This window comes from Calypte anna, chromosome 2 (genome assembly GCF_003957555.1).
Source record: "Calypte anna isolate BGI_N300 chromosome 2, bCalAnn1_v1.p, whole genome shotgun sequence".
NCBI lineage: Eukaryota > Metazoa > Chordata > Aves > Apodiformes > Trochilidae > Calypte > Calypte anna.
This window is the reverse complement of record NC_044245.1, coordinates 35,832,298-35,976,476: the sequence shown is the minus strand read 5'-3', so window position 1 is coordinate 35,976,476 and position 144,179 is coordinate 35,832,298. Positions and strand designations below refer to the sequence as shown.

At 38.9% G+C, this 144,179-nt stretch overlaps 2 protein-coding genes across 3 annotated transcripts; both read left to right on the top strand.

Annotated features, from left to right (window-relative positions):
- The first annotated feature begins 14,772 nt into the window (after positions 1-14,772).
- Positions 14,773-26,360, top strand: DAZL (deleted in azoospermia like). The gene is made up of 11 exons (XM_008501180.1): positions 14,773-14,823; positions 17,603-17,737; positions 18,015-18,106; positions 19,449-19,500; positions 20,911-20,977; positions 21,306-21,439; positions 22,785-22,862; positions 23,590-23,640; positions 24,601-24,705; positions 25,451-25,549; positions 26,307-26,360. Exons 1-11 carry the CDS (start codon positions 14,773-14,775, stop codon positions 26,358-26,360), a joined length of 918 nt encoding a protein of 305 aa, XP_008499402.1.
- Positions 26,361-41,616: 15,256 nt separating this feature from the next.
- On the top strand, positions 41,617-139,651 carry RFTN1 (raftlin, lipid raft linker 1). 2 transcript variants are annotated; one of them, XM_030446393.1, is made up of 11 exons: positions 41,699-41,966; positions 42,442-42,603; positions 53,870-54,025; positions 84,289-84,475; positions 96,294-96,402; positions 110,325-110,748; positions 114,848-115,051; positions 122,091-122,206; positions 132,848-132,951; positions 134,361-134,442; positions 137,242-139,584. In XM_030446393.1, the coding sequence occupies exons 3-11, from the start codon at positions 53,881-53,883 to the stop codon at positions 137,674-137,676; spliced, it is 1,806 nt and encodes a 601-aa protein (XP_030302253.1). In that variant the 5' UTR covers positions 41,699-41,966; positions 42,442-42,603; positions 53,870-53,880; the 3' UTR covers positions 137,677-139,584. The 2 variants fall into 2 exon arrangements, with proteins under 2 accessions (XP_030302252.1, XP_030302253.1); XM_030446392.1 differs by lacking the exon at positions 42,442-42,603 and having other exon boundaries at positions 41,617-41,966; positions 137,242-139,651.
- The last annotated feature ends 4,528 nt before the right edge of the window (positions 139,652-144,179 follow it).

Sequence of the window (144,179 nt, the reverse complement as noted above, 5' to 3'; positions counted from 1 at the left end):
TAAAGCTCAACCGTAAATTAGACATGTAATTAAGACTGTCTTTTCACAAGGGCTGTCATACAAAATGCCTGGCCTTTAGCAAAGTGCTGTGCTTTTTTGCAATAATCCAGATGCTAGTATTACAGAGTTCAAAATCAATAAGGTACTTTTCTTATTTAGTTGAAAACTGAGGCACAGTTTATGGGACAGGGATGCTTTTTGGTCTCCATACTGCAGTAGGGTCTGTGGCCTCCTGTATGCCATGTTTATGAGGTGAAATATAAAATTATACCTGATAAACCTCATCTATAACAATACAAACCTCATATTATAGTATACAATAAATCTCATAATATATAATATATACATAAGCAGATTTTTAAAGAAAAAACAGGCATTATTACAAAAAAATTACTGTAAATATTTTAACTAGAAAGGCTTTAGCAGCTTGTTTTGGACATTTGAAGTATTTTAAGTTGAACTGCAAGGTAAAGAGTGACAAGAGTTAAAATGTGTAAGGCTATCTTATTACCCATTACAATACTAGTTTCATATTCAAAATCGCATCAGTTCTCCATGAATGAACAACATATTCCAACACCTCTTTATTTTCTCATTGTCTTGTTTTTTTTTTTTCCAGTTTTGTCTTAGTGAGTTTCTTATTTACTGTCTTGCATTTTTTAACATTCTCCAATCCTCCCCATAGTGATATTGACACATAAAATCAGATTGCCAAGTATAATGATATTCAAACCTTTTCACAGGGACTAGATATAAGGGTCTGTTTCTCTCCCTCATTGCTTCTTCATTAATGATTTTGTTAGAAGTCAGGACCTGCCTGGAAGTGCAGGGCCTGCCTGGCACCATCATAGGATGGAGGCTGCAGCATTCTCATGTTGGGATCCCACTAATGTCTTCCTTGACATGTTTGTTGCTGTGTTTTTTTTTTTTTAAGAACAAACCACTCCTTCATTTACTCACTTTCCTGCTGGGACCACAGCCCTTTCAAATTTATTTGTCTGATACAGATATTCTCTCTACTATAAAGAATGAAAGACCTAACAGTTGCAAAGGAAGGGACCCTAGTGTAACCTGTGTCCCTCTACCTTCTCACTGGCAGATCATTAGCCAGTAATTTTTTTTTTTTTTTAAATCACTAAAGGTATTTATTTATTTATTTTGGCAAAAGCCCACCACTAATTGCCTGAGTAGCATCACTTCCACTGGTGTTATTTCAACATTAAATTAAGGCTCTTAGCTCATTTTTATGTTGGACTGTAAAATACCTAAAGTTAATGCTTGAGGAATTATAGAAATGTTAGCTCTCAGTGAACAGCTCATACAGACTTGGGTTTGAAAACATTCCAGTGTCACCAGTTTTAAAATCATGTTCCAAGACTTTTATTATACAATTCTTTGTATGTTTTATGCTTTTGTATTTCCTTTTCCTAACTAGGAGATTCCTGGCCTGCAAGTCTGCCTCTAACCTACACAATTAGCTGCTAAAAAGCTACCTTTCCAGTGGTTTAGTGCAGACTATACAAGATCAAAATAAAATGTCAACAATATTTAGTACAGAGCATCTGCCAGCTTTGCCTTTCCTTCTGGACATGAACATTAAATGCAGGTGTAACAGTTTATATTTTTATTTTATGCACCTCTAGAACAGCCATCATTATAGTAAACATAATAACTAGATGTAGATAGACCTTAATTTCTGCAAAAAAATATTGTATTTTAACATACATAAAGGACATAATTCACTTTGCAAGCCTTATTTTTATTCTCTGAAGCTAATTTCATCTCACTAGAGTTTCAAGGAGCATTTTCAGATCACCTTGCTCTACTGCAAAGTGGATAAGCCAGATATTAAAGTAGATGCATCAAGATAAAGCAGTAAAGTAACAGATGCAGTTTATATCACAAGTGGCACATTTATTGCTCTTCAAGCTAACAAAACCATGCGAATGCTACATTTCTCAATTAAAACAAAACCCACACAACTTTCTAGTCTGATTAATAGTCATTTAGGCCCCAAAAATATAAAGTACATGCACAGCAAAAGTTTGACACCCACCCAAAAATCTATGCCAAAGCATTTTTATAAAATGTCATACTTATAAAATCAATTATTTTTGGAGGCCAACTATATTATTTTGAACACTTGGTTTTGGCAGAAAACGTTTCTAATTTTTGGTTGCTAAAAAAAGGCTTGAAAATGCAAATCCAAATCACTGGAAGACAAGAAAGCAGACAAAAGCAGAAATGTGTTTCTATCTCAAGCTTCCAAGTTTAAAGCCATAAAATTACTATCTGTGACTTAAATTTTGATTTTTGAATGTTTTAGATGTCAATACTATAAAAATGTGAGACAGGATAACTAGCTAGATATCACTATTTGGTTCCAAGGCCAAGTCATACACAAGGATCACAGGGACACAACTATCCTTATAACATGATGTGAGCTAACTCAGCTATTTCTACACAGCACTACACTGTCACATTGTCATGCAGAGCTGGATCCAATATTCAAAGAACAATCAACAGAAAGGCCACGTATGTCTTTAGGACTGTTAGAAATCTCTATAAAAATAGCTATGGAAGAGTATTTAAAAACTGACAGGAAAGATTGCACTGTGATTCACTGTGACAAAGTGAATTAAAATGGGAAATAAAAAGCAAACTTCTCGAAATCTTGCTCTTAATATGAACTGTTACGTTGTTAGAGATAACTTCCTCTCATGCTCCTTTAGCCAACACCGGGAAATCACCTCATTCAGAATCTCTTTTCAAAGAGATAAACAGAAGGTTTAGAAGGCTGGACAACAGCACATGTGGGCAATTGAGGGAACACTGCAGTGACATTAATAACAACACAGTATATAATTTACTTTCTGTCAGTTTCCCCTTATTCTGTTGAAGTGTGAATAGGGAATAATCTACATTCATAGATTCAGCAAATACCTGAAGATAAGACTAAGATCTGCGAATAATATTTTTCAGTTAGTTTTGAAAGTCTACAGTTGAGGTATGTAAAAACTGGACTTGGAGGAGTTTTCCAAAAGCTGATGAGGCAACTACAGTGCTCAAATTCACATGATTCTGCCTATCAGCTCTGCAGCATACAATGACAAGTTACATGATAGTTAAACTTTAGTATTTTTGTCACTGTTTTCCTCTTTTCAAAGGTAAGGAAGGAATACAGGTGACAATTCCACCTGCTCTTCATAAAAAGTAAAGTTCTTCTTTGCTTCGCTCTCCCGTGCCCTCTTAAAAAAAGAAGGGAAAAGAAAAGTGATAAATGTTAACAGAACATTTTCTTGCACACATCATTGTTCAAAAAAGCTTCCGAGACATCTCAGGGACATGTTATCTTTTGTAGGTAACCTTGAGTAAAATTCCAACATCCTCACGTGATTTCATTACAAATCCCTGACTTGGTGGCTTTTCAGCAAATTTTGGGTTGGAATGTGCCTTATTCTCACTGCCCTGGACAGAGTTCCCAGAGTATGCCTTATGATGCTCAGGCTTCATTTTATGTGCCCCTCTAATGCTACAAGGAGCTATTAAAAAAAAGGTCCCAGGCATGGTACACCCTGTCTAATTAAACTGAAGAACTGGTATCAGGCCTCTACACTGGAGTTTAACTGGTATCAGGCCTCTAGACTGAAGTTACCTCAGCCTGGTACCATCATCCCAGTATGCAAGTCCGTTTTCCAATGCCTCCTTATTTCTGAACACCACTGTCACCTGGGGTCACCTCCACTTCTTTTACTCTGTATAATCCTTTGCCAGTCTGTGTGGCAACTGTGGAGGGTACCCCTGTTTTGAAAACATGTAGGCACAACAAAGTTAGAAACGCTGAGATTCTTAGAGAAATTTTTTAATTTCAAGTACATGCTCAGATAATTATGGTTAACAAGACAAGGAGTGTCTGTGAAATGGAGGACACAAAAGAAAATGGTGTAAACTTTAATTCAAACAATTCACTTCAGCAAGCGTTTTCTGAGCAGGTAACTGATGCTTCCACTAAATAAGGAAAATAATGGTTACTTTTGGAAACAGGATTTTGAGAGCTTCACTTTTTTCCCCCTGACAAATAACATTTACTAACTTAAGTCCAGTGCCACACCAATGGGGAACACCACTTGTATCACTTAACGTCAGTCCTACTCAGAAAGGAAAAAACATATTAATAGCAGAGAATAAAATAGAGACTTTTTCCCTTGGAGAAACATACTCCGGGTAATTGTGGACACATTTTATATACAAAGGCACTCAGAAGTATTAGAACCTGCTTTGTTCTCCAACACACCATCTCCTCTTATATAGAGGTCATTGTGATAAAATCAGAGCTGAATAGTGGTTTTGTGGACATCATTAAAAAAAATGCTTCTGATAAAAAAATTATTTTTACACACAAAATTGTGATTGTAACTGAATACAATGAAATATCTGTCATGTATTTAGACTAATACTAAAGTCTATAGAAATGGTGAAAAAAATATTAATATTCAAAGAAGAAAGAAAAAGAAAAAATTAATGGAAATTTCAAAAGATCTAGCTGAATTACTGATAGTAATACTCAAAAGGAACAATTACAAGACAAAGTATGTTTTAATCTTAGATATCCTCTATTCTGTAATTGATACAATTTTGCTGATACAAGTAATGCTCACAGATACATGAGTAGGGTTTACTGTACTATTATATCGAAATGGATGGGCTGTACTAGATTTCAAACTCGAGTCTTTAATTACCAGTAAAAACCAAAACACTGGGCTAAGATGTTAACTTTTTTGTCCTAAAACTAAAAACTCAGGAAGGACACCAAACATATCTATAAGAAAGTATTTATTAACATACTAACCTATACTTCAATAAAGAAATATCCAATCATTCTGGCAATGAAAGTTGACAGTGTGAAAGTTTACTCCAGAACATTTAATATTCCTTAAGAGTAACTTTTGTCATTAAAATACCTGGGAGGTTTATATTATTTATTTTTTCAGTAAAATCAAGAAGCTGAATGCAAAAAAGTGGAAGTGATACGTATTATAAAATCAAAAAGCATAACCTACAGACTAAAAACTTTAAAAGATTCTTGTTCTAATTTTGTTTTCCCACCAATATATAATACAGTTTTTGAAGATAAAAAAGTCTCATAATCAAGACCTACGGCAAAAACTCTCAACCAAAGATTTAGTGCCTGAATTGCAAGTAGTTTAGTATCCTATATACATCTAGATCCAAATATACATGCCAGCAAAGACACTGCAAATGAAACTCATTCAAAAGTTAATTAAGGCTTTTCTACACATGGAACTGTTCCTGATTAATTCCATATGGGGCCATTCTTATTACAGAAGTGCCTCATTCCATTTTAGTTAAAACAAACTGGTTTGTTCAGGAATGAGAGTTGTCTGTACATGGACTTAATCAGAATCATTTGTAGACTATTTTAATTACTTGTGATCAAATAGAAATTTAAAAATAAATAAATAAACCAGTATTTAAAAATAAATAAATAAACCAGTAAGCTTTAATTCACAAAGTTTTGTGCTGGCCTAGAAATCTATCAGTAGGTATCTCCTTGTGAGAGCATCTTAAATATCTGATCAAAAAATATTATTTAGTAATGAATAATATTTTGACCTGTTTTAGTAAGTCAAATAGAAAAAAGGAAATGTACTGCAGTGAAAAGATATGCAAGTTTTAAGTTTCATAAGAAGGGTTTCTAGGTTCAGGCCTTGTAGTTGTCTCCTCTCACTTCATAAAGAGTCTGATTTTATTTGAGGGTCAGGAAAATTTCATAGCCTGCAAGTAACTGCATGACAAAGATTACATCAGAAGAGGGCATTAGAGGAGTGGAATCTCTCTCTTTTCCTCTGTCTTGTGTAAGAAATGCACTTGCACACCAGAGCAACAGATCCACCACTGTTCCCTCACACAGGCACCCCACCTCAGCTTTGTCCTCATGGAACGAGGAGCCTCAGCACACCGGGGCTGAACTGGAAAGGGAAAGCAGAACAGAATGGCCACACAGATTTCCAGGAAGGGTTTCAAATAGCTGAGGCCACAAGACTAGTATTGCAGATAACACCATCAAATCACCACCATTTTAGCATAACATATATCTGGACTGATAACACATTTTTAAGACATGTACTTAGCCTATTCTCAGTACTTGCCATTCCTCTTTGCTTCTTTTGATTCATATACTATGATTACTTGAAAAGTAATGATTTTGGCTGCCTGTTCAGACGACTGATCATGAAAAGACTTTGTGTCCTGAGGAGGAAAAAAAAAAGGAATTTTAAGTGCATTTTGGTTTTTATGACCCTGGATGCTTCAGTTCTGTGAGACATATACCACAATGATAACCCTGTATATTTCTTATTTATGATTTTCACTTGGTAGACAGAAGATCTCAAAACACTTGCAAAATCATCTCTCTCTAAAATCAAGTGCACTTTGCTGGGAAGTCAGTGAGTAGCAAAACTCACTAAGTGGTAAAAGTGGTACAATACCAGAACCTAACTGATCATATTTGTTGGCTCCTTTTGGCAAAAGCATCTTTAGGAAGCTACTGTCCCTCCTAAGGAATTCTAGCTGCTTTAGCAAACATGCTGGGGTCTGAAGTTAGTGAAAGATTATGTAGGATTTACCTACACACAAACTTTTGGCACAATATGCTTGCTATACAGACTCAGAGCAACTTTAATTTAATTTTATTTAATTTTATTTTATTTTGACAGTATATACATCTCAGCTACGAGTTCTACTGCAAATAGTTATACTAAACAAGTAAATTGGATACTACATTTCTCCTCCTGTGGAACACAACCTATTTCACCAAATGCGTATTTCTACCCATTTGTCATGTTAACAAGAACTGTGTTGACATCGTTAGGCTCTGTTCACAAGACCAATACAAGGGCAGCTTTTCCAGCAAACCTTTCCACTGCAGTCATATGCAAATAATCCTCAACTATTCAGTACTGCGTCTTTAAAAGCTCTGTAGTTAGTGGCCTAATAGCTGTTAAAGAGCTCACTCAGTCTGCTATTAACTCTCACAAAACCACCCAAATATCCTCCTCTTGACTGCTCAACTTTCTGCCTAAGAAAGGAGAACACAAGCCAGAAATGTAGTTTAGTATAAATATTTCATTCCGATGCTGAGCTAAGCAGGTGATAAATATCACTCATTGTCCTCTTCTTTCTCCGTGCAGTCAGGAAGATGTCAATGTAATGGCACCCATAAACTCAAGCAGCCTCAGACTATACAGATGCTGCTGTTTGGAGCGGTTCCGGGTGACTCATTACATGACACAAGGGACATCTTCCTAAGAGCGACCTTTAAATCCCTCTTCCGACAAGCAGGGAGTGTCCCATGTAGTAAACTGATGGTGCAGCAGAAAGAATTCAAATCAGCGTTACAAGCACTTTTACCCGAAGTCTGGAAAAAGTGTTTTGCTTCCAAACCCAGAGTGTTGATTCTCACCTACTGACTGCAAAGGCAGTGCCAGGTATTTGTATCTAGAAGTGGTTTTCCTGGCATGAGCAAAACTGGCAAAGATTCACTGCTGGTTTTACATCTTCCTCATAGTGTAAACGCATAGAATAGAAACTCTGAGGGGAGGCAGAATGCAGTTTGCTTCGATTTACGAGAATATTAAACCCCGTAGGCAGAACTAAGTGCTATATGAAGTCAAAACCTTTAGTCAGGAATCAGGATCAAAAGAGGTAATAAATTACAAGATACCAAAACAGGTTTTGGACTTTAAGCCATAGATGAAAAGAACCCCAGATCAGATTTGTTCAAGATTCAAATAACAAGCAGACATCTGCAGATTCAATGCACTAGATTTTCATTTCAGTGTTTCCCAGTTCTACACATCAGCATATGGGGCTCTGGATGTGCATAAGATTGTATCCCACTATTTCCATCACCCCAAATGCCTGTGCGGTTTGTAATCTGTAGTCAGAAGGAACGTTAAGAAGCTCAGAGCATTTGTAACATATACCATAGATACAATTTTGAATTACTTTGCAGAAGAGAAGGTTTAAAAGTACCATTAACCCTTTCTCAGTTCTATCTTTTCCAGGACATAATTTTTATTAAAAAATTATAAACCTCAAATTGTTGTGTTTATTTAATCAAATATAAAATGCACAGTCAGTGGAAGCTGTTGATTTGCCGAGATCTTGGTTGAAAATGAGGAAATAAAGATAGATGAGTCCAAATGCTATGAGCAAAAAGTTATCTCTTGGGGCTCAGAGGTAAAGAGGATAAAAATTTCAGCCCTCTGTATTACTGACTAGAGGGGATTTTTTAGTATTTCTCCAGAAATAAGTATCCACAGTATGTAGTGTACCACATGAGCACCCATTAGGCTCTGAAGCACACTGGTATCTTTCAGAAGCAGACAGATGGACAAAAGTTGTGTTAAAATCAGCTGAGGGAGTTCTCTGAGCCATGGCTGTATGATTCCATTAAGGCTGGAATGCTACTCTAGTACGCATTGAAACGCACTAAAGGATTCTGCTTTTCTTCCTCCTCTTTCTCCTATAGCAGATGGAAGGCTTAAGCTCTGCAAGAAGTGACAAGATGACATTAGTAATGCCATCATACAGTGAACCCTAAGTGACAGACAGCATTTGTTTTATTTGTCTGTTCTAGCTTCTACATTCTGTTAACACTAGAGGCACTAAGGTGAAACTCCCTGAAGGAAGGGATACAGATCTTGTCATTGACAGCAACTCATGCTCCTTACTATGCTTAGAGAAGAAAAGTTTGCAGAATCTGCAAGGTTACAGAAAAGGCAGAAGTACCTGCAGCACACCCAAGAAATTAATGAAAAAAGCAGACAGATACTCAATGCAGTGCAAAAACTTCATAGAAACTAGAGATGAGTACATTTTGTTACAATTCACAGCAGTTCTTGCCTACCCGATGGCAGTTTCTGGCAGCTCAGTGGCTCCCCACCTCTTAACAAAGTTGTTTTATGGAAGTAAAGGATGGCAAGGGAAGCCTGTTTACAAACAATTTTTATTTCTATTCTTATTTTGTGTGGGCTTTCTATTTAAAAATAAAATAAAATATAATAAAATAAAATATAATAATAAAAAATTATATCCCTTGTCCCATTTAACTACCAGTTCAAGTAAAGCCAGTCTTTGGGTGTTTAACCCTTTTCCACCTTTGAAGATCTGATTTTAAGTAAAAGACTTAGCAATACCCACTTACAAGCTCCAGCAGACCGAGCAGTCTCATCACACATAGGAAACAGTATTCTGGATTTCTGTGTGGAGTGTAGCACTAGCACCCTGAACCTGAAATGACTGGGGATGCTTTGTGCTGACCCTGGCCTGCTGTAGCTGAGGCCTTGCCCTGGACCATGAGTCAGAGACAGAGGGAGGCAGCAAATCAATCTGAGCAAAGGATCTGCTGCCCTGAGAGAGGCTGAGCAAGCCCAGGCAGCAGCTGGCCACTCACCCATCCTGAACACTGTTGACCTGAGGAAGAAAGGGCATAAGAAACACAATTAAGATTCTTTATCTGCAGATTGAGACAACCGATTATAGCTATGGCAAAATCATGAATGGCATAAAGTTGTGACATAAGGAAAACGTTGGCTGTTAAGTCAGGAATGAGATGGTTCTAATGTAATTACCAGATGAGCTTTAAAAAGTATCTACTTTTTATGTGATGTCTAGCAGCACTCAGCTCCAAACTCTGTGTGCAGAGGCCTAAGTCGAGTTCAAAAAATGACAGTAATAATTTACAAGAAAAATCATCGAGTATTATGAAACACAGTAAGGAAGGGACCTCAATAAATGCTTCTGAGGTTGCAAAGAACAAGGAGAAAATACCAGCAAGAAGAATCACTCTATACCTGTCCTGTCTTCACATCCTTTCCCTAAGCACCCCTGTTTAAAATCACCAACAAAGACAATGAACTGAACTGAACTGAACTGGAGGGACTTTTGATCAGAACCACTTGTGGCCATGTTACGTGTTCCTAGGTACTCACAGTTCATTCATGAAAAGTGGTTGGGTAAAGAATATTACATATTTGCACAATATACTATATTTTTTCAGTCACAACACATGCCATAGTGCCAAAGTATTTGTCAGCTTTTTTAAAAGTAAAGCTATTCAGGTTAAAATTTAATGAACTACTCAGAATTTAACTGCCCAAAGGCTAATCACAATGAACTGGTAGTAAATTCATTATCAGACTAATTAAAGTGTCCTAAAATAATGCACTTTCTAGAAAAATAAACTCCCACACAACTCCACTACTAAAAATTAAGTCATTGGTTTAATTTTCATAATAAATTTCTGGTTTTCATCCAAGTAAAGGAAACAAAAACTATTTTCCCAGAATTTTATGCAAGCAGAAATTTACTGTGTCTTTACAAAGACTCAGTTTTTGTTCCATATTTTTGTTCCATATACTTCTTAGAGAGAGGGGAAATAAATTTAAAAACACCTATTAATAATAATAACAAAAATCAGTCAGCACATGAAAACATTTCAAAAGATTTCACCATGCTGATAAGAATGTTGATTCAGTTTTACTTACTGAAGCCAATGGAAACCTATGAGCAATTTCAATGCAAATGGTAAGTGTATAATTTTTTTTTTAATACAAATGTCCATCATGACATCATGGTATAAGCCCTAAAATAGCTACTCACAAGGAAATAGCAGTGCAGGAAAAGTTAAAAATTTAACTAGATAACAGCATGATCCTTAAAAGCTGTCTGCTGTGCAATGCAGTACTAAATAGGAAACTCAGAAAACAGACATTCAAGTCCTTTTTGGGAACTCAGCATGTTTTTCTTAAGCAAGCTTGGTTAGCTGTCTAAAAATTGGAACCTTCTTCTATTTTTCTTAACCTCATAGCTTGAATATCTCTTCTATGTACCTCTTTTCACGTTCACATTATTTCCTAAGAGCAGTTGGCTGCTTTAGCTCTATAGAAACACTTAACATGATTTTCATGAGTGATCCAAAACAGCAGAAGAGATAATGCTCCAATTCAAGTGCTGTATGTTACTTTTGCTATCCACTTTAGGGATACATCTAGAAAGACTAAATCTAAGCTGATTTTATAGTATTTACTCCTATCTACTACATTGTAAGATGTAACACTACTTTTTAAATCAGAATGGTAATTTTTCATCAGATTTTCTTTGTAGAATCCTCATCCACTACTGCCTACTGGATCCCAAACCAGAGGCACTGCCTGAATTATTCTGATTTACCAGTAACTCTAATTTAAAAACAAACAAACAACATAAAAAAAAAAACATGGGGCAAAAAAGAGTCTAGCCCAGATTAATTTTGACAGTAACATTGAGACAATCATAGTAACTGATCATAGCTCCTAGATTACTTAAATCCTAAGATTCAAGGGAGAACACAATTAGACTAAGATACTTAGGCTTTTGTTTGGCTTGTTTTTTTTTTTTTTAATTGTAAACGTGTGTTAGAATGAAAATTACTGCATGGTATAGCAGAAAATAAAATCAGTCTCTTCTTCTGCTATTTAGTGCATTTAACAAAGCTGCTGATCAATAACCCTTCCAGTAGCAACATTAATAAAATAACCTGTAATAATTTTGTACTCCACTCTGTTAACAGACATCATCAGAAATTAACTCTGCCCTCTCTTTTAAGCAACTGTTCTCCAATTTTAGAAGCTAATGCTGAGTTAAAACAGGACACAATCCTGACCCAAACCCAGTCCTCTGAAGCTCAGATGGATAGCCTCACAAAACTAAAATCTATAACCCCTCGGTGAGGCTTGCTTTCTTACAGCTTTCTTACACCATTCTGCTTTTGCATTGGAACCATAACTCTTTTGCTAGAAGAGGACAATGCTCATCATTTCCATAATAAAAGGTAAGGAATTCTCTTTAGTGGAACGGTATTATCACTTACAGGCCGGTTATCTTCCACTTAATTGCAAACAGGAGATCATTCAGAATACTGCTGCTTAGGGCCATAAAAGAGGAAAAAAGGCAAAAAACCACCCACCTCCAAACTGTCTTTTTCTCTGTTTTGGAGTATTAAGACTAGTTTTAGTTTCAAGTTACTAAAAGGAGAATTACACTTTTTCCACTTAAGAAACAGTGATATTAACCTGTTGTCACCCTTAAGGTCAAATATGAGACCATTTTATTGAACTGAATATTGCACACTATTTTGCCTTCACTGTTGGACCACATTTTCAAGGCCTCAGTCTGATACAGTACTGCTGACTGGCTCTTTTATTTTAGTAAATGGACATTAGCTCCAGGAAAGCTCATGCATATGCTTACCTTTGGATAGTACAGCAACCCCAATAGCTTTACCAATATCCCTCCTATAGTTAATATAAACACATCTTTTGTGATCATAACTTTGTTACTGCTATTCCCTAAAATAGCTCTGGGTCCAGGTATATCTAATGCAGCAATCGACTTTTGATTATTAATATCGGCATCTGAAAAAGGTGAACACTCAAAAATATGACTCAAGCATTAGAAGAAAGCAAATCTCATAGGAAAGTATAGCTTACTTACTATATACACTTCAAAGTTTAGCTTTGTATGTCCATTATATTCCTAAACAGGTTTTATTCTTCTGTCTCCACCATTAAATAAACCCCAACACATAACCAAAAAACCCCTTACTAAACCAGCCCAGAGTTTAGGTTTATTTTGGCGAGTTATCCTCAAGTTTCCCCTCTCCCTGAAACTTTCTGAATATCTGTGTCTGTTCTAAACATTTGGTACCAGTGGTAAACAGCTATTTAAAAGTAATTTCCAAAGCTCTTTATAAGCTCCTTGTTACTCTAGAACCAGAGGGGCTCATGGAGTGGTTTCTTCCTAGGAAGGTCTTGGGGGTCTGGTGAGCAGACAGCAGCTCGTTTTCAATAAAGGCAGCAAGAGATGTGATGGGAACAGCTTGTTCTAGAACAGCTGCATGCCACCAGTCAAAGAAAATTGATGAAAAAGCTTCAGCTTGTGCCTCATTACGTGTGAAAGCCACTTCGAACGACACACCACTGGCAGATCTCGTCAAACCAAGCAAGTTCTTGTTCTTGTCAAAACGAAAAGAGCTTGGCGCTGGTACCGCAGGCACTCAACAGCAACGTCCTGCTCACCAACAAGGCCACCAATAATAATCCCACCTAATCTCTTCAACAAAGAGAAAAGCTACGATATCTTCCACCCTTTACAGACATCCCACTAAAGCACAGGAAGCACAAAAGCTGACCCGGGAAAATCCAGAGGGGGCGAGAGCCCTCAGGACACTTTAGGCCACCCTGGTACCGGCTGTGAGAGGGAGGAGGTGAGGGAGGGTGTGGCCTTTCCCCGCCCTTTCCCACTTGGGGCTACTTAAGCAGAAGAGCGGTGAGGTGAAGGGGAACTGCGATCCCCCACCTTAAAAGAAAGCTGAAGAAAGAGGAGGAAAAAAAAACAAAAAAAGAAAAAAAGGGAAAAAAAACTTTAAAAAAAACAGCACTAAAAGAAAGAGAGGGCTGTCCAGTCTTTTGTTTTATTTCGAAAGTTCCTACAGTTTTTATTTTTTAAAGCCTCGTTTATTTTTAAGTGTGTGGGCGCTGCCTCAGCTTCCGTCAATGATGGTGAGTGGAGGAGGGAGCCATGTTCGGCACACGGGGGAGCGGGGTGAAGGGGGTGCCCCTGAACATTGGGCGGATGGTTGCCGGGGGTTGTTGGTGGCTTGCGTGGGTCCTCCAGCGGAGCTGTCTCCCGTTGCCTCTTCGTGGGGTGAGGAATGAAGTTGCCTGCAGCCGCGGTATTGTCGCCTCATACCGTCTAGATGAGTATACTACTGCCAAGAGTTGAACCCCTGAGAGTTACTGTTCTTTTAAACACCTCGAAGGTTTTACAGTTGTAAGGGGAGGTGAGGTATTTAAATCAGGGAGGGAGTACTGCAAGCAGAAAGTCGGGGGCTTGTGTGGGGGAAAGTATCATGGCGCGGAGCCGCCGGCGTCATGGTCTGGGGAGGCCTGCGTGGCAGGAGGCACTTCACCCCACGAGCGGCCATTTTGTGACAGCCCTCGTACATGGCGCCGAGTCGCCTCGCACCGCCAGCCCTTCCTGCCCTCCGCATGCCGTGAGCGGCCGCTACCTCCGCCTGCCCTGGCAGGCCAAGGCTACCCAGGCGGGGCGACTTCGTCCCCGCCGTGGCGGTAGGAGCGGGCTGGAACTCTTACCCCAGGCGGTGGGGGTGTTCGAACAGCTTCCACTCAGAGGGGTGCCTGCCCTTCAGTCCTCGGCCCCGCGTCTTTAGGGAACGCGAATCCCTCTTCCCTGCCCCTCCTCTGGGAACGAGGCCGTTAGGCAGGCGGGGTGCGAAGCCCGCAGGACGTGAGGCCGTTAAATGGCAGCGGGGCGGCGGTTGGCGGCCCCGCCGGATCCGTAACGCCCTCGCCTGAGGTTACCTGGTTTGGTTTTTTAGTTCTGTTTCGGTGCGGTTTGGTTTGTTTTTTTCTTTCACCCTTGCCAGAAAGAAGGAAAGCGGCTTCGCGAAGTCCGGTGTGGACTCCGTGCTCCCGCTGCTGACTGAACTCACACGTTGCTCCTTCACCATGAAGTGGCTGTTTCTTAAGGAAATTTTTATTTGAAAAATTGAGATTTGCGGCTGCAACCCAGACATTTAAACGACAACGACGGCAACGGCGTAAAAGGGGGGGTAATTTTGAAGTAACAGCCATTAGCGTGTGAGCGTATTACAGTAGTTAAGTGACAGCTCCACCTGCTGCCTAGATGGAAGACGGCGTTGTTTTCCCTGTCGCGGGAGCCATGTTTTTTCTTCAGGTAGTGTTGCCATGGTAACTGAGCCATGAGCTCAGAAGGTCTGCGCAGTAGGACAAATATGAGGAGTTCTAAATGTTTAAATTTTTAAAGTGTTTAATACTTACTTTAGCGGTATGTGAGGCCAGGGAGAGACAGAAGCCTGAGAAATCTGGGATTTGTTCTGTGATCAAAAGGAAAGTGAAGACTTTACTCTTTTACATGTGCATAAGACTTCTCTTTGTAACTCAACTTAAATAGCTAAATATTTCCACAACCAAGCCCTTATGGTGGTTCCTTTCCACTTTTTTTTTTCCTGTCAAAAGTCTTACCTAGCCTTATGACTGCTGTAATCAAGAGGTTAACCATTTCCCTGTCACCAACTTCATGCTTGCAGGAATGATGCAAAGAGCAAGCTGATTATAAATTTACCTTTTGATGAAAGGAGCAAACCCTGTAATTTCCCTAAGCTGGAAAACTTGAAATAACCTCTGAGTTTCCTGACATGTAGAAATCTGTTTTCTAAAATACTTTATGAGAGGAATAGTCTAATTAGCTCCTCTTAGGATGTTTCTAAAGGGATGATTTACTTAGCTAATGCTATAATTTCAGGGTCATCAATTAATAAACTTAGGAATTTTCCAGATTTTGAACACATGAGATTGCTTAGGCTTTTGGACACTGATTCTGTAGCATTGTGAGTTCTTTGCCCATGCTGTATGGAGAAATGCAGTTGTTTACATAGTGTTACATTGCACTGGTAAAATGGTTTTAGAACAGTGCTTTGTTAACATTGGTAAAAAGTTCTGAAGGCTGGAAAAATAACTTATAAATTAGGTGGTTTTCTTTCTGGTCTTTGTACTTTAAAGCTCTTAGCATTGGTTCATTTTTCCGCAACAGCTCCTTTTCAAGTTATAAAACCCATGTATGAACAGATGTTGACCAATTTGTCAGAATGCTTAAGTAGCCTGTTTATTCTCACAGATACTTATTGTATAAAAGCATTAAAGAAGTGTATTTTCGTTGAAAATTATGTTCTGTAGCATTAGTGTCTGGAAACAAATGCTGCAGTTCCAGGGCAGCCAAGGGTATCTGTGACTTGCTGCATACCAGCAAGTCTCTGAATCCCTCTGCTTCCTTGTGCTGCTTCTGGCACTTTGTGGGTGCCTCTGCTGCGAGCTGTTTCCTGTTATAGGTTGCTAGAGAATTTGCACAGGAAAGTGAATGAAGGCTTTTTCAGCCTGGCTCACTGAAATATCCATAAAAAAAAGTAGAAGCCAACAATTAGATCTGCTTAAGGCTGCTGTGGGGTTGCATTCGCAGATTTCAGTTGAAATGTCCTTTTAGCTGGGGCTGCAGCCAAAGTAGTGGTCTCCTCACATCTTGCTTTATTTCTGCCAGTGTGTTCTTGTGCTACCACAAGTGTTCACATAGCTGCAGATCAGGCTTGGATCAGAAGTGGATCTGCTGGGTCTGAAGGTCGGAAGGGTGCTGCAAAATTTTTTCTCCTGTAGAACATAGTTTTCATTTCCTTGAACAATGGCATTCTACTTCAATAGTAGGGAAGGCTACCATTTCTCTATTAACAGCAGAAATGTTCAATTACACAATCCTCCTACCTTGGAAGAGTGGAGATTGCAGGGTGAAGGATGTTCTTAGGAAGATTAAAGGAAAAGGAATGACTTTTAACTTTTACTGAGAATTTGCAATAGTGAGTAAGTTAAATGTAGGCTCCAGTGCCTATTTAAATGGAACCAGATTTTGTCTGAGGTATAGCTCCATGAAACTTAAGTTCATGACTAAATGCTTTTCAGATAAAAATCCTCTCTTTTGCATTTTCTGATCCTGAGGTGGGTGGATCTTATGTTGCTCTCTTACTGTAGTAAGCTGATTCAGTTCTGTACAATAGTGGAATATTAGTTGGATGAAAAACTGCTCACTTATGCTGATCTTTCTGACAAACTGAGCAGAGTCAGCTTAATTTGAACAAACTAGTGTTAAAACCTGTCTGGAGGAGATACAGGAAAAGAGACTGTGACAGACCCTCTGCCTTTTAATAATGGTGTGTAGATAATTTGGTTCAGTCACGCTGAAATTGTATTTGGAAGACTGGATTCTTGTTTTGGCTATGTTTTAATTGGTGAGCATATCATATGCCACAAGTATAGTTTGATTCTTGTGGTGGTCTCATTCCCATACTGGGTGTCATTTTTAATGAATACTTGTTGCTCACAGATGCAGTTTAAATGTGCATTGAGAATGAAAATTGTTACATGAAAATTGGATGCTACCTATTAATAGGTTCCAAAATACCAGGTACCTTTGGCTAAATCAAAGGTTATAATATCTGATGTAGGAATATTGCCACACCAGTTGAAGAGCAAGGAAAAATACTGAATTACTGAGTGTTAAGGAAGTGTTGTATCTTCCTCTGCTGAATGAATCCATGATTCCTAGGTGATAACAAAATGCTTCAGAACCAAAAGAAGGAGGGTGCATCTGAAGTGGTGTGCGAAGCTGGTAGTAGTAGCAACAGTAGTCATAAGGATTCATATAGTCATGCTACTTAAAGTAGCCTGGCTTAGATCCAGATTTAAATTTTAAAAACTTAAAAGAATAATGACTTCAACTTTCTCTTTTTTTGCTATGAATGGTCTCCGTGTACTAAGTACTTTAGACTAATTAGAAAGGTGCTATTGCATTTCATTGTCTCACACTGTATCTGTGGGAAGATGCATGCATTCTGTTATCTTAGTGAATTATAAAAATAAGACAACTATAAATTTCTGTTTCAATTTTTCAGTCGGCAAATGTGGAGACCCAGTGCACAGGTGTCTTGGAAGATAATACCCGCCTGTCAACAACCAGTCAAGGATATGTTTTACCAGAAGGAAAAATCATGCCAAACACAGTCTTTGTTGGTGGAATTGATATAAGGGTATTTATATACTTTCTATTGTCTAAGATTTGTATAGGGTACTTAAGTGGGAAGGAAATGGGAATTAAACTCCTGGGGTTTTTTTGTGTGTGTTGGTTTGTTTTTCATGTCTTAACCTATGTTAAGATACTGTAAAATAATGAAAGACTTTTTGGACAGGTGAGTAACTTTAGGTCTTATGGTTGTAGAGGATGGTTTTAAAAAATGGTACTGGCTGCTTTAGATCGGTTCTAAGCAGCTGAATGTGTTTAAAGAAGTTTGACTTTGTATCTTTTAGATGAATGAAGTAGAAATCCGGAGTTTCTTTGAACAGTATGGTACTGTGAAAGAGGTGAAAATCATCACTGACAGAACTGGTGTTTCCAAAGGGTGAGTAGAACATGAAAAGTTAAGTGGTTTGTTGCTTATGTGGATGTCGTTCTGTCATAGATAATAAGAGCATCTACTTAGCAACACACTTGACATGCTTAATCCTTAATGCCAGCTGCCATTTTGTGTTGTGGTGAACTAATATTATGAAACCTGTAAATCAGGATAGCCCCTAACTTGTTATAGTCCTGAAGAATAATCTGATTTTTCTGATTTCAGTTTCCATTCAGGCAAAACAGGGTTATTGCCTCTTAACCAGTGGAAACAAAGATTGAAAGACGTGTGATGCTTACGCAGACTGTTGGTAGGGCTTGGAAAATGGCTAGAGTACTTAACACTATCTAGATAGAGTTAAGGATATCTAAGAAAAGGGGTAAGTAGCTTATTCAAGGCAATGAGACTGTACTTTTCTAACACTTGGAAGTTCAGAAAACAGCCAAATTATGTGAATGGAGAGTTGAACTTAAGAAAACAAAATTAAAGCAGGGGACATTCACATTGCATAAATAAAAAATTTCTGAATTGTCTGGTTAAACACTTGAATCAAGATGTTGTACTGTGGAGTTCTGGGGAAGTTCAAACGATTTTGAAGCTATCCCTGCTGTGGGAAGGGCGTTTCACCCTCTGAAGGATGGTTCCTGCCAGCCCTTTTTTTTTTTTTTTTTTTTTTTTCCTAAGAACTCAGTTTTTTTCTTAAACATGTATACTAATGTATGACCTGGAAATCTTGATTTCGTCCTATCTGTTACTAGTTTTCATGGTGAATTCTGTTGTGAAATTAGCCAATGTAAGTTTCTGAATTTTGATAATGAATTGGCATACTCCATTGATTAACACAACTGTTCCTGTAATGCTCTGGAATTATCTTCATTTTATAGACTAGATAAACCAGTGGGACAGTGAAATAAATTAATCTTCTCAAGGCTCATGTATCCCACTGCTGTTACTGTTCTGTACTATCTGCTATTATCGAAACCTATGTAGTAAATACAAAATTTAATGATAATTTAGATCCTTAAACTCTACAGGTTTTTTTTGTTTTTTTTTTTTTACTTCCCGAGTTACTAACACCATCAATAGCCCTCATTTCTAGTAGCTTAAATGGAAGAATTGCCCTTTCATCTCATTCAAACAATTCTATGATCTGGTGTTTAATTTCACCTGGTCCAGGTAGTACACTCTAAATACGTGTTCATGCTGATATATAAACTTATGTCCTACTTGATACTTTTGGCATGCAGTGTAATGTACCTGGCATATGTGCTACTAACTTGTCTTGTTCAAAATAATTTAGTTAAAAATCAAAATCTGGTTACTGAGTAGTCTGTTCTGTTCTTTTCAGGTATGGATTTGTATCTTTCCTGGACAATGTGGATGTTCAAAAAATAGTAGAAGTAAGCTCTTTGTCTAAATTATCTGAAGTTGATTTATTGAGGCTGGAGGCATTTTCTGGGGAAACCAAGTCAGGTACTATGTAGATCAGAAAAAAGAGTTAGAGGCTGCCCAAAAAATCAACTGGTGAAAAATTTTCCACTTAAAACTAGTTTTAGCCCTGGTGTGCTTGAACATGTCACTTCATATTCTGGTTGTTTTAATTAATTTATGTTCTTGAAAGCCTCATGGTTTTGTCTACTTGGTTTCTGTGTTGGCTGGTGGTCTTAAAACTCTTGTGCTTATGGCAGATGCCTAAATGTGATGGCTAAACATTTGGATAAACATTATGGTTTAAACATATGGATAAGCATTAATCAGGTAAAATATATGTATTAAAGCAACTTTCTGTACTCCACACTCGGACTGTAATCTTGTTGAAAAGAGAATCTTGGAGGCCCTCTTCAAAATCAGTCCCAATAGGTCTTGAAATATAAGGGTATGGTAAAAAAAAAACCTAGCATTTAGTCAGAACTTTTGCAGAATGAGACATTTAATGTGTTTCAGGCATTTGCTGACTGCTGAAGAGTATTTCCAACCCTGTTTTGCAAGTCTTAGAGGGGTTTGTTCTCCTTGGTTTATGTGTTTGAGGAACATGTAAAACATATTTCAGATTCTCTCTTCTTGATTAGTTTGTGGGCTGTGTTCATTCTGTGAACAAAACCATTGTGAAAACTCAGTATGTTTGCTCAATGTTCTGAAGCAAAGCTCGTGAAAATTTCTCTGGAGAGAAAACAGTAACATGCAAGTAATCGGTAGTGCTAGGATGTGCTTCCACTTCCTTTAGTGTTAGGTGGACAGCTTCTAACATTTTCCATGAAGCTTGTTAGGAAGTCTGTGGGAAGATGGGTAAGTAGCAATAAGGGAACCTAGGCTGGGAACATACTAAACACCAGCCAGGCAGGCTGGCAGTGAAGTCTTATGGCTCTTTTTTAATTGGTTGGAAACAGAGGTGCTGAGGTACTAATAGGCAGACTCCTGTTCTTCTCTCTGCTGTCAGAATGGTTCCAAAGAATGTTTATCAATATGGTGATAGGCACTTATATATAAAAATATATAGCCTCAGACAACAATAGTTTTAATCTGTGTTTAAAGCCAGAAAGATGAGTCATAAATACATATTTGCAAACTACTAGAACTTCCTGATGCTGTTAAGGCAAGTGATGCATAGTGGGTTTGAAGAGTTACTGAGTGTACGCAAATACATGTACTGAGACCAACCACTGCAGTGAACTGAAGGTATAAGGTGTTAAGGTACGAGAGGAGAAGGGAGATTTTGAGGCTGTATGCAAGATGATGCTGTGGTGTAAAAGCAGAATAGTCTCCTTAAAATCAAACAAATGACCCATCTTACAGAATAACCTGTCTTTCAGTCACAAATCAACTTCCATGGCAAAAAGCTGAAACTGGGGCCAGCTATTAGAAAGCAACAAAACTTGTGTAAGTATATGAAACCAAATTTGCTCATATCGAAGTGTACACAACAGTTGTTTTTTTTTAATTATACAGTAACATGTTTGCAAATCCTTTTTATCTGCTGTAATTTGTATGTTACAATTAAACTTCAGTTGTGAATTAAATGACCTCACTACTCGTGTGATGTTGCACAGCTTTGGGAGTAACACTCAGGTTGGTAGCATAATCAAATACAGCTAATGTTGACTTAAATGTAGGAGTGAGAACATCAGGTTTTTTGAGAGTTGTGTTCAGAATGCTAATGGCATATATGTGAAAATGTCTCAATTTTTTTTTTTTACCTTAAAAAAAGGTTCTTATGTGCATCCCAGACCATTAGTCTTCAATCCTCCTGCACCACAGTTTCAGAGTGTATGGGGCAGTCAGAGTACGGAGACGTATGTGCAGCCTCCGCCTGTAATGAGCCCAGTAACACAGTATGTTCAGGTAAGGTTGTTCATGCTGCTGATTTTGAATCATAATTAAATATTTTTTTAAGATGTAATCACATACTGGAATCGCAATACTGGAATCTCAATACATACTTCTGAAGTTGTTTTGTATTACCTACTAGTTCTCACTTCCCAGTAAGAAGTGCCAAACTTTAAACCAGTTTAAGGATGGCACCAACCTTAAAATTTATTCAGTGTTGTGATGACTTTGTAAAATAAAAGATGGGGAGATACTTTTTGAGAATGAGAAAAGTGTTAGAGGTGGAATAAGATGCACTTACATAGCAGTTCCTAAGTGGTCCTGTGTAGATGCACTTTCTAAACCAAATGTGTCTGGATCTTTAATGTACTGCTGCCCTGCCTCAAAATAAATCACAAACTTTAAAAATACTTCTCTTTAAACAAGTATGGAACCAGATGTTGGCTGTTGTACTTCTTTTCATTTATCCTAGCCAAACAATTTTATGATTCAAGTTTCTGAACTGTTCTTGTCCATAAGAACACTGATAAGGCATCTTCTGTTAACAGCTGTGACCAGTACAGTGTGTCTGCAGGACTTAACTTTATTGGTACTTCTGAGGGGTGGGCAGAATACTTTAAGTCCTGTACTGTGAATTGAAGGATTTCCAGGTGATGGTCACTTCCCATATTAACCCTACATGATATGGCAAATACAACAGGGCTGTATTAATTGCAAAGTAATGTTTATGCATATTTTCTTGAGTGAAGATCAGCAGACTGCCGTCGTTTGCAGAAATACTGTTTTCTTAAGGGAGAGAGCTTGGTGACATTAAATTTGTTGATGCTCATAAGTTTATTGGAAGAGAGCAATAGTGTAGGAGGAATGAGTTCTCTGAAATGCTGGAATGTGCTTTAAAATCTCTGAGGAAGCTAAGAAGGTTCCAGATTAACAGTTCAAAATAATTGCAGAGGAAATGCTCAGAGAACTTGTCTGAATTGTAACACTTTGCTTGTATTTGGCTTCAGGAAACTGGCCCTCAGGATAGTTGCTTTTTTTCGGGTCAACTTTAGTAAGTTTAAGGGTGAGGTAAGTTTGTACTTCTGGAAGGACTAATCAACTACAAGCAGGTATGGGGGTTTTAGATGTGATACATTTCAGGATCCCACTTTCTTTAAATTTTTAGTGCCTGAAGTGCTGAAGCCAAATGGGAAATCTGAGAAATCTGGGTTTCTTTAAAGCATTAAAGATTGTCTGAAAGGACTATTAAAGTAACAGTGGATATATGACTACATGTTTCTAAAAATGTGCTCCGGGCTTTATAAATGACAAATATGCTTTGATGATGCTTCAAACTTGTGTTTTTAACTTTATTTTGCAGACATACCCATACAGTTCACCAGCTTTGTTGATACAGCAGCAAGTGCCTGTAGGGTATCAGCCAGCCTACAGCTATCAGGTATGTAATTCTTCAGTAGCAGCAGAAAGGCTGTTTAGTACCTGACAGAACTTCAGAGAACAGTGCTAACTGGAGTTTGATCTTTGTTTCTGTGAATTGTTTCCCTTCAGCTCCTGCTTCACAGAAATGAAAAGGAAAAACAGAATTAGTGGTGTTTATCTTCCCAATTTTGCAAAAAGTAGTACTTTCTTCTTATGGGAGGGGGCTTTGCATTTCTGCATGATAGAGCATGTGTAGCTGATGTTAGTCACTTAAAGCAGAATCTCTGAGTATTATTAGGATGTGTAAATGTGCAGGTTTGTAGAGAAGGGTTCTTGTACTGTTGAGCTCTAAAGATGTCTGGGAAAGGGCTTGACTGGTACTGATTAACTCTGAAGTGAGATGTATGGATAAGTCCTGTTACTGAATCTAAACTAGAAGTAGTTAAGAAACTGTAAGTAAACTGGAGGTTTGGGATGCTGCCAGTGAGGCTGCTATGATTCCCCTTGTTTTCCTAATCTTTATTAATACTTTTTAAACTTTAAACAAGAGGAAGGAATTGAATTTGTGGTATAGATGACTTTGTGCTAAACACATATGAGGTACACATGAAAAAGCTGTCTTGCTGGATGGAAGGCTGTAAACTACTCAACTACATGAAATGTTATAGATTGTGAATCTTAAAAGAGCAATTCCTTGCTTTTGTTGGAAATGAATAAAGTTGTTTCTCATCCAATTCTTGTTTAAGGTTCATCCACCGTGGCCTGCTGGGGAGCAAAGAAATTATGTTATGCCTCCGGTAAGTACAAGGTGAAGCTTCTGGAACTGTTTTCTCAGGACACTGTTTTGACAGCCTGATACTAAAAAAAAAAAAAGTCCAACTGATTATTGACTGGATATGTATGTAATTTGGTCTATAGAAACCTGTAGCTGGTGACAATTGTTTAGGATTTTCTACTGACATGATGCATTTTTAGGAGCTGACTGGTGGAACAGAACTACCTGTTTTGTGGTATTACTCCATATGTTCTGGTCAGAGAATTTGGAATTTTAGCATAAGCAGAACAGGTTTTCTTAAAAAGTTCGTGGTAAAATTTGCTGTTAAAGCTGCCAGTCTTCTCTGGAAACATCTGGAAAGATCTTTCAGTAAAGAATAAATGCTTTATCAGTCTCTTAGCTATTGTAATTAAACTCTGAACTGGGTTGTTGATAACAGCACTTCACTGTAAGCAGAGGCAATCGGGGAGAGTTCTAGAAAAGATGTAAAATGGCTTGTTCATTTTTAAGCCTGTTTACATCTTGAAAAAAATTTGGTGTACTAGTATGAAGCACTCTACAGTTTTTCTTGTTTAAAGAGCAACTTCTGGTAGTAGAAATGTAGATGTTTTTCCCTTTCATTTGGTTTTAATGCTTAATTTCCAAGTTACCTGCTGGTTGTCTCAGATTCTCAGTGAACACTTTTGTTGCTTGGTACACTTAAGCCCATATGGGGAGGAAGTAGGTTGAGGAGCTAGTTCTGGAGTGATGGCAGTGCGGAGAAGACTTTTATTAGCATAAATAATTAGCATTTCCTTCTTGGAAGGAAAAATAATTGACTTAGTAATGCAGATCATGATACAGTATTTTCCTTTACTTGTGAAACTATGAAGTGTGAAGATAAGGTTGACATTGTTTATGGCTAGGTGAGGACCAGTGACAAACAGCTGTGCATGTTTTCCTAGCATTACTGAAACACTTCAATAGTAATAAAATTATACAGGTCTACACTTCAGTAAGCTACCACTGCACTGAGGATCCAGAATTTATACAGACAGAATGTGCTGTTCCAGAGGCAACACAATTGTCTACTAATGGTCCACAAAAGGTAAGCGCTTCCTCAATTTTCATGGGTTTTGGTTTTTTATAAATCCTATTCCCAGAAATTTGTACATGAGGATTGTGGCTTGTTGAAGAGGGCTGCTGATTAGTACCCTAGAAATCAAGCTTATAGTTGCCATTTCATACAGTTCCTCAATTGAGTGTATCAAACTTCTGTGTACAACTTCATAAGGCCTCACATTTCCTTCAAGTGTTAGTGCTTATAGTGCTGAAGGCTGTATAATATGTGTGCAGTGAAGTACTGCAGTGGTTTCAAGTGTCCAGGCTTTACTTAATCTGCTGGGAATTACAGGAGAAATTAAAAGATAATAAAGTAGGTTAGGGAGCACTGGCTGCTATTTTATGCAGATATTTTAAGCTTGATGCATCTGAATTAGTTACATTTTCCTCCCTCCTTCACTGCCTTCTGTGGAAGGTGACCTCAGTCTGGCCAGCGGTTGGCTCTGCATTGAATTTTTTAAAGGAGATTTCATTTTTCAGTTGTCAGCCTATTCTACAACTAAACTGTGGCATGTCACTGGTTAGAATAACTGGTTATGTTGAAACATTTAAGGGCACTAATGAGTTACCAAGATCATTAAAAAAAAGGGGGGGGGGGGGGGAGGAAAGGGGCTCAGGGAAGGTAAGAGGAACCCGTAATGTGATAAAAAACCCTGGGATTACGCCCACATTGCTAGTGGTGGACTAAGAAAATCAGTAGTGTTGTAGATGTGCCTGTAATTGTATTTCAGAAGTCTGTGGACAGGAGCATACAAACAGTAGTATCCTGTCTGTTTAATCCTGAGAACCGTCTGGGGAACACCTTTGTATCACAAGAAGACTACTTCAAGGTATGTAGTGAAAGCAAAATCAAATCCATAACACATTGCTGACCTTCACTTTGTTCACCTGTGGGATACCCCAAAGATGAAGGGATTCATAGCTGTGATGCCATTAGAATGTTTTTCTTTCTTGTTAATGATCCAAGATAAATGAGTTTGGCTTTTAGTTGATGCTGGAAACAAGTGCTGAAGGTGAATTTGCTGGATTTAATCAAGACTTCATAAAAATTGCTGAATTGAACAGTCAATTCACAAACATTTTGAGCATAAGACTGGCTAGTTGTTTATTAGTGACAAATTACTTAAAGGGCATGGGGTTGCTGCCTAGTTTGGATAGGTAAGTGTGGGCCTTTACAGTCTTTACATGAGGTAATTAATAACACACTGTATTTTGGGTCTTCATACTTTGTGTAAAATGTATGCTTTCACAATGAACTAGACCAGTTTGGTGGCTGTTCATTTTTTTTTTTTTTTGCTCTGTGTTCAGTTTTCTGTAGAACTGCAGTTTCTGATTCCATTCTAAGTGATGTTTAATTTCTGTTGTTTGTTAATGTTGTATTTAAAACTTGGCTTCCTTTTCTAGAAGGACAAACATGTAAACTAGGGACATGTACTCCGAAGCAGGAATACAGAAGCTGTATTTTACCGGTTTTGGAGAGGGGTGAATAGAGTATAGAATGTCTTAGGATGCTTTTCATGAAACTTGAGTTGCTGTCTTATGGTTGTTATCTAGAAAAAATGTATTGTTTTTGCTGTCCCGTTTCAGGAGAGGAAGCCCCATCACTTCAGAAGAGGAAGAACAGTACTCAAAAGTGTTTGATCAACAAAGACTTACAAGTATCTAAATTGCTTGACTGGATGTTCCAACAGTTTGCTGTAGCAATATGTGCAGTATAACCTTTTGCGAAGAGTTGCTTCAAGTTGAAATTTGTGTTCCTGTTCTGCCTGTTCTGATACAGCTGGTTTTGCTTTGTTTGCAGTTTCAAGTTTTAAGAGTTGATAACTTTGAAGTTTCATTAATAGTTTGCATGGTTCCCTTGATAACTAACCGGAATGTTACAAGAGTTTATATGGTTGTTTAGTGCATGTTGATTTTCTTCTGAGTTTTAAGGTACAGTTTGCATGTTACTTGGAGTTGTTCTTAAACCACGATTTAAGTGGCTAATACTGACCAGTTAGTTACCTCTTGCAGTTTAAAAGTAGAAGCAGCTATTTGCCCAAGAGGTTGGATTTTAAAACTGAGCTCTTAATCAGTGGAACAGAGATGTCAAGTTCTAATTCAACTGAAGCCCTTTTATGTCCTGGTTGTCTTTCAGACTGCCTAATCAATGTTATGTTCATTTATGACAGTTTATGTACCTCCAGTCTTGAGCATCACTATTAATTTGGGGAAAGTAATTAAGACAATCCTGAAATTCCTGTACGTAATTTAAGATGCAAGAATGTAATTAGCTGTATTGGCTACTCAGTACAGTATGCCTTTTTTTACTTGAAAAATGTTAGTCATAGCTGTATGTTAAAACTGAGAAAATACTGCATGTAAAATATGCCTTTGATGCAAACTGTTAATCAAAGAATATCTGTAAGCCTATTTTAATAATTACGTAGATTTTAGTAATGTATTTTGAAACAATTAAAATAACTTTATTTTAACTTTGGTCCCAAACCTCTAGTGCCAGGCTAATGTAATACTAGAGTTAATTGTAAGCTAACTTGAGAAAGACATAATAAAGATTTGTTGAACCTATTGGAGACTTATTACCCTTTATGAGAATTTGTTACTACAAAATCAGAGTAACAAACTTTATAGTAGTTCTTAGCTGAGGTTTTGAAAGAGTAGGACTGAGAATTGGACCCAGCAAACTATACAAGACTGCGTACTACTCTGCATTTCTCCAATACCTCATTCCCTTCACACAAAAAAGGAGATTAGGCCTCTCTTAAGGATGTATGTGAGTTTCAATAGGATTGTATGTTGTACTTCAAATTCTAAGGTTTAGAAAGAGTAATGGCTAGAAAAAGACTTTCCCAGAAATACGTAGGTGTTAATGAAATGGACACAATGGAACTGAGTTGATAGAGACCTGGGCGTTAAGGTGAGGGAAGGAGGGGGAATAGAAATAACAATGTTTTGGAGCCACTTAGTGTAGAATTGTACCAACGTTCCTGTAGCAAAGGTTTACCAGAAAAAGCAAAGCGGTAAGACTGTTCCTTGTCACTCAAAACACTGTGAAGTGTTTACATATTATCCATTTGCCATGTTTTTCTTGGGCTGCTATTTTACTGGTAATAGTTTGGTTATACTTGGGTGTTACCAGCTTCTGAAGAGTGTTTTATTAATCTTACACAGTCAAAAATCTATTTAAAAGCCCACAGAATTAAATCTGGATATTTCTGAATAATCAGGACCCTTTCCTTTGCAACTTTAAGTACCTAGACAGCATATTCAGGCTGTTAAAAGTGATGTCAGTGAAATGACAAAGGGAATTGTTTCATTGCAAATGGAGATTTCATTTTGGCTTAATGGTCTGGTTGGGTCGATTGCCCTGGGGGGGGAATGTATTTTAGGCTTTATGCTGTAGCTATAAGAAAACAAAGTAGTTCTCATTGAGGAATCTCAACACCAAGAGAAGAGATAAAACACAAGATACCTACATGGATGCGCGTGTTATGTTTATTTGACCAAGTGTTATCTGTAGCACCATCTGGTGAGTTGAGTTGATTGTTCAGTATGTTTGCAGTGGTGGTGCTAGATAGGAACAGTTCTTAAAAGCGTGCTGAGAAGGGTTATCACAGTGAAATGCATAGCCTAGGCCTTAGGAGTGCCATTCATTTTCTTTTCCATTAGATCATGTGCTGGTTTTGTTAGCCATTTCTCACTTGTAGGAAATAACTTCTTTTATTCCCATCTGGGAGTTGTACATTTTGTGGCATATGCCAGTAAAAAGTGGTAACTAAGAATGTGCAATTTTAATGTTTGTTTGAAGTACCCTGTAAGTCTAACACAAAACCAGTAGGTAAATCTCTTTTGCCTTACATTCAGGAAGTTGAAACATCTGTTTAATATGACTGTAGCTGAAGGCATTTCCAAAATACGTAAACAGTTGGTGCTTCTTGCAATCTCGTGCCTCTTGTATGATCAAACCAAGCGGACCATGTTAACTGAATTAGTAGGCTGTAGCAAGTTCTTGTAGCTCTGCCTTTGCTGGCACCAAGCATGTTTGTTCTCTGTGGGACCCATAAGTATTGAAGTCTTTAAATAGCAAGCCAGCTTTTTGCCAAAAGAAACTATTGTTTAGGCAAAGGCCAAGGAAATGCAAGCATTGTGTTTTTCTATTGTGATTCTGGCTTTTTGGGTACTGGAAGTTTCCAGTGCACCTGTTCGGTTTTGTGGCCTTTTCATACTCATCTTACAAGCTGTGTCACCTGACACAGTTATTGTCAGATATGAAAGTCAGATGGTATTCTTGGATTCCCATTTTAATGGTTGTCTTTACAGACAATAATTCCCTATTAAAAAGGAAATTTTTTTTTTCCTTCTAGATATTTGAGTACTACACCAGTATGCTAAACTGTCTTTCAGGAAGGTGATCCTTGATAGTTTAATGCTTCAAAGAGAAAAAATGGTATTTTGTTAATTGTGTTTCATGGGGTTTTATTTTACATACCTTAAAGGAACAGGGTTGTTGTGGTGGGGTGTTTTGGTTTTTTTGTTATGTGTGTTTTCAAGCCCTCTATAGGTATACAGGCTATATTTCTTGTAGGAATACAGTCTGTATTTGTTGGTAGGCCAGCATTTTAGGATGTATGTACTGTCTGCCAGTTTCAGTGTAGCTGAGAAAGTAAATGATCCAGGTCTCTAAAGTGTCAAGGCTTCTTTAGATGAAAAATGCATCTCAAGATAAAGTTTTAAGTAGCTTCACAAGCTAGTTGGATTCTTCATACTTTTTCATTCCTACTCTGCAGTTTGTGGTGAACTTAAGTGTCTTAAGATCGGGGAAGGAGGAGCATACTTCCACTGTAACTTTTATTTTTAAGAAAGAATCAGCTGAGATTTCAAAGGCCTTTTGTGTTGCTGCACTGACTGCTCTGGCTTCAGGTACCGTGAATTAAATAAAAAAAATCTTTTTCCAGTAGTGTGAACTTCTGTGTACTTGGTGCTCAAGATGAACATGAAAATCTGTTGTTAATTTTTTTTAGCTTAAGGTTGGGATGCTCTAATAAGTACAGTAATGAGGAGGACAGGTTTTGCATTCAGAAAAGTCACTAAAATGTGTCACAGTTAAAAATGTTTATTCATACAGTCACTATTTAAGGACTTGGAGCACAATTCAAAATCATAAAAACTCAATCTCTGAATACATAGTCCAGTAAAGATGCATGCAGCAGCTGGTTTTTGTAAGATAGTGCTCTGTAGAGTCTGCAACACTTGGAGGTTTGTGTGTGCAATAGTACCCTCAAGACTGACCCATTAACCTGTTCCTGTTGGAGACTTGTGTAAGTCAGGTGTTAAGTCAAATGTGTTTACATTTTAATGTATTGTTTAAACTACCAACAAGGCTGCTTTCCTTTTCCCTTGCCCCATTTAAGGTAAGTGTGGACTTACACTCTGTGTGCTTCTGTCTTAAATTTAGAGGAGTTACTTTGCTGAGTGGTGCTTTTTGAACAGCCTGAACATTTTTCTTCTATTTTGTGCTATTTCCCTTAGTACACTATCAACAGGTGTTCAAGACATGGAATTGCTTGCAGAGTCTACCTAAAACAATTTATTAAAACCATCACTTTAGTAGAGATGGTTCTCTTTTTTTCCCTGTGAGAAATTTGTGCTAATAACTAAAAATCCTAGAATCACAAAGCTTGAGTTGAAAAGGGACCTTTTTAAGGTTCTGACCTTGAATGCTTCCAGGAATGGGGCATCCTGTTGCACCTCTGGGCAGCTGTGCCATTGTTTCACAACCCTTATCTTAAAGATTTTTCTAATAGTAGTCTGAGTCTATGTAATTTCAATTTGAACTATTGCACCTTGTTGCAACAGCTGCTCAAATATTTGTCCCCATCTTTTTTACAATTCCTCTTTAAATACTGAAAAGCCAACTAAGGTTTTACCTGAGCCTTCTCCAGCCTGAACCAGAAGAGGTGCTCCATCGTCCCTGTTGGTTTGGTGACATAACCTTAAAAGTATCTTCCTCTCTTACATGTCTGCTAGGGTGTCAATCTCAAAGGTGGCAGTAATTACTGGAAAAAAAAATCATAATAATTGTCAGGACTTGTAAAAGCCCATTTTCCTAAGCAGCTCTGCTGTGTTGGGATATTTCAGAACCTGTTACAGATGATGTTTTCACTATGCCCATTAGAGGGCTGTCATGTTTGGTGCCATGTAAAATAGTTCTGTGGCATTCCAAAAAGGAATTAAGCTGAAAAAAAGCCATTGTATGTGTAGTACATAGACACTACCTTACATAGTGAATATGATTTCCCTTAAGACTACAAGTTACCTTTGTTTTGAGAAAACATGCAAAACTGATTTGCTTACAATACCAGAGTAAAAAAAAAAAGGAAATAAAGCAGCAGGTCTCTTCCTTTTTGTTAGATGTTTCACTTGTGCAGGTAGGTTACTGATACAGCACAAAATGTTTGGAATGGTAATTTTGCTTGCTTAGTACTCCTCTTGATCCTGCTTTCACTGAACTAGAGGTTTTTATACATAGGTACAGAACTTCTGAATCACTTGAGAAAAATACTGCAATAACAGGTGTTTATTGATAAGACATTTCTGTAAATGCTGGACTTCATCTGATTTTGACAACAAAACCAGTGTGTGTGGGCTTGCTGTTTAAATGCTACAAACACTTTAGTAAAACCTATCTTGTCAGTTGTGTTTTCCTGTCAGTTGCAGTGGTTATTCCTTGAGCTGGGAGACAGCCATATGTAGAAATTATTCATTAGCTTGGGTAAAAATTATCAATTGTGGTGGCATTTCAGAACTGGTATTCTAGTGCTGTGTTGCCTGATGGTAATTGTGGAGTCTGGGCTGATGAGCTTTGTTTAGCAGTGTCTCTGGGGACTTGGTAAGGTGCACAGCACTTGATGAGGAGCTTATGGGCTATGTGACAGTTCATTTCAGAGCATGCATTCTAACACTGGGACAACACTAAACATTCCAGTTGCAGTGAAAGAAACCTGAATATGGAATTTTATTACTTCTCTAGCTACGTGTAACTTGATTGTATTTGTTCAGCTTTTAGTGTCTTTTAGGCTGCTGATTTTCTGTAATATCTGCTAGAGATCCAGGAGACTCTGGCTGAGGAGTCAGGGGATTGAAGTAGAAGATAATCCTGGAGTTGGCACTTTGCAAATCCTTGTATGTCCAGGGAGAGAACATTTTCTAGATTCCTTTGTCTTCTTCAGGGCCACTGTAGAACCATTTCATGTCTTGGCATAGCTGAGCAAGTGTCTACTGATATAATTTCCCTGAGTTTGGGGAGGATGGACATGGCTTTCAGAAGCCACAACTGCTGAAAGGTCCCTTGTTTGAGCTTTTTCAAATTATTAGGCAGTTTGTAGTCTCAGGCCAGCATTGACTGCAAGCAGGGCTTGCAGAAGACTGTACTTGCTCTTTTAAGTAAGTTAAGCCTTTAAAATGTTCTAAATTGCATTCTTAAATAAGACTGAAATATTTTTTACATTATTAGCCTTGACTTCTGGCTCTCTTTCTAGACTCTTAGATCTGGTTTTGAGAATCTTCCTAAATATAAGATCTGTTCGATGTCTGAGCTGGGGTCAGCTGAAGGTGCAGGAATTCTTACAGATTAAAGATACGTGAGGAGTTCACTGTGGTATTTCTTATTCACATCTTGCTTTGTAGTAGTGTGATCAATCTGAATGGATATTAAGACTCTGAAATGAATGTCTGTTTTATAACAGGCATTCTAATAGGTTCTATTTCTCCGTGTTCATCTGCACGCTGGGGTGGACCCAGCTGTGCAGTCCATCTTCTACATGGAATTGTACCAGTTGCCATGACAGCATATAGCTACCTACTGGTGACAGAATAATAGGCATGTGACTTCTTTGATAACTCACAATGTAATTTAGTCATGAGCCAGCAGGTGGGGCATTAAGCTAACAAAAACCTTCCAAACACCATAATTTTAAAAATTACCCTCTTGAGGAACACAACTATGGTCAGTCCTTTTTTTTAAAAAAAAAAACCAACAAAAAAACCCCAAAAAAACCCCAACCAAACCTTCCGTTGCAGAATGTAGCAGTTCTTATTAAAGGCTCGCTAATTTCTGCAGGGGTGGGGGAAAAATACAGCTGTAAGAAATGTATTGAAAACACTGTAGATTACCAAAGGTTACGTTACAATGCTGGATGGGTTTGGCAGCAAGGTTGAGCTTGTAAGGAGGTTTAGCACTGATTCTGAGTATATTGTCAGGGCAGAACTGGGCACTCCATAAGGAAGCAAAACAGGGAAGTTTAAACCACTGATACATTCCATAGCTGAAAAATTCTTGTCAGCTTATTCATAACTTTTTTCAGTTCCTCTCTTTGTTTGCACAGTGTTTGCAAATCAAATCCTTAAAGGAACTTGACAGCATTTCAAAGGCGGGTGTATGTCAGTAGAGGCTTTGGTCCTCCTTTGCTTTCAGGTAAACCTAGTTAATTCTACAGTCTCAAATTCGAGAACTACAAAGAAAAGCTTGTAGTCATATTTAAATCTCAATATATTGTGAATGCACTCTTTTAGCTGCCTTGTCACCTTTTTTACAGAGGTAGTGTTGGAATCAAGAACATGGACCACATCCTTTAAACTGGACATACATTATGGGTCTCTCTTCTTGCAAATAGAACATAGTAGGTGGCAATGGATGGGGACTCCACTGTGGGTTTTATCTTTGCTACCAGTGCTTACTGTTACCTGCTGTTTTCAGTGTTCCCTAGGACCAGATCCTTTTGGATTGGAAGAGGGGGTTACCTAGCAGGAATTGTGGATAACAATTTTCAGTTGCTTCCCCATCGGAAGTGTGACATTTTCTAGTATAGATAAAACTTTATGGCAGGGTGCAGTGAAAAAAAGTTAGGGTCCACTTAGGTATTTGCAAAACTTGCAACTGCAAAAATACCACTGAAAAAGCAAAAGTTCCTACGTTGGGTGTTGACCCTTAAACAGTCTTAGTTAAGAACTGCTGTACTTGTGCAGATCAAGGTTTTTCTAGTTTTACATTGCCATTATTGAAAACCTGTCACAGCATCATGTAAAGCAGTTATAAATAAAAGGAGTTATATTTGTTGTATGCACCCAGTGTTTTCATATTTGCCTTTGTGGACTCTGCAGTGCTTTAGCCCAAATAACAATCCATTAACTTGTAACAAAGCTGTTAGCTTTGAAAAATAATCAAACCATGAAGCAAACTTGATAATGGACTGTTAGCATTCTTTAACAGATTTTTCTGCCATACCTGGTGTTCTAAAAATAAGTTAGATTCTTAAAAAACAAAAACAAACCACTGTGATGGAACTGCCTAAAATAAGGCAGTATTAGATAATACTATGTATTTAACACCTAGAGTTCTCCAGAATATTTGTTATGAGTAGGGTAGTTTCAGGTGCTACCATGCTGCCTAACTAGCCAAAAACATCCTGCATGCAGGATTAGAAGCAGCTCCTGCAGCCACATGTTGTGTCTAGACAAGCTAAATGAGGGAAGTTCTGGTGTATAGGTTCTAGTAACAGAGGTTGGCATACATAGCTAATGATGACTGCATCCTGAAGCTTTGAGATCTTGGCAACAGATCCTGTTAAAGCTACTACAGTGGTGTCTTAATCTAAGTTTGCAGGGGTCTGTGTTGTGATAGCAGATGACATTGTCAGAGCAGCCTGTTGAGCTTGTAATGTGCAGCTTTTAGAGAACTGTGCTTACTAAATGTACTGATTTTCAGATCATTGCATCAACTATTGAATTTCCTTGGATTGTATTTATGTATTGTTTATTCAGATAGAAATGAAGCAAACTATTCCCACATACCAGTAATGTTAGAATAAAGTTCTTACGACTTTAGGATGTAATCGCCCATTCTTATCTTTTCTCATCTATTTGGACCACTAGAACAGCTGGGTTGCTGCAAATTCATGGAATAGTTTTTTCTGGGGTGCAGCTTACCTATCTACTATAAAAGTAATAGACTGTTTAACACTTCCTAAAAATTTCATGAAACTTTTTGCATTATTTAAAGTGCCTGGTTGTCTTGTCCTTTTTTATATTAGTGAAATTTACTCAAATGAGAATCTGAGTTGACCTCATTAGTACAGTTGGGCACTGAGTCTCTGGTCGGTGGAAATTTTAAAACATCAAGTTTTGAGAATTACTTTCCCTTATAAAGGAACTAGCTTAGTGCAAGTGAGAAATTGAATGATTGCTTATGGTGCTAACCAGAATGTTTCAGAAGCAGAAATGAGTATGAATATATATCTAACTCCTTCCTGATGGTACAGAGTAGTGTTTTGTCTGGATATCCAACGAAATAAAAAAAACCATATTTTGGGTCCTTCATGAAGTTAAGTGTTTCTTTTTAAGTCTTATTCAAAATCTTGAGGTTATTACTAGCTGACCTTTTACACAGGGTTTCATTTAAAGGTTTTTAAAGCACCTTATAGAAATTAATAACTTTTTTTCTTCTTAGAAAAGGGATGGAAGAGTTATAGCTTGGGGAATACTGTCTGAAACAGGTCATAGCTTCTCTGATGCTTGTTTAGATTGGCCCTTCTGACAGGGAAAACTTGGGCCTGCTTTTGATCACCCAAAGCAAAACTACTTCAGTGCCAACTTGATGTAGCAATAGATAATGCTCTCTGCCCAACAGTTTTCTGTGCGTAGCTTTTTTTCAAGTGTACCTTTTGTTTCAGAAGGTTCTTATACAGCTTTTAACAAATTTCATAGATTTCACATTCTTATTTCATTAATTTTAATCAGGTTTCTACTGAAATGTTCAAGAAAGGTAAAATAGAGTTGGATTAATTAGATTGTTAGTAATTATGTAGCCACAGCTTTCCTCCTAGTTCTGCAGAGGCTTATTGTATCAGATACAGATCAAGACAGAATTACTTTCCCATGATGTTTCATAGCTATGTATAGTCTTGAGAAATCTATGGTCATAGTGTATTTTAAATTTCATGATCATGGAAACCAGCTTTTTCTGAAAGAACTTCCAAAATAGAAAATTGATTTTTAGTTTATACCTTGCCTTTGCAGCTCCTTACTCATTGCCTATGGACGGGCAATAGAAGCACTTAATGAAACAACAAAATATAAATAATCCTGTGCCACTAAAAAGCTGTAGTGGTAGGACTCATGTTAAAGTTACCCTTATGTTTGGAAATAGACTGAGCTAGTTTAATAAGTAGTAGAGCTAAAATTGTGGGGCATTCTGAGTATATAAGTGCATTGGTTCCTGGCCCACCCTCCTTATTCTGGAACCCTGGAAAAGGAAAACAGATTGCTGCTTCTGATATGGGATCAGATTGTGCCCTGCTGCTATGACAGAAGGGTTTATACCACCACCAAAAGAGACTGGTGTAATGCTTTCACAGCAGTATAGACCTGGCTTCCCCATAGCTGTCTGCTCTGTCATGGTTCCTTCTGTGATTTGGTGGTAGTTTTCATGTTATTTCTGAGAAGCAGCAGCCTAGTTCTCAGTTCTCAGAGCAAGACACACTAAATGACTTTGTCTATCTCAAATAGAATATTTTTTTTATCTCATTTTGGCTTTTCTTTCAAGTTTTGTCTTAATAGAAATCTCAGTAGGTACTAAACACTTTTGCAGAGTGGTAGGTAAATAATTACTTACATTTCTGTTTCTGATTACCTGAAGTTTAATGAGAAGTAACAAGTTTTACAGAATCCTGATCAATGTGATGTTATGGGTGTCTAAATGAGCTTTAAATATCTTTTTCACACTGCTGTGAAAATTAGAAAAAGGGTTCAGTGCTGGAGTCTAACTTTGTAAGGAAAAATAACAGTAACTGGCATTATACTGAGTTTCTTACAAAGGAATGTTGCTTACACTTATATGGATCTTCCCAATCAGTTGTTCAAATAAGGCCTGGAATAAGCAAGCAAGGGTATATATCTAGTGACATTACTAGAAACACCTTGCATGAGACTGAAGTGCTACACATGTGATTTCTCGCTGCTTTTCGCAGTGTGGTGTCTTCTCTGCCTGTGCCAAAATAAGTACAGATATTTGGCAGAGCAGAATTCTTCAGTGCCCTACCAGTAGCAATTTACACTTTGCCTTACCCAGCTGCATCCAGCACTACAAAGTGCAAATGGAAAATATGATCACTTCTGCTTGTGATACAGGAGGTTGAAGAGGTCAGCACTGCTAAATGTGTGGATTTACAAGAGAGACTGCACTGGCTAGAAACAGAAATAAAATGTATTGAAGCATTTTTAAACTCTTAATGTGGATTAATATTCCCTAATGGAGTGTCTAGGGGCAACATCTTAACTGTTAATTAACACAGTAAGGTCCTTCAGTTGTTTGTGGTTTAATGGTTGTTAGAGCAGTATCTTACCATTTAATTACCGAGTATCTTGTGTTTTGCAGTAATTTACTGTTCTCAGGGTGTATGTGTGTGTATACACATCGAAAAAAGCCAACTCTGTCTAGGATGCTTGCTTATCTTGTTTCAAGTTCATCAGATTTCTCATGGGAAGAATGTTGTCTCAGTACCACATAAAATACCTGTTAGAGTCACACTTAAGTTGTAGATCATTTCTTATCAAATAGGTACAAGAATAGTTCTGGCGCAGGGAAATAATATCAAATCATGGGAACATGTATGTTTTTTAAAAAATGAACTCTACTGAGCTAAGTGGAATTCATGGAACTCTCACAGTGCTAGTCAAATAAAAATAGTTAATATGTACAGCAACAATGTAGATGGTATTGTACTCTGTGCTTCAACTTGCATGCCTTGATACCATGCAAGTACGTGCATGCATGCACTTAAACCATCTCAGTTTTCTTCTATTTCAGTGCACACACACCTGAATAGGTGGTGATAGAGGTATCCTGTCTTGGTAATAAATTTGCTGCTTATGTTTTTGTAGTCAGAGAAAAACACCATGTCAAAAATCCTGTGGAACAAAATTTTAATTCAAATTTCTCTGGAAGAGTGCAGAAATATCTTAATGGGTGGTATATGTAGCACTGCAGCAGAGGAGTTACAGGTTGAAATGGATGCACCAAAACACTTCATATCTGATAACTTAAGTTTGCAGACATGTCTTATAGTTACTGACAGTGAAGTGGGTGGTGAAAGCATCATTTGTAGTACCTGGGTCTGTGCTGTGTTGTGCTCTAAACAATGACTTGAAACACTTCTTCCATAGAGGACTGCTACTTCATAGTGATCTATGGTCATCAGGAATGTTGGGTTTTTTAGTGCTGATGTCCCTTTCTGTATCTGAGATGTTACACCAGTGAAAGTCTAATGCCAGACATCTTTTCAGTTCAGACCCTGAGATCTGCAAACCCTTTGGTGTCAGCAAGGTCCAGGATGCTCTTCCTGGAGCAATCCATGACTCGAGGTGTTTATGATACAGGGAAAGCTGCTCTTCCATCCTTCCTATATGCTTAGCAATCCTTCCCACATGCTTAAACAGTAGTATCAGACAAATAGCTCCATTACATGGCACCCCGATGTGACTGCCTGCTGCTTGCTCTCTCACAGCTGGAAAGCTGAAGAAACTAATGAGGAGGAATGATGGACAAGGAAGAGGGAAAACTGTGTAAATAAAAGAAATTGAGAGGAAAAAAACAAGGAAATAGGAAAAGGGGGTGGGTAATGTCACCACGATGTGCACTGCTGGTGTTTGTTTCATGGTTCATCACTGGTGAAGAAGTATCTTAATTTCATGATTTCTCATATCTTGAGGTAAGGCTTTTAGCTACTAATTTGCTAGCTAATGCTGAATGTTGTTCTTTAAGAGGACTGGAATGCAGACAGAAGCCATGCTGGGGAAGTTTTTCCTGGTGGCACTTGAGGGGAAGAGTGGAAGGAATACTTCGAAATAGATTTGATCTATCAAAATACCAGCCTTAAATACAGAAATATTCTGCAGTTATAAAGGATTGGAAATGTTAGTGTAGTGTTTGCTTATCTATATTTCTACATAATTTAATTTGGTTTATGTACCTACACAAGAGATTCTTAAGAATAGCAAATGCAGTTGTGTCTGCTGAGTACATGGACTCCAGACAGTTTCAGTATTAATCAAAGGTGTCCTAGGAGTTGCTGAACGGGTTTCTGGTGTAGTAAGGAGAAGCATAATGAAGGTGGCAAGCAAAGCTCCAAACCTGGTCCATAAGCATGACATTTGGGATAGATACATGGTTTTCTGGAGAGGGGAAAGATGAGAATGAAGAGTTGCCCCCTCTGTATGAAGACCACGTGGAATACAGGAGGCTCAGTTTGGGGTCATCCTAGAGAACAGAACTCTGAGGAGACCTTCCAGTGGCCTTCCAGTACCTGAAGGGAGCCTAAAGGAGAGCTGGAGATGGATATATATATATATTTAGATATATATATATATACACACACACACACATATATAAATTTTTTTTTTTTACAAGAGCATGTAGCAATAGGATGAGGGATAGTGACATTACTCTGGAAGAGAGTAGGTATAGGTTAGCTCTGAAGAAGAAACTCTTCTGTGTGAGGATGGTGAGATACTGGAACAGGTTGTCCAGAAAAGCCGTGCTGTGGATGCTTCATCCCTAGAAGTGTTCAAGGCCAGGTTGGATGAAGCTTTGAGCAACCTGGTCTAGAGGTGTCTCTGCCCACATGCAGGAGGGTTAGAACTAGGTGATCTTTTAAGGTCCCGTTGAACCCAAACAATTCTATGGTTGTAGACCAAGTAATCCTGATAAAAGACATTAAATTGTTAGCAACTTGGTGAGATCTGGGTCACAGATCCTGATGCTTGGAAAGGAGTTAATCTCCCTGACAGGTTGGAAGGGTAATATGGTGGGATGTAAGCAATCCAGCAGATTTCAGGAAGCTTTTTTGGTAGAGCTGCTGAATGCACCAGCCAGGGGTGTTGCACAAATGGATGTCTGCTAACAAGGAAGAATTGTTCAGGAATGTAATGATAGCAACTCTGGCTGTGGTTACAATGGTGTAGTGGAGCTCAACATTGTGAAGGGAGTGAGGAAGGCAAGTCCTTGAACTTCAGAGAACAAACCCTGGCTTCGTTGGGGAGCTGGTAAAGGGGATGCTATGGGAGGCTCTGAAAGGTGAAAGGAGCATTAAAAAGCCTTGCATGTTTTTAAAGAGAATCTTTTCCCTATGCAAGAGTGGCACATTGAAATAGACAAGCTGATGAATTGGGACACTAGCTAGGCTAAATGGGAAACAGCTGGCTGAACTCTTTGAAAAACATCATGGTGGAATCAAGAACAAGTTATGGCAAAGGTGTTACTAGAAATGTTCCCAAGGCATGTAGGAATGGTGTTAACACAAGGGGGGCTTGTGGAATCTCGTGTTGCTCTCAAAAACTATGATATCAGTAAGAGCCCGAGCAAGGAACATGTATGCTTGTTGAATGTAAGTACATGTAAGGTCAATGTGCTCAGAGGTGTCCCTGCTTCAGTCTTCCAGACCCATGTGCTCAGAGGCAAGGTTCAAGTGAGTGAAGAACTACCTGCATGGGGTGGAAGAGGATGAAGATAGGGATTCCTTCTGAGAACTCGTACAAATCTGAGACCTGGTGGGCTGTGTCTGAAGCTCCTGGGGAGAGCTGGGTGATGGCTTGAGAGCAGCTGCTTTTTCAGCTTTTTAAGAGTGAGTGAGGAGAATCCACAACTACTAATGAAAGGCGAATGTTGCACTCCTTTTCAGAAAAGGACAGAAGGACAGTCTGGGGAAGCATGAGGAAATTGATGTCTGGGGAAATCATTGAGTCCCCTTGGAACAGTCTTGGTTTTGTGTATTTTGTGTCTAGAAAGGGTGTCATCACACCTTACCAGTTGATGCCCTTTGGCGTTAAAATGGCTGCATTTGTAGGCATTGGGATGGCGACTTTAGTAAGGTGCTTGGCACCGACTCCTGTGCTATTTTTAAATTATTTTTAGGAGTCTGTAGTCTGGATGGGTAGAAAGCTAGATGGGTAAAAAGCTTGTTGCATGGTTGGGTTCAGTTGCAGCTTATTGGGTTGCGCGTTGCCTGGAGAGCAGTAGCAAGTGCTGGCATGTTAGTATTTAAGATCATTGTCAAGGACCTAGGGGAAATGGCAGGACTCCATACTGGGGATCTGGTGACAAGCTTCAGGGCTGGACTGCTGATCAGAAGGTCAGGCTCAAGGAACAAGTCCACATGAACTTTTTGAAATTTAACATGCAAAACCATCCTGCCTGGGAAAAGAGGGTGTCTTGCAGAGTTCCAGATTGGGAACTGCCTATCCTGGGTAGCAGCTCTGGTGCAAAGGCTGTGGGGATCTTGGTAGGCCGTGAACTGACCAAAACCTACAAAGACAACAGCAGCATACCAGTATCTTGGAAAAAGTGGTTATCCCCTTCAGCTGGGCACTTGCTAGGGCTCTTTTAGATTGCATACTTTGTCCAGGTGTGTCATTCCCCTCCCCTCAAAGTTCTGTGACAAAGTTACTGGCCAGCTCGATTATGCCTATTGGAGGGCCAGCAGCGCCAGGGCTGACCTTATTCGACCTGGGGAAAGGAGGGCTTGCTGCCATCTGAGGGAGGATGAGAGCACAGTCATAGTGAAAGAAAAGGTTCAGGTTATGGGTATAGAGGGGCCGGTACCGCTGCTGTGAGCCCAGGTGCAGTTTGACCTGAAAGCAGTCCTGCCCCGTCGGGAGCGGAGGGTTAGGGTTAGACGCTGCAGTCGGGGGGAGCCTGGGGCCGGGGTGGGAACTGAGGCGGGAAGTGCGTGAGGAACTTCCAGCCCTGCCCGGCAGGCGGAGCAATTCCCTTTCGGGCCGTATCGGCGGTGCGGGCGGGAGGCGCCGCTGCCCCTATCCCTGCCTCATCGCGGCTCTCAGCTTCGCAGCTCGGAGGAAGAGGAAGTGGCAGCGGTCTCAGGCCAGCCGGGCTCGGCGCGGAGCGGAGCGGAGCTGCTCGGCACGGCCCCGCGGAGGAGCCTCTGCCACCCTGTGCCACCTCCCCCGAGCTGCGCGGTACAAACTTTCTGACGGGTAGCGGAGCCGTGTGGCGGCGTGGCGCTGCCCCGGCACCTCCCTGTCGCGGAGCCGAGGGGGAGCGGCCCCGGAGCTCGGCGAGCGGGCGTGCACAAGCGGTAGCCGGAGGAGGAGGAAGCACTGTCAGTGGGGCTGGCCGTCTCCTCCCGCTGGGCATCCTTCAGCACCGCCGGGCTGCGCTTCGCCCGCCGCCTGTCCCAGGTATCGCCGCTCACCCGCCCGGTCCGGCGGCCAAACTTAGCGAGGGGGTGGGAAGGGGGCCCGGGACCGGTCGGGGGTCGCTGGTAGGTAGGCTCTGCGCGGCAGAGCGAGGATAGAGGCACCGGGCTCTGGCTCGTCTTGAGCCTCTATCTCCTGAAGTTCGGAGCGGGGCCCGGGCTGCTCGGCGTGCCCAGCTTTGGAGGGGTTGTTGGAGGCACTCAGGGGTGCCGGGGTAGGGAGGCGTTCCCTCCCGTCTTCAGCTCGAGCGGATTTCGGTTTGTGGGGCGCTGGTAAACCGCTGCTCCGAAGGGGGCGGCGGTCCCGCCCGCTCCGCTCCTGTCGTTTGCCCCGCGCTGGCCGTTAGGCCGGGGCAGGCGGCGGGGCCGTCCTGTCAGGCAGTGAGGAGACCCCCGGGCTCCGCCGAGGCGCTTGCGGGGGACCGCAGGCGGCATTGCTGAAAATCGCTTCTCCCCAGCGCGGTTATTCGCGTCCAGCCAACGCCGCGGTGAGGCAGAGCCGGGAAAGGAGAGATCCGAGAGGAGCCGGGGCGGGCGGGTGTCTGTCTGCCCAGCCCGGCGCCGCTCTTCACGTACCGGACACCTGGAAGCAGCGGTACCGCACCGTGTGGCTGACCGGGGTTTGTGATTTTACAGTTATTTTCAAAAGTTGGGCTGCGTGTTGCCTTTTTTTGAGTCCGAGACGCTGTTTCAGCGCGTTTTTACAACAAAATAAGGAGAGAGGTAGCGGGATCATGCGTCAGTAGTGTCTGAGTATGGAGTGCGTCCCCTGTTTATCTTAAATTCCTGTCAGAGCAGCTGCTTCTCACAGCTTCTGTGTTTCTGGAAGAAGGGAGTTGGCCTGGATGGACTTGTAGAGCTCTTCTGTGATACTTCCAACTTGGTCGAGTAATTAGTGGGAGACATTTGTTCTCCATTAGGGCTGAGTGTGCTTGGCCCCAGAGAGCTGCCAGCTCGGACCGGGGAAACGACTTGGGCCGGGGGCGGCTTTGGGGCAGGACAGGGAGCAGGGCCGGGGTCGTCTGGTGGTCTTGGTAGGGCTGGCTGTTGTGCTGAACTCGGATTGTTGGATGCAGAACAATGAAAACTTAACTATACCTGACAAAACGTCCTTTAATGTTTTCAGACAAAGTTTGGAAGCTATAGTATGATTGTATACTGCTTCTATTTTTATTTCTGTAAAAGACGTGTGGATTTATTTTTTTTATTTAGGACAGTAATTAACACAGTCACGGCATAGCTAATCTCTAGTTTACAAGGGGAAATACTTTTTGTACATCTGCTTTTTTGCTTTATTTTTAATTAATCCAATCCATTTCAGCTTCTGGTATTGAATAACATGTTACTGGCAATAACCCTCTTTTTCAAACACCAGTGGTCACATTTGTGTATTTAATTAATTTTTTTTCTAAGAAAAAAAAAAGTCTTGGAATGAAGGGTTATTTTAGGAATCTAACTTAACCTCAAGTTAGTTACATTAGACAAGGGGCTTTCCACTGATTGAATGCTGGCATTCCCCTGATCTGAGAGGGAGAATGTACCACAAAATGAGTATATACAGCTGTGATTAAATACCTAGGGGAGTTCTGAGTTGTGATACTAGGAAGTGCAGATACCATATTGGGTATAATGAAGTGGCCTTAGAATCTGTGGTGGAAAAGCTGGAGCCACAGTCTTTTGAAGAATAAAAATCATAATTGGTGAAGTCTGTATTAAAAAAAACAATTTAAAAAATCAGATAAGTATTATTCCAGCTGCCAACTTCATGTGAGATTTCATGGCTTCACGCCTGGCTCCAGGAGTCCTCTTAACCTTCTACCCCAAATCAGTTGGCCATCATTTTATTTCATGGCAAACTAACAATTGATAGTAACTATAGGACTGTCAAGTCTCTCTGGTTTTGTGTTTTATCATGGTTTTACTGGCTGTTTGTGAGGCTACTGTGCATATACTGCAATATGCATCTGATTTTTATGGCTGCTTTTTGTGGGTCCAGGGTGGTGTGATGTTAACTTTCCTTTAAAGTTGGACTCTTATCTAATGTTCCTATGCATGCTTTTGTTGGATCCATTCAGTCCTTAATTTGATGGACAATAAATGTTAGCTGCTGTAGTTTCCCCTGAAGTTTTTGAGAGTAGTTCCCTAGTCCTTAGCATCTCTATAGTCTCCTTGTCCCATGTGGAGACATCTTGCTTCAAAACTTGCAGCTGTGCTATTTCAGAAGAAATTGTACCTGTGCTTTGTCCAGTGACATTAACACTATCTTTTCTAGAAATGGCTTGCCTAAAATTATTTTTTTTACCACGTATAAAATTATATATGGTATAAGGAGTGAGGGTCTCGCCAACCTGCTGTTCCTCACATTTCTCCCCCACACCAGCACCTCACTTGCCTGTTTCCTCCACTAGTCCACTCTGATCCTGTTTGCTTTTCTTTTTCCCACCATCTCCCTCACATTCATACACAGACAAAACAACTCTCCAGGGAAAGTGTTAAGTGCAGCTGGTGGCAACCCCTGGTAGTGGGTTGGGAGTTTTCAGAGGTAGCCCAGTGACCTGCAGGCCCAGGGACAGTGCAGAGGAAAGTAAGTGTGTGTTATGCAGGGGAGCAGAGTTGAGCCCAAGGGTAGTGCTGTGAACAGTGTAATAAAAGCAGTAGCACCTAATAATGTTTTGTTGAAATCACATTATCACTGTGGCATATCCCATGCTGCATGCTAGGGCTGTGCTTTTGTCATGACTTGTGTATAAGAGCTGTCAGAGTAGTCTGCTCTAACTTTACTGAGTCCATATGGTATTTATTCACTCGACTTTTTTTCTTTTTTCCTTTCTTTCTTTTTTTTTTTTCCCCCTATATTTTTTCTTTTTATTCCATAGAATTTTCAGGGTTGGATGGGACCTTTAAGATAATCCAGTTCCAACACCCTGCCATGGGCAGGGACAACTCCCCCTCCTCAAAGCCCCATCCAGTCTGGGCTTAAAAACTTCCAGGGATGGGGTTTTTTCTTAAATTCCCCTAAACCTTAGCAAACTCTTGAGGCTAGACTAGCGAATGTCATAATTGGCCAAATCATGTTTTCCTTGTTTTTCATCTAGGCAGCATGCTTTCTTGTCTCCCAGGGAGATGGTACCAAACCTGATGCAATAGTTTATTTTTTTAATTCTAGCAGTTGGATCTGCAGTTCATCATGGCAGGTCTTCCAGAGTTCTTGGTAGGAGTCCAAATTAGTCCTGATTTGTGTTCTGCTTCTGTTTAGTTGTGGTATCTTTGGCCTCTCTAACTGGGCTTGACTTCTGGCACATTTCACTTTGTGATGGTGTTTCTTGATCCAAGACTGTAGTTTCCTCTGTTGAGCTTTTTTTTTCCCCTGTCCCTTGAAAGCTCTCTGCTTATTCTACCTTTCCTTCTTTATTAGGTAATTCATCTCCCTGGGTCTGGAAACCTTCTTATGAATTCTCTTGTCACTTCCTTGGGTTACAAATTCTGTAGATACTCATATTGTAGTTTAAACATGTTCCAGACCTCCACTGTGCTCATATCCTCTAGCTTTTCATTCCTGTTCATCTCACTAATGAGTTCCCTTAGTCTTTGAGATTTGCCTTTTGAAATTGAAAACCTTAATTGCAGATTTACTTGGTTTGCTCTACCATTTAATTTAAATAAAATCAATCATAAAGAATGAATCTGGGATTATTCTTTCACCAACCTTCCTATAAGCAGAGATTTAGATATCAGCTGCAGGTTTAAAATCCTGGTAGTGATAGTTAAACTGGAAAGTATATGGTGAAAAAATTGGTCAGTTGTAACATCCAGCACTGTATGGGACTGATTTATGGTAGTTGTTCCTTGTATTTTTCAAAATAGGTTTTTAAGAATCTGCTAAATTACTTGGTAAACATTAGTTACTTAGAGAACTGATCCTTCCCCACGAAGAAAAATTATTGATTGCAGTGTTTACTGAATGTATGCTTATATAGTTACCTGCATGGTACTACTTTTCAAAAAGGACCAAATCAATAGCTCTTGGTACAGATTTTTTGTCTTCATGAGTAGTCTCACCAAAACTTGACATAGTGGTGAGCCAGAGAGGGGGAAATGGGGATGTGTCAGGATCATGGCTTTATTCTAGGAACGTATAAAGGATCCTCCTTGCATATTGTTCCCCGTTTTTTATTTTTCTTGTGTACTGGGTTTGTCAGGTCTGGTGTTTTTAATCCTCTGCTTTGGTTATGCTTCTGTACCTGATGTTTTTTTTGTTTTTTGTTTTTCGTTATTCCTCTTCTGCTTCATTGCTTTGACTATGCTAGGAAAGGGACTTGGCCACCATTTGCACACCCTCCCAGTGTTTGTTTAAGGCTGACTGACTGGGGGAGTAAACACTCTGGTGTTTTGTTGATGAGGAAGGATGCAAGAATTACATGACTACATGCCAGCAAGTGAACTGAGCTGCACATGAAGTGCTTATTATTTTGAAAATGGAAAGGTCAGGATTGTAGGAGTGAAGGCTTAAGAAAATAAGTGCTTCTCATTACTGCACAACAAATGTGAAGTCCTGTAATTATTTGTAAAAGCCTTGTAGTATCCCTGTGAGTTAGCTAAATATTCCCTATGGAAGGAAGAACCAGGATGGAAGTACTTAACCGGAATCAAGAGAGAAAATTTATTAATACATTGCAGTTATCTTGCTTGTCTGCTGCACTCACCATTAAAAACACCATATTCCATTATTCACATAATTTTGTGAAAGGAAATTCAGGAGTAACTTAACGTATTTTTTAAAAAATAAGCTAATTAATGATAAAGCTTACAGAGTGAGGTCACTGGTTCTGGACAAATAAACATTTTAAATGTGTTAATGCAAGCAAGCTTGCTCTCACTAATTGTGCTCAAAAACAGTCTGATAGTGTTATCTGTCTGCAGAGCACATTTTGTTTGGATGTCATTAAAAATATTAAAATTACTTTATCTCTGTTTCAGGTGATAGTGTATTGGAATATTCAGTCTAATTGTGTATGCTTAGCACTTGAGTCCAGTGCTGTATGTATTTGAAAGCATTGTTTAGGAGGTCTTTCCAAATCATCCTTGTAAGTAGTCATTGACACAGTAATACTGATAGAGTTGAAATAAACTGTTTAACCAATATTTACTTAGTTGATAAATATCCCTTAAATTACTTAGTCTAGTAATCTCTTCAAGATTCCATTAGCTGTATAGTTCTGTTACATTCCAGTGTAATTTTCATTATTATTCCTTGGAGATGAATTGTTCTGGAGTTGCATGAAAGGAAGGGGCAGTACATCAGAAAATCGGCTCCATTTGTTCCCAAGAAAGCCCCAAACAATCAGACAGGAGGGAGGGTTCGTATCTTCTCTTCTTTGTGCCCTTTTCCTGCTGGAAGGGAATTCTAGGGCCCTAGCCATTACTATGATGAAAGTAAGTCGTTAGCTGCAGCTCTTCTCTGTTTGTTGTTCGTTGCTAATTCTGACCTTGTATTTTATCTGTTTTGAATACAAGCTAGTAAGGTATGAAAGTAAACCCAGGCTGCAGAGGGAATTTTAACAGAGCTTAGGTGCAGACATTAGAAGTTGAAAACTTTGCAGATCTCTAAAGGAGGTATAAAACTTTGTATATTTTATTTGAGACAGCAATTTTCTTCATGGAGGTGCTTACAAATGGAGATACTTCTTTTCTCTATTCCTGAGTACAAGTCATTTTAACTTTTTTTTTTTTTTAATTTTTTTTTTACTTTTTTTTTTTTCCTGGCAAAGGGTACTACCAGTTTTATTGAAACTTGAATTAGGAAGGAGTGTTCAGGGACAGGTCATTTGCAGTGCTTGGGTAGGTTTCTGTCCTATTCTTCCAAATACTCCCCACAGCTCCTCTACTCTTAAAATGCGTGGTGGAAAGTAATTGGGAGGAGGTGGCAGCAAGTAGGTCATTTTGTAGCTTCCAAATTGGGTATTTGCTTGGGATGTACAAATCCTGGGATAAATTTTTTTGGACTCATTTTGCAGAAGAAAGCTACTGGTTTCCTAACCAGTGTGGGCCTTTGCAGTCACTCACAAGAGAAACCTATGTATTTATTGACTGTATGCTTTGCTGCTGTTCTGCAGCTCATCACAGTTTCCATTTTTCATGTTTTGCAAAATTAAAGTGAGATACAGACTAAAAAAACCCCATCTGTTGTTAGATCTGAGTTTCAGTTCTAGTTTTTCCATCACGTGGCTGAGCACAAGAACAATTTTAGAGATTTTTCAATATCATAGAATACATTTAAGATTAATTCACAAGCTAAGTGAACTTGTAGACAAAATTGTTTTTTTCCAGCATAGTTAAATCTTAATTTTAGTGATTAATATTCTTAAGTAGATGTTACTTTTTCTCTCAAGATACTTCTTCTATTTATGGAACTAGTGAGTTGATAATTACCTTTTACATTAGTGGAAAAGAAGAAGGTTGTTTTAGAATTTACTGCAGAGCAATATATATTTGCAAGCTTTGCAGTGATTTTGAAGAAGTGTTTTTTTAATTTTCGAAAAAGTTTAATATTACTTATAATATATATTTTGTTTTACTACCAAATAAAAACAAAGTTGAGTTCACATGCACATATAGAAAGACATGATGAATATAGGTAGTACATCAGCCTTCACCATCCCTTATAGCAAAACAATATACCTGCTGAAAAAGGGGATTGTAGTGGGTTTAGATTGCTTTGAATGCAAGTGATGAACATTCCTTAGAGCACTCTGTATAAGTTCAGTGTAGAAAATTAAGGTGAATACTATGATGTTGACAACTAGATTTGTAACTGAAAAGCAACGAGATGTTTTCAGACAAGGAGGGAAAGACTCTGAACAGCATTAATTTTGCTGGAAGAGGGCTGTAACTAGTCTTAAAAATCTTTGGAAGGTTTTAAAGCAGGTTGTCCCAATAGGAAGTTTGTGGGATAACACTGAGAATTTGGTGATTCAGTGATTACTTGCCCTACACACATCATCAATATATTTGAGAAAACTTTAAGTATTCATACATCTGTTGCTGTTTCTTAAAAAAAGTACTTATGCTCCTGTATTAAAGAAGGAAATTTATTTCTTAAAATTACTTTTCTGCTGCTCTAGCACTTGCATCCTAATTACTGTGGAAAAGATTGTGATTTTGTGAAACTTATTTTTCTGTTGATACCTCATTTTTATTTAAGTGAAGCATCCTTTTCTCTAGGTATGCTTTAGTAACATAATTGTCTATACTTAATGAAATCTGGGGATGTACACTCAAGGATACCAACTGAAGCTTTAGCTAAGCAGCAGGAAGGTGAAAATCAGTCTTCTGCGAAGCTGTCAGTCAGTGAATTAATACAAAAAATATGTTTTCAGTCCAGTCTGAGATGCACAGGTGTTTCTATGCTGAATGACTTGTGGTTTGGCACCATTTCCAGAGCTCACTGCTTGCATGGCAGTGAGGGTGTACTGGTTTTCTGAAAAGGGCCAAGGAAATGTTTGCTAGAGAAGCAGAGGGGAGTGTCAGTGGCAGCCAGTGGACAAGCAGGATTTTATTTACCAGCACTTTCACCTCTGTGTAGGGAAGAATGCAGCACACTGTGATGTGAAATTCTGAGTACCTGAGGCCTCCAGCAGTCATCACTGTCTGAAGAGTGTTGTGGATTTCAGAATTGTGTAACTAAAGGTTACAGGCATTGCTGTCTTAATGACTTATGAGTTGGTTTTTTTTTCCCTACAAAATGCCATACAGTATAATTAAGATAAGTAAGAATTACTGAGCCATCACTGAAACAAGAAATTTGAAATGCTTGCTAAAACTTACTGCTTAGTTTTTTACTCTGCAGTATGTGAAAGCACAAGTATGCTTCTGGATGTGTTCTGTTACACGCCATAAAAGTATTCATCATATCTTGTTAAGGCAAACTAATATACATTTATATGTCAAAATAAATAACATTTTAGACTTAAGCAAAAGAAAGAAGCACATGAAAGAATAATCCCCCTTTTTTATTTAATAGTAGTAGTTGTCATTACAAAAATAAAAAGAAGAGCAGAAGGTATCATTTTGGGAGCAGAAAAAGATCTTGAGGATTTTTAACTTTAGCTGGAAAGAAAAAAACCCAAAACCTTTAGCCTTTCCCTGTAGTTGGAGGCAGGAATATTGGAAGGGAAAAACCTCAGGTGCTTGAATGAAAAAAATAAAAATCACAAAACGTATTGATGACACATCATCTATTTTTCTTGATGCTTTAGGTATGTTTAGCAAATGTTCTTTCTGCTGTCAGTCTTTGTGAATATTTACTATGGTGTTTTTTTAAGGTTTAATGTGTTGGTCAGTCCTATTTTGATGTATTCACAGGTGACTTTATGCACGTACAGACTCTGCAGTTGACATGAAGTTGGACTGCACTGCTGACTCTGAAATGACTTCCAGCTCTTCCAGGGGTGCAGGAGAATGGGATGAAATTATTACTGGCTAATGGAAATGCAGTGGAATAGAGCAAAGTTAGGGGATGAGCAGAGACCTCTGGTACAGTTTAGTAGCTCCTCAATTAGCCGTGTTGGATAAAAATAAAGAGAAATGGGTTCTTTGGCTGCTGAGAAGCTGACAGTAAACTGAATCTGATTCAGCTGTGACTTTTAGGTGCAGGTTACTTGCAGTGGAGACAGAGAAGCATTAGTGTTCTTTTGATAGGCCTTGTTAAGGTCTCATTTTGAACACACCCTCACCTGCGCTCATGTATAGAAATGAAACCAGGAGTGATGCAAAAGGGAGTGGTGGGGTGATAAATTATAGCATTTTCAGGGTTGGAAGGGAATCATTTTGTTCCAACTGCCCTGCCATGGGCAGGGACACCTCCCACCAGATCAGGTTGCTCAGAGCCCTGTCCAGCCTGACCTTAAAATCTTCCATGGATGGGGCTTCCACCACCTCTCTGGGCAGCCTGTTCTGGTGTCTCATCACCCTCACAGTGAAGAACTTCTTCCTAACATCCTATCTAAATCTACCCTCCTCTAGTTTGAATCCATTCCCCCATGTCCTATCACTACCTGACATCCTAGGAAGTCCCTCACCAGCTTTCTTGTTGGCCCCCTTCAGATACTGGAAGGCTACTATAAGGTCTCCTTGGAGCCTTCTCCTCTGCAGACTGACTAACCCCAATTCTCTCAGTCTGTCGTCACAGGAGAGGTGCTCCAGCCCTCTGATCATCCTTGTGGTCCTTCTCTGGACACACTCCAGCACGTCCATGTCTTTCTTGTAGCAGGGGCTCCAGAACTGGAGACTGCAGGTGGGGTCTCACAAGATCAGAGAGGATGGAGAGAATCACCTCCCTTGACCTTCTGGCCACACTTCCCTTGATGCAGCCAAGGATCTGGTGGGCTTTCTGGCTACAAGTGTACACTGTTGGCTCATGTTGAATGAGAATCCACCAGCACCCCCAAGTCCTTTTCCTCAGGGCTGCTCTCAAGCCAGTCACTGCCCAGCCTGCATCACTGCTTGGGATTACCTCAGCCCAGATGCAGGACCTTGCACTTGGTCTTGTTGTCCTTCATGAGGTTGGCATGGTCCCACCTCTCCAGCTTGTCAGGGTCCCTCTGGATGGCATCCCTTCCCTCCAGCATTTCATCTGTACCACACAGTTTGGTGTCATCAGTGAACTTGCTGAGGGTGCACTCATTGCCACCGTCCATGGTGCCATTGAAGATGTTAAACAAGACCAGGCCCAATACTGATCCTTGAGGGGCTCCACTTGTCACTGGCCTTCTCTTGGACACAGACCCATTGACAGCCACTCTTTGGGTGTGGCTGTCAGGCCAGTTCTTTATCCACCAAGTGGTCTATCCATGAAACCCACATTTTACCTGCTTGGGGACCAGGATGTCTCCAAGATGTCTCTTGTGAAGGATGTCTTGTAACTGACAGGTGTAGTGAAATGAGGCATCCAGTTGCCACTAATTCCCAGAGAGTGGCATGAGCTTGTGTCAAGCCCACCTGTGCCTAATTAGGGTGGGCCCCCACTGCGCATGAGCAGGATTAGGGGGCCAATAAAAGGTGAGGCTTGAAGCACAGGCTCAGCTCATTCCTGAGCACACCTGCAGAGAGGTCAGTTGCTTCTCTCAACACCGCACTACCTTCATTGTGCCGCCAGCGCTCATCGCCCTTAGGGTGAGGCTTGAGTGGTGCAGCCAGCTAGCACGCAGTTATACAGACAACCCGAGCAATCCTGAGGACGTGGGTTCGAGACTCCTCAGAGCCTCACCCTAAGGGCGATGAGCGCTAGCGGAGCAATGAAGGTAGTGCGGTGTTGAGAGAAGCAACTGACCTCTCTGCAGGTGTGCTCAGGAATGAGCTGAGCCTGTGCTTCAAGCCTCACCTTTTATTGGCCCCCTAATCCTGCTCATGCGCAGTGGGGGCCCACCCTAATTAGGCACAGGTGGGCTTGACACAAGCTCATGCCACTCTCTGGGAATTAGTGGCAACTGGATGCCTCATTTCACTACAGACAGGAAATGACTTGATCATGCTCATCCTAACAGATGACAGGGAGGGACATGGTAACTTCATAAAAATGGCTTCACAAAGAAGTATGTAACAAAGATCACAAAAGTTAAAGAACGACATAAATTTCTCAAGGTAGATAGAAATACTCTGGGGCTGGGAATTTGTCTTAATTTCTAATGATTAGGGGGATGAAGCAGTGGAATAAACTCCATAAGCACATCTTTGAAGATGAGGAACTTGAACTAGTTTTTCATTCTCTGCTTTAGGTTTATTCATTGGCACAATAAAGGCAACCCTAGGTTGTGACTGAAGTTTTTCAGGTGTTCATTGCTATCTGTTGGAGGTTGCAGGGAGGCTGAACCAAAGATTTTTATGATGTTTCATGCAGCGCATTTATACTGAATGGATCCCATTCCTCCAAGTGTTTGGGGTGGCTTGTGGGAGCTCCTCTTCGTCACTGTGTGTTTATTCTGCATGTCATACCCTATCCCTGAAGGATGAGTTTCTCCATGTAGGTAGAGGCAGAGTTTTGCATGGCTTGTAAGGAAAAACCTCAGAAGCCTTTCTGGTGTGTCTTTTTATCTTCTCATACTCACTGCTGGGTGAAATAGTTTGCCTGAGTCTGGCCAGCGTTGTTGAAGAGGAATGAGAGTATTTGGATCATCACCAACCAATTTTTCCATTCTTTCATACTCAGATGAACATAATGTGCAGGATATTGAGAAACATTCAATGTGTAGCAGAAATGATTGTCAGGGTTAATCCTGGCAGCTTATCAAAGAGAACTAGATTTATCTAGCCCTGTTCTGTAGTCATGTGCCTTTTCTGCTGTTAAGATGCCTTCTATGAAGTGCCATTATTTCCTGTGGGTTACCTTGAAATTATGTGGAAGGAAGCAAGGTAGGTTTCTAAATGCTGGTAGTTCTCTGCAAACCTCCTTTTCCATTGAATTGCAGCTCTAAGTGTTGCAGAGAGCTGTGTAAAAGACAGTACTGTAGTTGCATAATTTGTTATGAAGTTGTCAACCCTTATATTAGCAAGTTATTTTGCATTTTCAGCCAATTTTTATAATGGAATATGTGTCTTCCAGAGTACATTACTGAATATCAGCGAAAGATGCAAAATGCAAGCATTCAACTGTAAATTTTTGAATAAAATAATAGTATGCCTGAGGGTTGATATGAATGGTATGTACTTCAGCGACTATCTGAACATTCATTTAATGATACGATTCCATATAGTTTGTGGGTAGCTTGTATTTAAAACTAAAAATCACTGCAGTATACGATTGTGTTACATGAAGCTGGAAAGAAAAGAAAAAAAAAAAAACAAAACCAAAATGAGTTTTCCATGTTTCTTTTCCCTGCCTGTTTGCATCAGGAGCTGCTGAAATGGGTTGTGGATTGAACAAACTAGAGAAGAATGATGAAAAACGACCTGGTAATATCTATTCAACTTTAAAGAGGCCTCAGGTAGAAACCAAGATAGATGTTTACTATGAGTATCAATTTCTGGACTTCACGACACTAAATGATAGTAAGTACACAATTTTATTCGTAGATTTGTTTTTGTTCCTGTTCAAGTTAGTGTGTTAATTGGTCAATAATGATTATTGAATAGTGTGTGAATAGTTAAGATATTAAAATGTGTCTAATTTTTTCAAATAAATGCCTTTTCTTCAGTCATAATGCTGACAAGCAGAGATCCTATTGAGAATTTTCCATAAAATTGTAACCTTAGTTGTAATTTCCCCCCGCACCCTCCCTTTTTTTTTTCTTTCCTTTTTTATGGCTTTTTTTCCTTAATTTGTATTTTATCCATGTTTCAATGGTAGAAAAACTCAGGTCTTTTTGGTTCTTTCCCTTCTTCTCCCTGTGCTCCCTCAGGAGTATTTTGAGAGATTAAAGTTAGTGTTTTCAATTTTGCTAACTTGAATTACTTAACTCTTAGGTGGTCACAGACACTTTCTTATAGGTGTATGCATGTGGTTGGAAACAGCTTAGTGGAAAGACACTGAAGATCTAAAACATCAAAGAGGTGACTGTTCAGCCTCATGCAGTTTTTACTTTTTTTTCCTGTCTGAAATAGTCTTGCTTTAATTCATATGACAATCCACAGATATTTCATTTCTTTCTTTCCTGATTGACACCAAGCATCTCTGCCAGTATTGCTCACACCATCCCCTGTGCCCTCTTTCACTTCAAAATTAGCCTGTTCTCCAAGCAATTACTCCTCACACCATTTGGAAAAAATGAAGCTTGAGCAGAAGGCTGGGACCTGCTTCTTGCTATATTTAAAACAACACAGTACCAAAATCTGTTACAGCTTGCTGGCAGGATGCCAGGTAGAGCCTCAATGCTTTTGCCCTGCACTGTGCTGCTACTTCTCTTGTTTTGCCAGTCAGGTCAAAGGAAAAGCCAAAGCTATATGTCTCTCACTGTGTGAGACAAAGAGCTGCTGGTATATCACTTGATGTGACACTTCTGGTGTGGTTCAGTATGTTCAGCCCAGAATAACGTGAATTTCTTGTGTTTTAAAACTTCCTGCAAGTGAACTTGATTTTGGAAAAAAGGTGGAGGTTTGGAAAAAGGTGGAAGTTTGGAATAGGTGGTTGGACAGAAGTGCATTTTTGTAGGCCATGTGGGAATGGAGAAATTTTATCTTAGCAGACTTTTCTTTGTGTGTCTCTTCTATATTTGTGGATTTTCCTGTTTGTTGTTATACTAAATAAGTTGCCCTGCTGAGAGGACCAAACAAATAGGAGATGATATTTTTTTTTTGTATTTATGTATTGCAGTTGTTTCTACATTTATATATTTCTATTTCAAAGTGAACTGTTGTTTGCTAGTTTGAGCACTTTTACTGAGATGTACTGTACATTGTGTCATTAGTGAATGTAAATTAATACTGAGGACACACGTATATAGGCTTTTCTGTGATACTGATCACTGTTCTGTCTTAATGCCTCACAAGCTTTAGCTTGTGCATTCTCCTGGTAACTCATGAAGCCTCATCTTTGTTACTGTATGAGGGAAGAAACAGTACATGCAATAGCCTCAGGCACAGAAGATGTCTGGCACAGAGCAAAACATTAAACACAGACTTTCCAAATCTGATTAAATGAATAGGTTTGTTGTAAAGCATACTTGGTCATTGTTCTTACTCTTTAGAGGTTGCTTTATTATGATTTTAGGAGGCATAGCTTTAAAGAGACTAATAGTAAAATTATATTTACCAAGTGTTCTGCCTTGCCAAAGGGTGGAAGCTACTCAGCTCCCATTGAGTTCCACTTTGGTGTACTGTATCCCCATCACTCCAGTCTCTGAAGGTGCCAGTGGATAGGCAGATGAGGAGGGGATGGAGTTTGCTGTTTCTGCTGTTTTTTCCTTAGCATCTATGGCTGTATGCTCTCAGGATTGGTAGGGCAACAGTTTGTGGTTACACAGTTCCCTTTCTGTTCCTGTTTGGCTGTATGAGGGCTCACGTCCCACTGTGTAATGTTACAATGTTCCAGGTTTTTCTCAGTGGTGAGAACATCACTGGTTCATTTTTATTTTTGCTCAGAAATAATCTCTGTAGATAACACAAGTCAATGGGTGTTTCACCTGTGCCTGCATGGATTCAGAGGCTTCTAAAAATGAAAAGCTCATAGCTGTGTAAGAAGAACACTTGGATTGTGAAGTCTGTCTTCTGGGAATCTACTTTAGCCCTTTTCAGTGTGTGTATATATCCTGATAAAATTTTTTCCACAGGTTTTCTGCTTCATTAATTTTTTAGAACATACCATGCAAAATTATGAGGGGATGCAGAGTATTTTATGGTGTCCTTATTCTAGGTCTTATTTACTACACTAGTGAGCCTGGCTCTGAAGGCGGGTGCTAATTTTTCTCTGAGGCTTTTGTATGTTTACTGATCTCATAACTGTATCTCTCACAAACATTTAATCATAAGAGTGAGAAGGATGTGATTATCTGATGTTCCAAGTGATAGCTAAGACACAAACGGCTGCCAGAACTTTTTGAATCCTTAGCTTTTCTTCATATATTCCAAAAGCAACTCTTGTTGTCTTTAGACAAAACTGTGGGTGCTGCTCATATTTGCAGCTTGTGACTGCTTGTATCATCAAATCTTATATCCCAGATAATCAGGGATCCCTTCCAGAATGTGATGTATTCTTTAACTGCAGCTTCACAGGCAAATAGGTGGACATAAGTTTCTGCAGCTATATATGGGGAGATATTATTCCCCTCTCTTGTTTCCTACCAGCTCTGTGAATTGATTTAAAACTTGTGGATCTGTCAGAGGGCTATGCAGGTTTTTTTGTTACCATCCGCCAGATCACTGTTTTGTGGAAGGGTCTGAAGAATGCTGGAGTTCATAGAAGTGGTGGGAGTTTGCAGTGAGGAAAAGAAAAAAGAGCTTGCTTAAGTCAGCTCACACTGTTATGAACTCATTCCCTTAGTATCATTCTTAAAAACAGGGATAAAATAGTGTCCTGTTGGTTATCTCTCCTACATTAGACAGAAACTTAACGTTGCTTGCTTGCTGGGTTTGGTTGCTTTTAACCCTCTGACAGAGACAGCTGAAGGAACATAAAGAATTATGCTCCTTTATTATACATTTTTATTCATTTCTGAATCTGATCCTTGCTCTGCATGGATGCAGATATCAAATGGAAAGTAATGTTTGATCACCTATTTAAGCACTGTATAAGTAATGCCTAGACGCAAAAGACAGAATTAAGGTTGCAAGTGTAAGCTTCATTTGGATGCTTCCCAGTGCTGCAGAACTGAAGGATTTCAAAGTAAAGTGTCTAGAGAAAGATATTCCCAAGCTTTCAGGGAAATCAGATTATGAAGAACCCATCAGCTTCCATGGTGTGCTACAATACTGATAAGAGTCTTTAGAATTAAAATGGTTAGATTTGCCACTGTCCTTTACTTTTTAAACGAGTATGATAATTGATAGTAGTAAAGGGTTATCATCTAGTGTAGATTGGCACATGAGGAATAAGTAGCATTTTCCTAAGGCACTTTAAAACCTGTATATTTGGAATTGTTGGCTTTATAGTGTCTGCTTATGAACCTTGTGGGTCTTGTTTCTGCTTAGGGGGCTGCTTTCATGAAATCTGTCTTCAGTGTTGTCCATTGACAGTATCATCCTGTGCTCTATTGTTCAGTCATCTGTATTGTCTAAAGTTCATGGGCTGCTGCTCTCCTTCAGGTGAATTCACAGCAAACTTTACTTAAATTGAATTGATAAAATCATGACATTTTTTTTTTCACTTGTTAAGCAGTCATTAATAGGTTTGTAAATTGGATGGCTCATTGCTGGGTTAGCCAAATGCCAGTGGTGGTGCAGAGGAAGAGCGGGATCTTCCCTATGTTAGCAGCAGTGAGATATGAGGTTGTCCTGACTGTAACATCCTGACTGTAGGTTTTTCCTGGTGTGCTTATCCAGCTCTTGAACTCTACCCACCTTGATATCATCATGTAAAGCTCATTTACTCACTGAACTAGTGTCGCTTGTCATTGTATAGTCCAGTCCTATGCCATCTCCATCTTCACCCACCTTCTCCTCACAGTTTTTTACCCTCAGGCATTAGGTCTGCAGCACCCTCTGAGTCATTCTGTCTCAGAGTCCTGACACTCCCAGTGGTGGCATGCAACAGGTACAGGTAGTGCCTTGGAGAGGGCGCACACTTTTTTTTAGCAAGTTACTTTCAATAGGCTTTATCTGCAGTTTGAATATATTCTTGCAGCTCTCTGCTGACTAATTCTCACTTCAGAGTTGCTTAACTGCCTGCCTTCTTACTGCCTGTGAAGCAGTACTAATGCTAAGTGGCAACAGTTGGATTTTGTAACAATAAAAAAACTGAGGAAAGTAAAAGGCAGTAGTATTATAATAATGTTGCTGCAGATCTTTTGCTACAAAACTACAAAAGGCAAACCAGGGTCTATGCAACCCTTCAGGCCCTTATTTGGGATAAAAAAAACCAACAAAACACCAAAAATATTACATCATACACACCACCCTTAAAGTAAAAAAACCTTTTCTATTGCATCCCTCTCCATATAAATATAGAAGCAGCTAAATAATGCTTATCTTGTACCTTTCTTATCTCCAATCTTTATTGGAAATAAAGAGGTAAATGGTGAGTGAACCTGAGGAGGATGTGTGCTGACAAAAGGAGTAGCCTTAATTTGAAGCAACCATTTTTTCAGTGGTGATTCCATGAGGCAAGCTGGTTTGTATTTTGCTATTTTGATTGAAAGAGAAATATTTCAATAATGTGCATTCCTTTCCTGGCTCCTATCTGATTGGCTTTATTTCGAAAACTTCACAGGTCATACAGAAACCAAGTTCTCCCTCTTCTTCATCCTTTATTTCTTTTCTTCCAGCTCTTTTCAGTTATGATGAACTTGTGAGAGAAACTGGGAATCAGGTAGTAATTTGTCTCCTCCCTTCTCAGAATAGCGTAGAGGGTTTTTTTGTGTTTTTGTTGGTGCTTGTTTTTCTTTTTTCTGACTTGATGGGATTTTTTTTCCCTTTTACTTTGCATTCCTGTAATAATTCATTGGCCTGATGGGTTATGACAAGTTTTAGCCTTGAATGAAGTTGGCATGAAACATATGCTAGCCATGTGATGAGAATGAAATCGGGGGTATAAATTTTTTTTAAATGGGGAAAGGCTATACTCTGAACAAGCAGTTTGTGCTATAAAACCACTAAAATCCAGATGTTTTGAATGACAGTATGAAAAATAGCAGTGCTTCATGTGGCCCAAAGAAATTCTTAAGTTATAATGCAAATAAAAGGTCATATGTTTTTTATCCATATTGTTATGGATAAAAATCCATAAAAGAGAATTTATCTCTTTTGTAAAAGAAAATCAAAATGAAGAAAAATATTTGGAGTGTTTAATTACATTATAACACTTCCATCCTGTTTTCTTGTTTATCTTTGTCTAAGGACATGTACTTTTCAGGACAGGAGTCCTAATATAACAAATTTACTGTACCTATACTATACATAAAAACTTCTGATTTGAGGCATGTCTTTATATATATATATATATATATGTATATGTGTGTGTGTGTGTATGTGTGTATTTATATGCATACATATAAATAGTTTTGAAGTATATCCATCTTGCAAGTTCTGACAAGTTTCTGGATACTACACAATAAGGTTTTGGAACCAGTTATAAAACTCAAAAAACATTTGTTAAAGTGTTGTAATAATTGTGCTTTTGATTTTTGTTGCTTTTTTCCTAATACAAGACACAAACTATATGTTAATGAATGCTTATTAAAAAACACTATTGTATTGCATTATTACAATCTTGTATTGTAATCAATGGTTAAACATAATATGGATATAGTCTTAATTTGGAATTGAAATTCAGTTGTGCGTATGTTTAAATTAATAGAATTCCTCAAGTTTTCCCCTCAGAGGAGGGAAAGAAGTAGTGTAATTGGAATTTGGAAGTGTCATGCACTGGAAGGTGACAGTTGAAGGTAGAGCAGGCATTTTTCCTATAGAATATGTATGCATTTTTTGTCAGGAAATTCTGTTTTCTACAGAACATATCTGTTGTTGACTTCAGTGCTTAACCATCTCTTCCTGTTGTTAATTTTTATATTACGTTAAGCAGTTATTTGTGCCTGGCTTCTGCTTTCTGTTTCTCTTAACCATTCACTTTAAAAAATCCAACATAAAAACAAACAAAGCCCCCCTGCTTCTCTGAGCAAGTGAATGAAAAAAAGAACAAGCCCAGCATTTGCAGGTGCTGTTATTTGATTTAAACTAGTGAAAACAATTGTTTCCCCACTGGTGAAGTTATTTAATTTCCTGGTTTCATTTCTGTAAGCAAAAGGAATTAGCACTCAACCAGATTTCTTACCACTGTTTTGTCCTCTGGAGTGATGAAATAAAATTATCAATGCAAAATATGGCTAGGTTATTAATGTGGTGTGATACACTGATTTGTACAGCAAACTAAAACATTGCTTCGAAGGAGATGAGTATGTAACAAGTTCAAAGCAGTAAGACACCAGCAGAAGAGGCCAATGGTTTACTTCCATGTAGCCCAGATTCTCCAAATTCTTCCCCTTCACTTAAGCTTTGGCCATGTGCATATGCTATTCAGCTTAGTTTGAATATATGCACATGAAAATATGCACATGATAAAAAGAGTAGGCATAAGGGGTTTGCTGAATCTGGGCTTCAGTCCTCTCCAATAATGCAGACATGAATAAATGAAAATTTTTTTCTTCTCTTAGTATTTTGTTTCAAGTTAACAACAGTCTATAGTAATGTGCAACCTTCTGGGACTCACCATGGTAAGTCACAGCAAATGAGATGTTGATGCTTACTGGTTTATAAACCTTATTTGTGTGTCTTTGGAAGCATTCAATTTGACATTAAAGGAGCATTCTGTATGTTGGTTTAATAAATGCAATAAATACCATCATAAATGTAATTGCTTTAAATAATTGATAGGAATAATTTGAACTTTACTGTGGTTGGCTTTTTCATAAAGATGCACAACCAAGTAAAATCTCTTAGACTTATTGCAGTTTCTAAATATATGCTTTGCTTTTGATAATTATTGTGTATCAATCCTTGATATGGTAGACTGCATGCATTGACTCTTCTATATGGATCTGTATCTGTAGATCAGTAATATATGCATAATACATATGCACGTTATACTTCGTGGCTGCACAGTACAACAGGAAGTACAAGGAGCTTTGTCTAAAGTTGTATCATGATCAGGACAGAACTGGGAACAGTTGGACTGGGCAGTCCAATGCTCTAGCAGCTAGATCGTGGCCTTCAAAACACTCTTCTCACTGGATATAAAGCAAGAAGCTAGTCAATATTAGGAATTAAATTTCCTAACCCATATCTTAACAATTACATACCTGCAAAAAAACTTTTCACATACTTTCAAATGGGAAAAAAATAACTAAAACTTGATGGTGTTGCCTGTCTTTTCAAGATCCAAGTGAACTGTGACACCACTTTTTGTGTTAGAATAATACATTATAGGCTAGGTGAGAGCACAGATACTATATAGTATGTGCATTAGAAGTCTCATACATTGAGGAGCATGCATAGTATGCATTTTGAAACTGTATTTTAAACTTGTGATTTGAAACAGTTTTCTTTTAGATGGTTTTATGGTGTCTCATCCCAAATACATCTAGTCATGTAAAAGCCACTTGTTCTGCATGGATGTTGTATATACAGTTGGGGAATGGGTGTGTACCAATCAAAAATGGACAAGGGAGGAAAGGAACATCTGCAGGCTGTTTTCTATTTACATGTGTTCCTCATTGTGAAAAAAATATGGGTGCTGCAATAGTCATGTTTGTGCTAATTTTCTGTACCCATTCTTAGACTGAAGAATGAGTAGCTTTGGTACTCTGTTCTTACCATGCAGTTGGTGATTGTGTATCTGCTGTGTAAGTTGGAGCTGCTTCTGAATCTGATCCTTGAATACGTGAATTATGTAATTCACTTGCATCACAGAAAAATAAATACAGATCTGTCTAAAATGAGCTCTGAACTTCCAAGAAACTCCTTCTTTTTATCAACACTGCAGGAATTGCATGTGATCTTTTGCCCCTGGCTTTGCACAATTTTCCTATCTTCATGTGGTTTTCATCTTCCTGATGCTGTGCAAGAGCCAAGGAGCCCAATTTGTCAGTCTGCAAGGCTGGTAGACAGGCATTTCTGATGGAATGGTGAAATTCTCCAAGCCAAAGGGACCCAATCCTGTATTCTCAGAAGCCAAATTTCCCCTATGTTTAGCGGGACCTGGAGATCACACAATGGCTTGTAACTTTAAATAATTAATACCTCTTGGCTTTATTATGGGAGAGAAGGGATGAGAAGTCATGTCTCTAGTAATATCCCTAGTATTTTTATGATTTATTACTACAAATTCCTTTGCATCATCCAAATAAAGTATTATATACAAAATATGTGCAGTATTTTAATTTTAATGGTGTTCTTAATAATGTACTTTGTAAATAAGTGGTGGTGTTTGGTTGAAATCTCATGCAAATTAAAGGCTTAGAATTGGTTAATCCTGAGCAGAGGATACCTGCTTTGAGACAAAACAGTAGTTGTTGGTGTTAGCTGCTTTTCTTAATCATATTGAAAAGAATACACTGAGGAGGTATACCTTGATCGTGTAGGATTTTTTTGTTTGCAGTTATTTTTCTGATTTTCCCATATTAAGAATAAAGAATCTGTATTGTGATGTGGGTGGACATGTAGCTATTTCACATAACCTAAGGCAGTGTTTTGATGGGTCAGACAGGGGTTCACATAGCTCAGCACTGGCTGGTATCAGGTTGTGGATGTCATAAGGCAGCAAGAGTTGACAACCAGGTTGGAGCAACCAGGTTCCTTCTAGGGAGTTTACACTGCATTCAATGCATTTTGAAGGGTTTACTTTGGACAAAAGTTAGTGTTCTCCTGTACACCAGATATTCCTTTGCATGTGTTTCAAAGCAGCTTGAAGGAAAGGTTTCTGAAACATGTTTGCTTTGTGGTTTGCAAGCCCTTCTGGGGTTACACTTTAGCAGGTGCCATTTTGTCCCAATGTCTGTCATGCACAGGTGGCTGTAGCTTGGCATTTCCTCTGCTGGTGACACTCGTAAAGAGATTTCACATGCAGAAACAAGTCTAAGTTCTGTTATACTTCTGTTCTGGGTTTGTTTTCTGTTCCTGCTTTTCCATTCATGCTACCATTGCTCCTACTGCCTGATGAGTCCTCCTGACATTTTTTGCCACTGGCAAAAGCATTGAGTGTCCTCCTGCAGCTGTGCCAGCTGCTGTGTGAGCACACTTCAGATAAGGTGACTCTCCTGCATCTTCCCCCTCCTTTGTCTTAGGAGGAAGACATGGACTGTGCTTAACTTTCTTGAGTTTTCACTCTTCTGTGTGCTCTGACCTACATGCACGGAAGGGTACTGTGGGTGTTGAGGCACCAGGTGGACTAGTAGGGCTAGTGGTTACCTCTCTGCACTGAGGATGATGTGGTGAATCAGAACTTTCTGTTGTTACAAGCTGCTGCTGCTGTGAATTTGCATCACTGGATGCAGTTGTGGAAATCCAAACCTCCTGTTACAGGGGTGGCTGTTGCTGTGTGGAGTCCCATGATTGCAGGACCTACTGGTTCAGTAGCTAAGTAGTTTGGGGTGGGGAGGGTAAATTTGCAGTGGACAAGGTCACAATCAAGGTCTGCAGTGACATCTTCCAAGCACTGCCAAGCTGAATGTATAGAAGTGAGGAGATCCACTCTTTTCCTGGTGGCATTTGGCCATTTATCCCTTTAAGGTGGGTATATTTAATTTTTGTCTCTTCCATGATTCTCGGTGCCCATTTTGACTTTTTCTTCCTGTTGCCTTTGGTTGCTGGCTCTGTGGCCCTCAGGAAACATAAGAGACTCAGAACTGAATTGTTTGTTAATTGTTAGCTGACAAGGAGCAGCAGTGCAGCATCCAGGAAAAAGGAGGGGCGAGGGAGAATTCAGATCTCAGAAGAATGCTCTTCTGAGAAGTGACAAAGGAGGGAGAACTGACCATGGGAAAAGTTATGAAGTCTGTTCTGCTGCTGTGCTTGCTTGGAGAGGAGAGACTTTTTAAGGACAAGGAAGCGGGGGGGGGGGGGGGGGAAGTACAAGCTGGTTTAGTTCTGCAGTATGGGGATCAGCTCTCCCCTGTGCTCAAGACAGAAACATGCATCTCTGCCTGGGAGGCATCTGTTCCTTCCCTGCTTTCCTTTCAGCTTTCAAGGGAAATGGCCTGCCAGTCCCGTTCTAGGCTTTTGGCTAAAGGACCCTGTTCTGAGCAGGACTGTGCCCTGTCAGCTGCTTGATAGGTTGTCAACACTCTTCTGACATGTCAACTCATATGAAGCTCTGAAGGGTCTTCATAGCCAGAATCTTTCAATCCTAGAAAGTGCCTCCACACTCTTTCCCACAAAAATCAAGATGTCTGTCAGTCTTGTGATAAGTTATAACATCCCTAGCCCAGGCTCCCTGCCATAGCTTTTCCAGAAAATAGCTGCACCCCAGAGAAATGTGTGCTCTTTAGGCTTTTCTGCTGAAAAAGTGGAGTGGAAGGTACAGCTACAGCTAAACAGCAATGGATAATCAAAAAAGTTCAAGCAGTGCCTTTGCCAGCTTTATTCTCAGAGAAGACCAGCATGACCCAAAGGTTTTTATACGGATGTGAAAAGCAAAGAGGGAAAGTGGGATCTGTAACTTCTGGAGTGGGGACAGAGAAAGGGGGAAAGTTTGATGGGATGTTGATGTGGCCTATGCCAGAAACACTCCCCAGTGGGCCAGCATGTCCAGAGGACTAACAGGAGCAAAAACTGAACAGCAGATTGCACATCTGGCACTGCACCTACAGTCATAAGGAGAACATGATAGGTATGCACCCTGTCTGCAGAGGGTCAGGCACGCAGCTGGGATGAGTTCCAGAAGCAGGGATCATGTTGCTGCTGCTGGCGGTATGACCAAGTGACTTTTCATGAGTGTTGAAGGGAAGGTCTCTGCACTGGTGGCCTCTGCCACTTGCTGGCATGTCTTCCAGAGAGGTACAAACACCCTGGCCTGGACCACTCCTGCTGTAGATCATGGGCGTGGAGACCCCAAACATCGGGTATTGTGGTATTGTTATGATGTTAGCTGCTGTGTTCCCCTCTGTTTGGACAGGGAAGGGGCTTCACAGGAGCAGATACCATTTGACTTGTTAAGTAGGAAGAGAAGACATGGCACTGCATGAGTTTTCACTGTTTGGGAGCCTTCCATTGCCAGAGGTGTGCCTTTTTGGTGTCAGTGAAGCCCAGCAGGGACTGTGGCTGTCATTCTGACAAGATTTACTATCAGTTCTGCTTGAGTAAAACCCATGGTATTGTGCACAGGCAGACATGTCGTCTTGGGTTCAGATGCCCTCTGGGTCTTTCATGGCAACTCAAAAAAAAATTTTATTATTTTATTTTATTTATTTATATCGGAAAGTGGCATAGAAAACCTCCCCCGAGTGTGTTAAATTTATTTCATTACCAAGCACGGAAAGGTTAGTTTAAACCATAAAATGCTATTATTTCTAGGAAAGAGCAACATTCAATTTAAATTTTGTCTGAAGAATTACCTAACAACACTTAAATAGTTTAAATCTATCGTGCCTATTGTACATAGAAACTGCAGGATTTCTCATTTTCTTTGCCCAGTTCTGTAAATAGATAAAATTGTTGCTTTAGCAACAAGCATAATTGTGACTGCAATTTAAATTAAGGTTATGAATTTTGTACTCGGCAAAATAATGTAGTTTCCAAACCTTAATTATTATGTCTCAAGTGTTAACTATTCTTCAGATTAGTCTTCTTGAAACATTTGCCTAGATTTTGTGTGCAAATTCCAGACCTGCATTTTCTTTATCCTGATTTCATATAGAGGCATTAATCCTATGTTCATGTTAGTGCAGTATCTACATGAGAATATTGTTTCTGTTTTGTTTTTCAGTGCCTGTGTGTGTGTGTGTGTGTGTGTGTGTGCAGGGGGTAGGTGGCTTGTTCTGTCTGCACAAGAGGTAAATGTACTGCCAAGCAAGCATCTCCAGTTGGGCCTGGTGTGATGTGCCTTCTCACATCAGGTTGCAGTTTAGTGTTGCGTTCCAGCTGTTCCTGACACCTGTTTGTTGGTTCATGGTCAGTCTGCAGGAATTTCAGAACTCTTCAATGTAATTTCTTGGTGAAATACTCTATGAACATCACTGTCTTACAGCCGTGACATGTTACAAAGCTGATGAGGAAGACTGATCCAGGCCTCCAGATTGTGGCTTTCTCCTCAAATGATGGGGCAGTTTGGAAAACTGTTCATTGCTCATGTGGAGGACAAGAACTTATTAGTATTTGCTGAGCAGTGTGCTGGTCTTGCTTCCAGTTCCCAAGTTAGCTCCTTTGGGCATCTTGACAAAATGCTGGCATGTGTTATATATTTTTGGCCTATCTCTTAAATACTAAGCACAAGTCTCAATGACTTGGTGCCATCAAAATAAATGTGGCCAGCAGGTCAAGAGAGGTGATTCTCTGCCTCAGCTCTTGGGAGACCCCACCTGGAGCATTGTATCCAGTTCTGGAGCCCTCACCAGAAGAAGGATATGGAGCTCTCAGAGTGAGTCCAGAGAAGAACCATGAAGATTTTTGGAGGGCTGGAGCACCTCTCCTATGAAGAGCTGGGGTTGTTCAGCCTGGAGAAGAGAAGGCTCTGGGAGACCTTATAGCAACCTTCCAGTACCTGAAGGGGCCTACAAGAAAGCTGGGGAGAGACTGTTTATGAGGGTGTGTAGTGACAGGGCAAGAGCTAATGGTTTTAAACTGGAAAAAGGTAGATCTAGGTTTGACATTAGGAATAAATTCTTCTTTGTGAGTGTGGTGAGACACTGGAACAGGTTGCCCAGGGAGGTTGTGGATGCTCCATCCCTGGCAGTGTTCAAGGCCAGGTTGGATGGTGCTTTGAGCAATCTGGTCTAATAGGACATGTTCCTGCCCATGGCAGGTGGGACTGGAATTAGATGGTCTTTAAAGTTCCTTCCAAGCCAAGCCATTCTGCAGTTCTGGGATTCTATGGTTTTATTGCAGTCATACTAATATGTGATATCCTACAGAATGGTAGAGGTTGGAAGGTGCCTCTGGAGATCATCTAGTCCAAACCCCCTGCTAGAGCAGGATCTTCTAGAGCAGAATCTCTTAGAGCAGATTACACAGGAACATATCCAGGTGAGTTTTGAATGTCTCCAAGGATGGAGACTCCACAAGCTCCCTGAGCAGGTTGTTCCAGTGCTGTGTTACCCTCGGGATAAAGAAATATTTTCTCATATTCAGGTTCAGTCTCTTGTGTGGCAGTTCATGACCATTACCCCTTGTTCTGTCACTGAAGACCACAAAGAAGTGTCTGGCCCCATCCTCCTGACACCTCCCCTTTAGATATTTATAAACACTGATGAGATCCCCCTCTCAGCCTCCTTTTCTCTAAGCTGAACAACCCAAGCTCTCTTAGCCTTTCCTCACAGGGCAGATGCTCCAGTCCCTAATCATCTTACTGGCACTGTGCTGGACTGTCTCCAGTAGTTCCCTGTCCTTCTTGAACTGGGGAGCCCAGAACAGGACACAGTATTCCAGGTGAGGGGGAGGATAACCTCCCTCAGCGTGGTGGACACACTCTTCCTAAGACACATCACATTAAAGGTGAGTGCAGGTGACATAACTGCTGCATGAAATTGCAGTTTGCTTTCTGTGTTTTAGTTTGCACACCCAACAAAGTCTCAGTTTGTGTGCAGTCATGCTTTTGCAAATGAGTTGATACTGTGCTATGTGATAAACTTAGGATCAGCAGCAGTGTTGAGGGGTTTCCCAGACGTGAGGTGGCATATGAGAAGTTTAAGCTGAGTCCTGATGCTTACTCAGTGGCTGCAGCTATGTGATGAAGCTCTTACTGGTAGTAGCAACCCATACGTTGCCATAAAGTCTTGCACAGGAACTGCAAGTTTAAGTCTTTCCAGTGAATTGTTTTTTGCAAACCCTGTTTATTTCATATAAATGGAGCTCTGCTTAGTTGAAATTGTAAAGAACTCTCATCTTCCTTCCTTTCTTCCTTCCCCCCTATGATCATTCTCTCAACTTGAGACTTGCAGTGATTAGCTACAGATTCTTCTTGAAAGAAACAGTCCTTCCAAGGAAAAGAGAATCTCATTAAGCTTTTGCTGTGAGCAGCAGCTCTTGATCAACACACGAAAGTCAAGCTTGACAGTCATCAGGTGAGTTCAGAACTGCAAAAATATTACCTGTCTCTCTTAAACATTCATCAGTTGAAAGAGTTCATCTAGTCTGAGAGTACAGAAGCTTTTGTGCACTATGTGACACATAAAAAATTAAAGACATCAAGGATGTGAGAAGTCCTAAAGATGCCATGTATTTCCAGATGAACTGATAAAAGGCCTTAAATCTGAAAGAGAATGAGATATGAGATTTACAAATAAACATAGGGAATTTTGAGAAAGTTAGAGATAAGCCAAGACGTGGTTACTGGTGAAATATAAATAAACAGCAGTCTACTACTGTAGTTCTTTGCTTGCTAAGCCCTCTATTAGGGCTCTTTTATTTGAACAATTGTTTCCTGAATTTCTTAATAACAAGTGATATAAGAATTGACAAATAGTGCCAAATTGCATGGGCTAGTTCACTAGCAATTACTGTATAGATTATCACTAAGCAAAAAAAATTAGCATCTACTTTTATCTCAAATCACAAAACAAAAGAACAAAAAGAGAATGGCAGAATAAATGGTCTTTTGTTAAGTTATTGTCTCATGAAGTTTGGAACTGTGTCAGAATTGCTTTTTTGTTTTGGTTTGGTATGGTTGTTTATTTACTTGGGAAAGCTCAGCTCAGATGCAGCATCTGTCTCTGCAGTCCATCTTCTACCCGATTTTTCCAGCTGGGTTTAATGCCTTGATGAAGCCTTTCAAATCATCAAATAGATAAAATTGTACGTGTTCTGTGGGATTATTTTAATTGCTATTCACCACGTGTTCACTGAATAAAATACTTTATAATTGTAAGACTTTGTTTCAAGCTGCACTCTTACAGTACTTGTAGGCTTTGTTGTTTGTTTAGGTTTTTTTATTATAGTAAATTTTGAGGAAAAATTGGTCTCTTCATCAACAGATATTTCCAGGGAACCCTTCCAGAACCATTGGTGAAAACTCAGGCTGTTTTATCAGTGATACTCTATTATTGGCCAGTAGCAGATGTGACCATTCTTGACCTATAATGACTTAGAAATAATTACTTATTTTGCAGAATACACTGGGGAATGGAGAGAAGTGAAAGTGTCTTGAACATGGGCTGTTGTATGATTAGAAGTCAGAGCCACGTGCTGCTGCTTGTGACCTTTCTTTGTGTAGCATTTTTAGGAAGAGTGAGAGAACAATATGAGCCAAGGCACAGATGCACTGTGCTTTGCACGCTGTCACAGGTTTGCTTCTGAGGTATTGCCTGTGATAGCAGTGGCTGACAAGAATAGTCAACACTTCTGTTGTTGTATGCTGGCTGTGAATATGTTTCCTTGTACAACACCGTGAGACAGACAACTTTTATTTTCTGTTCCTTGCAAAGAGAACAAGAAATTAACCTGTTTATTTGCTTCTGTATTTTACTATTTAACCAGTAAGAATGTGTGTTTATGAAATGAATTTTTTGGTGTCACTAACCCAAAAGGGAATCTATCCAGAGGGTATGGAAAGTCTAATATCTTAAGATTGTCTGCATAATGCTTTTTAATTACCACCTTCATACCATGAAAGAATTCTGTCCCTGTTGGACAGAACATCTGTTACATCTTTATTGCATATACTTAGTACTTTGGGATTAGATTATAATAACTTTATTAACTCATTCTTTGGCATCTTTGAAGGTAAGGTGTCTCTGCTTCTAGCATTTTCATATCCAGTAAGTGTTTTAGATGCAACACTTTTTCTGACAGAACTATTCTGAGAAATAAAGGTAAAATTATACCCTCTCATAAACATTTGAATAAATACTCTGCTACTCTTTGCAAACAAAATTATTGCAGCAACAACTATTTTATTGCAAAAGAAATAAAAAATACTATAGTTTGGCTTTGGTCGTTCCATTCTAATGATGCTTGAATTTGTGGCCATTTTCCCATGACCCATATTAAACAATAGATTTGCATGCTATCATTACTGTGTGGGAATTCTTCACTTGAAAACAGAAACTAGCCACATTTTTCTGAAACAAGGGAGTAGGAGTTCAAATGTTGGAGAATGACAGGAAAATTTGCTCTAAGCAGAAAAAGCAGGGGATTTTGCCAAGAAAAACTTCTTTCTTTAGTTAATTCATCACCCATGCTCTAGCAGACTTGCTTAAAAAAACAAAACAGTACTTTTGGGAAGTGCTTTGTTAACTTTTAGCAGCCTTTTCCACTACTCTTTGGCTTTCTATCAAGCGTTCTTGCCAAGTTGAAGTGATGTGGTGTGTTTGGCAGTGACATACTTCTTTTAGGTGCCAGTGGTGAACTATTGCTTGCTAGTAGTTTTCAATATTCTGTGAAAGTCTTATTGCTATTAAATATACCATTAGAGGTGTTACAGGAGGCAATATCCCATAATAACCTTGTGCAGGGTTCTCTTTTTAGGTCTGTATTTTTGGAAAGATGTTTTTTTGTTTTTTAGGAGGGCAGCATGATGGAGGGTTTTGTTTTGTTTCTGAACCAATTTCCTAGGGAAACAGCGTTTTCTGAAAGGCTCAGTCTGTCTGTCCAGTGTATGTAAATAATTATAACTACACAATTTCAAAGCAATTTGCTAGATATTTTTAAACACAATTAGATTGCTCCTGATTTTGTGGAAGAAGCTGGCAGTCGGGTAGAGGGTAGAGACCTGTCCTGATCAGAGAAAATGAGCAGAACCAAGCCATGCACACTGGGTGAGGGTTTGCTGGACAGCAAGGCAATGCGTCACTCCAGCATAACCACATAATCCCTCTTACTCATTGGCTTGAGGAACCTAAAGAGTGGGAAAGAAAGAGTAGAAGGGAAATTTGAGACTGTGTCAGCAGTGAGGTTGGAGACCAAAAGCCTCACCAGTGGGAATCACTCTTCATGAGCTACGCTAATGGGAAAAAATTTTAGTAGGAATTTTGATAATACGCTCTATGTGTAAATACAGATAAGAAAAAAATCAGCAAAAAGTGTTTTATCTAGTACTGATTTTAATCAGATCTTTACGGTGCCACCTCTGTGTGCCAACTGAGTCAGCAGATCTGTAACTTACTAACTGTAAAGCAGGTTGCTCTTTAGCATAGCTGTGATTCTCCCACACTACATTTCTAAAGGACACAGTTGTCTAATCTGTTGCAAAGCAACTGATCCATTTAGTACTAGCTTTGTATCTTCCAGAATTAGTTTTAGTTTATGTGGTCATTCTTAATACCAGAGATGTGCTAATATGTGGCTCTTGGGCATGTGAAATTACTTAAGAACCATTGGGGAAATTGCTTGATAGGGATTACTGCCACCCTGTATTTTCATGCATTCCCATGCAAAGCTTCACATGTTAAGTTTGTCATTGGAGGGAGGGTTTCCTGTGACAGTTTTAAACGGTAAGGATTTGGATGGAAAGATCTTCAGGCCTTCAGTTTAGCTGCGAATATCAGAAAAGCTTTGTTTGCAGCTGAATTGCCCCCTTCGGTGCTGAGGCTTAGCTGAGATCTCCAAGTACAGCTCAACAGTGGCACTGAGAGCAGATCTTGTTAGGGTGACCTGAGGTCTTCTGTGACAGTAAAATTTAAATCTTGGTTATGTACAGACACAAACTCTTGTGATGAAATTCCCATACCCTAACAGAGATATTCTTACAGTTTGTGGTGATGAGAATGTATTTCTGTTATCAGTACAGCTGAACAGAAAATAGCAGCATGGGGCAGGAGAGCTGAGAGGAATGGCAAATACTTTCTGAAGAATGTTTTGCATTTGTTTTTTCATTGCAGTTCCCCAGGCAGACCTAACAAATTCAAGCAAAGATGTATCCAGTTTTCTTTTTATTCCTTTTTAAAATCTGGAGTTTTCTTGGAAAGTTCAGTGGAGTTAGATGGATCAGTTTTATTTCTGTTTATAATCTAGCAGCTGTTGTGTGTTCTGGGTCTTGTATGGGTGCCCACAGAAGTGTTTCTCTTAGAATCACTACAGGGTAATATGTTTTAAAAAAAAATTCAAATGTATTATATCTCCCTTTTCTCTGATTTTGGTTTACCTGCCCTAAATATCTCCTGTTTATATTGGATTTCATCATGTAACATTCTCTTACTCAACTTCCTTTTCAAACATAACTAAACCTGGGGACAAAATCTAATTGAGAATATACCTTCAAGTAATGCTGCTTGCTTAGTTATACAATGCATGTTACATTTTTGGCTGCTTTAAGATTTATTTAGTTTTGCCAGTAAAGATGAAAATAGTTTAATAGACATTTCTGAAAAATTACAGGATTTCCCAAACTGAGGAATTTGATTTAAAGGAGCACCAAAACAACACTGAGAAGTTACACATTATGTTATCTTCCAAATGAGAAACATGTATAATTTGGAAATGCCTTCTCTCTATCTAAAATATAAAATATTTCAAGCCAGAAAAAAGATAAAAATATGAAAGTCACTATTATACAGTACTTATTACTTAAAATATTAATTATGTACCACTGCCTTTTGAAGAAAAGGAAAGTTATTGGTTGGTGAAGTCAAGAAATGAGGGCATCTGAAGTAGGGTAATATATGGACTTTAGTGATAGGATTGGAAAAATTCATTTCTAGCTTTAAAAAAAAATCAAACTTGGCACATGGTAATTCTAAATAAAATTTTAAAAGAAAGGCTGAAAACACAATGCAACAGAAGGGGAAAATGCATGTGAAATACTAGAAATTTAAAATGAAAAGAAACAGAAACTAGCAGATAACATTTGAATAAAGCCTTCAAGCATTTATAAATCTATTTGTCCTTTTCTGTATGTATAATGCAAAGTGTAATGTGTAAAATATATGCAGACATGACCTGCCAAGAGGATTTTGGTTTCCCTGGAGACTATCAGTTCTCAGCACAGGTTGGCTTGGGGAATAAGAGCTATCTTGATAAATGCAAACCTTCCTTCTGCAGGTTATTGGATATGTCACTGAATTTAGAACTTTGTTCTAATGGCTGAATTTATAAAATGCAAAATTTTAAATAATATCTCTAATTTCTAGTTCTTTCTCCTGGCATGTACTTATGTTATGCAGCAGTTGTATTGTACGCTGGGGAAAAAAAAATAACCACAACACTTTATTGTAATACCTTAATGGCAGTTTTATCTTCTTGTTTGCCTGAGTTATGCCACGTCTTTGATTTTAATCACAATTTTCAGTGTATCATGAAAAGCAGGCATCAGATCACAGTGCGTGTATTCAACCACAGCTATGACTTTTAACTTCTTTCTCTGTTTTCTTTGAATATTTTGAAAACCTCTTGTCAATTTTCTATTTGAAAAAAAGGATCCAGTCAGATGTGTAGTTATTAATTATCTCGTGAATATGGAAAAATTTCCTAATATAATACATGCACGATACTTTGTTCATCTGTGCTTGATTAAGAATAAAAAGAGTAATCTCAAGGTTTTCATTTGGTTTGATCGATGTAGGAACCTTTCTGCTTTTGAATTCCTTGAAGAGTCAGCACATGCAGCATTTTATTGACAAAAGGATATAGTGATTTGTAAAGCTTTAAAATGCCACAAATTCCATTTCAGAGGAGGTTTTTCTCATCTAGCAAAATACACCATAAAATTAATAAATTCTGCATAATTTGGATCTTATTAGAGTAGGGAATTTTTTGTACTCTTCTGAGGGTATTATCTATGCTTTTTATGCTTCTTTTACTGCAGTCCAAGTTTGCTTATTGTAGAATTTTCAAAGAATCCAGTGTTACTTCTTTGTTATATCCTGCCGTTCTAAAATATGAAATCAAAACTTGCCAGAAATATGGAAAGAACATCAAAATGAAGCATAAAAGAGAGAGGATGATAGGAAAGGGAAAAAGAGGGGGTTAGGCCAGCAAGAAAAGACGTATCAAAAAGTATGAGAGGGAGAGAATGAGAAGATTCTGTAGGCTACAGCATTAACTGTGAAGCTCACCAGTGTTCATTAGTATTGCTGCTAAGAAAAGTGACAAGCACACTGATAGAGAGCAGTCAAAGCAATAAAGGTGCAACAGCCCTCCAAATTTTATGATGCCACCAACTTCTAAGATACCAGAAGATCCCTTCAGTAAGTTTTACTTTTGTTTTATCCCTTTGGTAGCATTTCCTTCCCTCCCTTTTGAAGTGCTTTGATTACTGGCTACTTGCTGAGTGAGAGGGCATAACTTGCTGCACCAATTGTGGAAGGAAGTCATAGGAAGTTCTGTATCACTGCTTCTTAAGCTGTTAATATGAATGGCATTCAGTGTTGGACTTTGGCAGCTGAAGTATTGCCATCAGGAGATTAACTTGATGTCCAAAAGCTGTAGAGCAGGGAACCAGTGGTTTTTTGGGGAGCTGGAAATAGATGTGAATTAACATGCTGGCCCTTCCTGTAGGTCAGAATTAACACCTTCTCATATCTGTTATTCAATGTAATACTTGCCTTTTGGAGCTTATACAAATAACAAATCTGCATGAATAAAATATTGCAACCTTGAATACTTTTTGGTTAGACATAGTTGGAGTTCTCTTGGATTTGTGCAGTGTAGATTATCTACGTTTGTTGTCTCTGTCTTATGCTTGCTTCTTTTTAGGAAGTAGAACCAAGCAGGAGGGAGAGACAATTAAGCAAATATAATTTCAAAGAGTTGCACAAATACAGAATAATAGGTTGGGTTTTTTTTTGTGAACAGTTAAATCTTTTATTTTGCTTTTTGCACAATCATTAGGCCTTCTTGTGTTTAGTAGTTTTGCCCCATTTTGCATTAATCTGCCCACAAGCCAATATATGTAAGCTGTGAATCATTTAACAAGTGCTTGTCAGTTTGTTTAGGTAATTGAACTCCTGGTTGGTGGCTCTTTTTTTCATTTAGTGGAAGTGATAGCATTGGTATTTCTTTTTCTTCTGAAGCACCAAAAATGAAACCATCCCATGTATGCTCACATCCTGGTTGTTGCAAACGTACCCAGTTCCTGTGATGCTTTTGTCATGTTTGCAAGGTACAAAAATGAAACTTTGGAAAACAATAAAGATATCAAAGATTCAATGAGATTAGACAACATAGTTTATTAGATGAAGTTGTCTGATCTCATTTTATCTGTGAGTTATCTTAGTACTTTCTTAATTTGACTAATGCACATATCTATTATTTCCTAAAGGAAAAAAAAAAAAAGTTGGTGTACGTCTGTGTGTGCACATCAGTATGCATACACATATATACCCAAATCTATATACACAGACTTATATACATACATACTTTCAAAGGGTTTATATGACCTTTCACAGTCTTTCTGTGTCTCCTCCCCCCCGTTACTTTCTTAAGATACAGTGCTTTGCTTCTGAATATTTCTAAGTACCATTATTACATTTCCACTAAAAGTAAACACTAGGAGATTATTGAACAGTCATCTGTACTTTAAAGTCCAGGTTTCTCTTGCATGTTCATTCTTACTTTCTTCAATGAGGATATTTATTATATTTGCCTTGAAGAGAAAAACTACTAAGAATGTTATTAACATAACAAAAAAGCAATGTGATACATTAACACCCAGTGTCTTGCCTCTGTTGGTGGCCTGAACAGTGAAGCATTCAGACTGTCTTGCCTTCCATTCAAAAATAAGGTATCTCTATATACACCTCTTGGAAGCTACAGCTCTATTAGAAAGGAAAAGAGTCTATAGTACAGCTTCTATATTTATTACTCCAAAATCTTGCATCTTTTAACTCATTAATTTCTAGCATTGGTACATTTTAGATAATTGAAGCTGTGCAATAATGTCAGAAGCACCATATATTTCCAGCTAGGTGAGTCACTGCTTTAGCATTTCTTTGGTAGATTTTGTTAAGAAACAATTACTTGGAATCCTTCACAGAACTTACCAGAAATCTGCTTACTGGTTTGCATTCTTTTAGTTACATTATTAGTGGGTTTACCTTTATTTTCATTGGAAGTCTCTGATTCTCTGATGGGTTTTCGTCCTTAACAAGAAACTATTTGTGGGTTGAATGAAGAAAGAATAGTTGAAAGTAACATGACTGCATCATTTTGCTGTGCAATTTGTGCTGTGCAAAAGAGTTCTTCAGTGTTTTGAGTCAGTCAAGAAGCATTTTGATAATATTCAACGAACAGTTTGCTTTCTGCTCTCTAGAGTAATGAATTTGTTTTACCAACCCTTAATGGTGGGAAAGGATGATTATCTGGATTCTGACAGCTCTTCCAAACCAAGTGATAAATAAGTCAGTGAAAAGTTTCTTGAAAACCTTCTTATTTATAGTTTAGAGATGGGATCTTTTCAAGTCTGTGCTGAATTGGTAGACGAAAGTGAACACTTCACAGTAGATTTTTACACTGCACCTTTCTTTGAGTGAATTTTGGTCACCCACCTCTCTGCAAGAAGCTGTTGCACCGTTCAGCCCTCAGGGCCTGCACAGATAAACCTGAGGGTTTCAGCAAATCAAAAAGACACCTAGCAGGATGGACACTCATTTAGCCATCAGTATTCAGCTTGCAGAAACAAGTGGCTTGGAGCAGCACGGGTTTGTGTATCCAATTGCTTTGAGTCTGCACCTTCTGTCACTGCAATTGTACCTTTCAATAAGAAAATACAGTTCAGTAATACAAGGTAATTCCAAAATTCCCAGTAGAGTGGAAATTCACAGAACCACTGGAAAAATGTGCCTGTTCAACCACTTCTGACATGTAAGACATTAATACAATACTTTTATTTAAACTTCTGGACATTGTCCAACACAAAATCTTTGTTACTTTTGACATGCTCTTATGAAATATTTTAATGTAGGTGAAACTGCATCTTCTGACGGTAAACTTTCTAATTATTTTTTTTTACTGGTCCTAGCAAAGACAATGTTTTGCTCTTGTAGTACTTAGTCTGCTGTAGATTTGATTTATTTAAATTAAATTAAAGTTGCTGGAAAGGAATTAATATTGAATTAAGGAACAGCAATCCTTATACTAAATGGAGTAAGTGTGCTTGCTTTGACATTCTACAAAATGATCAAGACTGTTATAAACAATCTTAAACATGCTTGGAGAGTGCCCTGTGTGAAAGCATGGGAAATTTTGTGGGCTGGGGCCAGATTTATGCGTCTGCTTATGGATGTGCTCCATGATATTTTTCTCTTGCCACATTATTGTCTCCATTTGTTTCTATTTAGTTTCCTGCAGACATGCAATTACAACCATCTTGGTGGGTTGTGTGAGGCACAGCAGAGTGAGCTAATGTTGTTTTCCATGAGGTGGTCACTAAAGGCAGGAGGTAAATAGCCAGATCTATTATAAAGCCCTGCAGGACATCAGTGGATTGTGTTGGGTAATGACTTTATTACCATTTGACCACAGTACCTTGTTTTACAAGTATGCTTGTACCTTGTTTTAATCTACGTGCTCATAGCTAGATCTTTTAAGCCATAGATGCAAGCTGGCCACTTTCCAGATTGTTTCAGGTGGTCTCCTACGTGGTCTGCAGAGTGCAGGAAGGAGTTTTGGGTGCTTTAGAAGGACAGCAGCAAAACACTTAATGCTGGCTAGGGAACCGTGTGGAAGTAGTGAGTAGGAGTGACTAAGTGTGTAACATGTCTGAATGCTCCTTTTTAGCTCACAGGCTAAAAGGAGACCTACTCAGTGGAAACACCCACCTTTGAGTCCACAGTGAGGAGAGGGATGGCTGTGCTGTGGTGGTCCCTTGTGGTCATCATTTTGGCCTCCTCTGTCTTCTGAGGAGAGCTTCAAAAGCCCTGAGCTCTCCCGTGGGTGAAATGCAAAGAGTGAGTCACCTGGAGCAGCTGTGGCTTCACCTGAAACATTTGCAGTGCTGGAAAGAAGGAGGTACAAGGAGGAGCAGGAGTGACCCTGTAGCTCACTGGCTCTGGATGCGTCAAATGGAAAAGCTCCCAGGAACAGCCGTGGACTTTGGAACAACCTCATCGTTCTTCTTTGAAAAGGAAGAGTAAGACTATATTTCTTGGAGGTTTTGAGGCTGATGATGTGTTAGGTCTGATCAAATGACATAGTGTGATCAAGTGTACCCTCAGCAAGCATAGATGACACCAAGCTGAGTGATACAGTTTACATGCCTGAGGGAAGGGATGCTAGCCCAGAGAGACCTGGACAAGCTCAAGAAGTGGGCCCATATGAACCTAATGAGGTTCAACAAGGCTAAGTCCTGCATTTGAGTCAGGGTGGCTTCCAATACCAGCAGAAGATGGGGGATGACAAGATTGAGAGCAGCTCTGCAGAGGACTTGGGTTGATGAAAAGCTGTGTGTGAGCTGGCACTGAGTCCTCACAGCCCAGAAAGCCAACTGTATCCTGCTCTGCACCAAAAGCAGTGTGGCCAAGAGGTTGAAAGAGGTGGTTCTGCCCCTCAGCTTTGCTCTGGTGAGACCCCACCTGGGGTACTGTGTCCCATTCTGGGGGCCCCAACATAAGAAGGACCTGGACTTGGGGCCAGTCTAGGGGATGGCCACAAAAATGATGAGAAGAGTGGACCACATCTTCTGTGAGGAAAGGCTGAGAGAGTGGGGGTTGAGACCTTGTTTTGGCCTTTCATTACTTAGAGAGGCCTTGTAAGAAAGACAGGGACAAACCTGTTAGCAAAGCCTGTAGCAGTAGGACATGGGATAATGGTTTCAAACTGAAAGAGGGAAGATCTAGATTGGTTATAAGGAAGAAATTTTTTATAATATAGGTAGTAAAACAGTGGCACAGGTTGCCTAAAGAGGTGATGGTTGATGCCCCATCCCTGGAAACATGTCCCTCCTCATTGCAAGTTGGACTGGGTGACCTTTAAAGGTCTCTTCTGATTTATAGGAGCATTATGCTTGCAGCTGCCAGGGAACTGAGTTGCTGCATCACTTAATAGTGTGGGTCTGTTGAGTTTGCCAGTCTTATTTATTTATTTATCTATATTTGTTTGTTCCATAGTCCTTTATACATCACATTTTGGGCATGTAGTGGTGCAAAGTGCTTTCTTCTGTATCCAGTAAAGAGACTGTGTACAGTCTATGTACACACCAATTTGATGGTTGAATGTTGTAATGCAAAGGAAAAAGGCTTATTTATTTTTCATAATAAAATAAAGGGCATTACTTTGAAAATGCATATGAACATTAAAACTTTAAAAGTGAACAGAAACTATGTAAAAGAAATCCAGTATTTTTGTGGAGCATTTTCATGTGTGAAGTGAGTTGTCATTAATGGACTCCATCAGTCTTTAACGGCTGTGACTGGAATGAGAGCATAAAAGCTTAATCAGGAAAATGTGTTAGAAAATGAAGACCAGAAAATCCCAACACTTAATTTGTTTTGTTGGAGTAAGCAAGCTAAGTAAACATCTAACACAGAATAATAGAAATTTAGAGTAGATCTGTATGCTTGTCCTTTTAAATAAAGTGTTAAGGATAAGCGCCAAGAAACTAAGACCAACATTTGACCCTGAATTTGGCCATTTTACTAAGGGAAATTAAATAAATGCCATTTTGGCATTTAACATTTTATTTTTTCCTGGAGCTGATCTATCATTCAAATAGAAAGAAATGAAAAAAACAGTGAAGTTTGTTTTAGCTTTGTCATAAATGTAACTGCCAGGAAGGAAAAACTGCTGCTTGTCATACAGAACAGTTAAAAGCATCTGATTCTGTTAAGTGTATATTACATAAAGATGTACTGTAGTTGATGATTGTCATTATTCAGCATGGGCTAGTTGGTGAATCCATGCTTTACTTTGTAAAGCATAAACCTTTCTTATTTGAAAGTGTTGGGCTATAGCATCTCATCTGAGGTCATCTGAAATGCTTTAGTTTGAAGCTGGTCAGTGGCTGTTTGAACTCTGTGGCAGCAACCCTGAATGATCCACTGGGAGGGAAAGAGGAGCTTCATAACCCAGGAGCAACCTATTCTCCTCAATACCTGCCTCCCCAGCTCTGTTTCTCATCCTGGTCTCTGTCCCTCAGGACCCTTGTGACAGACGCCATCACCTTCCCATAAATTGCTTTTTGGAGCTGCAGATGACTCCTTTCAAATATACATGGCTCAACTTCTAGATTTCTATGTCAGCTCAATCCTTTTATTGATTTTTCTATGGCAAAATGGGGACAGTGTGAGGGTTTGGTCAGTTTTTTCCATTAGCAGCAAAGAATGCCCAAGTCCCTAGACCCAGGAAAGTCACCTTATGGATATCAGTTATGTAACACAACCTTTCATTTCTTGGTGAAGGATCTGTAAGCTGTACTTTTCTGTATTTATCTGAGCATTGCTGGAAGTGTTTTCAGCTTCAATTATCAGTCAGGCAACAAACTAATTTGCCTGGTAATCGGTTCCAGAAGCAGCCAGCACATCTATTTCCACTTTCAGCCTTAGCAAAATTGAAAAACACAGCATCTGTCATGTACAAGTTTCTTACACACCCATCTAGATGTAGGCAGAATAAACAAAGGTATTTTTTGAAGTCAGGTTGTGAAGTGCAACAAAAAAGTTAAGGAAACATGGAGAAAATATAAAACCACAAGCTAACAGCATTTCAGGAGCAACATGGGAGCTGCTAAAAGAATTCAGCTTTTATCTTTTGTTAAAATAAAGACTTGTAAAAAGCATGGGAGTTGTTACAAGGTTTTTAAATTTGCTCTTTTACCTTACTCAAAGTCATTCTTGTACACAATTTTGGTTTTTGTTTTTCTTTCACAAGTGGCATGATGAGAGCTGTAACAACTAAACCAAAAGTGTTAGTGGATTTTACTGGAACTTGAATAAGGTTTTCTGAAAATGCTAGCAATTTTCTAAAGTAAAGTAAGGAAAGACTAGATCAACCACTGGTTTAATAAGGTTTAATAAATTCGTTTTTTTCAAGTAGATTGAGCATACAGGTAAGAACCTTGGAGGAATTAGATGAAGAAGTAATTGAAATCTTACTATTTAAGTTTGAAGACTATTGAAGGATGAATGAAACTCTTCAGGAAAGTGTGTTGTCCTTTATCAACCTACTTTTGCAGAGAAGTGGATGATCATTAGCTTAACAAATATCTTACTTATATCTAGAGGATGATGGATAGTGGGGTTTTCTGGGGAGGAATCTGCATTACACAAACCCATTTGTCTGTGGGAGAGTAACAAGAATGCACAGCACAGATCTCTAGATCAAGGAAACTCATGTAGACCTTGAGGGCATCATTTCCTGTAACAGGAACTATTCTTTTTGAAAGATTCCTAATCCAAGGAGAAATTAGCAGTAGTTTAGCATCAAATGGTAAAGATGTCTTAACTGTAAGACTTAAAACAGATCTGTCCTGTTAAAATTCACCATTTTCATTAACCATTCCAGCCACAGACTGAAGAGAGTATTTGTTGGGGTTTGCCAATCTGAGAAGTGGTGTTTGTATTATGGAGGTCAGAATCCAGAATGGTCCTTTAAAGCTGAAGAAAAAACCCTAAAATTCATAAAGGCCGGGACATTTGGCCACTGTTAGTTGTGGGGAAAAGAATTTAATTTTTTTCACTAAATGATGTAACCTGACATGGCACGTTTAGTAAGTGTGAAAGAGCTTTTTTATTCTACATAGAAGTAATGAGGCTTGTGCTTGGATCACTGTGGTGAGGCTTAGATACGATACTTGAAGAAAGATGTGAACCAACTGAACAGAATCAGGAGATTTCTTTAAAAAAGTCTAGAAAATTACAAGGGAATGGGAAACATTGAAAGGACTGAGTTTATGTAAATGTAAAGAAGGTGTGACAGGTATTAAGGATTGTAAAAGGCTGATGCAGAAAGCCCATATTGTACTGAGGAAGCAGCAACCTTGAATTGCAGAGAGGCAAATGTAGACCAGGTGCTTGGATAAATGGTTTCAACACTAAGAATAGAGAAGTGTTGAAACATGACTTACAGGGCTTGTGGACTTTCCATTAGTAAAGGTCTTTAAAAATAGACAAGAAAAACTGAGAAATAGCTAAACTAGAACCGATTCTGCCTCTAGGTAGTAGGATGGACTAGCTGGATGATCCCTTGCAGCTCTATTTTCTATTATCTTTCTTAATTGTCCCCAGGCTCCCATTACATCCGTTTTCATGCTTTCCCCTGTGTTCAGCTTTTAAGAGGAAGCAATCACTCTCCCATTTAATCACAAGGCTTTTCACTAGTTTTACCAAGGCAACCTCAGGAGGATCCAGATACTAGGTTCATATGCAAGACAAGCATCATTTTCCACAGATGATTGTTAAGAACTGCAGCACTATTACCTGAGTAGTGTTTAGTCATTCCATTGTATTCAAATAACCCCCTCATTTATAAATTAATTCAATTCTTTGCTGCATAGTAGAAAAAATTTGGTGTCTTTGAGGAAAAAAGTTCAAACATCTGGGTTGTCCTGTTTTCATCCCCAGTAAGGTCCAATAAGTAACAGTCAGTTTTATTATTTATAATGCATTATTCATTGTGCCATCACTTTTTATGACTCTCACGTGATTTGTATGCTGTTATAGAAGGTAGAGCCCTATTGTCTGTCACTGTACACATTACTTGCATTTCTCATTTTATTTGTAAAAATAATAAAGATTCTTCATCTTACAGTTCTTGGTCATAAAGTTCCATTATCCTCTCCTGGAACATGATCTTATACAAAGAAAAAGCATACGAAACACAGCTATTCTATTATGATTTAAATTATTCCTCTGTATTATTGGTTTTGAATATTTATTAGCTTTTTGATAACCTCTTTCATTATTCATAAAGGGTAGCCACACAGTTTGATGAAAAAAGCAGTAGAATGAAGCCTTATTTTGCATAGCTGGCATCTTTCACTGTTCTCCAGTGGTGGTTTTGTTTTTGGTTTTGGTTTTTTTTAACATAGGCCTGTAAGATGCTGGGAACCTCAGTCATGTTTCTTGCAACATCTCCTCCCTATTGGTTTCAGTGGGAGGGGAAAACATCAGCTCAACACCCTGTATGCCCCAGCACGGTTAAGGATGAAATAAAAAATATTCCCCAAGAGAGATGGAAATGAAAAGGCAAAGGTCATAAAAGAAAGATGTCTTTTCACATAAGATATGAAAAACATATGAAGAATTACTGATGGAGAAATAAAGAGAATGGAAGGTTACTTTAGGTGATTTAGGTGATTTATGGGATTTTTTTCTGAAGCCTCCAAGACTCCAAGTAAATATAGGGAATTGCTGTACTGACTGCAACATCTGTGTCTATGTCAAGAGTCTGACAGGAGTCAGCATTGTGTGTTTCACAGGGAGGCATAAAACCCCACAGTAAGCAGATTGGGGAAGGATTATTTTAATACACTAGGTCTCATCCTCATCTCATCTCTAATATGTATAGGTTTGCCTAAACCCTGAGGTATAAGATTTAGTGTCTATTCTGAAAAGTCTCTCATCACTATGGGTATGCATTGCTCTTAGCATTCTTGTTAACAATATACCTAAAGAGTACTCTTTAGACATAGTGGCAGATACTTAATATGAACAGCATTTTGCATCAATGATCTCTTAGTCTGATAATACAGCTTTTGTGTAGGTGGATGCTTCTGTTTGTTGCTCTTGAATTTGACATATTCTGCCTTCATTGACTGTTGCCTTTCTCTTGTTTGAATTTTTTTTGACTCTTGGCTTGCTCTCCTCAACTTGCATTAGTATGACTGCTGCTAAAACTTAGAATATCTTTTAACTGGCTGCCTTATTTTATTAAATCCTCCCCTTCATCTCTGCCAGACTATGTAGTGAATTTGGCATTTTTAATGACTTCTTGTTTATTGCACCAGTCTATTGTGTGATACAAGTCCTTTTGCCAAGACAGTCTGCTTAAAAGATGAAATTCAAAATGGGGCTCAGGAAAGGTCAGGTTTTGGGTTAATGTTGTTGATCAGTGTGAACCTTGCTTCAGTCTGAAGAGCTTGGATTTTAAAAAAACCACGGTAGTCTGGTGTAGGATTATTGATCAATTTTTTTTTTTTTTTTTGTTTCCAGCTGAGCTGCCAGGATCGTCTGCAATCAAGCTCTCCTCCTTGCATGATCTTCCAGCTCAGCTGCAAGAATTGTACCAGCAGGGCTTTGTCTTGGCTGCTGTCCACCCTTTCGTGCAACCAACTGATGAAAAAGAGAAAACTCCCCAGGAACAAATCTTCAGGGCTGTGCTTATCAAGAAAACAGAAAGGTAAAGCATTTCCAGTGAACTGGGATAAAAATAGACAATGTGATTTCCTGCTGAGTTTTGACCTACATCAGGAAATTATAGCAGAGTTTACTGTGCAAGTCTTGATTATTTTTTTTTGTGTGTTTTTTTTTTTTTTTCTGGTGGGCCTGAATAGGCTTAACATGTTCTTCATGTTTACAATTCATCTGCAGTTTGGTAGATGATTTGGAGAATAACAAGTTGAAATATGCTCTACATTTTGGAAAGTGTTGTCATGAGAGGCAAACAAACAAGCCCTATGACTGGCAATTTGTGAGGATGGTCCTGTTGCTGCCCCTTACTAATTTATTAGATTAAATGAAGACAGCAGAAATACTTGCTTAAAAAAGACATATTTTATGTTTATACAGTTACAGTTAATTTGAGAACTGCAGTACTAATGCATACTAATTAAATTTATATGTAGACGTTAGGTCCTTCTTTCCTCTAAACAATACAAGTTCTTTTAATTTTTCAGTCAGCACAGACTTCTTCATTAAAAATTACTCTTCAGCTTTGCTCAGTCTCTTAAAGGGTATTAAAAATATTATACATAATCAAAGTCTGAAGATGAGTAAACAAACAGGAATGCTATATTTTAATCTGTGCTTTTTAAAAAAAACAGATTTTGTTTCTTAATAGTCCAGAAGAAAATTAAAATGTGAATATTTATAAAAAATACTTACTGTTTTTATTTAAGGATTTAAAACATAAGTTAACATCATCTGGCCACCCACAACTCTGCAGCTAGCTGTATTGTTGCAGCCCTTCTTTAGTTTTCCTGTGTTAGATGTGTTCCCCAATCCACCCCTTCCTTCAGTTACTCATACTGAAGGCTGGGGGATAATTAAACCCCCATTTGTTAACTCTAGTCTCTCTCTTGATGCTGATGCTTGTAGGAAGGGATGTAATTGTTTTAGACACCTTTTTAAAACTCAAATAAAGCCACCACTTTCAGTTTCCTACAGTCTGGTAATCAATGATAGCAGTCACAGAATGTGCCAAACTTCGGTCTTTGGCTTAACAAAAAAGTTTTGCAAATATATAAGAGCATTGGGTTCTAAATCAACTCTCAATTTACCTTGACTTGCTTTTATTTTTATTAATACAGAACTTAATGATGGCTTGCCTGATACTACTCTTTAAAGGGTTTCCAGTATTAAGGTCAAAGCATAAAAAGTTTGGCTGAAAAATGGACTTCTTGAGTGATACAGTGCTGAGCTTGCCTGGTTTTGGGGCCTTGCTTTCCCTGCCTACACAATGTCCCGCTGCAAATAATGAAAGTGTTTACAGGAATGAGTTTGCAATGTTAAGTAAGCACTTAAGCACTTCTGGATTCACACTGCAAGAGTTTTTGCTTGCATCTTTTGCTTTTGCTCAGCATATCCATGACTGAGCTGTGAAGACACATCAGGGAAAAGCAGCATCCTTCTCAGCAAGAGCAACAGGGACTTCAGTTTAGAGCACTCAGTGTGTCCTGTGCTTCCTTATACCATATCCAGTAGTCTACATCTGTGCAGAAGGACTGTGAAAGAGCACACAATCGTAATTGCCTACTGACTCACTTGGGTGCCAGTGTTTCACACAATTTAGGCAGCTGTAAATGACTATAGAAAATTAAAGACAGTAGAAAGTCTTGAACCAATTATATTTCCTTATATTTCCTATATTTCACATTCACACTCCATTTCTTTTCATTCCCTTATCTGTCATTTGTGACTGCCTAGAGAAGCGGAAGAGACTTGGTATGGCTGGAAAAGAGACAAGTACCAGAAAGGGAAATGACATCATTTTGGTATTTCATGGAGTTTAAATGTTCCTGAGTTTGGTGGAGACTATGGAAGAAGCTTCTTCCATAGTGCGTGGGTGCCACGAATATCTGCATTGTAGAGTGCAATGGAGATGAGTCTTGCACAGATGTCAGATGGCTGTGGCCTGTGTAGAGACCATCTGTATTTGGACTACGAGTTTATCCCATTCCAGGAATAGCTGGGGAGAAAAAAATATGAAACAGTAGGGAAAAAAAAAAAGACACACTGTTAATGTTTTTTAATTAATGTTTTTCATTACACTGGTGATAAAGAATAGATTATACTTTTTTCACTGAGGTCTCTGGCATCTATGGTCTGTTTCTGTATGAAATCGTTGAACTCCTGGGTATAAGTTAAGTTACACTTAGGATATTTGTTTGTCAGATGAGCTGTTTATCAGATGGGCTTTTATTTCTATTGCAACATTTTAGAAGTGTGATTAGTCCGGCTGCAGTTTTAGTAGTCCGGCTGCAGATCATTAGTAACACCATTTATGCTATGAAGTACGGGGTGGTGTCCTGCTCTTTTCTCTAATGGTGGGGCCAGCCATTCATGGGGGCCCCATGGTGTCACAAAGAGCTTTGTACCTTGGTGTGGGGCCCACCACACTCCAGCTTCCCAGCCACTTTCTGCAGAACACCTGAGGCTACAGCTCCTTTCTTGCTGCAGCTGTTTCATCGCTTCATCTGTCAGTTGTCTGGCAGATACTAGATGCAGTTTTTCACCTGGCTGTTTTTGTTGCCTGAATTGAGAGAAATTGTTGTATTATTGCCTTTTCAATACAGTAATGTAATTTCTCTGTACATGGAGATAGAACTAATACTTGAATTTGGCTTTAATCAGTGTTGCATCTTTTATATGCCTGTTTTATGATTAAAAATGAATACTGTTGGCTCACATTTTGGGGGCTTTGTCTTACAGAATTGCCTCTGCAGAGGTAAGAGGCTCTAGTAGCAGAGCAGGTGATGTGCATCAGGAACTACAGGCTGCTGCTGTTGTTGAGATTGGCAGTGCCTTGTTGTGTTCAACAGTAAAATGGAAAAGCAGTGCTTAGACATGTTATGAGTTAAAACTCATGGGAAAAGTATCAGATTTATCCTATTTTGCCATTGTCAACGAGTTTTTAAAAACTTAGCATGATTTTTTTGTGTCATTGTATGTTCAAGGTGACTTAAAGTTGCTAGGATAGTTTTGTGGTTAATCTGTACTGGTATCTCTGTGACTTCACTATCTTAGGTATTCAGTTCTGGTAAATAAGGCAGTAGGTGTCATTCTGGCTGTAGGACATTTAAGAAAATGTATTCCTAATGTATTTGGAAGCCATAAATGTTGGAAAGCAGGGTTTGTCCCTCAGAAATGCTAGGGAGAATATGAAGGTAAGGGACAGATTTATTTTTAAAAAATAATAATATGATCATTTGCATTGCAAAGAATATCATGTTCAATTGAAGTAAATGAAGTAAACAAATTGGATTCTTAGAGACACTGGGCATGAAGATAGTCTACTAAGAAGTTGAAGGACTCTGCTATTGCTCGTTACATTTGATATAATCAGTTTAAATATTTATGTAGCACCTAATTGCACTGTGTCCATTAACCAGCTGATTTGAAGTAGTTTGGAAGTCAGGTAGGATAGAGTTGGATAAAGGAATAAAGATGATAAAGAGGACTGCAGTCCTCTTGTGAATACTCTCTCAAGTTTCAATGAACGGCTTTATTAAAACCAATTGATTGTTTGGCTGACTGTTCGGAGATACTTGGGTTTCTTGGAGAAGGCATCTTGTAAAAAAATATGCAAAGAAAAATCTTCAAGCCCAGATTTTTACAGGGTTTTTTGCTGTATGTAGGGAAGGCTCCAGGTGTGAAATAGAGCCCTTGGCCTGCTGGTTCACACTGATTCACACTTGAGAAAAATTGGTTCACACTGATTTACACTCAAAAACAAGCATCTCAGGAAATGGGATATATGGTGGTACCCTGGAAAGCACAAATTTGTGACAGTGTATCTCTTTGGAGGAAAGGGTAGGGGAAGGTCTGGCTTCACTGAAGGGGTTATGTTCCCTCGAGAAACAGAGATTGTTTGTTCTTCATGTGTATAAGAACCTTTCTGTCTTAGTCCTTTTATTTCTATATTTTATGTTTTAAAATATTATTGTCTCTGTTTAGGTTTCTTGTGCATGTTGGTATTTTGGACAGCTTGTGGCTGCTGCCACCTGTTTCCTGCAGAGAAATCATGAAGTCGGGTTCTGAACAAAACTGTAACAAAACCATAGCACAAAGCTGATTTATTTAATTTAGTCCCAGCTCCCTGTAGTGTGACATCTCTGCCTGGTGTTGTAAAGTTTCAAAGTTCATTGTCAAAATATTTAATTTCCCTTTTCCAAACACTGTGCACCAGAAAGCAACTTCTGTTTTCTTCCATTAGGAAAGGATACATGGTACAGGCTCATAAATCACCTGCATACAGTGGGTTTGATGTGTTTACAGATGCCTTGCTTCAGCACAGTAGTTGAAGGGATATAAATTGAATTCCAGAGTGCACTTTTGCTCCATAGTTCCATCTGTGTCTTAGGACATACCCTTTTACAGATTTTGCCTCTAATCAATAAAGTAATCAGCAGGGAAAAATTGCCATGCAGAAGTAGACTTAAGTAGTATAATTTAAGAATTTTTCTTAAAAGTAGAATTCTGTGTTTACCTCAAACAACTTTTCCAGCTGTTTTCCCTATTTGTAATGAGGTGTCAGGTGTTCCAGTTATTCACTTGATGAGATGATTCTGATTCAATTTCTATAATTTCCTTATATTTATGAATCCTGATGAAATGCAAACTTTCATCAGTTGGCCAAAAATAATTTTATTTATCTACAGAGGAAGAGTGAGTTCAAGAGTTTAATAGTAAACCAGGATTTTTACAGTTTCTTTCTTTTTCTTTTTTTTTTTCCCAGCTATGAAATGTTAATTTCAAGTGATTTTGGTTAATGGTGTCTTCTGAGTTGCAGCTGTATTTTTTTGTTCTCTGTGTTATCTAAAGTCTGGATTTGCAGAAAATGTAGAAAATGGATTTATGAAAAGTCTGAATTTATTGTAAACATAGGGTAGTATGATGTAAATGCTAAAGTTTGAAATGGCTTAGACATGTGATGTGAAATGACTTTAAAAAGAGAGTAGTCATGTTGTTTATTTTTGTATTTCCAGTTGTCAGTATTAATATTTGATTAATTGTGTTGACTGAAGGTTTTGGGCAGCTAGGTCAGGGGAAATCCTGATTTTGCACACCTGAAAGACCAACTGTTTCACTCTTGTCTTTTTCCGGTTGTGCTATACTCCCCTTTTAATTGTAGTTAGCAGCCCTTCCCACAAAAGAAAGGAGAACTATTCTACTAGGCAACTGTTGAGCTATGGAAAGATAATAAAATAAAGACATAATTATGTTGGGAAGAAGCAGCAGCCTCTCTCTGGAAGTATTATGCCTTGTGAAGTCTTTGCTTCAGGTTTGCTCCTCTGGCATTTGGATTTACACGTTTGCCTTCCAAAGAACAAGGAAAAATAACTTGACAATTCATAAAATTTCTGAATCTTAGCTGTTTCAGACATTTTATCGTGCCAGAAATCTTCCTTTCAGTCTTTTTTGATAGGCACTTGAACCAAGGAGTTCTTGCTCTGACTTTGTGTAGCATTCAGTGGATAGAGCCTCGAGCAGTGAGTAGTGCCTCTGCCTGGCAAGCTTCTCTTATTTTTTTTTTCTTAGTATTTCTTCATTTTCCATGAGAAAACTTTTCATGCCACATCTATGTGGAGCCCACACTCAGGCACATCCCTGCATCCCTGACTCCGATGTCACCGTGTCATTCATGAAGATGTTAAAGATGACAGGGCCCAAGGTCGCAGACCCAGAAGTGGGGACTCCACTTGTCACTGGCCTCCAGACAGGGTGTCACCATTAACCATGGAACTGTTTTTCACTGATTGGGTTTTCCAGACTGTAGTACCCTGACTTCCATACAAGAACAGCGTGGGAGGCAGCGCTGAGCTTCTTGCTAGAATTGCCATCGATGACGGCTGCGGCCCTTCCTCTGCTCGTTCACAGATCTGCTCATTTTAACATTAAAATGCAATTGGGTTGGTCAAGTATGATTTACCCTTGCTACATCCATGCCAACTGTTCCCAGGTCCCTTCTCCTTCATAGGCCTTGAAATGTGCTACAAAAGATTTCTGCAGAAATACAGCAATTCCAGTTAAAGGCGTTTCAAAAATATAGTCTGACAAAAAATGTCATTGATTTCTTCTGTGCTTGCTTGGATAGGTGAAGTGGATACTTGGCATTGTTACAATACATTTTTAATTTAAATGTAAATGTATGTGTGGGCATGTATATATATGTGAGTGTGTATCTGGTTTTCATGTAGGATTTAGGCTTGAAGATGGCAAATGTCTGATCTTGCCTTCATGAGCATTGGGACCAAACATGTTTTGTGTGCAAAGGCAGTGTGTGTTGTTGCTCTCAGCAGGCTGATTTCAGCTTGCTGAAAAAATAATATTTATACTGTACCCAAGGGTCAACAGATACCTTCCTTTAGCTCAAGGGACAATGGCTTGAGCTTTAAAAGCTCGTTATTTGTTCAGGTTCAAAGAAATACTTATTTCCTTGCAACAACTTCTAACATTGACCCAAAATAAATGTTCTTTCATCTGTGTTCTCAAAATTATAAACATTGCACTTTAAAGATGCCCATGTATCCATACGTGCCTGAAATTCTCTCAAGAAATTCTGTATGCTGTCATTAAAAAACATTTATAAATTTTACTAGCAAATAATATATATTCCAGCAATGAAGTTTCCTATAAATGAAAATTGCTAGTAAAGAAAATCATTAGTTAAAGTTAAAACAGTGTCACATGGGTTACAGTTGAGGTTGTTATTATACAATAAGCATGCTTTTCTTTTTATAAAAAATTGTGTGCATGTTGGGTGGTCATCATAAAGCCAGTGAATTTTTACTTGCTACCTAGTTGGTTTTCAGAAACTCTGTTTTTGCTAGATTTTTAAGCTGGAATTACACAGATACAGACTGCTCATGTGAATCACCTGGCTGTGGTTTTAATTTTTTGTAACGTAGATCAGTTTGTCATAAATCTACAGTTACATTTTGGACTGTAAACCAGTTCCTGTGTAGTGCAAAATATCAAAACTGCACTCATATTCTCAGCCTTATCTTAATCAAACAGTCATTTTTAGATGCAGCTTACAGCTTTCCAAATTCATGGGCATAGAGGACCTCAGGAAGATTGGGACCAAATGTTGGCTTCCTTATTTCCTTCTTGTATCAGCAAAAGATTGGAAACCCAGTTTGTAACAGACACTGAGTTGTCAACTTTAATATTTACAGTGGAAGTTACTGGTACTCTACAGCTGGTAATGGTTTATCTGCCATGAAATGGCCTTTAACTGCAAACAGCTGTACAGGAAATGACAGCCTACTGAAACAACCATCGTAAAATATTTTTGGCCAGTGAACTTGCAATTATAAGTGTAAATCTTACTTATTTTATGTATTTTTTTCTTTAGCAGCACCAGAGATCTTCTTCAGGATGCCACTTCTTTTAGTACTGTAGTCCTCAACCTTTTCTGTATCAGTAACACTTGAGGGTACCTGCTTATCCTGGCCCTGATGTGCCTGCAAATGCTGTCAGTCTGCACCATGGCAGGCAGAATGGAATTCCCTCTTAGCTCTTTGTCACCACCTGCTTAAGGTTGTCCATGGTAGTCACTGAGAGTACCTACAGAGTAAGAAAAATCCTTCTTTGGTAAAATTGCTAAACAAAAAACTGTAACAAAGGAAGAAAAACAAATAAAACCCCAAAGTGTATAGGACACAGTGAAATTTTCTGTCAGTCTCCATGGCTAACTGTGGTGATCCTCTCCTGGGGTGGTGAGCAGGACTCCACCCTTCTCCATTGCAGGCAAAGTGCTGGTGTTGTTCACATTGTCCCTTTTGTTTCCTTCTCAGTACCACAAAATACATTATAGTGAGTACAGGGCTTTATAATTAGTTGGGGTGTACCAGCTGCTTCAGTTTGATTTAGTTTCCATGAAGCTATCCAGGTGTACGACGTTCAGGGATGGGCCAGTTTTATTTAATCTAAGGATTTTTGTTAGAGGAACAAAGGTAGTAAACACTCTTTGAATTGTGGATAATGAAGGGAGGAAAATTCAGATTTTCAACCTACAAGGAGGAAGAGTAAGAAATTGCTGATTGTACATCCAGAAGAAAGATCTTTCAAACATTTTTTTTACTTAACTGGTCTCAGCATTTCTCTTTCTCTTTTGCTTTCTATTGAGACATACTTCGTGATGGGAAAGTGGTAATTAACTTTACGTAAAACAATTGCTTTCATTTTAAAATACTCCCAGTAGGCTTTTGTTCTGATTGGTTGGGTTTTTTTGACAGACTAATAGGTTCTTGTTTCTTTCCTAAAAAGGTGAAAACTACCAGTATAGACAAAGGCTTGTCTTTAACATATATGGACAGATTTTACTTGAAAGCATGGAAAAATACTTTTTGGTAATGCACTTATTGGAAGATTTTCACTTTAAATTTCATGGCATTTAGAAGGATCTGTTATATGTATTCTGTATAATAATGTTCTTAACAGAATGCAGTGGTATTTAATGCAATTTCTTTCATGAGCTTTAGTGCAGAGGTAACTTTGAGACTCTCAGAGGAAGAGTTCAGTCTTCTGTTTGCTTAAATATTTACAAGCATTAAGTGTATTTCAAAGTAGGTGCTTGTTAAAGAAGGAAAAATAAACATAATTTTAAGCAGTTGCAGTAAAAAATGATTGTAATTTTACTGAAATAATCCTTATTTCAAATAATTTGGAAGTAGGTCCTCCAAACACTGCACCAAATCAGTCCAGGGAGCTTTTGAAGGGGGGGAGAGGGATTAGGAGAGCTTTATTTCATTATTTCAATATTCCATTTCTTCCATTATTCCCATACCTGTGTATAAGCCTCATCAATGTAGGTTGAAAAAAGTTTGTTTTTACAGATAATCACTGGATCTAAACATGAAAATGAAGGCTGTCTTGTTCTTTTGTAGCTAGCAAGGCTTCATGTTTGTCACCTGAAGTCTTTACAGCAGTGCCATGGCTTGTGTGAAGACCTGAACACTGTGAGAAGAAAAAGCTTCAGTAAAAGAGTGTGTACAGGAAGGATTGTTTCTGGGTTTCTCCTGTTTTTCCTGCTCCTGGGCCTGATGTTAAATCATAGAATCAAAATATGGTTTGTGTCAGAGGGGACCTTTTAAGGTCATCTAGTCCAACCCCTGCAACAAGCAGGGACATCTTCAACTTGATCAGCTCACTTAGAGCCTCATCCAACCTGACTTTGAATGTTTCCAGGGATGGGACATCTACCAACTCTCTGGGCAATATATGCCAGGGTTTTACCACCCTCATGATAAAAAATTTGTTCCTTGTATCCAGTCTAGATCTACCCTCTTTCAGTTTCCAACCATTACCCCATATCCTGTCACTGGCTCGTGTTCAGCTTTCCATGGACTGCTACCCCCAAGTCCTTCTCTGCAGGGCTACTCTCAGTATCCCCCAGCCTGGGCTGATACTGGGGGGTTGCAAGTTCAGGACTTTTCACTTGCCCTTGTTGAATCTCATGAGGTTCATATGGGCCCACATCTCAAGCTTGTCCAGGTCCCTCTGGATGGCATCCCTACCCTACACACATCTTGGTGTTGTCTGCATGTAAATAAACATGAATAGTATGGCACGTACTTAATTTTTGAGATTTAGTATCTTAACTTTGAATGTGAGTGGTTTTATTTCAGAGTCCCCAGGCTGGGAGTATGACTTCCTCAGCCAGGCTGGAAAAGGGCTGTGGTGAGCACAGTGGGGTTGCCCTGGCAAGGGAAGTGTTTTGTCCTCACATTTGTAGAGGCTTGGTGTTGTCCTCCCTCCAGAAATGGCATTGGCTGTCTAAAAAGGGCTTGGTTCCTTGCTGCCTTTTCCTACTCACCCACTTCTGGTTTGTTATTGTACAACAACCAAAGCACTGGAGAATTGTTTTGCTCTATTTGGTGTTGTATGGACTTAGCATTGCTGTATCTTGATGGTTTATTGATTGCTAGAGTGTTGAAGAGCCTTAGCTCACACTTAACTCTCTTGGGAATATGGCTAGATAACATCAGGGTTACATTTCATATTAAGGGTTACTGTTCATATTAAGATTTTAGAAAAAAATGTAGGTATAACAATATATACTCTAGCAGGGAGACTTTCCCAAGTTTATTTTTATGTTTTTGAGTTCAGTGGTGGTAGAATATCTGCACAGCACAGGTGATCTTAACTAGGACTTTCTCTACAAGAGCAAAAATTGTTGTCTGCAGTTCATGTGTTGTCACTGACAGGATTTTTTTTTCCTTTACAAAGTTATTCTTTGCTGATTAAATTAATTTCTGAATGTTTCTGTAGATCCTATTTAGATGTTTGGAGAGTTTCTATGGACACCAGTGTTTTGTTAAAATTTTTGTTTGGAGGCAAGAACAGAATAGGACCACAAGTTATAAGAACCTAGGAAGGAGGGGAAAAGCAGGAAGGGAAAGGGCTCCACTGTCCCCAAACCAGTCTGGTACCACCTGTCCCACGTGTAAGAGAGATGAGAGAAGTGAAATGAGGGAATAGCCTATATGAAAGGGGTAGGATCAAGTACAAAATGTAATGTCATGTGATGCTTCAGAAAATTTCTTCAGTATTGCCTAGGAAACACACTGCCAGTCTGTAGCAGTGTGGCTCCAAGTAGTGTTAGCATCTTGGGAAAGCCCCTTGATGTTATCTGTAGATGAAGTGTTTCACATAATCTCAGTCCAAGAACAAGGCTTTTACACAGACTTGTTTTTGCAAGCATGGCAAGCCTGCAAAGCCCATGTTGTTGTTTTGCTGGTTCAGTTCTAACTTCTGCACCTTTATTCTTATCCTGTAGGTACCCAGTGCATCAAGTGACTGCTGGCCAGTGTTAGTTCTTTACTTCAGTCTAGGTCTTTTGATGCTCCCTGTGGGATGTTAAGATAGCTGCTTTGTTAATTCAAAGAATTATAGGATAGCTTTTACTTTTGTATGTTCCTTTATCAGTTCTCCTAAAGAGCTAATAAATTTGCTAAAACAAATGATATTCCAGATTTCCTGTGTTGGTCAGGTGTATCAGTTTCCTTGCATGGAAGTCCAGAGGAGATGAAAATTGCCTTTGGTAGCACAGTTTTTCAGTGCACACCTATGGACTATTCAAGATGATTCAGGATAACTTCCAAACCTTCCCTTGGCATATTTCGATCAGTAGTGTGTTTTCACAGCAATGATTTGTTCACCAGTGTGTATTGCAAATGCCATATGCTTTGAATTATTTTAGGAGTTAGTGTCTTCTGAAAGAAAAGGTATTTCAGGCGTAGCTTTACATTTTTCAACAACAAAACATAAGGTGAGACTGAAGGATAGACTGCTTTGATTAGCCCTTGGTTTTTAAATGCTGACACAGAATGGTGGTAGATAAGGGAAGGGATTCCTTTAGTTACTGTCTGTGAAACAAAGCCCTATGTCAAGCTGTCTTTTGGGACCCAGACGTGTTATCCCATTGTACTGAAAGATGCTTTTCTGCCTGTTCTGAGTTGCATCACCTGTGCATCTCCTTGAGCTTTGGCCATAGATGCCAAGCTGACAGAATGTTTCTTAGACAGATTAAGAAGTCCCTTGAGGCATTTCACCACCTTTGGTGATGTTTCCTTCCTTTGCAAGCAGGTGAGATGTTGTAGCTGCTGCTTGTCAGAACTGTGTTGAGCTGAAGGTAGTGAATGTGCTGAGACTGAAGTTTGGTCTGAAGGTTACCTTTCCATGGAAAATACTTATAGAGGGGATTTGTGGGTATCCAGTTTTAAGAAGAGGAGCTGATTCAACTGATTCTTTTTTTCTATCTGTCTCTTTAGGTCTCCAAAAGGTGATGGCCATAGTGAAGGATATGTCTTGGAGATAGAGTGCTGCTCCTCTTTAAGCCAACTTTCAGACAAAAAGGAGATACCTGATTTTATTAAGAAAGTGAGTAAAAAACCCAAATGAAACCAGTATGCTTTCATTTTCAGTATAATTACTGCTTCTAGTTCTGTCAGTTTGACAGTAGAAATCTGTGTACATTTTCTGCAGTTGAAACACTGCACTAGAGTTTGGTGGTTTGCAGTTTTAAGTATCTGAAGGGCTGTTACTGAGAGAAACAAGTTTGATCCTATTATTATTATGAAAAAATAATTTGTAGTGTCATGGGAGAGTGGCCTCTCACAAATTATATTAACTAAGTTAACAGTGTAGAAGACAGTCCTACAATGGTGTAAATATTTTAAGTCAAAACAATATATGTAATTTCCATTTTACTGTCAAAATATCCTGTTGGATAGTACTGCAGCTAAAAGTCCTACTAACTCCTGGAATCCCCCAAATTATTTAAGTTTTGTTTCCAGTATCACATGGTGTTAGTTGTTAGAGATGGTACTGGTAGCTTGAATACTATTGCCATCCAGATTGGTGTTGCTTTCAATAACCTTTTTATATATATTAGGGAATTTGAAATGAACCCTGCAATTTGTTATTAGCTGCCTTCTTAAAATTATTTTTGGTGCTGTAATAGTCTGCCAGATTGGAAATTAGCAGGTTATGTCCATTTTAGTGAAGGCAGATGCATTGTGCATGTTTCAAATTTTGCAGCATCTGTTGTGTCCTATTGTGTGTTATAAAAAGTAGCACATTTAAATTATATTTACGTATCCACATGGTGTAGGAATAGTGTGAGTAGGCACGCTCCCCTAGCTGTGATCCATCTTGCACTGATTCTAGTTCAGAAAATTTTGTAGAAAGAATTTCAGCATAGGCTGTATGAACTTGATGAGGAATCAGCTTGAGAGGCTGCACTGATGTTCAGCCTTTCTTTTCACTATGAATTGTGAAAACTGGGTTAAAATAATGCAGCTATGATCTGATATAATCACCAACCTTAAAGATACATAGATTTTGGTATGAGAACAAACCAAAGTTTTCCCAATGCTTACTACTATTAGAAAGCTTGAATTTGGATTTGATTTCAGGGTTTATTGTGCTACTGTACTTTCATTCTGACACTATCTTTGATTATCTCAGTATATTCGTACTTAGGCAAAACTGGTATAGATCCTGTGTATCAGTTTCAGTGTGTTTGATTTTGTTCCTCAGTTCTTTGAGTCAGAGTAGAAATATAGGCTTATCTGTCAGGACTGGTAGCAAAATTTTACATCATTACAGCAGAAAATTTCTTTGCATTTGTAACTTCAGAAAGGATATGGCTAACATGAAAACAAAATGACAATCCAGAAGTCAGCTTATTTCCATAAATATCCAATTCTGAGACTGTTTAGAATGCTTTTCTAGACATGGAAAGGTTTCTGTTGGTAGAAGCCATTTGATTATGGGGTTATGAAGATGCCTTTTTGAAATACAATGATTTAAATTTTAATAGCTAAAATGTATATTTACTGTTTCTCTGTAGTCTGAGTGTGTTGCTCATCCTCAGATTCTATTTGATGTAGAGGAATTTGAAGTTCTTTGAAGCTGCTGCTGTGAAGTGTTTGCTGTGTCACTGTCTCTATCTGATCAAACACATTGTGGAAGTCTCAAAGATTTTATGTAAATCTAACTCAGGAAGCAGGACTTGTTTGGGAGTAGGAATTAACTGTCATATTAACTAATTTGTATGAGCAACAAAAATGTCCATTGCTTTTAAGGGCATATAAGCCAGATGTTTACAAACAAAATAAATGAAAAATAAAGGATATTCTTCAAAGAAAGTAGTAGCAAAAAGCTGTTAGAGAGTACAGTTGCTTGCTTTCAAGAAGGAACTAACCCTGTAATTCTTCTCTTTGTAACAGAGGCTTTTAGCACAGGTTTAGCATCTTACTTCATTGCAAATCAATATATTTTTAAAAACCCAAACAAAGAGAGTAGCCATATTTTCACAACAAAGTAGTAAGTAAAAATTTTCTCTGACTGTGAATTTACTAAAAATGAATTTGATAATTTTATTATGCACTGCGAAGCCAGTGTTGCTTACATGGAGTTTGAACAAGGATGCAATTTTAATAACTTCTCAATTGACTTTTTGTTGCATTGAAAATGTATGTCACACTGAATATTAACTGCTTGCTTCTGGCTAACATAAAACAGTTCTGTAGTGGCATTACAGCATAGGTAGTGCTTTTTTTTCATCTTCTGTAACTCTGTAGAAATGTTTAAGAGTAATGAAGCAGAAACAAGGTAGTTATTTCACCTGGAGAATGTTTCTTCCTCACTGAAATGAAGTGCCTTAGTTCAGTCTTGACTATAAAATGTTTAAGAAATGCCAAGGAAGTCTTTCAGGTCAAACTGCTGTTCTGTTGCTGAGATCCTCCTACACTTCAAGACTGTCCCAGTTCTCTGCTCTCTTCTGTATATTTTTGCCACCCCTGTGGTTTCTTACCATGGTAAAAGCCATTGAAGGCAGGAGGCAGTTTAGTGTTGGGGACATAGTTTTGCACGGGATACACTCTTCCTGTACCTCAAAATCATGCTGACATCACCACGTTCTGTTTGTTCTTTCATATCAGTGTGGGTCTAGCACAGCTGAACATGTCCTAAAGAGCTCAAACAGTCCCATAGCATATTTGTAATTTAGTTCCTGGGAAATAAAAGAAGTTACTTAACTGTTGTGTTTGTACTTCACTGCACTCTTGTCTTTAGCTCTCAGGCAGAACAGATTAAAGATTTGCTCATCTGCTTTTTAATGAGCTAAATTCTGATCACTATGGCTCAGATCATTCTGAAGTTGTTGCAAGTTGGAGGTGTTACTTCTAAAATACTGTATTTTGTAATGCTTTGACTTGTGTCTCATGTAAAATAGGGCAGCCTTTAATTTCTTCCCTAGTTGCTCTTTATTTCTGTGTATCCTGGTATCTTTTTTTTTTCATCTGAGTGTTCTTCTGAGTCTATGAGACAAGTAAGGGAGCAAGAAGTTAGGCTGACATCCCCAGAAAAATGTTATTTTGGATATACAGTCTTATATGAATGCCAAATATGTTTCTCATGACCTTTGTTTTCCACATCAATCTGAGTTACGTGCTCTAGAAGAATCATAGAATCATAGAATTGGCTGGGTTGGAAGGGACCTCAGAGATCATCGAGTCCAACCCTTGAACCACCGTTGCGGTTGCTAGACCATGGCACTGAGTGCCACATCCAGTCTCTTTTTAAATATCTCCAGGGATGGAGAATCCACTACTTCCCTGGGCAGCCCATTCCAATGCCGGATCACTCTCTCCGTAAAGAAATTCTTTCTAATATCTAACCTAAATTTCCCCTGGCACAACTTAAGACCATGCCCTCTTGTCTTGTTGAAAGTTGTCTGGCAAAAGAGACCAACCCCCACCTGGCTACGCCCTCCTTTAAGGGAGTTGTAGAGAGCGATGAGGACTCCCCTGAGCTGCCTCTTCTTTAGGCTGAAAAGCCCCAGCTCCCTCAGCCTCTCCTCATAGGATCTGTGCTCGAGTCCCTTCACCAGCCTGGTTGCCCTCCTTTGGACCTGCTCCAGGACCTTGATATCCTTCCTGAACTGGGGGGCCCAGAACTGGACACAGTACTCGAGGTGTGGCCTCACCAGGAACTGTAACAGGCAGAAGGTTTTGCCCCTATATTCATATCTTTGCAGTGCTGATGGAAGGTTAGGAAGTGTGGGATAGTTTCTGTACAATTTATTTCTAGTCCTCACTTTTTAAAATTTAGGAAGCACATCTTTGTATCCTTGGTTGCCTGCTTAATAATGCTCTGTCAGAAGGAAGTTCCTGTGTGTTAACTTCAATTTGACCCTATTGCAGAGTTCATGTTTCTTGTTCCTGTGGACTCATTATTCTTCCCTAGGGAAGCTTAACTGAAATCCAAATCCAACCATAGTTCTTTTGAGTTTTTTTGACTTGACAAGGGCCTCTTCCTTCTGCCCTGTCCTTTCTTAACTCAGGAATGAAGCTCATTTCTTCCAACAAACCTAAGGCTGTACAGTAAGTAATTGGTTTCCCATTTTCAGAACTGACCCTGTTTAGCTTGGAACATGATTGCCATCTTGAAACACCTTATGTAATGCTTATTTTGTTATGAAATCTACTGTATGAAGCAGTGTTTGTTTCATCTGCTCATTGCTGTTCCCTTGGTTCATAGTCTTGGTGAAGTTCAGTCAGCACATAAATGCTGTCACCACCCTAAGTTCAAAAGCTGCTAATAACGTGTTATGCCCCTAAGTGGTCCTTTGAACAACTTCTGTAACCCAAAGTACCCTGGAAATAATCTTGACTCCTGTAGATGTAGTGACATTGCCTCTTCAGTTTTTTTGACATCTGTTTTCTAGTAAGAGCATTGCTTGGCTAAAGGAAACTCTCAGACTTCAGTGAGTGGGACCCAGGGGAGAAACAAGCCAGTGAGACACATTGTGAGGTTGCTGCCACCCATGCACTCGTTCTAGAGCTGGCATCTGAAACAGTAATCACCAGTTCGACCTGGTACAAAGGCAAGTTATGTAGGAAACTGGACTCTTTTGAAAGAAAGGTTGTACAAAACTAACACTTACATGAGGAATTCAGGTCCTGTATTGCTGAAAGGATCTACTTTATTTGAGCCTTCTTGCCAGTTTTATGTTATTTCCTGGAATTCTTCTAAATGTCTTTTAAAAAAGAAAATGTCATCAGGAATAGGGTGGGTATGAGGAATTAGCACGTTTCAAGTAAGTTAGCTTATGCACTGGAAATTAAAATGCATTACTATCAACAAGTTTAAACTGTATCACACAGAATTACAGAATGTTAGGTGTTGGAAGGCATCTTACTCACTGTACTCCTGAAAGGTGAGCAAGGGTTCAGTCCTTCTGATCTTAATCTGCCTTTGCAGGCTGGCAGGAGGCTGGCTGAGTGGTTGGTTCAGGTTGGTACTCATCCCAACCAACCAGAGCTCAGTCTCACTGCATGTTTTTCCATATGGATGTTTTTATCAAACTACTGAGATACTTATTTTCCTGCTCTCTTGTTTTTGTGTTGGTTTTTTTTTTTCTCCATTCATCTGTAGCTGTTTTGGGGTTATTGAGATAACTGCTGTCTTAGTTCATGCCAATCATTTTCTTGAGAGACATCTGTCTTCCGGCTCTAATTGGTGAATAATTTTTGTATAAGTGTTGCTGCTAAAAGACAGGGCAATTCATCAGCTTATTTTAAGCTGCTAGATAGAAGCAGGGCTGGAGTATTTAGGAGGGCTTCTGTTTCTTCTATAAAATAAAAACTGAATGCATATATGAGTTTCCAAGAGCTTTCAAAATTCTTCTTGTAAATGTTACTGGTCAAGGGAGTGATTGAGCCCAGGCTTGCTTCTTCTCTTATTTCATACATATTTACTCACATCAAAATGAGCAATTTGTTTTATACGATCAAAACAAGGCACTTTGCATATCCATATAGTGTGTGAAAGTGATAATAAGTGGTTTTGAACTCTCAGCTTCTGAATTTTAAAACTCTCTTCAGCATCTAACTGTGAAAAGGCAAGATGTGGAAGATGAGAAATGTGTCATAGGACAAATTTGTCTATAATAATAGGTACTTTTTATGTATACAGTTATTGGTGTATTCATAACAGTATGACAAGCAAATAGGAAGACAAGTGTCTGTAATTTCCTTGAAAAAAAAGAATGTGAAAATTACTAATCTTGATTTTTTTTGTACTTTTATTTGTAATTGCTGAGAAAAACACTCAGTTTTATATAGCTGTTACAATATTTCTCACATTCTTGGGTCTTTTTGTTTGCCGTTTCTTATTTTTCCTCTCTGAATCTTTGCATTGAGATGTCTTTTAATAGAAGGAAAAAAGAGTTGCAGCTTTCGTGTTGTGAAGAGCATGGGGCTGTTGGTGGATTTCTTGACTGTGTTGCTGTAGGAACTCTTCTGCAAAGTCCCTGATTGCTCTGCTGTTGCTAATGCCAGGGTTCATTAGATGGATATTGTAATCCTAAGGATTATTCTTTACTTTAGATATATTTTAGCTGGCCTGTTCAGAAATTTCCTGCAGAGTATAAAGTCAGAGCAGGTGGCAGTAAAAGATAGAAGAGGGGGAAAATTGAGTCTTTAATATTGCTCAGAGGATTGTTCTTCAAATGAATAACCAGTTCAAATTTACTTCTGTGGCTAGAAAATGACCCCTCAAGAGTACTGTTTATTACCTAGGATTACTTACCTAGATGTGATCTCAGCCTTGTCTGAAAGCCTTGTCTCGTTTCCATCCTTAAAACAAACCCAAAAAATCCCACCCCAAAACCTTCACTCTCTAGGGTATTTGTAAAAGAACAATACAACAGTTATTTCTTTACCACATTGTAATGAAAACCATTGCTGAACACTTAGCTGACTGCTTTGTTTTCTGAATGTTTTTGTGCAAACACAGCCCCTATTTGATTTTTAAGTATTTGGATCTTAGAAGTAAATTCGGTCATGAAGCAGAAGTTGAAACTCAGCATCAGTGGTTCCACTGTTTGTGATCTGCTGTGATAATATTTATTAAAGTGCATTTTATTAACATTTTGTAAGTGTATATATAACAAGAGATGGTAAAAAATAGCATATACCGTATTTTAAACAGCCTGGTGTGAAGGGAAACATCTGTTCCTGGTTAAGCTTCTTTCAACTTGTGTTCTTTTGACTAAGCCTTGTCAGAGTGGTGTTGATACATATCTTCCATGAACATTGCAAAACTGTTTTCAGGACTCTCCCAGGAGCCTAGTTATGCTTTTATAATCCTTTGCCCCCCAGCAGCTTTCAGAGTCATTCTCTTGACCAAGATAAAAATAGATGTTATGAAGCATGTAGTTGATGCTTGTAATGATTCCACTTCTGTCTGGTAGGAGAAAAAATCTTTTTCTTTCTTTTTTTTTTTTTAAGTAACAATAAATATGATAATGGTTTATACTTTGCTAAAATAAAATATGAGCAAATTGTTCAAATTGTAATTTTGGCTATGCAACAGATGGCTTGGTGAAACAATGTGATGTTAAATAAATGCCTTGGTTTCTGTAAAGATAAATTGTTCCCTTCAAATTAAATAGAAATCTGCAAGTTTGAGACTGAATTACTAATTTTTAAAATATTTCTGTTGACCTGAACTTTTTGGTTTTGTGCTTTCTTTGCTTAGGACAGAGATGGAATACATTAGTGCTAGCTGATCACAAATAAGTGACTGTTTTGTCATATTCTGTGAAGAACACTGAATTGTGTTCATCCTGCTAAAATGGTTGTTAAATACAATGCTCAACCATCCATCTCTATAAATCTTTCTTTTACCCTTGCTTATGTTCACCCATTAGTGCAGGAGTTTCTCTGAACAGATTCATACACAAGATGTGGTCTGCATTTTTAAAATGCTTCTTCTCTAGAGCAAGTGCTTAGAACAGAGTTTCTACAGATGTTTTTTTTTTGACAATGTGTATGAAGTATTTGGGTTGAGTGAGCATAGCTGGCAGCTCCATAGCAGTTTATCCCAGGCTTAAAACATTTTTTAAGGAAGAAATCTTCAATTACATCAATACATTTAGGATATATTTTCAGACTTCAGAGCAATGTTGGGAGGAGTCAGCTATGTTACATGGCTTTTGTACTGCAGTCACTTTAGTATCTTGTGTCCAGCAGCATTCACCCTTGCAGCTCTCTGTAGCTTAGTATGTCTTGGCAGGACTGTCTTAAGGGCCTAAATTCTATTTTATTCATCATAGCAGTAGTCCTCTTTGCAGCTTTCAGTTCCCTTTTGCAAAGGCTACTACCAATGAGCATACTGTAAAACTGCAAGGCTTGCTTTCTTTTCCCTGTTCAATGCCTGGTTATGCTCTACCACAAATGCAGGAAGAGCTTGAAGTGTCAAGTCAGTGGTCTTATTGAATGGGCTGTGTTTCAGCTTTTGGGGTTTGTTTTTGGCCTCTCATCTCTTCTCTTGGATCTAACAACTTGAGTCTAGTAGGTTTTTCTGAAGTTTGCAAACGGTAAAATTCAGGTCAGGATTTTCATTGGAAAGTATCAATATAAACACTGTGGACAACATCGTTTAAAGGACAACTCTGGTTTCAGATTAACATTTTTCAAAGGATCCCTCTGGTCTTTGACCCCCAGTTGTCTGTTTTTTGTAATTGATAGTGAAAATACTTCGTAATTTGTAAGCCTGAATGCAGACGGCAATTTGACTTTCTAGAAGCTGTGTTTGTATTTATTTATATTTTCTTGTATTTCTAGAAGCATGAGCTATCTAAAATTCAGAATTGATGAGTGTAAACTGGAAAAGCTTGAAAACGCATGGGAAGAAAAGGTTTAAATGGTAGAGCATCCAAGTCAGAAAGGCTATGTGGTATGGAAGTCTGCAAGTAGTGAAACAGTCTTGGAGGAACTGGACAGAGAAGTTTCTTCTTCACTATTTGACTAGTAGAATTATCTTTCTTTTTTTTTTTTTTTAATAACTTAATAGTAGAAATGTAAAAATGGCAAAGTCACACAAGTTTAAAATCATTTATAATGGACTAAACCCCTTCTTGACAGCATTCGCTAAGCTTAATTGGTTTAAAATACGAAGTAAACTCCTGATAACTTTTGCTATCTTCTCAGGAAGCATCATGTGAGACCTACAGAAAATACCAGAGGCAAACTAAAAGCATATCTTAATTTTAAACATCTGTTTTCAGCAGTGAATAAACTAGAATGAGGAGGTACAGTATTTGTGGTGAAACATGTAGTACTAAATATTAATAAAGGAGAAGACATTTGGAAGACTGTAGCCTTGAACAACCTTTTCCAGTTCCAACTCCTGGCATACAGTATGTAGCATTCCTCTCAAACCACAAGATCATGGTCCTGTCTTGAAGATCCCGGGTGCTATGTCTGATGACTGTGAAGATTTGCTTGAATTTTAAGAGGAGGTAGAAAAAGACAGTGATCTTGTTTCTAGTACACATTATGAGACCCAATGCCTCTAACATTTTTCTTTTAAAAATAACAATAGACAGACAGACATGAATTTATTTTATTGGCTAAGACAGCTTTTGCTTGGCTTAAGAAAAGTTTTAGATAGCTCTGAGCAAAATTAAGCCAGCTATTGTTTCAAAGGCTATGTGTTTTCCCATCAGTAGGACTAAGTAGCAGTCTTTGGCTTAGTTTGCTGCAGAACTAGCTAAATGCCTCTGACCATTGGGAGATCAGTTCATTGCACATAGAGAATGTTGTCCTTTCTCCAAGAGCATTTTTGCTATGCCTGGTGGTTGCAAATTGTTTCTGTTATTTGTTTTTATATTGGCAGCAGTTGCTTTAACTGGGTTGCCATGGCATTCTTTCAGTACCTCATATAATAACTCGTATAGCAAACCTATTAATGAAATATTCAGTCCTAATCCCTAAGTTTTGTAGGTGGTTTTTTTTTTCCAGATCATCAGGAAACGTAAATCTTGAGACCTTTAGGTCTGCTATAAACTGGAGTGCCCTGATAACATAGGTAAAACTGCTTGTCCCCAACATATCCAGCCCCTGGCATAGAAGACTTAAGAGAAATTCCTAACACTCGAATTATTAAATCACTTGTTTTAAAATCCTTATCCAAGAGGGATATCCTTGTTACTAAATTGCTGTGCATTGTTCCCCATGTATATTGATGTGGGTGGAATACTATCCTGAGCTTGTAGGAAGTGTTTGATTTGCTCTGTGCCATCCTGTGGGAGAAATGTACAGAATCTCCCTGTGAGCAATTACTGAAGCTGACAAAAGTATATGATTCTGTTCAGCATGGGTTCCATATCCTTGAGCTTCTCTATTTGTAAGTAGTACTATCATGCTTGCTATGAATAGGAGGCTATTATGGAGCTGATAATGCAACAAGAAATGCAGAATCACAGACAATATGTGGACTGTGCAGTGAACTTGCCAAGTGTCTTTATTCTAAACAGATATGATAAGAAAATCTGTATGTGGCTATTCAAAATGAGCTTTCAACCTGGAATCTCTGCATCCCTTTCATGCTTGTGAAGCCTATAGTTTAAAAACAAATATTTGCAGAAAAGGGGATTTCATTGTTCAGCCATGCTGTTGTCAGGTGTGGTTTTACAGATTTAGACAGTAAACTTAGACTGTCAGCCATTTTCTCATTAGGTAGGGAGCCTTCAAGAGAACCAGAAGGATTTAAAAAGATGGGGCATACATTTGCTACATCAACATAATGTTTAGTGACACTACTTTGTGTTGCTGATGGTTCCTTTTTCCAAACGCAGTACAAAAATAGCAGTCAGACAGTTCTGAAATAAAAAATAACACTTCACAAATGTTAAGAAATGTTAACACAAGTGCCCAAGCTAAACTTCTATTAAGGTAATGACATCAAGGTGTGATGTGGTGCTTGTTCCTGTTCCTGATAGAGTTAGTGGGAGATTTGGTATTTAGTTCACAGATAGCAAAGGCTAAATCTGTCATTTTTTTCCCTTCAGGGAAAATGCCAGGTTTCTAATCAAGCAAATTATAGTGATGACATTAGATTTTTTAACTATCTTGGCCCTCTGAACACATGAAATTTCACCCCTTCTTTAAGGTGGATCTATTTTTAAACTAGAGTAAATCCAGTTGGAAGGCAGCTATAAACTGATTTGGATGTGCCCACTTGGGGTTTTAGCCAGATTAGGTAATAACTGAGTTAAGTTCTGCTTCTGTTGTTGAACAATAACATGCTTTGTGATGGAAACCTGTTCTTGTATTTGTGGTGAGTATAGTCTAAGCGGCACTTTATGAGGCAATAAAAATGTCTCTATGTTACTATCTGGGGAAAGAACCAAAGGATTTTATTTCTCTTAACTTAAATTCTGTTGGAATTTCCCTTTTAAAACTACCCCAAGACATAAAGAATAAGTATGTAGCATATTTAAAATACAAAAACGTCAGTGAAACAACTAAAATTAGAATGAATTACCTAATATAAGGGCTTTTTTACTGATGTGCTAAGTGGTGTATATGTAGTTGTTTTGCTTTTTGTACTTTCTATTCTCATTTAGTTTATAGCGTAGTATGACAAGGATCTCTGTTGGTATTCTGTTTTATTACTCTAAAGTTGTGCATAAAGAGTAGTAATTCTAGAATTTAACCTATCTGGAATATGTTCTCGGTGATGCTGTCTGTGTTCTTCCTATTCAGCTCAGCTCCCTCTTCCTCTCATGTGTTGTCCTTTTTACTGATATTTACTGATATTTTCCCAAAAGTCTGGAGCAGATGTACCTGCCTGTGTCTGCCAATGCAGGATGCCTTAAAGGATCCAAAATCCAGAGGTGGCTGGTAGAGACAACTCTTTTCTGCCCTGTGTCCTGAACAGGACCTGTCTGGGTATTGAGGTCTGGGCTTGTTTAAGTCCAGGGTTTTCTTTTTTATAATGCAAAAACTCAACATTTCAAGCAGAGGAAACAGGAAATGTGTATGTCACAATTGGACTGGATGCCTTAATTCATTCTGGATTAGACAGCAACTAACATTTTGTACTGTTTTAGCTCTCAACAGGATGCTGAAAAATCAAAATTGTGTTTCTTTGTAGTTTGAATATGTTCAGGTCTTACACTTTGTTTATGATGAGAGGTAGCTTTTTCATGGTTTTCTGGGTGGTTGGAAGGGAAGTTGGTTTGTGTCTGCCAATGCACCACGTTGTAGTTCTGCAGTTTACAATGGCACTGTTGATGTAACATTTCCTGTTAAAATGGCATTATTTGATATACTGAGATGCTTGGTTCTCCCTTGTGTAGTTGGGAACATTAGAAATAAAGGCTTAAGAAAGATTTTGTATTCTGTTTATTGTATTTTGATTAACTTGTTGTGAAAGTGCCTCTTTTTGCAGTCCTTTCCTAAACTATTAGGCTAACATGGCTCAGACTATCCTTCAGTCCTTAGTTACTCCTGTTATTATTCTGAGAACAAGAGCCTTGGAAGAACCTCAGCATCATGTAGTTCTTAGAACAAATATGGGATTTTTTTGAGTGAGCCAAGACTGTAAAACATTGCTACAATAGCTGTGAGAGCTGTTTTCATCCGAATCACAGCGTGGGAGAGTCTGGTGTAGATCGACAAACAATCTTTATTGACAAGAACCAATAAAATTACTGTGTAGGTACTATCCTCAAACTCTTAACAGCTGCATTCTACTTAAATTTCTATAATTAGCTGCCCTGCAGCCTACTAAACAAATGTAGCAATGTCCCTGTAGTTTAGTGGTAAGAGATGAACTAAATTGTAAATCTGTCATTGACTATATAAAAGGTATTTGTAAAATTACAACAGGGAGTCAGACCCTGTGAGCAGATAATTAATGTGTTTGTCATTGACATTCACTGAAACCTTTCTGAGCAAGCTGGTTACCTGCTAACTTTAGTGGACAGATAGTAATTTGATCAGGATACTGCTAGTAGTATTTTCCTTTGGAGGGTATTGTCCTCTTTAGCAATGAGCTGATTTGCCAGGCTAAGCACCTGTGAAGACCATTGCCTTGTTTCCTGGAGTGCTCTGTTCAAATTCCTGTGATCACAGAATCAAGAGTTAATTGAACATGGAAAAATCTAATAATGGTTTGAAAGAGGAAGTTCTTGTTGTAGAGCAGATATCACCTGTGGGTTTGTGTGTTCAGAGGAGTAACACATTACCAGGAAGCAGATGATTCATTTAAAAAGAAATAAATTCCGGGTAGGGAAGATGTGGAAATGAGCTTCCTCTTAAATTTATTAAAATTAAAAAGTTGTACGAAATTCTTCCTGTTTATGTGCTTTTGAAGAAAAAACCCTGAACTGTTTCATGTAAGTTTATACTAAATTGAGCCTCAGAGTATAATCAAGACACCTTAATTTTCTGGAACTACATGGTATGCAGAGAAAGTGAGTTCATTTCTCCATTCTCATGGCATTTCTTTGTGAAACATCTATGTGTGTTTAGACTTTACAAAGAGCATACATTACATGGAAACCTTTCCTCTCCAGTGGGTGATTTTGATAAGTGAATCAGCAGACACTCCTTTTTTCACAGAACTCTGGCTCTCCCTGCAGCTTCTCCTGGTTTATGGAGGCTGAGGCTGGGGACTTGAATGGTAGGTGCATCTATAGTGCTGAGTCTGCCTAAAGGAAATTTCTTTTTCTGCTCCACCACGAGACTTTCTTAGCTACTTTCAGCTTTATGAAATTGCCATTACTTCTAGCCCAGTGCTTTTTTTCACAGGATTTGGTTCCTTCATTATCCTCCTTTATGTAAACTGTACAGGATTAGTAATAGTTCTCCTTAGTTTCCATTGTTCTTCTTTGCTCATCTCAAAATGCCTTTTTCTATTCTGTGTTCTGTATCTTACCAAAAGTGATGTATTAAAATAGCTTTTTTTTTTTTTTTTTTTTAATGTATTCACTATGTGGAGTTTGTCATTTGTTTCTCAATCCAAACTAGGAAAGGCAGCAACTGTTGTTATAATGGTGCATGTAACAGAAAGAATTAATAGCCATTTCCTTGCGTAAATATCAAAATCACACACCTAAAGAAGCAGAAGGTGTGATATTAAGATCCTGACTTCATAAGGTTGATACTAAAACTGCGTGTGCAGGGTAGCACTTCTGGTGGATTACCATGAAGAAACTTTTCAAACAGATGCTTTATCTCTTGCGAAGAAATAATGTAGGCATTTGCTCAGGTTCTTTTTTTTTTCCCCCTCACTTTCACTTCAGATGGTTTAGGTACCTTTTAATCTGGCTTCTCTAGAATGTAACTTTTAATGTAAATGTAACATGACAATTTCCTGTGGTAGTGGACAGAAGTAGCAAAATTACATGCTAGGTGCTGTGAAAGGTGTTATTTTCTGTATTTGTGTTTAGCTAAGACAGCTTGTCAGTTAAAAATCTAATCTTCTTTGACTTGTAGATTCAAGATGCTGCAAGTCAAGGCTTGAAATTTGTTGGATTTATACCTCAGTACCATTCCCAAAAGAGCTGTCTTGTCAGCACCTCCCTGACACCCACCCGTAACAACTCTGTGCAATCAAGAGATAATAAAAATGTTTCAAATTACCCGGCCGATCGTGCTTCGCTGGATGGCGAGAAAATAGACAGCATTAATGGATGCAGTACTCCAGCTCCGAGTGAGGAAAGTGCTGACCAGTGTGCCACATCCAGGGAGGGCTGGAGAGGTGAAGGACAGGCAAGTGAAGAGCTGAATCTCAACTCTGCAAAGGGAAATGAAGAGCAGTTTCAACAGGGGAACCCAAGTGTAACAGGAGCAGCAGACAAGCCAAATGGACTTGCAGAGACTGAAACACCAGCACGATGCTTAAAACCACTTAGTGGCAGTAAGTATTGTAGTGACCTCTCACACATAAAAGCCAAGTTAAAATTGCCTCAATTATGGTCCCGGCTCCTCTTGGGGGTGGGGTGTGGGGAGGGCCTTACTGCTGTAATAGCAAAGAAAAGATGTGACACATGAGCCACTTCGTGTGATTTCAGTATGGTTACAGAGCTCACAATGACTGTGAGTCAGATGGCAAATGTAGAGGTGATACAAGCAGGTGCAGCTTTATTATGGCCCATTTGTATGCCTGAATGTGAAGACTTACTTTTTTTTACAGTTCAGCTGAATTGGTTTATTTCTTTATTTGTTGCGTGCCCTGAGAGCTCTTGATCTTTGTATCCTTTTTGTCCACTTGAATAAAATGCTCTCCTAGTCTGCCTGGAAAGGTTTTGTAGCAAGAGAAGGAATAAGTTACTATGCCTTATCACATTTAGTCTGTTTGTAGCAGATGAAATTAAGCCACATGAGGAACAGCAGGAATATTATATGATCTGTACTCTGAGGACTTCTAGTCAGTCTGGGGCAGTGCTACAGTCTGAAGTGTTATTGCTAGAAAGCAGCAGGCATTTTTGTTACTGGATCATGTTTGCTCATTCACAGTGAAGGATCTCTTGGTAATAAATGGTTCCTCTAGTATTTTGTCTTCTACTTTACATACTTTGTAAGATTATTCTTCATATACCAGCTTTCTTTCTTTCATTTCTTTGACACATGTCTCCTCAGGTATGCTTTCCACTTTCAAATATCCCTGTATGCCATCCAGGTCTCAGTTGAGATCTCAGAATACCCCTACTTAAAGTTTTTGTTGTTTGGAGGATACTTCTGTTGCAGGAATTGTCATTCAGAATAAGATGTAAACCAAGGTAATTTATAAAATGAAAAGGCATCAGAAAAAACAGTATTCTTGATCTGTTTCAAGTTTAAACCTCAGAATATTTTTCTTTCCTAAATTTACTTTAATCCCAGAAAGCAGTTTGCATGGTAATTTCTCTTGCCAGTTTGCTTCCTTTCCCTACAAGCTACAAATCTACCTAAGGAAATTCTATCTATGTTCTATTCAGCTGGTGCTGTCCTTGACTTTAATTTATCCTTTCTCTTTATATCTTACATAGAATTAACCAAACGATCCTACCCCTTTGGGGATTTTGTATCTAGAACCAAGAATGACTTTGCATTGTACCCTCCTTGGACTATTGTCTTGGCTTCCGTTGTGTTTTGGTGTAATTAGCTTTTTCCTATCAGATCTGTATCAAAATCTTACAACCTTTCACCATACCTTTTTCAATTTTTACTGAGCAAGTGAGCAGCCAGATTTCATCAAAGCACAGCTATTATTTGAAAAAGTTGTTCACTACAATCTTCCACATTATAAAACCTCTCTTATTTTTATAGTTCTAAATTAGTCATCTCCAAGTCTAATCAAATCATCTCTTTCTCTTTTTATGTACACTGGCTGAGAGAGTTAACCTAGCAAGTTTAATCATTTTCTGATGCTGTTCTTCTCCATACTGAGCAGTGGAAATCTTTCTGCATAATGTATGGAGCTGATCACCTCCAATCTTCCCAGCTTCTGGCTGTGTGTACCACCCCAGGATTTTATTACAGCTGATGATTTGCCAGATAAGAGGGTTTATTTTTAAAATGCCTTCAGTTTCCTTATTTATTCTAACTGCTTTTTGGCTTTATTTGTTCCTTACACAGTTTTTTAATCTGGTGCGTTACACAAATACTTTTAAAAACTGAAGGCCAGAGAAGGCAGTTTTATGTGACAGTTCACCTTAAGTAGGATTGTCCCAAATCTATTGCCTGTGCAGCACTGTTGATTTCTTTATTACTTTTGTATGAATTTTTGTTATCACAGCACTCCCTTTTCCTCCCATGGAAAATGTATTTCAGTCTTTGGCACTGGTTCTCCATCCTTCCTTAGGAATATGAAGATAGAAAGCATCATGTGGTTGGGGGTTTTTTTGGGAGGACGGGCAGGGTTTATACTTTTTTTAATTTTTTCTTTTTTTTAAGGGGGAGGTAGGTTGTTTGAGGATTTTTGTTTAGTTTTATTTTGTTTTCTGGTTAGCCTACTTATTCCATGTCAAATTACCACTCTTGGCTTTCTTCTTCCCTACATAAAACTTCAGAAAAAAAAAAAGTAGTTCTTAGTATTTGTGGTATCTTAACTTTGTTCTCCATTTTAGGTTCTGTACTACTCAGGTGTCATTTTTATGCTGCTTCTTTTTTTCCCCATGAATGTTTTTTATCAAAGGACTCTTCAAAGCAGTTGTTGAAAATCTTATGCCTGTGAAGAAGGCACAGCTATTCCAATGGAATATCCAAAAGTTCTGTGTTACCTGGAACCACACTGAAGGTGTCTTTGTCCATGCTTGAGCAGTCAGGCTTTCTGGGTGAAAACTGTTGTTGATAGTGACTTAACAGTGGTTGGGACTGTTGTGGTAGATGCTCAGCACTGGTCCCAAACAAAATCAACCACAGAAAAATCCCACAGGTTTTAAATACCTGTTGTCATCAAGCCAGTGTCAAAATTCAAATTATTGTCTCCCCATGACTTTCCAATTCCACGATTTGCTATTGTTCACATAATGTCTTCATACACACCAAAAAGATCTCCATTTCCATCATGAGTCTCTTTTGGGGGTCAGAATCAAAAACTCTTAGAAATTTTCTGTGTATGCTCTTCTGAGTTAGAATTCATCATAATTTTGTTCTTTCTAAACAAATGGTAAACAGCAAGAGGATTCATGTTAGCAATTTATTCCTTTCTACTCTATTTGAATCATGGTTCAGATCTGAGATTTTTTAGGTCTCCTTTTCATGTTTGGTTGTAACATGGGCTTCCTGCTCTCATCTTCAAGAGACTGCCAGCCTGTGTCTGAGCTTCTCCCTTCTAATATCTTTTTCAATTTACACATTGCTACTTTCTCAGTGATGTTTGTTAGAGCAAACATAACATTTCTCTTGCCATCTGGTTCTTTAATACTTGAGATTAGAATATTGTAACTTAGAAACAAGAGGAGCTTATTGAATGAATGAGTTTCACATTTAACGCCATTACCTTTTACATTAATTTTCGGGGGGTGAGTATTTGGCATTGGAAGTCAATAGAAATTTTACCATTGATCTCCATGTCCATCAATAAGTAAAATAATAATGTCCAAAATTTTTAGTGAGACATTTTATTGATGGTTGGACCCTTCTGCAAATTCAGAAGATATATCTGTGCTTAAACTTGCTTCCAATTCTAGGGCTGTGAAAGCTCAGCTTTGCTGTCAGCAATGGCTTTTTTGTAATGGTAATCCTACATTAACTGTTCCTATGATATACTAGAGGAGATATGGAGTAGAGCCTAGAAAATGTTCTCATTTGTAAGAGCCTTCACAATTCCACTTGAAAAATTTATTCACAGTTGCGTTAATGTCTCACCTTGGCTCACAGTAAATCAGCAAACCAGCCAGCATAGTCTCTATGTTAATGATTCATTGTATTTTCTTCAGATGAGAATACTACTTGTTCCATGCCATTTTATTGTCAAATGCAAGTTACTTAGTACTTTTGTTTAGTGGCCAAGATCCACAGAATGCAGTTCCTCCTAAATTTACAGTGAGATGTCCTATTTGAACTGTCCTCAGTGGCATGGATCTTTTAACAATCCATAGAAACATAGAATCTTTCAGCAGAAAAAGAAATTTACTCTGTGTCTTAATTTTTAGTGATTTTTTTTTGACTGCTACAGTACTTAAAGTAGTTTGTGGATCATATTTTCTTATCTTGGTTACACTGGTAGCTCTAATTACAGGGGTTGCTGGTTTGTATTCAGATATTAGTGTCTGCTGAAAGTTTTATTTTCGACAGTGAATCCATTATTAGTAACAAGAATTGTAAAAGCAATCAAAATATTGTATTAGGTTTTGGGACCCTACTGTGTTGAGCACTGGCAGAAAAGTAATAAGGAGATAACCACATCACAAATATTTTTCACAGTTGCACAGTGTAATCAGGAAAGGGCAAAGAGGAGGTTATATGTTGTTGTAGCTGGAATATGATGATACAGTTGTTTCATTACCCCATTTTTTTTTATTTTTCTGTAGAAGCAGAGAACTTCATTCTCTTCAACAAGCCAAAAACTCCACAGAAATGCAGCCAGTATTATCCAGTGACTATCCCTATGAGGATCTCGAGGAATGGGCAGACTATCCACAGCTTAGAAGCAAATTGGCTGGAGCACATGACAGATCACTTCAGGAAAGGAGGCTCATTGGTAAATGCCATCTTCAGCCTTGGAATGGTAAATGGTATGGAAATTACAGAAAACATTATGCTGTGATTATTTTCCTTTCTCTTCTAATAGAGGTCATTATCTTTGAAGAGAAGACATTTGGGAAGTGCTTTAATACAGACTTGGGGCAGATTTGTTTTCGATCTGCCTATTTCAGTGAAATGGAATGAAAGCACAGGAAATATTTTGGCATTTGAATACGGAAAAAACAGATCATGTGCTTTATTTTATAAACATACTAGAGATTATCTTGTAATTGCAGAAATACAGAGTTAATAAACGGTACCAAGTAGAATTAATTAAACTAATAAGGTTGTTAAGCAGATGACAAAAATGGAAGAGTAGCTTTCTCCTTAACTATCCGGACATGCACTGCATGTGGGTCTGATTGGAGGTCATTGTGAGGAGCCTCCAGTTTCATCTGGACAACATGTACTGAGCTAATCAGAGTTCTTGCAGAGACCCTTACCACCCCAATGGCACAGTGTTTCCCAAAACTGTCTTCTGTGTTTGTTTCATGCTAGCGAGTGTGTTCATGTGAGTGATGGATAAATTTTGATCTCGCTTCAAGAAGGGAAGATTAAAAACAAGATTTTTGCATGCTGTGAAAATGTGGCACTCAATCCAGCTGAATACTGCAGGCAGTCTGTACTGCAGTACTACCAGGTGGCTACCAAGGTATCTCTGAAGACAAGCCTGCTGTACAGAGGAAGACTGGTGCATCGTAGGGATCTGAGAGACATAGCCAAGGGACCATGTAAAAAAATGTTGAAGTTACAGCCAGATTAATTTTACTGGAAAATTATGTGACAGTATACTTAATGGTTGAAGTGCTTATGGCTTTCACCTAATTTTGGTGTGGTTTGCATTCATCAAAAGGGATGTAGTAACCCATAGGTTGGGCACTGCTACTAAGATTTAGTGGGTTTGTGCCTCAGTTATAGGGGAGCTGCTTCCAGAGCATCTTCTCCCCTTATTGCTGTTGGTCAGAATTCTAGAGCCCATTATAAAACACAATAATATGAGTCAGTTGAGGCAAAAGTCAATCAGGAAATTAACAGGCAATCCTAATTTTTTTGTTTTGCAAGCAAGAAGCAAAAAAGGAAGGTCTAAAGTTCAGCTGATGGAATGCTTCCACACAGCTTCCTGGAAAGTCTTGTAATTGCTGGTTAACTTGCTTGAAAACAAATGGTCCTTTACTTTAGTCTGTAAATTGCAACTCATAGAGGCAAATCTAATTGGCTTTATCAGGCTCAGTGTTTTCTTTAATAAGAACTGCTTATCAGTACACTCAAAAATGCTTTAAAACAGCATTCTTCTGTTATTTAAGCTTCTAAAGTTCATTTACATAACAGAGGCCTTGGGGGGGAAGTTCATGTACTTGGATATCAGAGTGAAGAGTGTTGGAGAGGTGCCATAAGTAGACTTGAATGATGACAGTGAAGTTACTATGAAAACAGGACAATGAATTATATAAAAGCAGACAGATTCTGAATTAAGTTAGAGATGGAAGACAAACAATAATATTTTTATTAGCATTTTACAGTTACAGGCTTAGAAGTCAAAAAGTTCAGACTTAAAGTTCCTAGAAATTCATTATTTGGAAGAGTTACATTAAAACACTGTGAACATGACCATGCTAATAGAAGAATATTTGCTGAGAACATCTCAAGTTGCTGTCAGTGGCAGTTAAGTGTTTAGGATTTAAATCCTAAATTTTTCCTATGCTGCAGAGAAACAGAACAGCTTTTCCACTCATATGCCAACCAGCATGAAACAACCCAGGATAGGGAGGAGGGAAGAGAGGGCTGAGGGCTTCCTAGCTCCCTACTTTTGCTGAGTCTTATATTATGCCAGCCTATCCAGTGCTTTATAGCTGGTCTCCTTATTCACTGATTAATCCTCTTCCAAATTAAGGTAATACCAGCATACTTTCTTTAATTAGTTATATCACATTTCTTTGTTCTAGGGCTGGTCTTCTCTTTGGCTTAAAATATGAATTCATTATTTTGCTTATTAGACTTAAAAGCAGGATTATTATCTTCTTCTTTTCCCCCCTGTCCTTGGAATGCCCAATGAAGTGAAGATTTCCAGATTGTCAGTAGTCATAAATCTGTTTCTTCCTTCTGCCAACAGTTTAGTAATTAGTCTTTAAAAGAGTTTTAAAGTTCACTGATAACAATTGGGTTTTTTTGCTTATTCACCATATAATTATAAGCAGAAATATAACGCAACTGCAAATTACAATGTGTAAAGCATAGTTACTCTGTATATTAAATATATTCAGATTTTGCTAGTAAGCTAGAAACAGCAGCTTGCTTAGTCCTTGAATGCTCTTTTTTTCTTTTTTTCTTTTTTTTTTTTTACAAATTAACAATTATTTAAATTTTGAGATGAGTAACTTGTTGGCATTTTTCAGCCAAATCATGGCATTGCTATTTCTGCCTGTAGTCCAGATGTAAGCTGATCGTGTCTAATGATACAACTTCACCTTTGGTACCTTCTAATGACAGCTGGAGGCTGTAGCAGCAAGCTACAAATTAATACCATTGCAAATAGAAAGGGTGTAGCAGGTGGGGTCTCTTTCTCTCCCTCTAATATCAAGTCTGCAATCAGCAGTGTGAGAAGGTAGGAAAATTCAAAGATAAGGTTATATTTTCATGCTCTGAGAGACTAATAACAAGCCAGCTTATCTTTCCTTGGTTTTAACTGCAGGTCCTTAAATGCTTGGCATTCTTGTATATGTTTTACTATTCTGTCTCTGAATTTCCTGCCTTTCACCATTAGAAACAGTCAGCCAACCAACCAGAAAACATTGACAGTAGGACAAGGCAGATGAAACAAATTGTGAGTTGCTTGGAAGGGGAACATAGTCAGGTTTTCAGAGGGTCAGATTGATTGGCTCTCTTATATTCCCACTGCCTCTGACAGAGATGAACCAGTGATGCATTTGACCAATTACAGTCACCTTATTCACTGAAGTGGCTGAGATTTTTATCATCCATGTGGAATTATTTTTCTCTGTGTGTACTCAAGGTGAAAAGATTCAGGAGAAGGGACAAATATAAGAATGAAGCAAAGGCCAACATTCAGATCACATGCTACATAAAGCTACAGATACCTAGTTTTCCTCATTGAGAGCAGTAGCAGCCTAAAGGTTAGTTTCCTAGACAAGGGGGATTTGTAGTCCAAAGACAAGAGGGAAATTTTTGCCCACTAGGAAAGCTGTCATGGTAAAGTAAGAAATCTTTTCCAGTACACTTCGTGTAAATCAGAAGCAAGAACATCAAAATAGCTTTTTGTCAACTGAGCTACATCAAATATTTATACAACCCAGTGAAAATAGCTTTTTTTTTCACAGTAGGATACCTTAATAAAAATGCAGTGGTAATGGAACATTTTCAGAGGAAGAACAGTGATTGTAACCTTTACTTTCAGAGTCATTTCATTAAGAAAGAGTGAAGTTATGTCTGTTCAAGAGTAGAGATTGGGAAATTATACCATAAGCAGCAAAGTCAAAATGATTTATTTTATTCCGTACTGCTGTATTGCAAATATTGCTGGAATGTTTTGGGGACAGTTCTGTTTAACACCCTTTATCAGTGATCTGGATGAGAGGATTGAGTGCACCCTTGGTAAGTTTGCAGATAACACTAAGGTAGGTGAGAGTGTTGATCTCCTTGAGGGTAGGGAGGCTCTACAGGGTGATCTGGATAGGCTGGATCAATGGACCAAGACCATTTTTTTTGATGTTCAGCAAGGCCAAGTTCCAGGTCTTGCACTTGGGTCACAACAACCCAATGCTACAGGCTTGGGGAAGAGTGTCTGAAACCTGAACTTGACTATCTCAGCTGTAGACCTCAATATCATAAATATCTAATGATTGATTATGTTATTCTCACCTAGTGGGCCTGCTCTAGAACACGTGACTGTAAACTTAAGTTGCTGCAGACTCTAGAGCATAAAGGTATTGTAGGTAGACTCAGTGCCTTAGTTTGTCTCCTTCATCTTCCACAACTCTGTGTGAGAGTTTCCCTGAAATTCCTACTGATTCTAACACCATAGCATGGGCTATGTGTGTTGTTTCTCCAAAATATGACCCCCTTAGCTCTCTCTTGGCTGCTCTTTCCTTTCCCCTAAGTATTCTGAGCATCCCATCCCATGCAAAAGAAGTTAGTGATAGAATTACTCTTTCCTTTACCTCCCCCATCATTCTGGAAGAGTAGTAGAGGCCCTGTAAAAGATGTACAGCCAAGGTGTGAGAATGGGCATCCTTGCATTCATGGCATAGAAGTTTAAACGTTGTGGCACAGCAGGTAGAGAGAAGAATTGGTTGTGGTTAAGGGGGGAAATCCTAGGAAGTATCATCAAACAATTTTTCTTACAGACATTTTGACCAACATCACACTGTTGAGCAGACACCAGTATGCAGCTGCTTGCTCACCCTCATTTATTTTCCCCTTCACATGTTCTTATTTTCTATAGGTTTCTTTCCTGGCCAGAAAATTAATGGATTTTGGGATTGACTGGATGTAGCATTCAACAATAATCATTGTGCATCCATCAAGGAATTGCAGTCAAGTTTATCTGCTGCCTGTAGGGTCTCTTAAGCTCAGCCATTAGTTTCTAAAGCATTACATGTGTGCCATAATGTTCACATATGTGGAAGCTGTGAACTGCGCAAGTGGAATGAGCAGCAGAGTGAAACATAAAGGATGATTTATGAGTGAGTGTAAACACAAGCATGCTGATTGTGTTTTGATCACTTATTAATTAGCTGGCAAATGCACGGGGCAAGCTCACGCTGTGGTTGTGCCAACAGCGTGACACTGAATTTCATTATGGGAACTCACAATAGAGGAGTGCACCACACCAGCACTCTGTAAAGCTTCCTGGCAAGACATGGGTGTCTGTGTCTAGTAGGGATCGGTGGGTTTCTGGTTTCAGCCTTGGGTGCTGTCCTATTATCCCTGCTTTAGAAAACAAAAGGATTATTTGTACATTTTGCCTTCTAAAATAGATCTGGGTATGGGTGTGAATGCTGGAACGTGATCCATTGCACGGAAGTGGAGTTCTGGCTATGAAATGTAGGGTCTAACAAAGTGCCATTTCTAAATGAAAGAAGGTAATTAACACTTGTATGCATTTTTATGTGGCAGTCTTGTTCAGCCTACGTTTTCTAATCTGCAACTCAGCTACTTGGTGATCTGGTCTGTTATTTAACAATGTCAGTTTTCACCACTTAGATGAGAAATTAATCTAGATAGAAGGAATTACTGCTTTGTAGTCCAGTTCATCCTCCTTGGACCAGTGTGTAATACTGGGTTGCTGTAGTGGTGAGAAGTTTTTATCCCTCTTTATTCCAAACAAAATTACACGAAACCTGTCCAGGGAGACAGTCAGTGTAAAAGTATGTGTGTATTTTTCTGCTTCTTTGAGTCTCCCAAAAGAAGCCCAAGGAAGTTTCTTTTTTACTTTACAACTGAATGGAAAGAAAAATCCTGTTGTAGTCTAGATACCAGTATTTGAATCTGCTAACAGTTTAATGACTTGATTGAAACTGCAGCTAGAGAGTAATGGATTATGCAAATAGAAGCAAAGGGGTGTGCAAATGCTTGACATCTACAGCAGTCTTGCTACAGTGTGTTTGTAGACATAAGCCTCCAACTGTAGGAGTCTGCTTTGTTGTGGTCTTTGCCCACAACAAATTTATTATTGCCAAATAATTGAATTTAGATCGTATAATGACATCAGGAGATGTTGACTGAGATTGTGTCTGCAAAAGGTAAGAGGCCCCTTAATCCTCTTCACTGCCTCCTTATTGAAAATTGGTTCTGAGTATGATCCATGTTTTCCCTTGGAGGCAGCAATGCCTTCCTGCTAGCATTTCTTGACCTTGTAATATCCACCAGGGAAAGCTGGAGGACCTGATGAATCAGCTAAGCAGACTTAGACAAAAGACTCTCCTGACTGTTTAGAAATCTGTCAGTTTGGCATGTGTGGTTGCTTTTCAAAAATATGTATCATACCAGTGCAAGGAATGAAGTTTTCCTACAAGAGTAAAGAAACTATAATGCAAAATACAACGCTCTGGGAGGGGCTAATACAGGGTAATTGTATTATTTAAACTAGAAAGACTGAAAAACACATTTTGTGACAATGTGAGAGGAACTTTCTGTGTTCATAAAGAGTACAGTACTGCTTATTTACAGTTTTTCTAAATATAATTCTATTGCTTCATCATTTAACTTGTTTGTAGCAAGGAAAGTAATTTTTTTTTTCAGTTACTCTGATCTTGTTCTGTCATGAAGCTGACAAAACTTGAGTACTTGCATATGGGAGTGATTGCTGAATATGGAGTAGACAGCTAAGTTAAAAGAGAAAGTGCTGCTCAAGTAACTTTAATAGTATGTGCTGTCTGAAAAAAAGGCTGAACATGCTGGTAATGCAAATGAGAATAGAGAGCCACTAAACCAGATGGTCAAAATGCCTGCATAAATTGATTAAATAGTTTATGAATATATCTTTTTTTCACACTGTTCAGTTTTGCCAGATCATCCTTATCATCCTTAGTCCTTGTAGATCACTGCAATTGCAGCAGCTGATCCATATGAAGGATCCTGACTTGTGAGAGTTAATTGTTGTAGTCATTAATATCAGCCCTTCAAAATATCAGTACCTTCAAAAGCCCTTGAAAAGTTGACATAATCTGTGGTCTTCAGCACCCAAAGTGTGTGAATAACTGCAAATAGGTGGGGAGTACTACTGGAGTAAGGTCTGAATTAATTTTGCCTGCTCAAAACAGGAGGGCTGTTTATTTTGAGGACAAACTGAAATGACAGTGGACAGTGAGGTTTGCTGTTAGAGAGCAGGAGCTCTTAGAAAGCACTAGATACATTAGCCTCATTCATTTAATAGAGCTGGACTATCAGATGAAGCTCTATGCACTTTTTTGTTAACCTCATTGGAAGAATTTACTATTAATAATTTCAAATATCTCACTACACATAAGGGTGCCTGCCATAAAACTTATATCTAACCCTGTGTTTTCACAGATTCTTTACATGGGACAATGGATGGAGTATTTCTCTTTGAAGATGTTGCTGTGGAAGACAATAAACCCATGCAGGGCTATGATGCAATTGTTGTAGAGCAGTGGACTGTCTTAAAGGTATTTTTGCAGATTTTCTTCTTTGATTTTTTTGCAAATTAGAATACCCCAAGGCTGTGAGGCAAAGTCTCACATACTGATCTGTGCTTCAGCAGTACCAGGCAAGCAACCAAGGTAAAGGGATGCAACATAACAGTAATAGTAGTTAACCACACTCTAGGTTTGTACAATTAATTTTTTACTTTTATAGTCTCCTTTATTGGGGGGATAGAAAATGTCAGTTTTGGTAAGCAATTAAACTCAGGGCTATCTGTCCCAAAAATACAGATGTCTTCTAGATAAAGTGCAAAGAGGATCTCCTTCAGTTGTCAGGGCAACATGATCACACAAGTCAGTGTTAACATTGCAGTTCTAAAGAAGGCTGCCCTTTACTTAGGCTTAGCTGCTGTGGGACTGCACAGATAACTGCATTTGCTTCTGTCTGACCTCACTTCATATGCTGAAAGAACTGGATATTCTGGATAGATCCCTGTAAACAAACTGTGTGTGTCATAGTCTGGCTTTTTTTCTGATGCAAGTGCACACTCAAATCAGTAGAAACACTGCTTGGATCAGATCAACCAGTGCCAGTCTTCCACAGCAGACCTGATACACAGACAGGTATTTAAAAAACTAGGCTTAAAATTATTTTTGACCTGAAGCAAAAAGATTGCTGGGAAAATAAAATAAACCATTGCCTAACTCTCAGAGGGGTTTTTATTTGTTTATTTGATTACTCTAGTCTGCTAGAAGTTCTGTATCTATAAAGGCAATGACTGATCTTATTGCTCAGAATATATTGTAAATGGTGTAAATTCCTAAGAAAGGCAAGGAGGGCACACAGATGCCAAAAGGATGGATTAAGGAAAAATGGGACAGATGCTAGACTAAGTGTGTAAAATTCCAGAAGACTGGGATTAAGAGTTTGGTTATTGGATTATGACTTTGTAGTGTATCAAGAAATGGCTGTTCAGTAACGTCTGTAAACTTCTTGAAAAACTGTGTAGTGTGTTAATGGCAGCTTCTGTTGTGCTAATGAGCATCTGAGAAAACAATTCCTATATTCCATTTAATGTTATTCCAGTTATTAAATACTTGACTGTAAGTTCTTGTTCCTTTTTAGTGTCAAATTGTGGTGTTGCCACTCAGGAGCAGGGTTTTGAGATAATGACAGATGGTTCCATGAGAGCATTAGGTCAGTGCTGATCAAGAAGGCAAATGTTAAGAAGCTTTAATGTTAACCATATGTTAAAACAGTTAGGAAAGGAATAAAGAGTGAAACAGCAAGCATTTACTACTCTGTACTACTAAATAAGCCTTGGTTTGATATCACCTTATTTCAGAAAGTTATATTAAGAGAAGGTAAAAGTTCAGAGAAGAGCAGTGAGGGTAATCAGTGATACAGACAGGTTCCATATTAGAAAGACTTTACATGATGTGTCCTTTCAGCCTGGAAAAGAGAAGAATTGCAGGGAATGGAATGGGTAGAGGACTCCTAAATCATGTGAGGCATGCAAATAGGGATGGACTGTTTGCATCTCTTCCAGAAGGAGAACTAAGGCTTTTCAAATGGCACTAATCAAGACCAGATGCAAACCAAACAAAAAGGAGATAAGTCAGGTGATTCTTCACCAAGCAGGAGCAGATCTGTGGAACTCCTTTGTGGAGAATGCTGCAGATTGAAGTTTAAATGGGTTCAAATTGTTTCTTCCTCTACCTTATCTATCTCTGTTTATGCAAGCATTTTAATTCAGATCAGGAGTGTATTTTTGAAGTGAACCTTCAGATCTCCCACCCACTTAGTGTGCCTTACATTACAGAATAGTTTCATTGCACAAAGTGGTTTCCTTTCAGCAGAAACCAGACGTGCTGAGAGGAAGAACAAAAAAAAAATTTGAGGCAGGTTTCCTACATGTTTACCCTCATATATATTGCTTCCTTAGCTGTAAATTACGGCCATGTTGAAGACAGCTTTCAGAGTTAAATGGATGCTTGATCTGAACCAGTTTGGTTCTGCCTCTTTGACAACCAGTGACAGGTTCTCTGTCTCAGTAGGATATTGCAACCAAGTTAGGCATAGTGGCATCTCATAGTTTGCTCCATGTGAACACAAGAGAGTTTATCTCAAGCTACATGACAAGGATAGCATCAGATAGTGGGAATCTTTTAATGGTAGAGTAGTGACCAAAACACTAAGACACAACAGAATCTTTTAGCAAGGCCCCTTGAAGCATTAGAGACCTTGTGGGTGGAATATCATTTGCCTTCTGTTCCATCAGTTCTATGCTGGAGACACATCTGGTCAACAGATGAAAGAATCAACCTTCCAATGCCATCTGGTGTGTCAAGACAAACTGTACTGCTGTGCACCATGTCTGCATGAGGGCTGACATGGAGAATCTTTTGTTCCAGACATAAGATTTGCTATGTGCAGTTTCAGAAAGTGACTGATAGCATATACACATCTTGTTGCTGTGATCAGATTGTTCTTTGCTGTAATTTATAATATGGTTGCTGGGTGTTCCTTGGCAATGTTGCTCTTCTGAGATCAAGTGCCCCCTTTTGGGAGGCTTATGAACACATATGAATGTTTTACTCACCAACCTGAAAATGGAAGAATACCTAGAGGAAAAAGCCTGCTGAAGGAAGAAGGTTGAGGCATTGGAACTCTTGCAAAGGCGTGACCCATTTAGAGGAAGAGCAGAGCTGAGCACCTCTGTTTTCTTCTCCAAATATTTAAATAACTGTCTGGATATTTCATGCCTCATGCTTTCTGAGACATAATAAGCATAGATAGGCAAAGTCATCAACTTGATGAAAGCAAATCTGGAAGGCAGGGGATCTGTAGGTGCTTCCCCAGTGTTGTGCCCAGAAGACCAAGTCGCCTCTCTGTTAAATCCTGTCAGAATTCACCTTTCTTTACCATAAACATGGAATAATGCAGTGGCAGAAGAAGAGACTGTAAAATGGGGGATGAAGGGGGAAGGGACAGAGTTCAGTAGTGACAGAAGATGTCTGAAGGCCAGTAAGGACTGTTTCTTTTATGAATACTTCAAAGTATAATTATCACAGAGATAACTATGGAGCAGTGGAATGACTCATTAATGTAGACTTCCTTATTTTTTTTAGGTAAGGTCAGCTCTGATCTAGATTAACCTTTTCCATTTGTCATTTTTGTTTGTGTCAAAGTAGTGGAAGAAGTGCTGATGGGCAACATGACATAAAAGTGTATTATGGATCCTTATTTTAAATTTGTATCAGATTTGATTATCTCGATGAGCTATGGACTTGTTCAGATGTGGTCTGAAATGAATCTAAATCATTGCTGCTGTATCCCAATTAAGAAGAAGAAACAAACAAAAGAATCCCAGCCACAACAAAAGAAAACTGTTTTTAAAAGGAAGACATGTAGGGTGTATCCATGCCTTTAATAACATAAAGAGAAGCTTTCTGAATGAAAAGGTAGAGTTCTGATATTTAACCACAAAGGAAAAAGAGAGGACTTGGCACACCTCTTAGCAGAGAAAGTGCTGCCTTTTTAATTGCTAAGGCTAATAGAGAAAACAAGCTGAACAGTGTGATGCACTCGGTATGTGTGTAAAATGTCAGTTTGTAGAGGATGTAAAGCTCGCAGCTGTCACAGTATGTGGTCCCGCCAAGCAGCAGACAGGATGTAATAGCTCTGAGTAATTTAACTCTTTCTTCTCAAAGTAGAGCTGTGGCGTCCTCTGCAAATGACCACAGGACTTCAAATGGCAAAATGCCGCTCTCATCCCTATTGCTTTAACTCTAAAAATGTCAGGGCATATTATTTCCACCACACTCTGTGAGATCTAGCACCAAAACTTGTTTGATGGTTTTAATTCTGCTTGTGTAGGCAAATGTGGGTAGACAGTTCAGATTAATCGAAGCCTGCACGGCTTCCCTCTCCCCAGCTCTAATCTGTCACCTTCTCTTCCCTATTAACCAAGACAAAATAGGTAATACTGTCTTTTAATTTGAGTGCTGTAACATATATTTCAGATTTCTATATTGTTTTGCTTCTGAAGCCTTGTTCATTCTGAAAATATTGTCCATAATTTGCAGGCATTTTCTTATGGATAATCAGCAGCTGGTGATCCATCGCTTTTTTATTTTCTCTATATCATCTCTTTGGTGTACTGACATAAATAACATTTCAAATACATCATGGTGCTGCTATTTCCCTGGCAGAATTGAATGGGGTCAGTGTTTTGCTGTAGACATGGTTAAACCTTTTCAACCACCGACATATCAAAAGATTTTAAAAATTATCTCTGCTGAGCCTAGGTTGCAAGTTGCCTTAATGTAAGCCTTGAAACAGATTCCCTGGAAACGAGGATTTAATTTGTCTGTAAATCTGATCTAGGTCATGTGTCAGTTAAGCTCTGCTCTGCTGTCTGTGGCCATGGGAGAAAGGCATGACCAGGTCAGCAGAGGAGCTGATGGCAATGGGCGTGAAATGCAGTTGTGTGCCTGACCCTTCTTACTACCCAGCAGACATATCTGTTGCCTGGATGTAATATTTTTAAGCATTTTGCTCCTTGTTGCTTTTCAAGAAGAGCTAAGCAGAAACCCTCAGGAGCCTATCTTCAACAAGCTTTTATAGTTTGTATTTCTTTTTTATATATAAGATATGAAAGCAGCATATTTATATATATATTTGTCTACTGAACTCAGAAGATGTATGCTCTATATAGGATTAAAATGCATTTCTTTGGGTTTGTCGATACATTTAGTCATGGAATCTAGTAATACAAATTTGGAACTTTCGTGATATTTACAGTATTGAATGTCTAACAAAGCGAATACTTCTTCCACATGAGCAAAGGGCACTTGAACTAAAGACAGAAAGCACAGGTTTCAAACCAGTCTGAAAAAAAAAAAATTCACTTCCTATCTGTCATGGTTTACTTAGGTTTGTGACAACATAAGAGATAAGAATTGGATCTCTGCTCACCCATAAAATCTTTCAGAAGAAAGTTGAGTGTACCAAGTCTGAACATCCATTCAAGAACAAGCTGAGGAAAAGTATTTCAGTCTTCTCTTAAACTTTCTAAAAAACCACACAGGGCACAAGTCATGGTGCTTCTCCCTATCAGGTCACCTTCAGCCATGCAGCAGTGCCTTGGCTCATGCACTTCCATGACCTTGTACTGCTGCCAGGCAAGCTTGGGAGACAGGTGCTAGGACTCCCAAGTACCTTTTATTTGAGAATAAATTATAAATAAAGTAAATTACACTGGGCAAGCTGTGGGGAGATGATTAAGCTGTGTGTGGTAAGGCACCCTGCAGTATACAAGTTCTGAGGTTGGTGTTTTTCTTTGTTGGGTCTGTGTTTTTTTTTTTCTAGAAACACTTAGTGGACAAACCATGAGTGATCATCTGAAGATACCATGCACAACTGTTGCAGGAACTGGGGAACTAAAAATCCTAGAGTTGTTTCAGAATGTGTCCTGGTGGACCGTAGATCTCATATACTCCTTGTGCTCCAATGCCATTTACAATGGAGTTGTCCCTTGACATTTATGTTGCATGTGCAATATAAGTTTAATTTTACATTTCATACGATGTTTCCATTTTTCCTTGGTGGAGAATCCTCCACAGTCACCTTGTGGAGCTTTTGTTACTTATCCTGTGCTTCTACAAATGCAAAATTGTGTTACCGCACAAATGTGCTTCTCTGGTACAAGTGCAGGCAGTATCAGCAGCACACAAAACATTTTTTTGTTGATGTATACATACAATAGAAAATAGGATTTGCTTCTACAGAAGGCACTGAGAGAAGTGGGCTTTGTTGGCACAGGAGAGGAGGGTTTTTTGGTTGTTTTTTATTTTACCCTGGATGTGGAGGCAGCAGCCTGTGGGTGTGTTGAAATTGTGACTGGATGCATCTGTATCTCAGAAAAACTGTCTTAACAGGATGATATCCCATATAGTGTTACTAACCTTATTATATTCCCCAAAATATTTCACAGTGCATGAATTCACATACATTAAGCAATCATAAATAAGTCTAAATTACATTTGCCAAAAATGATGAACAAAAAGCCTGTCTGTGGATTTCTGTATTGCTTTTTTTTTTTTTTCTTTTCTATTCAGTTTCCAACAACGTCCCAGTTTAGCAACCATTCTGTGTTGGTCAGTGACCCATCTGCTGCCAAAAGCCACTGGTGGTTTCTAAGGATGCAGGAGCCATCCCACAGCCCTCTGCTACCCACCTAATAAATGTATAGCAAGTGTCTGCTAGCAAGGTGCTGTAATGTATTACATATGTGTATTACATGTGGAAATCTAGGAGCAGCTCAACACTAGAGAACACTGTCCAACTTCTATTGCTGAAGCATTTGTGAAACTTCTTTTTTTTTCAGTAGATGTTTGTTTTTAATGCTACATTGTTAGCAGAAATTAGCTTTTGGAAAAAGTCTGAAAGGGAAAAGGCAAGAAATTCACAAATTTAGAGCTTGGATTTAGTCTCCTTGCCGGCTGTGTTGCTGCTTTAACATAAAAAATGTGCAGCATTCTTTTACGCAGTCATTCTAGCACCGCCCATATTTCAATTTCTGTCATTTTATTTTCCACCCTTTTCCACTAAGGTGAATGTCCTGCCTTCACCACGTTCTCCTCCTCCCTTCAGTGCCCTGGGAGAAAGCTCTGGCTTTGGCAGTGGTGGGAACTGGTTGCCAACCTTGACTGGGGGCACATGGCTGCCTGTGTGGCCTCTCCTCTCGTTTTTTTTGTGAAGATCTGCTTTTTCCCTGTTTTCCCCACCTAAAAGTAGGTTTCACTTTCGAAGTGACTTGTGGTTTCTACTTCCCATCCTCTTTGCCATCTGTCTGTAGATCTTAGTATGCAGTCTGTTAGGATTTGCCAATAAAGGTTTCATTAAGATTTACTTAATGGAATTTTCAATCTTCCCCTCTTTAATCTGTGTTGGGAAAAAATATTAAATACTGACAATCCACAGCTGCCTTGTAAGTAAATTCTGCTCACTTAACCCAGGAAAGAATGATTTATAAAGAACTTCTTTCTGTCTTTCAAGAGCTTAATAGTTGCCTTGTTTATTGTCTTGCTGTGGGTAAAATTGCCGCAGTAGGGGGGAAAAAGAAAAGAAAAATTGTTAATGCAGTTGTTTGTGTGGTTTGCCCTAGATACTATCATTATCATTTTTAGTATTTTTTGTCCTAATGAGCAGAAGCAACTGTGAAAGGAGAAAATGCTGAAAACAAACAGAACAACTATAAATAAAATGAATTCTTTTCATGTGATGCAAGTCAAGGGAAAAGCCTAGCTCAATATGCTCTGGCTTCTTGACACTCAAGGTGTGATCAGAGATTACTGATCATTCACAGGAGAGTGGGAAGCAAGTTAATTAGAATTTTCCACCCTTTCACTGAATGAAATGTCTCCCAGTTTGAGATGCATTATTTGAACACTTCTTTTTCAGTAAAGCTCAAGCACATACTTTCTACTTCTGCTGGTGTTCAAATCCAGTATTTTCTAGCTAGAAAGAGCATTGCAATTTCATCATATGAAACTCCATGTTTGAAATTTTATTTCCATTGTCTCAAATAATAGTAGATAAAATAGTTTCAATTATAAAATTAATACAAGATGATGCTTTTCCTCAGCACCCGTCCCCCAGTGTATTATTTGTTTACAAGCACTTTTGCTTTGGAAAACATTTAATATGACACAAATTAAAGTTCTGTATAACCGTGACTCCTGCTGGCACACGAATTCCAGTCGTGGGATAGGATTACAACTGATGATTCAGGAGGGGGAGGGAGAAGTCATTTCTTGTGGTCTTGAATAAAGCTTCAGTTATCTTTATTTGCAAGTAAGGAGCTCGAAGCCCATGCGAATTACACCTGTTTATTCAGGAGTGACTCCTGTCTCTTGTCTATCATCTTCAAATGCAGCCAATTATTAGGAGTAGTTTATTCTCGCAGGGACCTGGAGAAGAGGTGTGGTGTCTGTCTCCAGCAAAGCATTGTGCAGAGTCAATGAGAGGATGTTAAGGAGCCTGTGGAGCTCAGAGCAGGCATGCACCTCACCTCTGTGTAATGTACACACTGGCTTACTCCAGAAAGCCTGACAGGCAGATTGTGGGGTTAGGTATGAACATATGCAAAATAAGGGGTCACCTATTTGTAACTGTTACAACAGCACACTTTCAGTGAGACTTTTTTATATTTCCTTTTTTTTTTCTTTCTTTTTTTTTTTTAACATTATTTTTCTTTAAGCTTAATTGACTTTAATCCTAAATGTAATTTCTGGTAACTTTTCACTTCTGAATATGCTTTACCTGCTCTTTTCCCATGTGCCCATGGGGACTGTGACACACAACATGATCTGTCACAAATGATGCTTAATCCTTACCAGTCAGACAGGTCCAAAGCCAGCCTTGTCTCACCGCTGAGAGCCTGCAGGGACAGGGGGCTGTGGCAGGAGTGCTGGCACATCCCTGAAACAATTCAGCTTCTGCAGCAGCCAAATGAGCTCTGCGTGGTATTGATGTCCTTCCTCATTGCTGTAATCTCCCTCTGATTTTTTGACGTTTGTTGCACATCCTGATGCAAGGAGAAGGCTTGCCTTGCTAATCACCAACCTTAGGCAATGAATTTGAAATAGAAATCCTCTTTTCAATGTAAGACGTTGCTTGGGGCACAAACAAGGCCTGCTGTGCCAGTCTTTCTTGACCTGCTAGTCTTCCTCCTTTTAAATAAGCAAGCTCCTCCTGGTTTTCCCTCTACAAATGCTGTTTGATGGAGGGAGTGTGTTGGTCAGATCCTTTCATGTGTCCTTCCTGATCCCAGGTGGGCTTAAGAACACGGATTCCCTTACCATAGTGTTAATGCTCATGTGGTATTTTTTGATCTTTATTTTTGGAAGGCATTATTGACCAATCTCATCAACTTTAGTGTGTTATTAATTTGTTTTCCTGAGACATTAGCTCTTAAAGGCAACTAGATATGTCACTGTGTTTAGATTACCCCTGGACACTATTTTAAAAACTGGAAAGAGGGTGGAAGTATCTGTCTTACAGTGGGTATGAAGAGCAGGAAAGGCAAGGAAGCATATTGGGAATCTAAGGGGACTCTAATTCTACCATGGGCACAGCCATATGAACACTTTAGAGGCCAAATGGTATTGCTCCCCTGTTGCAGGACATCTCTTCCCCTGGAATTAGCCATTCTGGTCTGTACATATGGTGATGTTCTGAAGTAGCTGTGTATCTGTCAGTCCCTGAAAGCTTCTGCACAGAAATGAGAATTGTCATTAGCAGAGTGCTCCCTTACGTGTACTTTCAGTGGTAAAGTTTTTGTTCTTCTTTTTAAGCAGTAGCGATACAGCTTCTTCAGCTCTTTCCATTTGTAGTCATGATCAGATTTTTAATAGGTACAGTCAGGCAGTCATTGAGCTATGAAAATAACAAGTGACCTAAATTACATGTGGTAGAAGAAAGGAATAGCTGAGACTGGAATTCACTAAAATACCTTGAAGTAACTACAGCAGGATTTGGATTAGTTCTGATCAAATGACTATTTTATTCCTGTGGAATAAATGGATTTTTTTGGAGCTGCAATACTATTGTGCCTTACCCAGTGTTAAGAATTGGCTGTTAAAACTCCTTGCACACACGTGAAACCTATGTTAAATCCCTGAGTTTTGCAGCACAAAAAATTGTAATGGAATATAGTTATATTTGTAGAGACTAGAAGCCACCATTTCCCTGCTTTGTGTTTTTCAAAATTAAAAGCTAGTAAGTATGCATAGCATCTGTTTGTTAAATTACTGGAAGTCTTGGCAATGAGACACCTCACTGGAGCAATCTCTGTTGAAACCACCAGTGGTTCTTTCTTTCTGTGAGAATTACAGGGTCTGCCATTTAGTAGAAAGAGAATTAGCAAAGCTCTGCCAGGTAACGCTGTGGCTGGAGCCAGGCTGCTGCACCAAGGCAATGGTTTGGGCACATCTTGCCCACAGATTACCACAAAATAACAAGGAAGCGATGTTTATTTAGGGGTAATAAGAGGAATGAATAGACCTGTGCTTATATTTTATTTTTGTTGTTGTTTTCCTTTTGTTCCATCATGGCAGAGTAACCCGACTAATTTCAATACAGATCTTCTGGATTTACTCAAGCCTCGACAAGTGCAGAATCTGGACAAAGCAATGTTGTGATTTTTTTAACTGTTTAAGTATCTTTTTTCTTGGGAAGATACGATTGATAAGCTACAAAAATTTTTTCCTCTTCAGATCTGGAATAATCTAGAACTAGATGGATGACTCAGGCACTGTGAAAGCAAGATCACAGATGTTTACCATTTTAAACCAACTCATTTTAACAGTTTGTGAGGGATTGGTGACGGGTTCTGTCTCATGACTTGGATCATTTCCCTTCCTGTCTAACTGAACATACAAAATGACCCACCTGAGGAAAAAACCCTCACAGAAAACCCACAAATGAATTTTTTATTTCTTCCTCACAGAAAATGTACAAATTTATTCTTTTCTTCTTGTGTTTCTGTTTTGTTTTGGGTTTTGCTGGGATTTTTTGTTTTGTTTTTCTTGTTGTTGTGTGTGTCAAACTGTATGATGCTAAAGTGATGATGCTAACTGTTGATTTTTCTTTCCTAGGGAGCTGAAGTGCAGACAGATTATGTTCCTCTGCTGAATTCCCTCGCCATGTACGGCTGGCAGCTGACGTGCATCCTTCCGACCCCCATTGTGAAGACAAACAGGTAGGGAAGGGGGTGGGTGCCATTTTTCAGCTTAGCAAGTCACTGTACAAGCACCACAGTTGGTAGAAGCAATTCTCTGAGCAGTCAGCATGGATTTCCTTGCATGTGCACAGTAGCTGCCCTTGCAAACCCCGCTGCAGCTGCTCCCTGGGTTTTCTGCATTGCAAGCTGCATGTGGCAGGAAGCAGGTGTTTGGTGGGCCAAATAGTGCAAGGTGGCAGTGTGGTTTCTGCATGAATTTTCTGGGTGTTGTCTCTGCCTCTGTAAATTCCTTGACTGGAAAGTTCCTGCTCTGTATCTCCCCAGCAACTCCCCTTAGAGCAAAGGCAAAATGTGTGATAAATGTTTGGAGTGAGACGTTGCCTGTCTGAAGAAAAGTGATTTTATTTTTAACTGGTGTCTGTCTAATGCTGCTGATATGCACAGTCTAGCTGAGCAGAACTGTGTGAGATTGGTGTATCATTACTCCAGTAGCCTTGTTTGCATACATAATCATTCTGCTGTCTACTTTGCTGTTATTAATATTCTGAGTTTTTCAATATAAATGCAAGCCACTTAAAAATACTCTCCATAACTCTGGTGAAAAACAATCATGCCACTTGGTAATCATGAAGATGGCACTTTCAAGATTTTCTCTGGTCAGGAATATATTTTTATATATATACACACCCATTTAATCAGTCATGACTTTTTATCTTAAAATACCAAAAATGTGCCCAGTTCTTTATAAAATCTAGATGAAGACTACTCCTACACATAAAAACCTAAAACGTAAAGGCCATCTGTGCTGGGGGAAAAATGGTATTTAAGTTTTTCATATATGTTTAAATATAGGAATGAATAGAAAATCACAGTTATGATTTGTAAGCCCTTCCTCTTAAAGGTCTATATGGTTTTCTTTCTTTTCTAGTTTTCTGTACCCCATTTATAACTTCAGGAACACAGGTCAGGTTGATGGTGCAGAAGGGCACACACCCAGTCAAACTGATGGTGGTATTTGGGTGTCCCTCCTACCATGCTGCAGCCCTGTGGGGAGCACCCAGCCCCATTCTGGATCAGAGCCCCAAGGAGGGAGGCAGAGAGACACTGCTACACACAGGCACTATGAGGATGGGTTTTTTGCTTTTTGTTCAAAACAGTTTATTCTGTGTTTACACACTAATGCCAAAACATTAAGCAAAAGTGTGTCACAGGCAGACAGGCTCTGTCAGGCTGAACAGTTGCTCTTTTTTCCCCATAAAAATACCAGGCTGCTCAAAGACACCAGGGACAGGCAATGTTTAGGTCATTCTTCATTTTGTTCTTCTTTGACCTGCAGAAATAAATGACTGAGATGGATTTTTGCTTTGAGTGATGCTGGATGTGAATTTAATTCGATGTCTCAGGAGTGTGCATTTGTTTCTTTTCAGGGAAGGGAATTTATCTACAAAGCAAATTGTATTTCTTCAGAGACCTTTTTTGCCCCAGAAAGCAAAGAAGAAAGAATCTAAGGTAAATAACCTTGAGTTTCTGGTTTCTTTGGTTTTTGTTGGTGGTATTTTAATATTGTAATTGATCACCCATTGCAGTAAAAATGGCCTGTTCAGCATTTCTGTGATAGAGTAGCAGGACAATAGGAATTGAACTGTTCAGAAGAAACAAAAAAGTAATGCTCATAATGCTCAAATATTGTGAAAATTCTTGTATCTCATTCTCTGTTGAACTCTCAGCAGCAGAAGAGTCGTAGATTTCTCTTTATATGAACTAGCCATAAACATTCATCTGTGACCTAAAATTCCCTGCCTGTGCTTACTGCCTGCAAGGTGGAACCAATTTTGTTTTCTCTCACCCACTGCCTGTCTTCTCTGTTTAAATCGCTATCTCATTCTTCCTCTGTGTTTTGGTTAGAGCCTAGCACAATATAGCCTGAGCTTGGTTGGTGTTTCTATCTATTGTGTGAATGTTAACGAATTCTGCTAAAATTTAACAAAAAAACAGAAACAAAAACAAACCAAAAAGAAACCTCCCTGGATCTGGCTAAATTATCCAGGGATGTAGGATGTATGTGTGTGTTCCTGTTTCCATTTTTAAATGTGCAGCTGTGGGAACCCCTGCCCAATCCTGTCATGCCATACAGCTGAGAGGGAAATACAAGGACTGGTTTAAATAGGAAGCTGGGAAAGTTCTGACTTTCCTTCAGAACTCAAGTTTGCTTTGCCCTTTCAGTATGCCAGAGCCAGAAGAAATGGATCTCTAGAACCAAATGATGGAAAGGTTGCTGACAGGGTGGTGTGCTTGAGGCCCAGCAGAACCTGAGCTGGAGTGGGAGATGAGAAATGCTAAGCAGAGCTGAGTATTTAACCCCACATTTTAAATGAATACAGGTATTTTTCACCTACAAAGCTTCACTGTTTTGGAGCCTGGTTCTGTGAAAGTCATCTTCGAGATACAGTGAAGACCAGGAAAGTGTTTGAACTGACTGAAGTAGGAGTGAACTGCTGGGACCATGACTGTTATTTAGGATTTACCCCCTCTCATTAGTGCAGCTGAAGCCCAGAGTATGCAGTGAAGGTGCTACAAAGTCCATCTTTGTTGTTTTTCCTCTTTGTTTTCAGGTGATTAAGGGGCCCTTGGGATGAGGGTTGGACTGCCTGTATTTGGTCATCTTTTCCCTACCACTGTGTGTGGTTTTCATGGCAGGGGTGGGAACCTACAAGTGACTGTATGTCTTCAAACAGAGAAATTAATATGATACTGATTTCTTGTATTATAATAACAAATGCATACCATACAGATGACTCAAAACTTTGTTTAAATTTTTTCATTCAGGGATACAAAAACTTATTTAACAATGTCTGGTTGATAAAACAAAGGATTTACTCATTGGCAGTATTAAATATACAGGGGGATTTGAGGGCAAAAATCACTACAGCACATTTTCATACTAAAGGTCAAGTTAAAATGGGGTACATTGATTATAGTTATGTAAAGAGATGCAAGACTGGTTCAACGCCTGTAAGCAGTTGTTGTAAGTCACATCAAAGATGCCAAACCTAGCATTTGATTAAGTTGCTGAATATTCTGCACATACAACATCAGAGGTTCTCAGGGTTTTTTTCAGCATGGGATATGGCACGTGTAAAGTGTTTATAGATAACCCCTCAGAGGAGGAAAATATGCTGATAGGATTAAAAGGACATCACAGTGTTGGCAACTGCTCCATCCTGTCTGTGGCTGTTCATTTTAGAGAAACAGAAAAGGAAACAAGGGAAGAGTGGTACAGCTTACCTTTCTCTTCAGTAAGACAGAAGTGCTCTTACTAGTGTAAAGTTCTGCCAGTGCTGAGGTAATGGTGTTCATTCCCTTTATACAAAAGTGATGCTTACTTCAGCAGAAACTGGCTGTATCCATTTTTGTGAAGCAAAATAAATACCTCAGCATACATACACAGTGTCTCCTACACTTTGATCTTCATGACATTCAGGGCCCTGATCTTGCCTTCCAGCAAAGAGAGCTGTAAGTTAAAGGGGAGCTGTGGATACCCAGCACTTTTACACATCAAAGAGGAAGATACTGGGGTGTCTCTGGACTTCAGGCTCTAGAATTCAGATGTTACCTTTCACTTAAATATCATTGCATTATAGAGAAAGAGGAAAAATAGCTTCCTTTAAACTCAGACCCAGGAAGATCTTGTGAAAGCAAGTTGTTAGGTTTTTTTTTTAAATTCCTTTTTACATTAACCTCTGGACAGCATAAGGGAAGAGCATTGCTTCATCTTTGTTACCTAATAAACTTAATAGTTTTCAAATGGCTTTTGATTAAAGAATAAATAGCTAGATAAAAAATTGACTAACTTGAGTTCTTCCTCTGATCAGCTTTGGCTCACACTTGGTTGCAGTGGAAAACAAATGGCTTTTGGATCGCAGCTGAATTTGCTGAATATCCTGATGAAATTATTTATGTGATCCAAGTGTCACCACCTAACTCATCCCTGAGGTTCCAACAGCATAGACACTGCTGACGAAAAATGGTTGTGCACATTCATATGGAGCTAGCAAACTTGCAGCAGTGACTTGGAACATGGTCTTGCTTTCCCTGGGAAGCTCCATTTCTTTTTTGAAAAATGCATCACAGTCTCATTTCTCTGTGTAACAGATACATACATGTAGGCATAAACAATTTTAAGCTGTCTCTTTTAGTCGTGCAGCTTTTTCAATTTTAGGTCTTTTTGGTCAAACTAGTATTTGAATTAAAACTGTCCATGTGAGGTGGCCTATAATGGTGTTTAACATTTGGATCTCTTACTTGTAGTTTCACTGGAGGTTCTCCAAAGACGATGTGCACAGCAAACAAATGAAGAAGTCCATGAAGGCTAAATTAAGTACTAGGGAGAAACAAATGGCAGAGAAGCAAGAATTTGAAGTCACAGAGAACACGAGAAACTTAGCAGCACAGATCTCCACCACAGCCAAGCCTGATCCAGAGCAGCAGCTGGATGACGTCATAGACTTGGGAGATGAGGTAGCAGGGACCAACGACAGCGGTACCCATCCTGACGGGGCATCAGAAGAAACGTGTCCTGCCAGTTATGGTACTGATGACAACGAGGCACAGGTCTGCCTCAGCCAGAGCACATCTGGCTGCTGTGCAGATCAGGGAACCGAGGGGGGGGACTGTGCCCCGGGGTCGGACGGCTGCAGCGGCAGTGATGGGGCAGGGCTGGAGACAGAGGGCTCCTGCCAGTGAGACCTACCCACAAGCATCCTCTGAGTTGCTGATACTTTGCTAAGACAGAAGAAGAGATTTTGCTAATCACCAACGCTAACTCCATTGCTCAGTTCAGTATTTCTTTAGCATTGTAATTACTTTGCTCCTTAGCGCACTGATATCTTGGTATTTAAGTAACTACAGGGCCTTTCAACCTACAGAAATTAACTGCAAAATTCCTTCCACTGTGCAGAGTGGGAAATACCCTAAATGTCTCCTAGAGCTACACTTAAAATTAAAAAGTAGGGGCAGAAAATACTTGGGTTTTTCTGTGACCAACCTTAGCAAACTAGGTTTGTATCTACATGAGAGTATATGTTCACTTGGTCAGATCTTATTCTAGAATATTTTCTTGTCCACATATCTTTGCTGGAGAAGTTGTTGTGCCATATGTTATTTTGCCATTAGGCTTGTAGTGTCAGGAAACTGGTATTTGGGCTTTAAACAGGTTGAAAAGGGAAAGCTTAGGTAAGATGTCAGTTATCTGTATTTATCTCAAATCGCACACTTACTGATGATCCTCTCCTCTGAATGTTATTAATTCTTGCAGATCCTTAAGCAATGAGCAAATTGTGTGCCTATTTTAAGCACACTGAGTAAACAAATCCCATGGTAAATTTGCTTGGGCAGATGATTCCAATATAAAATGCAGTTTCCTATTTGGTCATGTTTATGTTCTCTTTGCCAATCAACAGTTCATCAGTAGTTGTGGGGGCTTCAGAAGATAGAAAAACAAGAAACAAAACCACAGGTAAAACATACATCTTTTGGTGACCACCTTGACTAAACTTGGTATTAAGGGCTACCTCCTACCTTTCCAGGTGATTTTTCACCACCTCCTCACTGCTATAAAATATGTTGTGGGAAAGAACTGAAACTGTACACAAATAGCACGGGTTTGTGGCCAACAAATGTGACTAAATGACCTTACAAAATGCAAATACTTTAATAGAGGAGGGGTTTTTTTACAAGTAACAATATTTTGGGGCTAACACCTAGCAGAATTTTGTAAAATTACCAACATTTTAATGTTTGGAGCTACATTAAAATATTTATAAGTGAATGTACATATTTAATATAGTTTCCGTGCCAATGTTCTCAAAGTACTTCAGTGTTCTTAAAAATGTAGGAAGTAGTTGTTTCTCTCTGCTTAACCACCTTCATCCTCATTTAGAATTGGTCAAGTAATCTGGGAACAAGGTGAGGACACATTGTAAATCTCCATGCTTTTTTTTTTTTAAGCTATAAAGAGCTTCATGACTTGCTGTTTTTTTTCCCTGACTGATTTGTGCCTGCTAATATTCCTTAGGCTTCCTATCAAACTGCTATACAGATAACTATGTTCTGTATCAGATGTGCACTTAGACTGGTTCAAAAGCATCTTTCACACCAAAAAATAATAGGGTTGGCAGAACATGTCAAAGAAGGGAAAGATCTTTGAATATTCATCTATACTGGGACAATGGCACTCAAGCTTAAACCATTCATTCTGTATCTCACACACAAAGCACGAGGTATTCCTTTTGTTGATTAAAGAGGGTTTTATTTTGAATTCAGTGGTTTAACCATAGGACTTTTAACTTTGTTTTCTGGTGGTATTTTTCAATTATTACATTCTGTTTCTTCAGATTAGACTGAAGTTCCAATAGCCTTAGTAATAGGTTGTTTCAGGTGTTCTATTTAAATACAAGGTCTCTGCTCTGTACAGTTTTAAGTACCTGTTTGCAAATTTTACTAGCATAAGATGGTTTCTATTTTAAAAACTAGCTTTGTATTAATCTTGTTTAAAGATTCACTGTATTTAATGAGCATTTTATTAGTAGAAAGTGTTGCAGTAGAATGAACTGTCCAAATACTTTTGAATAGAAAGTGTTTATTGGATTTGACCTTGTGACTGGATCCCAACTGCTTAAAAAACTAAAGAAAAATAAAGGTCATGAGGAGATTTCTTATTTGTGATACTTGCACAACTGCCAGTAATTTGTCTACAAAAGAAGAAACTCGAGGTCTCTAAGTGGTGATGAAGAGAATCTACATACTGCTGTGGTAGTTACTAGTGCTGCAGAATGGTTTGCCTTCTTCATCAGGCTGAGAGAATATGTAAGGGTTCTATGAGAAAGGTGCATTTCTTTAAGTGAAAGTTTGATTTCAAACTTTGCTCCTCTCAAGTGCCGAGGCAGCTTAGGGTTGGAAAGATTCAAAGCTAACGTTCATGTTTTTTCAGTTTTAAAAAAAGGACAAATGGTTTTGGTTTTATGGTCAAATAATCAATTCCAACTTGTGACTTTGATTTACTCCGAGTTAGTTCAGCTGCCTGGAGCTGTGCCCGTGCTTTCACCGTGCCCCTGTCTCAAGTAAACTGAGAGAACTTAAATCACCTCCTAGATGCATGCTACAGATGGGGCAGGCTGGGGAAGGCAGGCTTGGGGTACAGCAACAAAGCTTCACAGCTCTTACGTGCTTTTTATCTCAGCTGCCTTTGCCATTTGGGGCTTGAAAGAGGAAGACCACCAAAGTGGCCAAGGAAGTGCAAGAAAGCAGCCGTCACCTCATTTGAAGCTTGAAAGGAGAAGAGGAAGGGCAAGGGCAAGAACAAGGACAGAGTTTAACTCCCACAGCTGAAATCCTGACCGACGTGGGGAAATACACCAACAGTGGAGAGAAACCATGGGTGGGAGAAGTTGAAAGGGGAGTTTGTCTTCAGAGATATAAACTCAATCTTCAACTCATGAGGGGAAGGCAGGAGGACTCCGTATGGACTTTTTGCAGCTACTCTGAGCCTCCAGTGCCACCGCAGGGTTTGTCACCCCCAGTAGAAGGTGGGAAGATAATCCAGGCCTTTCCTCACAGAGAGCCACCATTTTAAACCCAACCTATTTTTAATCCAGAACTAGGCAGAATCTCCCAGTAAGGATGCAACTAATCTTACTATGCCTCTCCTGTAAGGGAAGGAGACAGCAGTGAGTACTGCAAGCACACCTAGGGAAGGAGCAGGTGGGTTGTGCTGCCAGTGGTCAATGGTGACATCACCATGGTGACCATGTCACCCAACATGGTGAGCTGACAGCAGCACATGTAAGTGGCACTTCGGTGTTTTGAACATGAACACAACCAACAAAACCCACGTGGATAGACCAGACCCAAGAGTTGCCTGGTTTAGAGGAAGGAACACGTGGGCTACTCTGGCAGGAGTAAGACGAGGTGGTGTTTAGAGCAAGTGAACATCTGGACAAGATGGGGTGAATTCAAAGGAGAAAATCCAGCTCAGACAGGTAAGGAGATGTCAAAGGCTATATGAAGATGGCCAAGAGGAGTGACTGTATTAAATGAAACATGGAAAAGGGACTTTATATTGAAACAAACAGTGGGGGGCAGGGGTAGAGGGGTAAACTAAAATGGGTAGGAAGTGCAAAAGGGTGAAGCATCAAATTTAAAATAGTTTACGTAGACTTCAGGAGAGTTTAAATGCACAAATTATTTGACTGGCACTTCATCTTGCATAATTTCTTTGATTATTTGATCTGTGCACTTGAAAACAGAATCACTGAAATAGCTCAAAGCAGCTTTAACATATGCATGGCAATGAAGCTAAGTACAAAACAATATATGTATTTTAAATTTTTTTATTTTCAAAAATTTGATTCCTCTATCAGCCTGGTGAGCAGAAGAAGGGCTCTGCATTTGGAAATACTCTTTGTAGTTGCTGTGACTCTCTACGTTTGCCTCAGGGAGCCAATTACAGGGCAGAAATAAAGCAGGATCAGCTTTTCATGCAGGAATGCCATCCTCCCAGAACTGAAGAGTATAAGAGCAGACGGTAATTTCTTACTGATAAACGCTTCTCAGAAGTATGAGGAATGCTGCCTAACAATACCAACACACCAATGAATTAATGAGTTGTAGCTGCAATTCGTATGTTTCCATGGCTGTTACTGGAGCTGTGCTGCCTCTGGTTTTAAAAGGCAATCCATGCCAAAGCCTCCATCGGCTGAAAGGTGCCTGTGGAGCTGAATGTGGCAGCTGGCTCTAATCAGTACCTCACCTATAGACTGAAGGGAGGGTGTGAAAAAAAGCTTTTCAATCGAAGTGCTCTGTGTTATTCACTCTGGAAGCACCCCACTAACTAAAGTGATGTAATGATAACCGAATAGCCACCCTATTCCAGTTAATTAATGCAAATCCTATAGGACTACTTAATATCTATTGTAGCAGATGAGCACGAAGCAAACTGGTACAGTAAATGCCACAAAAAGAAGAAACAGGTTCAGTCTAATAAGGGTGTAACACCAGGGAGCTCACTAACCATCTAATTTCAAATATAAATGTACAGAGTAACACATACCTCATCATATTTTATTGCAAAAAAAAAAAAAAAAAAGAAAAAGCATCAGCCTGCTTTTTCTCCTGAAGTCGCTCCTTAGCTGATGACACAAATGCAAGAGGAATAAACATTTGTCTAAGATTGCATCTTATGGTTTGACAATGTGATGAGGATATTTCTCCAACTCGGTAGCTTCTGAACAGCAGGAGTTGCTCTCTCTTCCTGCTAGCGTAGGCTAGTATCACATTTTTTTATTTATTTGTAGAGCATATGTGTATAGATGCTAATTTTCCTGGTTTTGTTTTTTTTTTTTTTCTCTTCAGTTGTGGTGGCATCAGACCCAGTAACAGATTTTAAGGTGAAAGTAACACTACAAGACCACTAAACTTTAGAAAGAAGATAATTCCAGAAGGGTTTTTTAAGTGTCAACAGGAAAAGGTTACAGAGGAAGGGGATGTTAACAACTTCCCGGGCTTCTTGGCTCAGAAATGGTGTATGTTGCATTGTCTGCATCATGGAATGACAGCATTCTGTGCCCTTTGGCAGGATAACAGGTCTAGGTAAGAAAGAGCTTGTTATTAAGAGTTAATGAGGTTATTGTTATGTAGGGGGGGTGTGAATTTAGTATTTTTATTTTTTTTTCCCCATCTCTTGGTGCAGAGTATGTGTGTTTGATAATGTTCTTCAAGTGGGTGAGTCCATACAATTAAGAGAGATGTGTCCTTGCCCCATAGCATTCAATCTGAGTGTAACAGGGTATGACAGAAAGAGGTTAGAGGGAAAAGCAGATGACTGGGGAAGGAAAGGGTTTTGAAATGCCTTTTGTTAAATGGGTATTTTGGTGAAAGTCCGAGGAGTGGTTTGTGAAAGAGATGTCATTTGGCTGAAGAAAGCATGTGCATTAAGGGAAAAAAGGGTAAACCAGTTTATAATCAAAGTAATGATTTATAAGTCCTAAGGAAAACAACATTTAAAGGCTTCTCAGAATCTTTTTATCATTACACTGCTAAAGCATGCAGAAGCCTAATGCGTGGGGTTTATTTTAGGGCACCAGTGCTTACCAGTAGCAATTTATTGCACATTTCTAGGAAAAAGAAATCTTGCTTCCTTCCATGCTCTGACATGTCAATTGTGATCTTTATGAACCCTCTTGGTTTTATTTTTTGTGACAAGCACACAGCCCTATTTGCATTCTAGAATGAATGAGCAAACAAGGAACCATTCCTTGAAACAGGGCTACTCACAATCTTTCCTCTGGTGTGACTAGGAAGGAATTTGATGAGACATCTCTCTGGGGCTGCAGTGACTGCTGAGGGGGCGAGTAATTTCAGCTTGCATATAGTGCCACATGGTATAGAAACACAACCCTAAGTGCCTGAGGCTGCAGGAGATGAAAACTTAGGGGCAAACCCTCATCCCAGTACTGTCCCCCAAAGGCAACTCTGCAAGTTCCATTATTCAGAGTTCACCTCTTCCTGATCCAAAATACAATTGCTTTCCTTAAGTTCAGTTTATTCGGAGCTGCAGTAAGTGTGGATTTTTCTCTTTGGAGCTCCATAGTTTGCTGAAAGCTCTAGGATTATTTTCCTTAGTTGTTCAGTCATTTTCTGCAACACTTCAGAGTAGCATTGTGCTGCAATACAAGAGCAAGGGCTTGGAGTGCATGGTTAGGCCATCTTGCTGGTTTCTGAAGATGAGGTGAATGTGGGTGTGGCAGTAGGTATCCTACAAGGTGTAAAACATACCAGAGATTCTGATGAAAAGATGTTAAGACTAGAAGCTTAACTCAGCATACAGAAGCTGAAATAATTTCTTGGGAGAGAACTACAGCTGGGCCGGTAACCTTTTTATCCAAGCAGTGGGATGTAGTCCTTGACAAATAAAGTGCTGCACACCAGCAGTAATGTTGCAGGCTGAAAACCAGGTGATGGGATGGGTATCTTTGCAATTTCTGTGTAAGGCAGAGCAGAGAGATGCTGACAGCACAAAATTTGCTGAATTCCCTACCTGACTGTTGTCTTAAACAATGCCAAGAAATGAGCCACTTAGAAAGAGCAGGCCGAACTGCTGAATTGTTTAAAATGTTGAACAGGTAATTCAGTGCTTTTAATAATTTACATGTTCCTTATTGAAGTCCTCAAAGGCAATCTCCACCACTTAA

Bases quoted from the DNA above. Each gene is read 5' to 3' on its own strand.
- DAZL (XM_008501180.1), top strand. From the start codon at position 14,773: ATGGAAGACGGCGTTGTTTTCCCTGTCGCGGGAGCCATGTTTTTTCTT. The intron at 18,107-19,448 runs GTGAGTAGAACA...TGTTCTTTTCAG, and splicing joins AGAACTGGTGTTTCCAAAGG to GTATGGATTTGTATCTTTCC. The intron at 21,440-22,784 runs GTAAGGTTGTTC...TTTATTTTGCAG, and splicing joins CAGTAACACAGTATGTTCAG to ACATACCCATACAGTTCACC.
- RFTN1 (XM_030446392.1), top strand. From the start codon at position 53,881: ATGGGTTGTGGATTGAACAAACTAGAGAAGAATGATGAAAAACGACCT. The intron at 122,207-132,847 runs GTATTTTTGCAG...TTTCTTTCCTAG, and splicing joins AGCAGTGGACTGTCTTAAAG to GGAGCTGAAGTGCAGACAGA. The intron at 132,952-134,360 runs GTAGGGAAGGGG...GTTTCTTTTCAG, and splicing joins CCCATTGTGAAGACAAACAG to GGAAGGGAATTTATCTACAA.